Here is a 144,179-nt window from a genome sequence, read left to right on the forward strand (position 1 = left end):
TATACATTTTTAAAATGCTCCCCAGGCTATTCTACTATTCAGGACAAGATGAAAATTACTAGATTAGAGACGTACAGAGAAGGAAGAACAGACAGGACTTGATTGATTGGATGTGGTAGGTTATAAAGGCAGTAAAGAACGAGTACCCAGGTTTCTGAGTTTTTTTGTAACAGGATGGATAATGGTAACATTTATTCAGACAGGAAATGTAGAGAGAGAGCAAGTTTTTGATGAAAAGGTAGATTCTGCTTGAATATGTTGAGTTTGAAGATCCTAGCCAAATGCAGATGCAGGGGAAGCAGTTGGGTCTGAGATCTGGGACTCAGAAGAAATACTGGGTGTGAAGGTATGAAACTAGGAAGGATTTTGTATAGATAGTACCTGATATTGGGTGTGAATATAGCATACAAAAAAAAAAAAGGCTTTACAGTGAGAACGTAGGACTAAATCCTGAGGAATTCCAACATTGAGTATTTAGTTAGAGTAGAAGGAACTTAGAAAGAAAACAGAATAAATGCTGTAGTGTATTCAAAGCCAAGGGAATAGATTTCAGGAAGTGGGTTGTGGTCAAATATGTTGACTTCTGCTAAGAGGTATAGTAATACAAGTACTGAATGAGTTACATTTATCACCTGGAAGAATCCAAGTCCAGTGCAATTCAACTTCTATTTCGTTTCTATACTGAAACAGCACAAAAAGTGTCCAGAGGAAAATAAAAAGCAATAAAGAGTAAAACATAACCCTACCAAATTTTTCTTGGATATTTCCTTTCTCATATTCTCACTTTTTCTCTTCAAATTCACATCTTCTTTTCAGCTCTCAGTCCTCCAATATTCATTCCCTGTTTGTTATACTTTGATTCATTTTACTAAGAAAATAGAAGCAAACAGAAGATAAATATTTCATTCTCCCAATTCTTCCTCTTACCTATGTGCATCAGTGCTTGCAATCTTTTCTTTCCATTACCATGGAGAAATGTTCTTACTCCTATTTGATGCCAGTCACTCCAGTTTTAAACCAAATCTTATTTCATAAAAGTTTACCATTGCTCTCAACCTCCCTCAATGCTGCATCACCATTTCCCCCCTCAGACTTTCTCATTTGTCCCATTAGTGTTTTTCTGTATATTAATATTCAAGCAAATCTCCACCTGAAAATGGTCATCCTCTTTTGACCTCAAACTGCCTTTATCCACTTCATCATTTCTTTTTCCTCTTTATTGCATACCAACTGAAACAAAAAACCAAAAAAAAAAGAAAAACAAACAAACAAAAAAACCTAAAACAAACCCCCCCCCAAAACCCAAACAAACAAAACTTTATTTTTTAGAGTAGTTTTAACTGCAAACAGTTTTAAATAGCAAAATTGTGAGGAAGATGCAAAGATTTCCCATATACCCCCTCCCTCACCCCATGCAAAGCCTCTCTCTTTATCAACTCACTTACCAGAGCAGTACATTTGTTACAACTGATGAACCTATAGTGACACATCATAATCACCCCTGATCCATAGTTGACATTATGGTTCACTCTTGGTATAGTACATTCTATGGGTTTGGACAAATGTATAATGACATGTATCTGTCATTGCAGTATCACTTACAGTATTTTCCATACCCTAAAAATTCTCTGTACTCTACCTATTTATCTGTCTCTACGTTCCTTAACTGCTGATCTTTCTGTTTCCATTATTTGGCCTTTCACAAAGGGTCGTATAGCTGGAATCATACAGTAGGTAGCTTTCTCAGACCAGCTTTTTTCACTTAGTAATATGCATTTAAATTTCCTCCGTGTTTTCATGGTTTCATGGGTCATTTCTTTTTAGTAATGAATAATATTCGATTGAATAGATGTAACACAATTTATCCATTAACTTACCAAAGGACATATTAGTTGCTTCCAAGTTTTAGAAATTATGAATAAAGACGCTATAAATATCTGTGTGCAGATTTTTGTGCGGACATAAGATTTTAACTCTTTTTAACTCTTCGGTAAGTATCAAGGAACATGATCATTGGGTTATATGATAAGAATATGTTTAGTTTGTAAAAAAAAAAAACAAAACAAAACACCAAATTGTCTTTCAAAATGGCTGTACCAATTTACATTCCCATCAGCAATGAAGGAGAGAGTTCCTCTGTTCCACATCTTCAGCAGTATTTGGTATTGCCAGTTTTCTGGATTTTGGTAATCCTAAAAGGGATGCAGTGGTATCTCGTTGTTTTAATTTTTGTTTCCGTGATGACATATGGTGTGGAGTACCTTTTTGTATGCTTATTTGCCATCTATGTATCTTCTTTGGTGAGGTATCTCTTAAAGTTTTTGACTCATTTTTAATTAGGTTATATATTTTGATTATTAGCTCTTATGAGATACATCCTTTGCAAATATTTTCTTCCACTCTAGTAATCTTCTCATTCTCATGACATTGTCTTTCACAAAGCAGAAGTTTTTAATTTTACTGAAGTATAGTCTTTCAGTTACTTATTTCATGGATCATGCTTTTGGTGTTCTATCTAGATGGCCCAAGGTCAATAAGTTTTTTCTCCTATGTTATCTTGTAGGAGTTTCATAGTTTTGCATTTTACATTTAGGCCTGTATCCATTTGGAGTTAATTTTTGAGAAGGATGTAAGGTCTATGTCTAGATTTTTTTTTTTTTTAATGCATGTGGATGTCCAGTTGCTCCAGTACCATTTGTTGAAGAGACTGTCTTTGCTCCATTATGCCTCATTTGCTCCTTTGTCAAAAATCAGTTCACTATATTTATTGAAGTCTATTTCTGGGGTCTCTATTCTGTTCTTTTGATCTGTTTGTTTTTTTCTTAAATGCCATGCTGTCTTGATTACTGTAGTTTTGAAGTTGAGGTCTTAAACTCGTGTAGTGTCAGAAGAACTTTGTTCTTCTTCACTACTTTGTTGGGAAGTATGGGTCTTTTGCCTCCCCATATAAACTTTAGAATCAGTTCGTTTATATTCAGAAAATAATTTGATGGGATTTTGATTGGGATTATGTTGAATCTATAGATCAAAGTGGGAAAAACTGAAATCTTGAAATACTGAATGTGTCTATACATGAACATGGGCTATCTCCATTTATTTAATCTTTGATTTTGTTCATCAGAGTTTTGTAGTTTTCCTCACATAGATACAGTACATGCTTTGTTGGATTTATATCTAGGTATGTAATCTTTACGGGTGCTAATGTAAATGGCACTGAGTTTTTAATTGCAAATGACCCTTCTTTATTGTTGGAATATAGGAAAGCAATTGACTTCTTTAAATAATCTTGTATCCTGCAATTTTGCTATATTCCTGTATTTCCAGGAGCTTTTGTTCATTCTTTTCTACATTGATGACCATGTCATCTGTGAAGAGACAGTTCTTTTACTTTTCTTGTCCTATTACATCAGCTAGAAATTCCAGTGCAATATTGAAAAGGAGTAGTAGGAGACATCCTTGTCTTGTTCCTGTTCTTGATGGAAAAGCTTCAAATTTCTCACCATTATGTTAGTCGTATATTTTTGTAAATATTATCAAGTTGAGGAATTTCCTTTCTATTTTTATCTTACTGAGCATTTTTATCATGGATGGGTGTTGAATTTTGTCCAATGCTTTTTCTGCATCTATTGATATGATTGTGTGATTTTTCTTCTTTGGCCCATTGATGTAATGGATTACATTAACCATTTTCAAATATTGAACCAACCTAGCATACCTGGGAGAAATCCTATTTGATCATGGCATCTAATTATTTTTATACATTGTTGGATTTTGTTTGTGGGATTTGTTTGCTGATTTAAGAATTTATGCATCTATGTTTATAAGAGATATTAATTTGTAGGTTTCTTTTCTTGTAACACATCTTTTTAAAGGAACACTATTTCTACTATGTCCATTTGGCAAAGTTCCCATTTTATCTCTTTTTGGAAATCCAACACAGGTGACTATGTTAATTCTATCACCCAATTTATGTCACACTATCAACATTGAGACTTATAAAGACCATCTCTTATATTTCTTTTTTTTTTTTTTAAGATTTTATTTATTTATTTGACAGAGAGAGGGACAGCCAGTGAGAGAGGGAACACAAGAAGGGGGAGTGGGAGAGGAAGAAGCAGGCTCCCAGCATAAGAGCCCAGGATCATGCCCTGAGCCAAAGGCAGACACTTAAAACTGAGCCACCAGGTGCCCCTCTTATATTTCTTATGTAACTCCCTTGTCTCCATTTATCTTCTCCTCTCTTAGCAACCATTGTGATTGAAATTTATCTTTGAGTGTGAGTTATCATAAAACATGTAGTCATTTATTATGCATATGTTTTCTGGACACATTTATGGTATGTTATAAAACATATAGAGTACTTTGCGTTTCTCATATTTTCCTTCTATAGTATTAGTAATTATCCATGTTGCTATTATACATGCAAGCTTTAGTTAAAATTGTTACATAGAATTCCACAGTATTTTTCTACCACATTAGTTATCCATGTTCTCCAGTGATGCACACCTAGATCTCCCTAATATTCCAGATTGTCTTTATGCACGAAAATACCACTGATAACTGTATTTTTATATGCTTTCTTTTTTGAACCAACTTGATAATTTCTGTGCTATATGCCCAGGAAGTTTACTGGGAGTAAAAATCTTTATAACTAACCAACTGACTGACTAACTAGTTAACTAACTTACTAACACAAATATGTATGCATACATATACATGTATACAAATTGTAAGTGTGGTCAAATCTCTCTTCAAAATGTCTACTAGTCTACAATTAAATCATTATATGAGAGACTCTATATTTCCACAACCATATCATATTTTTACTTTATTTAAAATGCCTTCTATTTGTAGCTGTTCTCTCTCTTTAATACTGTAGTTCATTTATTTGCATTTTTAATGTAACTTTTTTTTCAAGTTGGTTAATCTTTTATAGATGTGAAATATATTTTAGTTAAGTAATTTTTTATGTATCATTGACTTCTCTCTTTTTTAAATATTATTTTCTTATGTTTTGTCTTAGTCAATGAAGCTTTTGTTATCACTTCAGTAAAACTATTCTTGTCAGTATCACTAACAACCACCTTCATGCCAAATCTAATAGCCAATATTTATACTTATTTAACTTCTTAATTGCTTATGACATGATTACCCTTGCCCACTTTCTTGAGATGCTTCTTTTTCTTGATTTCTAGCATATTATTCTCACCTAATTGCATTCTTTTTTTTTTTAAAGATTTTATTTATTTATTTGACAGAGATAGAGACAGCCAGCGAGAGAGGGAACACAAGCAGGGGGAGTGGGAGAGGAAGAAGCAGGCTCACAGCAGAGGAGCCTGATGTGGGGCTCGATCCCGCAGCGCCGGGATCACGCCCTGAGCCGAAGGCAGACGCTTAACCGCTGTGCCACCCAGGCGCCCCTCACCTATTTGCATTCTTACTCCACAGTTCTCCTTCCAAGTCTCCTTTCACGGTTCTTCCTCTTTTGTTTTACCTTTAAAGATTAGAGTATCCCTAATCATTTTCCTTAACCCACATATTTTTGTTATTTGCATTATGTCTCTTTGGTTTCATATTCTACCCATAGACTGATAATTCCTAAGTTTATATTTTAAGGTCTGATCTTTCCACTGAGCTTCAGAATCATATATCACACTTCCTTTTGGATATTTCCACTTGGATGTCTAATAAGTATTTCCAATCTAATAAGGCCAAGCCAAAAGAATTTATCCTATCAATGCCAAACTTGCCCTGCCCTTAGTCTCCCATGCTTGTTAACAGTACTGCCATTAACATAGTTTCTTATACGAGAACTTTCAAAGATTTTCTTGATTATTGTCATTCTTGCGGACCAAGTTTGTTATTGCTTCAGGCACTTTACATGTACTATTCTTATTTATAGAACATTGTTCAAAATAAACTCCTTGAGGTTCATTATTTCTCATCATGTGAGTTTCTGTTTAAATACTACTTTTTCAGAAAGGTCTTCCTTCACCTGCATATCTGAAATAGCCCTCTTCTTATTTATTTCCTACCTTTAAACAGCTTTATTCTTTTAAAAGCATTTTTTATCACTTGAAGTTAAATTAGTTACTGGTGTATTATTTATTTATTTATTTATTTATTTATTTTCTATTTCCACTGTTAAAATGCAAATATAACGGGGAAGGTTTTGTTGGTGTTGTACAATAATCTTGACTCATTCACTACCTGGATACATATGTATACATCAGGGCTTATCCACATTTGTTGAAAGAGAACAGTATGATAAAAGGAGGTGACATGGTTAAAGATAGAAAGCAACAAGGACAGGAAAGATACAAGTATGTATCACTCTTAATATCAATAAACCAGGAGAGAGAAAAATAAATTAGGTACATAGAGTGAACCATTCCTGTTACATATAGAACTGCCCACTGAAGCTGCAGGTACCTCCTGTGTAGGTGGTGGGCATGGAAGTAGGACATTAAAACATGCCTGATAGACATTTACATTTTATTTGGTAGATTTGGTATCTGAGAATAGGAGGCAGAGATTGCAGTTGCATGGAGAAAAAAAGAGAAATATATTTATACATATATAAATGTGTATTTATATACACATGCACACACAACCATATATATATATATATATGTGTATGTCTATTTATATATACATATGTATATACATAGTATATTCATGTATGTATATTTTGTATATATTATAAATCATGTACTGGTTCAGATATAAGATCCAATTTATTTTTGTTTTTGTCTTGTAAACAACTCTAAATGTTCTAGTTAATATCAAAGAATCTTAGGAGACAATATGTTGTGGAAAATAATGTATGGAATTCACAGTCATAAGTCCTAAATATGGGTCCTGGTTTCTGCGACAACTGTCTATATCAGGTCTCTGACTTATTCATTAACCTCAGCCATCCAATGCTCCATATCTGAAGAAGAAGGGATAATAACATCGAAGCTGATTCTGAGGTTGATTGAGGTGATATCTACATATGTTAATTCTCTCCTTAATAATGTTTACCCTGAATTATTCCTTATGGATAGGGCTGCATATTCTAAATAGTAATAACATTGAAAAATGATTCTCTGTGTATAAAATGATAGCAGCAGAAAACATTTGAAAATAATTGTAAAGGATTTTTGAATTTTAGTTATGCACATCTCAGTGATTTTGAGGATTCTTTTCAGTAACAAGGCCAGATGCTATTTGAACAGGTATCTTTATGTCATGTAATAGTGATTATTGTTTGTTCTTTTTTCAAGTATTGTCATGTCAAGTGTGTATCTTTATAGATACTATTGGATATGCTGTCAAGTATGCTTGCTCTCTTATTCAAAGCTGCTTTTTAGTAGAATTCTATATAAAGCAGATATCTTCAGTAAAGCATATTTGTTATACAGATAGAATTAGCAACATAAATGTCAAATGGCAAATTCAAATGTCTTTGTATTTTTAATAACAAAATAGTTCATTCAAAATATCCATCACATTGTTAGATGCAAGTTTAATAATTTCAAAATGATGGTAAATGGTGTCTCAGGGTATTTCTCACAGGCTTCTATTTCTAAGAAAAGGCCAAATTAAATGGGGGCTTTTGAACTTTGCATTAAATATGTCTCAGCAAACCAGTTAAATAGCTAGGTGACTTTAAGGTCAAATGCATGGTTTGCTATACCAGGTTCATCAATTACTAACTCTATTATTTTGGACAAGTTATTCAAATTATGAATCTCAGATTTCCCATTTTAAAAATAAATGAGTGTAATTATAAAACTAAGTGCAGCCATTTTATGTGAAAATTAAAGTATGTAGTACATATAAAGAATGTAGAGCTGGCATTTAATAATTATTCAATTGAAGTTGCTTTTATTATCATTACTGTTATTATTATTATTTTATTAACAATTTAGACTTACCTCTCCATGAAACATTTACAGAAACCAACAATTTTTAACCAGTCAGATATATACAATTCCTTTGCAAAGTTTTTGCACTTAGCAACTTGTTTTTCATTCGGCTTCTGTGACTGTCTCTCATGGGCTTTGAGTTTCTGAAGTTCTGTGAATTTGTTTCGTATTAGTGTTACTAGTGCCCAGCATATTGCTTGGCACACAGTTGTCCTGCATTCCATACTGATTGAATAAATTGGGTGATTCACTTTCATATGACAAAATCTTCCAAACACTTATTTAAACACTCTTTGAAAAATTGGGCAAAATTTTATTTATTTATTTATTTATTTATTTATTTATTTATTTATTTATTTTCATTAGTGGGAGAGGAAGAAGCAGGCTCCCAGTGGAGGAGCCTGATGTGGGGCTCGATCTCAGAACGCCAGGATCAGGCCCGGGGCGGAAAGCAGACGCTTAATGACTGAGCCACCCAGGTGCCCCTGGGCAGCAATGTAAAACATTTTCTTACTTATAAGGATCCTTGTTTTCATAAAGCATACTTGTGTGTTAAATTCTTGATAATTTCTACCATTCTACCATGTATGAATGCTGGGGTAAGTGATAGTTACTTTCTGATATAACATGTAGGAGAACTAAAGTGGAGAAAACCTGCAGACATTCTATCACATTTTCATTTTACACGTATCTGTTGATTCTTCGTAATCTCCCTTCAATCCACCCCAAGAAGACTATAAGAACAAATCTCAGTAACCCTCTGAAAACTCATCAGAGTGACTAGATCATGCAGAAACTAAATATCCTATTAACATTTTCTAAAACTGAGCTTATCTCCTTTAGCAAAGGCATAGCACACTATTCTTCTAGGTTCTCCCCCACCACACACACATGATGCATGGTTAATTTCATTTTGAAAATTGATTAGACTACCTGATTGATTGCAGTGATTGCTTTTCTTGTCTTGAGAAAGGAGATAGCATTTATAATTCTTATTAAAAGTTGATTAGTATTTAATACTGTTAGTCTTATTGAATGTTGCATAATAAATTTTAAAATCAAAACCTGCATGGCCAATTACTAAATATAAATACAAAGTAAATCACATCTTCAAGTAGTATAAAAAATTCAAAGGCATAATCTTCAATGTTAAAACAAACCTGAAAAAAATCTCATTAAAGGAAGTAACTCTGTGGTCTTAAAAGAGCTTCTGTTGTCTTTGTGGATATGTTTGTGATTTTAGCCAGGGAATGAATACAGCCTGCTTTGTCCCTAATGCATTTAAGAATTTGCATAACATAAAACTATACAGCTATCCAATTGCTTTTATTTTCTTAAAGAATGTTTCCTTGGTTAAATTATACCATGAATTAAAATATGTACGCCTTCTATGTACAGACCTAATTTACATACTCATACTCCTTTGATTCTTTGATGGAAATATTTAATTGTATTTTGAAATACATTTGCTAGTAAATGGAATCCAAATTACTTAAACAGATTATATAAAATCCTATCACTGTGAAAATATACCTATTTCCTACCCCTGTTGAATAGCTCTCAGTAGGTATAAGATCTCACATGGGTACTGAATGAAGGGCTTCTAGATATTATGGCACAAGAGAATTGTGACTTTAAGGTGGTGTTTGTTTTGTGACTCTTGGCCCTGTGTTATCAGATGTTTTCAGACAGATGAGGGCATTATTCCCTCCTGCTAGACTTCAGGTATATTGCTTATGGTCCTTGGGGACCATATACACAGCATATCTTTAAATCTGATATAAAGGAACAAAAAAAAAAAAAAACCACAAAATGAATGCAGAGTTCAATTGAATCTGTGAGTATGCTCTGGCTAAACTTTACGCAGTGGCTGCCTAAGCCACCTACCCTCAATCTCATGACCCATTGTGCAAAAGTATATCACTCTGTTGACATCAGACAATTGAGATTAGTGGAAGTGACACGCACATGTGCGGGAGTGCCAAGTAGGCACAAAAAATGAGCAAAAGGGAAATGAAGTGACCTAGCAGCAGATGAACATGACTCAATCAGCAATAGAAATCAATGAACTGAAAGGAACTGGCTGGGAAAATCAATGAGGGAATAATGCACTGACCAGTGAACTTTGTCCCCTTTTGTATTCTTGTCTGGCTGTAACAATCTACATACCCAAGCATATCTCTTCCAGATCATTCTAGCCTTTCCATCACTATTTACATTCTCAGTTTCCATCTAGCTTCCACGCTACTGTACATCAGGCTCTGTGCACAATTTTAAGTATCCTAAGATAATGCAAGTATCATTCCCCTCACTCTCCGTGGGAAATCAACCAGAGAGAAGACTTCATCTAAGAGTCTGGCTATCTAAAACTTGGCAGAGTGGAGATTAGCAGAAAAAACTTAAACTGGGTGTCCAGGGCCTGCAAGTAAGTTTCAGCTTTGCCTTTACGTTGTATCTCTCTGTCATTTACTTAAACTTCAAACTTTAGATTATAAAGGACATCATATGTAGATAGCTTAAACAACTACGATGTGCTAGAAACCGTCTCATGTCTCCCAGGATTCTGAAGTTTCCAAGTTGTATATTATCCATGGCGATCACAATGTTATCACTGAAGGAAGGGGCATCATTTTGTAAGACTTGGGAAGTCATTTGAGCATTTAAACAACATGATTTTAGGGTTTATGCTTATAAACTCTAATAATGAAGCTCATGGGAAAGAACAATGCCACAAATTCAGCAAATACCATGAGATTCAGTTCTGCGGATTTGGTGTTTAGTGTTCTGCCTTGTACTGTGTGGTCTTCCACAACCACAGTCACCTTCTGTGCTTCTGCTTCCTATTCTTCACCATAGTAGCTGGTTGTTTCCTCAGATCCTTGTGAGATTACAGTGAGAACAATCTCACTGAAAGTATCTCAAAATCTATAAAGTTTAAAATAAAATGTAAAGTACTATGATTTTGAAAATAGAAACAGTATCTACGTACAGACAGTTAACAAGGAGAACAAACAGAGCCATTTTTTTCAGCCTACAAAAAATAAAACAAAATTGGTGGGCAGACCTAATATTGTTACATTCTGTGATTCTAGTTGAGCTGTTTTCCTCTAATTTATCAGCAGGAAATGATTTTTTTTTTCTCCTGATTTGTAATGCTGTGAACATTGATTAAATATTTTAGCCTGTTAACATTTCTGTTTGGTTCCCTAAGTCTCCAGTCCATTTTCTTGGTTTTTCCCTAAGTACACTGTATACACCTACATGGCCTGGTTATGACTCAGGCTTCTTTGTAACTTCCATCAAATTTAGCAAAATGGCTCATTTGAGAATAAATGCTCAAAATATGCTTTTTTTTGTTAATGTTGCTAATGAACTGCCTAACTTGTGTTAAGTATTTACTACCACACCCTGGAGACCCTGAGAGTTGATTTTTTTCTATGAAATATGGTTATAAAATTTTTACATTTTAACAGTTTTATGCAAATTAAAAACAAAATAGGGCTCATCAGACATCTAGACAAGCGTCACTTTTCTCTTTTGCTGAGGATAAAATGATATGTACTTTATTAAACATTTTTTGCTGCCTATTTTAGATAGGGTGTAGTGCATGCCCAGAGTATCAATTCTGGCTCCAGTTGTAATTAAATTCAACCTTAATATTTTTACAAATTTATTGGCTCAGTCAGTTTAGCGTCTGCCTTCTGCTCAGGTCATGATCCTAGGGTCCTTGGATCTAGCTTCACTTCCAGTTGCCTGCTCAGTAGGGAGCCCGCTTCTCCCTCTGCCTGCAGCTCCCCCTGCTTGTGCTCTCTCTCTGACAAATAAATAAATTATAAATAAACAAACAAATAAATAAATAATAAATAAATTAAATCTTTAAAAAAATTATAACTGGGACAGTAATCTAAGGTCAAAAGAAACCATTTGAAGAAAAAAACCTGTGAAGAATGAATAGAAGTTAACTGCTGAGGAGAAAAACAACCGTAGAGATAAATAAGACATGTTAAAACAGGTGGAGAAGAATATGAATATAAGGCTTCCAGGTAAAAGAGCACTTGAGCAGGCATTCTGTCCAGGATTCAAGCAACAAAATAACCTGGAGCTAGTAAATAGTAACATCATGCAAGCAGAGTGGTGGAAGACCATGGGTAATATGCAGGTCGTTGCCTTAGGAAAGCATACAATTAGTTATTAGACAAAATTATTTCAAAGATGTTATTCTGTGGGTTAGTCTTAAAAGGCACAGGTGTATAAAGGATGGATAGGACACTTGTCAGATGGAACTAGAAGGTATATTTAAAAAGGAGCCTCTGAGGATAAAATGGTGATGATTACTGACTTGGGGCTGTTAACCAGAGTCAGACAAGGCGATTGAAGAAAAGAACATCCCTGGAAGCAAACACATCATTGCTGGAGGCTGACAGAACACAAGTTCTTGGTTAATTGGAACTAGACTTTTGGGGAATGAAGCGCTGTAAGGGCATGACTGCATGCATTCAATTTTGAATACTTTTCAAAACAAACACAACTCACTATCTCCCATACAATGCAATTCAGCTTGTAACAGAATTTGGCTACTGGTTGGCGATGAGAATGGAAAAAATAATCTTTATTATCTTTCTTTGCATAGAATGTGACTATTACTGCTGTTAAATAGAAATAATAATGGTTGGTAAAATTTTGAAAATATGAAAAGTAGCAGATAATCCTCTAAGGTAGACTGCTGCCCTAAACTTTAAAAGAATTAAGTACATTTATTTACATTATAATGTTATCTTTTAATAAGCAGGTTATAAGATTTTATGAGCAGATCAAAATTATCTATGCAAAATATATATCAAAAATGATAAGGAAATATTAGCAATACTTAGTTATCATTCAATGGTAGAAGTGCATACACACACACACACACAGATGTATATAATTTGTCTTTTTTAACTGTCTCATTTTGAGCTTTTTCTACAATTGGAAGGTAATACTTTTATAAGTAGAAAAAAGTAATAAAAATAACAGAAAATTATTAAGATGATATTAAAAACATTTCTTTGGGAGAAAGAAAAACACATTTAGAAATTTGAAGGTATTTTATTAAATTGATCTTACTAAAATTTAATTAGGTCACTAATTCAGTCAAAGACATAATTTCATCACAACTTCAAGATTTTCAAATCAGTTCAAAGAAGCAATGATATTTGTGGAAATAATACTGAAATGTTGTATACTTACCTTATTCAATGTGAAAATGTTTTCAAACATCCTTAAAATTGTTTGAATATTTGTTAACACATTTGATAAAATTTAACATGTGGGGTATATCTGCAAAGATAATGGACTTTTCAATTCTGCATGTGTCATGTTGATGATCTCTCTGTGTGAACACAGGCCAACATTTCCTAATTCACCATAGGATGTCAACCTTTGCACTTGAACATCTGCTATACAAAACACATGGATCTCTCTGAGAATACCGAGGGTCCAGGCTTTTGCAAGTATATTTAGCTTTAAGTTTTTACTAGCACACCTCTCCTAAAACCCTAGCTAAGATAAATGTTACCAAATAAATTAATCTCAAAAACAAGCTATTATTTATTCTGTCCTCTGTATTATGTTCTATCTTTGCATAAATTTGATCACAAGATTTGGCTTAGTTTCCTGTATATCTTCATTAACTTGGTTTATAGTTACTTGTTTAGTGGGTAACAGTTTGATGGTTGTGGTCCACAGAATTTTGGCTTCCATTATCTTTGCTCCTCAATGTCATACCTGTAGAGATGTTAGGTTACATGGCAAAAGGGGCTTTGTATATAGAATTAAGGTTATAGACTTTAAAATAGGAGGAATATCCAGGATTATCGGGGTATATCCAATATAGGCACCTGGGCTCTAAAAGCAGAGAATTTCCAGCTCAGTCAGGCAGAAAGATGTGGCAGAAAAAGAGGTGGGAGAGATGAGACAAAAGAAGTTGGAGAGAGTCAAAACATAGGTAAGACCTTGAGTAAGTTTCTGGCTTTGAAGATGCAGAAAAGACCCAGAAGCTAGAGAATGTAAGTGGCCTCTACACCCTGAGAATGACTCCTGGCCAAGAGCCAGTAAAGAAACAGGAATTTCATTCTACAATTATGAGGAATTGAATTTTGTCACCAATCTTAATGAACCTGGAAATGGATTCTTCCCAAAGCCTCAGAAGGAAATCCAGTCATGCCAATACCTTAATTTCTGCCTTGAACACTCTGTGCAGAGAAACCAGCTGAGCCACATGGTGCTCAGACTTGTGACCTACAGAACTCTGAGACAAACATTTCTGTTGTTTCAAGCCACAAAGTTTGTGGTGTTTTTTTAAATGAAGATAGTAGAAAACCAATACAACGTTCTACCTTTGATTTTTATATGGGCAAGTATAACAATGGTCATATGAATAATACTTAACACATTTTCTAAATATATATGATCTTTAATTACTCTTGCACAAGAAAATATGTGATATGGTCCTACTATGTTTAACAATAGTAAAACCTTCTCATTTATTTCACCATCAACAAAACATAACAAAAGGGCAACCCATGGAATGGGAGAAAATATTTGCCAATCACATATCCAATAAGGGGTTAATATTCAAAATATATAAGGAATTCTTACAATTCAAGAGCAAAAAACAAAAAAAAATAAATAAAAGCATAAAACATTATAGAACCCTATAAATAATCCAATTAAAATGGGCAATGTGGTACACAATGGAACATTATTAAGTCATAAAAAATACCTGAATAGATTTTTTTTTCCCTCAAAGACATAAAACTGGGTAATAGGTATGTGAAAAGGTGAGCAAGATTAGCATTTCACACAGGGAAATGCACATCAAAACCACAATGAGAGATCACCTCACACCTGTTTGAATGGCTATTATATAAAGACACAATATAAGTGCTAATGAGGGTATAGAGAAAAAGAAACAACTGTACACTGTTGGTGGGAATATAAACTGGTGGTCACTATGGAAAGCGTTATAGCGATTCCTCAAAAAATTAAAAATAAAACTACCACATGCTCCAGCAAATCTACTTCTGAATATTTATCTGAAGAAAATGACAATACTAACTGGAAAAGATATATGCACCCCCATGTTCACTTCTGCATTATTTATATTAGCCAAAATATGGAAACAATCTAAATAACTATCAATGGGTGAGTGAGCAAAGAAAATTTATATATATAATATAACAGAATATTATTTTTTATATGTACATATATATGATGGGACACTATCCAGTCATAAAAAGAAGGAAATCTTGCCATTTGCACCAGCAAAGATGAGCCCTGAAAGCATTGTGTGAAGTGAAATAAGTCAGACAGAGAAAGACAAATACTGTGTAATCTCACTTATATGTGGAATCTAAAAACAAACAAGCAGACAAACACGTAAACATACAGGCAAAAAAACCTCGAACTCATACATACAGAGAACAGATTGGTAGTTGCCAGAGTTAGGGGCTAGGGTGTGGGTAAAATAGGTAAAGAGAGTCAGAAGATACAAACTTCCATTTATAAAATAAGTAAGTCATGGGAATGTAATGCAAAAAAAAAAAAAAAAGACAATGTCATACACAGACTGGAATGAATTCAGTCTTAAAAAAAAAAATCCTGTCTTTTGTGATAATACAGATGAAACTGGAAGGCACTATGCCAAGCAAGTGAGACAAGCCAGACAAAGACAGGTACTGTGTGATATTACTTGTATGTGGAAGCTAAAAAAAAAAAAAAAAAAAAAAAAAAAGTGGTTGCCAGGGGAGGGGCTGGGAGTGAATGAAATAAGAAGATGTTGGTAAAAAGATGTAAACTTTCAGTTGTAAGATGAATAAGATCTGAAGACCTAATGATCTAATGTAGAATATGATGACTATAATTGATAACACTGTATTATATAATTGAAATTTGTTAAGAGAGTAGAACTTAAACATTCTCTCTGAGACAAAGTAAATATGTAAGGTGATGGGATATGTTAATTAACTCAATGTGGAGAATCTTTCACAATGTGTATGTAGATTGAATTATCTATCACATTATACACTTTAAATACCTTACGACTTTGTCAAGTGTATGTCAATAAAGCTGAAAACACATTATCACTTATCTTACATGAAAATAATCACCAAATAGATTAGAAATAAATACAAAACAAAAATAATATTTTAAAATATGAATAAATAGAGGTGAATGTTGATCAGTTTTTAGAATCTGGAGGATATTCTAAACTTTTTCTAAAAAGGTTTTTATTTATTTATTTGAGAGAGAGAGCGAGAGAGAGCACATGAGTAGGGAGAAGAGGGAGAAGCAGTCTCCCCAGTGGGCAGGGAGCCCGAAGTGGAGCTCAATCTCAGGACCCTGGGATCATGACCCAAGCTGAAGGCAGATGCTTAACCAACTGAGCCACAAAGGTGCCCTGGATTTTCTTAACTTAAGAATGATGAACTATGTCACTAGAAAAAAATTAGGTGAAGTTACACCATTTAGTGTGATAAAAGATACAACACAAAAAATAAAATCCATAAAGTCAACATTAAGTCAAAATAATTAAGGTAGATTTGGTAGTAAAAGTTTGATATCCTTAATGTATAATTATTTTATCTAAAATGTATTAAATGTATTAAATCTTTGTGCTGGGCATTGTTCTACATTATCAAATTGATTTAAATTTAAATTTTACTGCATCATGGTCATCAATTTTCAGATGAGAGAAATGGAAGTAACAGAGAGATTAACTTACCTAAGACTGCATTAATAGTGCGGACCATTTGAGGGGACTAATGAACACAGATGGTTTGGCTCCACAACACATGTGCTATCTTGATGCTCAGTATTTATAGGGAGAAGAACCAGCTATATTATTTTGTGAATCCCAGTGCAAAATGAAAATGTGAGATCCTGGGGCACCTGGGTGGTTCAGTTGATTAAACGGTTGCCTTCGCCTCCGGTCATGATCTCAGGGTCCTGGGATTGAGTCCTATATTGGGCTCCCTGCTTGGTGGGAAATCTGCTTCTCCCTCTCCCTCTGCTGCTCTCTTGCTTGCGCTCTCTCTCTCAAATAAATGAATAAAACCTTTAAAAAAGAAAATGTGAGGTCCCTTATTCAAACAGCAGAGGGAAAAGCACTACTAAAGATACGAACATATAAAACTTTACCTTTTCTTGCATGGATTCTCTCTCCTCATGGCATTTTGTATTTGTGTTAAATGCCAAGGTAGAGAAGAAATATTTTTTTCAATTATCACAAAATTTGCCATCCATTGTTATATTGTGAAATTCCAATTTTAAATGCAAATATCCAGTTTTAAACACAAATAACTTGTATATGGAATCACCAAAATTACACAATTAGTATTTTGTGGCTTACTACAGAGTACAGCTCAAGCTGGGTAGAAAAGTCAAACACCAACAGGACTCAGCAACATTGGAAGGAGGGAGAGAGTTTCCTTTGATGCACAGAGTAAACTCAGGGAGTGGTCTTTATTGCATGGGGATATAGATGCACATGTGAAGACCATTTTGGCTTCCAATTCCAACTTTCCTAGTAAACTACCTGTCAGAAGAACCATGCATCTGGGGAAGGGGGGCAGAGTTGAGCCATTTGGTTCAATTACCCAAACACATTGCAGTAACCCACAGTGGACATTTCCATTTCTGTGCTATTTCAATTTCTGTGCTGGGATGCACTAAGTGCCTGGATCAGGGTGGTCAAGAGGCCAGCCACCAGTGAATTACTCACTAAACATATCATGTCACAGTCATTTCAGGGCAGTGATAGCCACTATTAGCCTTGCCACAAGATGCTGTGGTTATCAGAGGTAGAAGGCAGGAACCCTCTGGGAAAGGATGTGGAGGGACAGGATAGGCAAACCAGGTGGCAGGAAGAACAGGGGAGCAAGCAGTCAAGGAAGACCATCCAGGGCAATTGGGATGTGGGAGGAGATGCACTGGCATTGAGTGAGGCTTTCAGCACCCAGGGTGTGCCCCACTGTTCCACTGGATTTCTCTTAAAAAACACTTATAAAATTTAAATGCCAAGATATTATGACTTTTTAGTTGATGAAATCAGGACATTAAACTTCTAAGAAGGGGGCCTTGTGCAACTGCCCTGGTCGTATGCCTGTAAATTTTGACTTGAGAAGAGCTCCTGGGCTTTAGCATATGCACCCAGTTTCCCTTCTTTTCTTGATTATATTAAAATAACAGTATTAAACAGGCAAAGAATAAAATAGCAATAACAAAGAGAATGAAAAGAGGGTCAACAGATTATAATTTGCAAGTTTGCATTATCTATATATTATCTAATATCTGACTTTATTTTAACACTTTCCATCTGCCTGGTTATGTATACTTGAAATCTCAGTTAACCAAATAACCATTTGTTGAGATGGATAGAACACTAAACTCATCTTATGAATGAGAAAACAGGCACATAAAAGTTATTTAACTTTCTCAAGGACATAAAAGTTGTAAATTAAACCTAATCAATCTAACTCCAGAGGCTGAGCTCTTAAATACAAATGATAATGGCTCTCCAAGATGAAATACAGTAAATAAAGAATAAGAAAACTAGCACATTTTTCCACATTTAGTGGGAGAGTAAACTGCAACAAATTTCTTAAAGGACAATTTGGAAATAGCAAAGCCTAAACATTTTATATACATTTGCTCCTTATAATGCCATTTTTAGGAAGCCATTACTAAAAAAAAAAAAAAAAAAAAAAATCAAGGATACCATTTCAGTTTTCTAATTGCTGCATAACAAAGCATCCCAAAATTTAGTGGCTAAATAGAAGTATATTGCCTTGTTTGCCTTCAACATTATCATCTTCATGTTTTTGGTGTTTGTAGTTTGTTGAGTTTGGATCTGTCAATTTAAAGTTTTCCTCAAATTTGAAAAAATTTTAACCATTATTTCCTCAAATATATTTCTCTCTCCCTTGATCCTACCTTTGGAGAATCCAGGTACATTTATTTTAGCTCTTTGAAGTTATCTCCCAGAATATTGATGCTCTTTTCATTTTCATCTGTTTCCTTTCTGTCTGTGTTTAATTTTGGATAGCTTCAATTGCTATGTTGTAAAGTCCACTAATCTTTTTTTTTTTTTTTTTTTTTTTTTTTGCATTGTCTAACATGCTGTTATTCCCTTCCATGGTATTTTTTCTCTCAGACATTGTTTTCATCTTGGAATTTAAATGTGAATCTTTTTTTAAATATCTTCCATGCCTCCACTCTGCTTTTTTTCTATCTTCTTGAACACGGAAGATCTAGTTATAATTGTTACTTTAATGTCTTTTCCTACTAATTTGATCATCTATGTCATTTCTGGGACAATTTCATTTAATTGATTTTTTTAATAATGAATTGTATTATTTCACTGCATGTCTAGTAATTTTTTATTGGATGCCACACATTGTGTATTTTACCTTGTCATGTACTGCATTTTTAAAAATTTCTATATATATTCTTGAGCCTTAATCTGTGATGTGAACATGTAGAAAAATAAAAAGATATTTTATTTGAAGATATGTTTTCCAACTTATATCATTCAAAAGAAGCTGCTTAAAAACCTCTAATTTAGCCCTTGTTTCCTTTTGAAAAATGTACATGTGCAACTTCAATATTGTTGTAAACTTATTACAGTGCTTAGCATGTAAAACAATGCTGAATGAATGAATGACTATCACACGAATGGGTGAATAAACTCATATTGTCCTCTTGACTTGTTTTCCTGGATGTTAAGAAGTGAATTTATCTTTGATCACAATAGAATTAGCCTAGGTACATGTAATATTTTTCCACCACATTTTTTTTTAATTTTAATTTTTACTTTAGTTTAATCATCTAGTTCTGTATTAAATTCACTTAAAATCTGTGTTCAATCTTTTTTTTTAATTATTGGGGTGGTGGAAGGGGAGGAAAATAGTGAGTTTATTCAAAAATTTTAAAAGTCTGTACTCTTAAGAAAGATGTTCAGTTTCATTTTGAGGATGATTAATGAGGTTATACATACAATATTTTAAATAACTCAAAACCAAATAGTCACTTTTTGGAAAATGGAATTGATTTCCTGATGTATGCCCCTTAGATAAATTTTTCACTTGACCTTCAACCCAAATTCATGCTGCTTTTCACTTCATGTTTAGATGAAGTACACGTTATAGCTTAAATTTGTAGATGCCCACTGACTATGATGCTCACCCTCTCTCTTGCAACACAGGGTTCAAGGATCATTTTAGACTCATGTACTGATAATACTTTCCCAGTTTACAGTACTTTGGTTTATGCAACTTCAATATCATAGAATCTATAGGCACCTTTATTCAGTATATGAAATATACATATATATGCACACACATACATTAATTCAATAAGAGTGCTAAGAAAGAATGGGATGGCAATCTTGTACTGTCACTCAATGTTTTCAGCCATTGAAGAAACATGATTTATTGGTTGGAAATGACTATTATCAAAAGAAAACATAATTAATTATAAAGATGAAAATGAGCTGTGTCAATCTTTTAGAAAAGAAATTATTTTACAATGAGATACCATGTCACACATATTAGAATGAATACCATAAAAAAAAAGCAGAAATAAGTTTTGGAGAAGTTAGAACACTTGTACATTGTTGGTAGAAATATAAAATGGTATAGCAACTATGGAAAACAGTATTGTGATTCCTCCAAAAATTAAAAATAGAATTACCATATGATTCAGCAATTCTGCTGAGGGGTATATACCTAAAGTGATTGAAAACTGGATCTCAAAGAGATATTTTTTATGCCTATATTTACAGCAGGATTATTCACAATATGTGAAAGTATGTGAAACCCAACTGTCCATTGAGAAATAAATGGAAAATAAAATGTGAGGTATACCTACAATTGAATATTATTTAGCCTTAAAGAGGAAGAAAATCTGATAAATGGGGAAGGGAGTTAAGATGGCGGAGGAGTAGGGGACCCCTTTTTCAGTCGGTCCCCTGAGTCGAGCTGGATAGGTACCAGACCAGCTTAAACAACCACAGAAGCAGCCTGAGACACAGGAAGATACATCTGGATCTCTACAAATGAACATCTCCAGCGCTGAGTATTGAGGTACAAATCGGGGAGCCGTGAAACCGCGCACAGATATCGGAAGATAAACGGAAGGGGGAGGGAGCCACCGCGTTCCGGCGCCGGGAAGCGGTGGCCACCTGCACGGGGGAGTGGGCGGATTCGCAGACGGCACCCGCGAAACAGCAGACTGAGACCCTGAGCTGGGAGCGCACGCCACCAGGCTTCTCACGGAACTCTGGAATCCCGGTGAGCTCACCAGACATAAACTGAGACCCAGAGATCCAGGAGCTCGCGCGGGTGGCTGGCGGCTGGCGGCTGGCAGCGTTAGAAATACAAAGGACAGAGACGCGCCGGCCCTGGAAGTGAGGGCTGGGATGCTGGGTGTGGGGCGCACATCCCGGGACGCTGCAGGGTTGAGCAGGACCAACAGTAATGGAGTTAAAGTGGCCAGAACATCAGTGGAGAACAGGCCGCAATCTCTCTGTTCTGTGACAGAGGCTGAAACTCGGCCTCTGCTGCTCTGACTCTCAGAAGAGGCAGAGCAGACCGCCAGGGAAAGCCGCCAGAGAACAAAAGCCTAGAAATACCGGCTCACAGAGTGCCCAACCCCATCCCCCCTCGCAGGGGACACGGAGACTCTACCCAAACAGGGTTGCCTGAGTATCCGCGCAGCAGGCCCCCCGCCCAGAACACAGAATGCAGGCTGAAAAATCAAGAAGCCCACAACCCAGGGCGCCTGGGTGGCGCATTCATTGAGCGCCTGTCTTCAGCTTAGGGCGTGATCCCGGCGTTCTGGAAAGGAGTCCCTCATCGGGCTCCTCCGCTGGGAGCCTGCTTCTTCCTCTCCCACTCCCCTGCTTGTGTTCCCTCTTTCGCTGGTTGGCTATCTGCCACATATAAATAAATAAAATCTTTAAAGAAGAAGCCCACATCCCTAAGATCCCTATAAAACAAGGGGCACGGCCTGGGACCCAGTCAATAATTTGGGCTCTGGACAACCCCGCAACCTCTCCTCATCAGAATGACAAGAAGGAGAAGCTCCCCCAGCAAAGAAAAGACAGTGAGTCTGTGGCCTCTGCCACAGAAATAATGGATATTGATGTAACCAAATTATCAGAAATGGAATTCAGAGTAACGATGGTCAAAATGATGAGTAGAATTGAAAAAAGTATTAACGAAAAGGTTACTGAGAATATAGAATCCCTAAGGACAGAAATGAGAGCGAATCTGACAGAAATTAAAAATTCTATGAGCCAAATGTAGGCAAAACTAGAGGCTCTGATGGCCAGGGTCACCGAAGCAGAGGAAAGGGTTAGTGAATTGGAGGATGGGTTAATAGAGGAAAAAACAAAAATAGAAGCTGGTCTTAAAAAAATCCACGCCCACGAATGAAGGTTACGGGAGATTACTGACTCAATGAAACGATCCAATGTCAGAATCATCGGCATCCCTGAGGGGGTGGAGAAAAACAGAGGTCTAGAGGAGATATTTGAACAAATTGTAGCTGAAAACTTCCCTAATCTAGCGAGGGAAACAAACATTCGTGTCCAAGAGGCAAAGAGGACCCCTCCCAAGCTCAACCATGACAAACCTACGCCACGTCACATCATAGTGCAATTCGCAAATATTAGATACAAGGATACAGTATTGAAAGCTGCCAGGGCAAAGAAATTTCTCACGTACCAAGGCAAAGGCATCAGAATTACGTCAGACCTGTCTACACAGACTTGGAATGAGAGAAAGGGTTGGGGGGGCATTTTTAAAGCTCTTTCAGAGAAAAACATGGAGCCAAGGATCCTTTATCCAGCAAGGCTGTCATTCAGAATTGATGGAGAAATAAAGACATTTCAGAATCGCCAGTCACTAACCAATTTCGTAACTAGGAAACCAGCCCTACAGGAGATATTACGGGGGGTTCTATAAAGGTAAAAAGGCCCCAAGAGTGATACAGAAAAGAAAGTCACAACCAATACAAAGACTTTACTGGCAACATGGCATCATTAAAATTCTATCTCTCAGTTCTTAGTGCCATGTAAATGGTTTGAACACTCCCATAAAATGCCACAGGGTTGCAGATTGGATAAAAAGAAATGACCCATCCATTTGCTGTCTACAAGAGACTCATTTCGAACCCAAAGATGCATTCAGACTGAGAGTAAGGGGATGGAGTACCATCTTTCACGCAAATGGACTTCAAAAGAAAGCTGGGGAAGCAATTCTCATATCAGATAGATTGGATTTTAAACTAGAGACTATAGTTATAGACGCAGAAGGGCACTATATTATTCTTAAAGGAAGTATTCAACAAGTGGATATGACAATTATAAAGATATATGCCCCCAACAGGGGAGCAGCAAGATACACAAGCCAACTCTTAACCAGAATAAAGAGACATATAGATAAAAATACATTAATAGTAGGGGACCTCAACACTCCACTCTCAGAAATAGACAGAACACCCTGGCAAAAACTAAGCCAAGAATCAAAGGCTTTGAATACCATACCTGACGAGTTGGACCTCATAGATATATATAGAACACTACACCCCAGAACAAAAGAATACTCATTCTACTCTAATGCCCATGGAAACATTCTCAAGAATAGACCATGTTCTGGAACACAAAACAGGTCTCAACCGATACCAAAAGATTGAAATTATCCCCTGCATATTCTCAGACCACAACGCTCTGAAATTGGAACTCAACCACAAGGAAAAATTTGGAAGAAACTCAAACACTTGGAGACTAAGAACCATCCTGCTCAGGAATGACTCGATAAACCAGGAAATCAAAAATCAAATTAAACAATTTATGGAGACCAATGAGAATGAAAATACAACAGTCCAAAACCTATGGGATACTGCAAAGGCAGTCCTAAGGGGGAAATACATAGCCATCCAAGCCTCACTCAAATGAATAGAAAAATCTAAAATGCAGTTTTTATATTCTCACCTCAAGAAGCTGGAACAGCAACAGAGGGACAGGCATAATCCACGCACGAGGAAGCAGTTGACCAAAATTAGAGCTGAAATCAATCAATCAGAAACCAGAAGCACAGTAGAGCAGATCAACAGGACTAGAAGCTGGTTCTTTGAGAGAATCAATAAAATTGACAGACCACTGGCAAGACTTATCCAGAAGAAAAGAGAAAGGACCCAGATTATTAAAATTATGAATGAAAAAGGAGAGGTCACGACGAACACCATTAAAATTGGAAGGATTATTAGAAATTTTTATCAACAGCTATATGCCAATAAACTAAGCAATCTGGAAGAGATGGAATCCTTCCTGGAAACCTATAAACTACCAAGATTGAAACAGGAAGAAATTGATTTCTTAAACAGGCCAATTAATTATGAAGAAATTGAGACAGTGATAAACAACCTTCCAAATAACAAAACTCCAGGCCCGGACAGTTTTCCTGGGGAATTCTACCAAACATTCAAAGAAGAAATAATACCTATTCTCCTAAAGCTATTTCAAAAAATAGAAACAGAAGGAAAGCTACCAAACTCATTCTCTGAGGCCAATATTACCTTGATCCCCAAACCAGGCAAAGACCCCCTCAAAAAGGAGAATTACAGACCGATTTCCCTAATGAATATGGACCTCAAAATCCTCAACAAGATACTTGCTAATAGAATCCAACAGTACATTAAAAGGATTATCCATCATGATCAAGTGGGATTCACACCTGGGATGCAAGCGTGGATCAATATTCGCAAATCAATCAGCGTGACACATCATATCAACAAGAAAAGACTCAGGAACCATATGATCCTCTCAATTGATGCCGAAAAAGCATTTGACAAAATACAGCATCCTTTCCTGAATAAAACCCTTCAGAGTGTAGGAATAGAGGGTACATTTCTCAGTCTCATAAAAGCCATCTATGAAAAGCCTACTGCAAATATTATTCTCAATGGGGAAAAGCTGGAAGCCTTTCCCTTAAGATCAAGAACTTGACAAGGATGCCCACTCTTGCCACTATTATTCAACATAGTATTAGAAGTCCTTGCAACAGCAATCAGATGACAAAAAGGGATCAAAGGTATTCAAATCGGCAAAGAAGAAGTCAAAATGTCTCTCTTCGGAGATGACATGATACTCTATATGGAAAACCCAAAAGAAGCCACTCCCAAACTATTAGAAGTTATAGAGCAATTCAGTAACGTGGTGGAATACAAAATCAATGCTCAGAAATCAGTTGCATTTCTATACACGAATAACGAGACCGAAGAAAGAGAAATTAGGGAATCCATCCCATTTACAATAGCACCAAAAACCTTACGTTACCTTGGAATTAACTTAACCAGAGACATAAAGGACCTATATTCTAGAAACTATAAATCACTCTTGAAAGACATTGAGGAAGACACAAAAAGATGGAAAAATATTCCATACTCATGGATTGGAAGAATTAACATAGTTAAAATGTCCATGCTACCCAGAGAAATCTACACTTTCAATGCTATCCCGATCAAAATACCGAGGACATTTTTCAAAGAACTGGAACAAATAGTCCTTAAATTTGTATGGAAACAGAAAAGGCCCCGAATCTCCAAGGAACTGTTGAAAAGGAAAAACAAAGCTGGGGGCATCACAATGCCGGATTTCGAGCTGTACTACAAAGCTGTGATCACAAAGACAGCATGGTACTGGCACAAAAACAGACACATAGACCAATGGAACAAAATAGAGAACCCAGAAATGTACCCTCGGCTCTTTGGGCAACTAATATTTGATAAAGCAGGAAAAAACATCCGGTGGGAAAAAGACAGTCTCTTCAATAAATGGTGCTGGGAAAATTGGACAGCTACATGCAAAAGAATGAAACTTGACCACTCTCTCACACCATACACAAAAATAAACTCCAAATGGATGAAAGACCTCGATGTGAGACAGGAATCCATCAAAATTCTAGAGGAGAACATAGGCAGCAACCTCTACGACATCGGCCAAAGCATCGTTTTTCATGACACATCTCCAAAGGCAAGAGAAACAAAAGATAAAATGAACTTATGGGACTTCATCAAGATAAAAAGCTTCTGCACAGCCAAGGAAACAGTCAAAAAAACTAAGAGGCAGCCCACGGAATGGGAGAATATATTTGCAAATGACACTACAGATAAAGGACTGGTATCCAAGATCTACAAAGAACTTCTCAAACTCAATACACGAGGAACAAATAAACGAATAAAAAAATGGGCAGAAGATATGAACAGACACTTTTCCAATGAAGACATACAAATGGCTAACAGACACATGAAAAAATGTTTAAAATCATTAGCCATCAGGGAAATTCAAATCAAAACCACACTGAGATACCACCTTACGCCAGTTAGAATGGCAAAAATAGACAAGGCAAGAGACAACAATTGTTGGAGAGGATCGGAGAAAGGGGATCCCTCCTACATTGTTGGTGGGAATGCAAGTTGGTACAGCCACTCTGGAAAACAGTGTGGAGGTCCCTTAAAAAGTTAAAAATTGAGCTACCCTATGACCCAGCCATTGCACTACTGGGTATTTACCCCAAAGATATAGACGTAGTGAAGAGAAGGGCCACATGCACCCCAATGTTCATAGCAGCATTGTCCACAATAGCTAAATCGTGGAAGGAGCCGAGATGCCCTTCAACAGATGACTGGATTAAGAAGTTGTGGTCCATATATACAATGGAATATTACTCAGCTATCAGAAAGAACGAATTCTCAACATTTGCTGCAACATGGACCGCACTGGAGGAGATAATGCTAAGTGAAATAAGTCAGAAAGAGAAAGACAGCTATCATATGATTTCTCTCATCTATGGAACATAAGAATTAGGAAGATCGGTAGGAGAAGAAAGGGATAAAGAAAGGGGGGGTAATCAGAAGGGGGAATGAAACATGAGAGACTATGGACTATGAGAAACAAACTGAGGGCCTCAGAGGGGAGGAGGGTGGGGGAATGGGATAGACCGGTGATGGGTAGTAAGGAGGGCACGTATTGCATGGTGCACTGGGTGTTATACGCAACTAATGAATCATCGAGCCTTACATCGGAAACTGGGGATGTACGGTATGGTGACTAACATAATATAATAAAAAATCATTTAAAAAAAATAAAAATAAATAAAGAGGAAGAAAATCTGACATGCTACATGGATGATTCTTGAGGGTATTATGCTAAGTGAAATAAGCCAGTCACATAAAGACAAATACTGTGATTCCATTTATATGAGGTGTTTAAGAGCAGTCATAGTCATAGAAACAGAGTGGAATTATAGCTTCCAGGTGCTGGAGGAAGGTGGGAATAGGAAACTATTGTTTAATGACTAGAGTTTCAATTTTAAAATATGAAAAGGGCTCTGGAACTAGCAAAGATGGAAGCACAAAATTAAGAATTTTGTGGTATTTAATACCATTAAATTATAACTTAAAATAGTTTTGATGAAAAATGTTGTGTTATGTGTATTTTATCACTAGTAAAAATTGGGGGGAAAGTTGCTGGAATATATTGAATATGCAATTTTTTTCTGGAAGGAAGGTGTACTCATTATTGTAAAATCTCTATTTCAAAAGCTCAAATTAATTTTACCAAAAATAGAAATAAATTTTAAAGTATCTAAAATTTATACTTAAAATTTAAAATAACAGTTCACTCATTTGAAAATGGAAACAAAATTATATCTTTACTTATTATATGAAGATGGCACTTCTCAAACTTTCAAAGAGTAAAATGTGCCCTGTAACTTGTATTCCATCTATAAATTCTTATAAATGTATGTATGATTTCTTGCTATTGCTTCTTTTCTTTGATTTTTTTTTTCTTTACTTAACAGTAAACTGCATGTTCATGTTTATCTTCAACTAGCTGACTGGTATTCAAGTATCTGCTATATACCTAGCAGAGCATAAAATTATGACTTTTTTTTTGTTCCCTTAATTGGCCAAAGCTGCAACATCTGTCATTTTGTGGGAATCAGATTTCAGCTTCAAAAGCAGCATGAACAATCTGGCATAGGCACATCAGTTCAATCTTCTTGCCCTAGCAACTTCTTCGCTAGTCACCTTTCCTTCTTCAAATCTCTCTCTCTTCACAAAGTTCCGTTTCACCTTATTGGACCCACAATGACTTTTGGCCAGCTATTGATTCTGCATAGTGTGCCAGATCAGTATTTCAAGGTCATTTATAATTGCATGTAGAATTTTTGTGACTCTTCTCCCTCATCTTTCCCTTCCCCAAAGAATAAAATGTGGTGTCAAGTAGCCACACTGATACATTATGAACTAGAGAAATAAGAGTATCATGATCATTAAAATAGGTGTGATAGTGGGAACTACACAGAACTTTTTTTTTTTTTTTTTGCATTTCAGTTTCTGTGGATTCCCTCTGGGATATTCCTTCTGGAGTTAAACCTGCACAAATAGATAAGGTCTGAGGTGAAATAAAACATAAAGGCAAGGGATTATATAAGTGTGAAGCTAAAATTTATTCTCTGTTTCATAAAATTACTTTAGGCTATTGTAAAGTTATTATTATTTTCCCACTATTATCAACTTTCACTTTCTGCTATTATAGTACCATACTGTCTAGTCACGATGACACTAAAATAACAAAAATGGACCTCATGCCTTTTCTGTTGTCCCCATTCTTTGAAAAGTTTCACCAATAAGCATGCCTCCTAACTAAAAGAAAATAACACAATTCCTTATTTCTTCATTTATGTTTCTTCTAAGATTGCATAGCAGCATGAGCAAAAGTAACTATGCTGTTGAGAAAAAGATGACACACAAATTTTGCTCTTTAGTATCAGAAAATGTAGAATTTTTTTCTAAATATATAAGGGAAAGAGCCAAGGAAAAGGGGGGAAAAAAGATAACTCTGAATTAGTGTAAATAGCTCCCCCCCAAAAACTCTGTTGTCATAACAGCCTCACTATTATTGACCGCATTTAATTTAATTCAATAGTCAAGGTGAGTGATTTTTTTGCAGCATAATTTTCTTATCTATGCTTTGAGAAGTACAAATATTAAAATAAGATAAAATATGTTAAAGTCTTCAATTTAGATATAAAGTTTAGTTTTAAAGTTTACTTTTAACAATCAAGTTGTTCACATAGAATTCAGTACATAAAATTAAAATTATAAGAAGAGAACTGCTGGAATAGTGGCATATTAGCTTTTCGTACATCATCTCTCTATTGATAATAACTATGAAATACAAAAAGTATCTCTTTGAAGACATCAGAGGTAAATCAAAACATTCAGAGCTTCAGGGGTGTGAAACATAAAAAGAAGAATAATGAAGAAGATCCAAATAATCCCATTATTTCTCCCATAAGGCAGTTGCTGTTTTTAAAATGGCAACCAAAGGAAAAGCTAATAATCCAATGAGAAAGTGGTGACTGTATCTGGTAAACGGGTTCAATTTCCATAACCTCATAAAGGTGGAAGACAAAATTTTAGTTTCTGGGCCACCATGCCAGTCAGGCTGTGAAGGACTAATATGTTAGAGTGAAAGAAAGCACGTGGAGTGAGCACAACAGTTGAAAGCACTTTTTTTTAAAGTCAAGGTATTTATTGATTTCTAAGTGGTGCTGTTATGATAGATCTAAGACCAGAGAAAAGAATAGCTAACCTAAAGGAGGCTAAGAAGCTGACGAGAATGGCTAGTAGGCTTGGAAGTATGGAGGAGGGAAAAAATGTGCTTCAGATCCCAGGACATAATGGAGGTCTTGCTAAACACTTTACACACACACACACACACACACACACACACACACACACACACTCCTATGCTACAAAATAAGAGTAGGAAACAGATTTGACCAAACTCAATTTCAAATTGAAGTAAACTAACCTATTCCTGTTCTAATAGCATAGTAATACTTTCAAGATGAAGTTGACTGTATTTGGAGTCTCAACTTATTCAAATACAATGAGTAATAAATGAAATAAGCACAGTTTAAAGAAAAACATTTAAAATACATTCAAAATAAATATAATAGTTTTGTATCTATTAAATGGTATATATTTAATAAAAGATATTTCGAAGCCTGTATCATTGTGTTCTACCAAATGTCTGAGAAAGAAGTTAACTAAAACCAACTTACAAAAACTCTTCTAGAGAATAAAGAGACTTTCTAACTCATTTTATTTTATTTAAATATTTTGAATATAGTTGACACAAAATGTTACATTATTTTCAGGTGTAAAACCTAGTGATTTAGCTTCTTTATATGTTATAGTGTGCTCACACATTTAGCTACCATCTGTCACCATACAACACATTACAATATCACTGATTATATTCCTTATACTGTGGCTTTTATTCCCATGATAACTTTACTCCATAACTCAGAGCCTGTGTCTCCTACTTCCCTTCACCCATTTTGCCCAACCCCCCACCACTCCCCTCTGGCAACCGTCAGTTTGTTCTCTATATTTATAGGTCTGATTCTACTTTTTGTTTGTTTGTTTATTTTAGATTCCACATATAAATGAAATCATATGACATTTGCCTTTCTCAGTCTGACTTCTTTCAATTAGGATGCATCCTTTAGGTCCATATGTATTGTCATAAATGTCAGAACCTCATTCTTTTTTATGGCTGCATGATGTATACCACATCTTTATTCATTCATCTATTGATGGAGATGGACACTTACTTAGGTTGCTTTCATATCTTGGCTACTATAAATAATGCTGCAATAAACATAGGGGTGCATATATCTTTTTAAATTAGTGTTTTTGTTTTCTTTGTGTAAATACCCAGTAGGGGAATTATTGGATCATATGGCATTTCTATGTTTAATTTTTGAGGAACCTCCATGCTGTTTTCCACAGTAGCTGTACCAATTTATATTTCCCCAACAATATACAAGAGTTCCAAAATGGAACACTCCACATCCTCTCCAACACTTATTATTTCTTGAATTTTTGATTTTAGTCATTCTAACAGTTATGAGGTGATATCTCATTATGGGTTTGATTTTCATTTCCATGATAATTAGTGATACTGGACATCTTTTCATTTGTCTGTTGCCCGTGTGTATGTTTTCTTTGTGAAAATGTCTATTCTGGTCTTCTGCCCATTTTTCAATTGGATTGTATGTGGGGTTTTTGTGTTGAGTTATATAAATTCTTTATATATTTTGGATATAGCCCCTTATGGGAAAACAATTTTGAGAAAGAAAAACCAAGCTGGAAGTGTCACAGTTCCAGATTTGAAGATACACTACAAAGACAGTCTCTTCAGTAAGTGTTGCTGGGAAAACTGGACAGCTACATGTAAAAGAATAAAACTGTACCAATTTTTTAAAAATATATATTTATTTATTTGAGAGAGAGAGAGAACATACATGGTGGGGAGGGGTTGAGAGAGAAGGAGAGAGAGAAACTCAAGCAGATTCCTCGTCAAGCACAGAGCCCAACATAGGGCTCGATCCCAGGACCCTGAGATCATGACCTGAGCCAATATCAAGAGTTGGACGCTCAACCGACTGAACCACCAGGTGTACCAAAACTGTCCACTTTCTAACGGCATATACAAAAATAAACTAGAAATGGATGAAAGATCTAAACGTGAGATTTGCAACCATAAAAACCCAGGTAGTAATTTCTCTGACACTGGCTATAGCAATATTTTTTCTGGATATGTCAAGACAAGGGAAACAAAAGCAAAAATAAACTATCGGGATGACATCAAAATAAAAAGCTTTTGCATAGCAAAGGAAACCATCAGCAAAACAAAACAAAAAAAGCAACATACTGAATGGGGAAAAGTATTTACAAATGATTTACACAACTCACTTCATTAGGCCAGCATAAGCTATAATCCAAAACCTTAAAATAATATACTGGAAAAGAAAATTCCAGAAAAAAACCTCTCTCATTAATTTTAATAAGGTAAATTATTGAAAAAAAAAGTACAGTATCTTCAAAAAATGCTTTAAAATGTAAAATACATCACAAGTATGATTTTTTTTAGTTCCAAGAGTATAAGTTCAGTATTTGAATATCATTGTAAGTCACCACATTAAGTGATCAGAATTGATTTTTTAAATTATATGATAATCTCAATAGATACAGGCAGAAATTTAATTAAAGTAAACAAATATTAAGGATAATGTCAATAAGCTATGATGACATTGAATTTCCAGAATCTAATGAAAAACTAACAAAACTAACAAAAATACTTAATAATAAAAACTTAAAGCTTACTTCCTCAAATGGAGAAAAAGATAAAGATGTTCACTCTCACATCTAATTAACATTGTGCTATAGTACCCAGCTGGTGAAACAAGGCAACAGTATGTATAAACATAGTATGTATGTTTAAAGGTATAGAATAACTCAGAGATACAGAGTTGGAAAAGGCATCACTTGTTTTTTACAACCAGAAACAAAGTAGAACAAACCACAAATTAATGAACTTTTTGAACTCATGAGGGAACCGAGTTCACAGGGCAAAAAGCTAACCTCACATTCGAGTACCAGATACCTCCAGTTAGAAATAGAATATGTATTTACTTAGGGGAGACATTGGTAAATGCCATATAAACTGATAAAAATATTAATCTAGAATTTTCTTTTAATGAAACCTATTTCGGATAGAAACATATGCAGGTTAAAAATAAAAGTATGTAAAAAACAATACGCCATGTAAACACTAAGGAAAAAGAACAGGACTAGTTATATTAATTTCAGAAAAAGTAAACTTCAGGGCAGAAAAAAGGAATATTATCAAGGATAAAAAGAGACTTTACCTACTAATAAAAGGGTCAGTTCTTCAGAAACACATAACAATCTTAACAATATATACACCTAAACAATAGAGCTTCAAAACACATGAGACAAAAATCGATAGATTTAAAAGGAAAAAAAAACCAAACAAACATATATCCACAACTATGGTTAGAAATTGCAACATTTCTTTCCCAGTAATTGATACAAGTGTACAGAAAGCCAGGAAGGATGTAGATGGCTTGAATAACAATATCAACTAACTTGAACTATTCACAATTTTAGAGCACGCCACTGGACAGAACACACCTTCTTCTCAAGAGTTCAAGGACGCACGTGTAAAATTCCACTAAAACTTTGATCTGCTCCCCAAAATGAGGCTAATAAAGCACGCTTTCCTAATAACACGATATGTTCTACAAATTGTTTTCAACAAACTAGTGTCTTCACAATGGTTTAACAGTAGGAAAGTATTTTAAAAGTAGAAATGGGCAGAAAGATGACAATGGTGTAATGTGAGACAAAAGCTATTGATAGAGATCTTCGGTTTCACTCAGAAATGATTTTTTAAAATGAAACCTCTACTGTGAGCAGATCAACCAGAAAAGAAGATGGAATAGACCCTAAACCAGGTTAAATAAGAGAGAAGCCAAATATTGGGAATCCAGAAAAGAGTTTACATTTATCAAAAAAGGGTTCTGGTTTTGATTTTTGCAATAGATTGGAAAATGAGTAAAACTTCATACTTTGGTGAAGGCTGACATAAAGGTCAATAATAAGAAAGCAGTTGTGAGAAATCAAGAGTGAATAGAGTCAAAGATATGGTAGTTACAAGTTAGATAAACAGAAAATAGCAGAGATTTTAGTGGAGGCAGAGGGAAGTTTTAGAAAAAAATGAAAAGGTTCAGGTACTTCTATAGCTATCGAGACCACTTGAGGTGGTAGAATTGTCTGCAAATTTTATAAAAACAGATTCTTTCCCTTTCACTTCAAGTCTAAGAAAAAATCTCAGATATGTACTGCTGAAAAATAATTCACAAAGAAGACAAAAAATTATCTAGGCTTAAAAGTTTTATTCGGGTATATCCAGTATTCTTTTTCCCGATCTAAATCCTTCCCAATGAATTGGATGTATTTTGATGGTAGAACAATCGTTTTCCTGGTAGAAAACTTAAGGAGGAATAATTATTTTGCCGAAAGTAATATAAACACACACACACACACACACACACACACACACTGATTAATATGCATAAAATATATGTAAAAATGATTACATGAGTGAACAATATTCAGCATAACAAATACAGGAAAAATGACTCATTCTTTTATTCAGTAAAATATTTCTATCTTACAATTATTTATTTTGATAAGTTATATCATTTACGCAGGGAAAACATTAATAAACAGGTGAGTAAGGGATGATTTATTTTCTCAAAATATTATGTTAATAATTACTTCTGTAAGTCTCATTGTTAAATATTATAGAATTCCAAAGTGTCACGAAGTGCATAATTTTAGGTACTAAAAGGCTGCTAACATGCTTCTCTCTCTCTCTCTTTTTTTTTTTTTTTTTGCTAATTTATATCTTTCTCTAAAAAGTTTCAGCAACAATCCATGATTCCTAGAGCGTTATTACTTGCTTTCCCTCTTGCTCCAATGAGAATTCTGGCTCCAACAACATTATACATTTACTCATTTGCTCAATTCTATAAGACTTCATAAATAGTTGTAGAATTACTTTGTGCATGCAACTATAGAACCAACTCCATTGAACTTCCATTGCCACTTAGGGTAATAAAACTTTAAATAATGTTGCTCTCACTGTAATGAAGAAAACCCTAGATACCCTAAAATATCATAATTTTCATTGAACCCATCATAACCTGAGGGCACAAAGCAATCCAATAGCTGAACTCCAGAAGGAAAAGTCCAAGAAGAGTCAGGATGTACACTTCATACCAAGTGTGATAGAATCCTGGCAGAAGAGGCACAATACACTATGAAAGTGGAGAGAAGAAATGGGCAAAATTTTAACGAAAGGCCAAATACGGGCTAGCATATCATTCTGGAATAGCTGGGGACCAGAAACAAAAGTGGAGCTATTACTCCCTCAGAAGTTTTTCCTACACACCTCTCCTGGCTTCTTACAGAAAAGAGCAGAGGCCAGAGAGAAGACTGGGAAGAGCTCCATGAGTAATGGCAAGCATGCAGGAGGTGATCAGCTGTTGTTGGGACAGAGGCACATAACACCGCTAATTTTCCTGGACTCCTCTCTTACAGGAGCTTTAAGTCACAGAGGGAGAACTAGCATAGCTGCTTCCTGGACAAAGGCAAAAATAATTTGTGAAGGGGAAGGGTAGGAAAAATAAAGCCCTCTCTTCCTCAAGAAGTAGAAAACCCATGGGAGGAATAGCAAAGTTTTTTTTTTCTTTAAGATTTTATCTATTTATTTGAGACAGAGAGCACAAGCAGGGAGAAAGGTGAGGGAGAAGCAGACTCCCCGCTAAGTGGGGAGCCCAAGGTGAGGCTTGATTCTAGGACCCTGAGATCATGACCAGAGCTGAAGGCAGCCGCTTAACTTACTGAGCCACCCAGGCGCCCAGATTTTGTTTTTAATCTCTCATTATATATCTCCCACCCCTTATCCACATTTGTCAGTTAACACATCAGAGGCAGTATTATCAATTTAAAACATTCAAATGTAAATAACTTCAAAGGGGAAATATGCATAAACTTTTTAAGGCTAAATGTAAAAAGTAGGAAGAAATAACATTTCTATTGTTCCTTAGCTCTAATTTATACCCTGATGGAAGATAATATACTAGGCCAAGAACCTTCTTTACTTATTACCTAACTAAAATTTTAACTTATTTTCTGACATTTAGCTACAAGTTATTTATGCCACTATTTCTTGATAAATTTATTTTTTAGAATAAATGTTATTAATCTTAAAAACATGCATGTTTTAATATTTTATATTATTCAAGGGTATTCACATTTAATCTTATCTTTTATCACCATTATGCTAAAATAAAAGGTAAAATAAAACCAAATTCAAGCAACCAGTTATTTATTTTATTTTGTGGTAAAACCTAACCTAAATGATTTTGTTCCCTTCGGATTGAATGATTACCTGAAGAGGTTGTCACAGTAGCGTGGCCTCGTTGGAGTGAAACGCTGAAATAAATGTTTAAGTTCTAAACAGCTGAAGCTGTTGTATTAGAAGCTTCCAGAATAAGCTTATCTATAGTACTTCATGAATTTGTATTTAAACTCTCTTCTTTCTGTTGCCAATAAAACAGAAATGTTGAGAAGACAGAGTGCGAGCCCATAAGCCAAATGTTGACAAGAATGACATTTTTTTCTCTGATTCTATTTTTATTACTTACATGGTTTCTCCCCCAAATCATGAAAAAGCATTGTGATTCATATGTATGACTGATTCTGAATCTATAGAAACTATTTTTCCATTTAGTATAGATTTAGAAGTGAAAAAATTTTTGAGTATTTTTTTCAAGTATAATGTATTTTGTTTTTAAATATGTATTCTGAGAAGGAATAATTTTTTAAAAACCTACAGTTAATTTGATCACTATGAATATTGTAATCAGAAATGCCATCTAAAGCACTCAACTAGTCATATCATTTCTTCATCAAACTTAAGATACTTGTGTTTTCATCTGAGCCTTTTTGATATCAGAGACACAAAAACACCCTATATATGATGTGAATAATAATTTTAAGAATTGGTTGAGACCTACAAGTTTAATTTTATACCTTTATTGGTTTGGTTACTTAGGAATTATTTGTCTTAATTCATTTTTCAAGCTTAATCAATTGTGATATGAATAAAATTTGGTTCATATAGGTCTGACATACTGAACTTCGTGTCACAATTCACAGTAAGCCATGCTCAAAAATCCCAAGCCGACATTTAGTAATATTTCAATAACCTTTCCAGTGATGGGATATGGTTCTGGTTTATAATTCATGTTGTAGTTTTACTATTTAAAATGTTTCTAAGCACTTTGATCTCCAAACTATCTTCTAAAGTATATACAAGGTGCTTCCAGGTCATTGCACTGAAACATACACTGAACTTGTTTACATCTGTAGTTTTCGGGTCATTATTTTCACCTTTCAGCCTTCATTTACTTCATTTCAGAATTTTACATATTAGTTTCTAGACCATGCTCTAAAGAGTATTTTTGTCAGGAAAATACTATCATTTTCAGAAAATCACAAATATGGTTAGAGGTTTAAGGATAAGTTTAATGTTAACAAATGAATAGCTATATCCTATGACTTCAGTTTAAATTACAGCAAGTGCAGTCTTTGTTAATGTCCTTTTATATTTAAATCAAAGCATTTATTTCACATTCAAAATTAGAAATGTTAATTACTAACACATTTAAGAGAAATAAAATGTAATTATTTCTTGCCCTATTGCACAAAGATTTGTTAAACGAAAAGCTCTGTTAATTTAAAAGCTATTACAAGTTATTAATCTCAATACTTACAATACTTATTGAGAATAAATTGCTTAAACCTTTAATTAAAAGTTGAATAATCACTAAAACTATGTAATTTGGAAAAGAAAGGGTCTTGAGTTCAAACACTTTTTAAATTTAATGCTAAATCTAGTTAAAATTTAGTTACACTACAATAACTTTCAGAATACTGGTTTTAAACTAACAGTTTGAGAGATGTTTAAATGATATGCTCTCTCCACTTTGACATTAAAACACCGCACACCAAAAATTTTTTAAGCTAATGGGTAGCATCACTGACATCCCTGAACTTTGTTCTTTTAAACCAACAATTGCCAAAGCATAATCCCACTCGAACTAGATGCATTTCTCAATTCTTGATGGATTCTTAGTATACAATGCAGTATTTAGTCAAGTTGCAAGTCAAGAAGAAACAATCATACATAAAAAATTAACCCATGAAAAAGACCAGCAATTATGATGTAGTGGCATATTAAAAATGAATGAAGTGTTAACTAGAACTTCAAAGCAAACACACTTAACTAAGGCTGTATGTATGTATGTATGTATGTATATTTACACTCAGAAAACAAAACATCTTGCAGAAAATATTTTGCCCCCTAGTTTTGAATTTTGCACTAACAGCAGCCAGAAAAGAGAATCAGTTAACAGTAACAGAAATATCATTCACAGACGTCTGTCCACTTTGAAGAGAAACTGATATATGTTTCCTTCAAAGGAAAGTAGTGTCTTAGTATGTACCACACACACACACACACACACACACACACACACACACGCCCACACATACAGAAAAACCTTTTTTTTTTTCATTTTCCATTCCATAAGTATTAATTATAACATCTGACTCCCAGATACAAAAATAAAGTGGAAGTTAGCTTCCTGGGACACAACCATGTCCTACTTGAGAGAGTGTAGGATAATAGTTGAAATCTGTACATTTAGATACTTGCAATATTCAAAGTAAACAACAACTCAGTTGCCCAAGTGTGACTGCCTTTTCCACTTAACTGTGTTTTAGCAATGAGGAATGTTTAAGATATCCAGTTCACTCTTAGACCCAGAACTAAAGCCAGAATTTAATATAATTATTGAAAATTTCAATACATTCAAGCAACCAGCTGAAAACCAGGCCCAGTACATCCACAGATTTTTCCACATCTTGGTTTCAGATCTCTGTTTTTTTTTTTTTTCATGCCTTACTGGGTTAATAATTTGGTATTCTATTCGCAAATTTTTCTTGACAGTTGTAAATTCTCAGTCAAAATTTATTTAATCCTACTTCAAAAATCTATATGAAAAACGTTCAATCTAGTAAATGTTTTAGAGAGAAAGATAAAATTTGCTAGCAAATTTCAAACTTAAAGAGTGCTTTCAAATGTTATTTTTAACTAATTGTATTAGAATTTGAAATGAGATCTCTATTGATGCAATTTACAAATGATAATTATATTACAAATTTAAACATAAGGCTCATTTTAACTCCTAATGTGATGGAAATAATTACATTTACTCCCAAATTGCTTTACTTCTCAGTATCAGGCAATCTTGGGTAGGAGGATAGATGTAGAAGCAGAGGTATGGAGGCTGAAGAATATATAGGTTCTGGAAAGCTCTTAGCCATGGAGGAGTAATTTATGAACATTTGGTTTTAAGATAGTCAATAACCTTTGAATTGAGTATAGTATCTCCTACAAGTTCCTTTCACATCTTGCTAAGATAAAATAATTAATAGATTTATTATATAAGAGACTCACTGATAGGAACATAATAAAAGATAACACAAGATAGAACCTCGAATTTTCAGGAATGAAGGATGAACAAGAAAGCGGTAAGTATAGAAGACAAATTTTGTCCTCTAGGTTTTTTTTTTTTTTAACTCTGTACAACTCTTTAAGGTAAAAATTATAGCATTACCTACTTTTTTTCAATATATGGTATGTAACCCATACATAAACAATAAGTTCATGATGGGACAAATGCTCTTACAAAGTTCGTATTTTCTGGATTTTATACAAATGGGCACAATACTAACATTAGGTAGTCTGTGAAAGGATAGATCTATATATGACAAGTGGGTTAAAAATAAAGAGATATACAAAAATAGCCAGTAAGTAAATGAAATGTAAGTAAGAAAAGGAAAAAAAGAAAGAAAGAAAAGTAATTTAAATCATTCAAAAGAAGTCAGGAAAGGGGAACAAATCTGCAATGTAAATAGGAAACAAAAATGATTATACATAATAATAACAAAATAATAGAGTTAAACCCAGACATATTAATAATTATATATGAAATATTAATGGTCTAAATACTTGAAAAAATCAGATTTACAAATTTGAACTAAGTTATGAAAATCCAACATATCAAAATTTGTATGGTAAAATTAAAACAGAATTTAATGGAAAATATTTAGCTTTGCATGCATATATTAAAAGAGGAAAATATCTAAAATTAATGACCTAAGCCTCCACCTAGAGAAGATAGAAAAAGCATAGTAAGGTAAATCCACATATGGAGAAAAAAGGAAATAACGTTAAAAAGTGATATTAATAAAATATAAAACAAACAATGATAGAGAATATCAACAAAACCAAATCCTGACTCTCTGAAATCATCAACAAAATTGACTGGTTAGCGAAGAGGGAGAATACAGATCAACACCATCAGCAATAAAATAGATGTATCACCAAAGATCCTAATACATATTAAGGTAATAAGAAAACAAAATAAATAATTTTCTGCCAACAAATTTAATAAATAGTATGAAATTGATAAGTTTCTTGAGAAATACAACTTAAAATTGACATGAAAAGAAAGAGAAATTCTGAAGATCCTCATTTCTATTACAGAAACTGAATATGTTATCAGCATATCATAAATACCCAAGCCTATATTTTTATTACTGGTAAATGTTATCAGAGAATAAATAACATCATTGTTACAAAAATGTTTAGAAAATGCGGGGAGAATAATCACTCTATACTGTATATTATTAGGAAAACATAACCCTAACACCAAAACTTGACAAGGATATTACAGAAAAGGAAAAGCATGGATCAGTATTTTTCATGAATATAGATATAAAATTCTTTAACAAAATATTAACAAACTGCCTCCAAAATTACATAAAAAGGATAATACATCATGAACAAGTAAGAATTATTATAGTAATGAAAGTTTTATTAAATATGTTAAAATGGCTCAGTGTCCTGTGACATATTAAGTAAATAAATGTGAAAAAACACATGAGCATTCTAATGGATGCAGAAAAATGGAAAATATCATAATTGAAAGACATGAATTTCCATATTGAATGAACACAATGGGTGCATAAGGCAATGAATAAAATTAGATTCTCTGTAAGATACCTCATGGTAAAATGTCAGATCATTGTCTTTCAGCAGAAATTCTAGGGAAAATGCAATGCTTCAAAAATTCAGAATGACTGGGCTTTTTTGAATAGAAGAGTGAAAGTAAAAAGACAGTGGCATAATGGCTCTACATTTCTGGAGGAAAATAATTTTTAACCTAGAATTTTAAATCCAACTAAATTATCCATCAAGTTTAGAGTGAAATAAAATCATTTTCAGATATGCAAAGACTTAAAATATTTGTATCCTGTTTTCTATGCAAAAGAGGCCTCTGAACGATATGCACTAACTAATGAGAAAATAAACTAGAACAGAGAAAAATATGGAATATAGGAAATAAATAGACAGAATATAGGAAAGAATTAGAGGGAATCACCAATATGATAGTGAAGAGACACCCTAGGATGAAGCATATGTGCCAGATTTGGAAGCCAACCATTCCAGATTGAAGCTATGTGACTCAAGATGCAAAATGGGTGAAGGGGAGTGAAAGGTATTAGCTTCCAGTTATGGAATGAATAAATCATGGGGATAAAAAGACCACATAGGGAATATAGTCAATGATATAATAAAGTTGTATTGGGGCAGATGATAGCTACCCATGTGGTGAACATAGCATAACATATTGAGAAGTTGAATTTAGTATGCTGTATACCAGAAATTAATATAACATTGTTTGTCAACTATACTCATATTTTTAAAAAATGCCTATATTTTGAGCATTAACAGCATAATAACTTCTATGTTTTTACCATCCGTTTTTAGAACCAACAAAACTTTTTGAAATTATATTCTACAATAATAAGGAACTAGTTCTTAATATACTTATAAACTCCAATCTTCTGTAATGAAGGAATAAAGGAAATCCAGAGACTAGACCAATAAAGGAGAAGCCGTGGGACTTAATAATCAGGAAACTCATGAAAAAAGCAAATGACCATTGGCATATATTAATACTTCATATTTTCAATCAGTAATTTTGGACAGTATGCAGATATCACCCAAATACTATTAAAAAGCTTGCTAAGAATCTTTTTGCCCAATTCTCCTCATCTGAAGTAATCATTTTGTACTATGGCAGCTACCAAAATTACTTTAATATTATTTGATTTTTTAAAATTGTGCACATGATTTGCTTTGATTAAAATGAATATTCATTGAAGGTAATTTCAGATCATTCTTTAGAAGGGGTTTGCTTGAATGACTTAAAAGCTGGATTTTAAGGCTAAGGTAACTTTCTATGATTGTATTTCCTTCAGAATACCCATTCCCCCTCTAATTAGGAGTTGGTAGGTTTTGGTAAGGCAGAAGTGATTCAGGAATTTAGTATTTTCAGTCTTGCCCTGCTGTTTAAGCTATCCTACTCTCTTGAATACTGTTAAATGATATTTTATAATCTGTTTGCTCCATGTAGTAGTATTGGAATATCTATAAATTAGGGCATTTCCAACAATTTTTCCTTCTGTCTGTGGGACTTACTTTTTTAACCCTGATAATGCTTTCTTTAAATATAAATATAAATATAAATATAAATATAAATATAAATATAAATATAAATGATATAAATATATTACTAACCCTGATAATACTTTCTTTATATTTACTTTATTTTTTCTGCTTTCTCTTTGCCATCTTTTTCTTCCTCCAACCCCTGCCTGACAACCAGCTACATATTTATTTTCTGCCAATTCTGTTTGCACTTGCCCAGAATACTTTCTACTACGTTTTCCCCCTTTATACCATCTAATATCTTTTTCTTTGCATCTTCTTTTCTTCCTCTACATTGGGGATTTTTAACATAAGTTGCAAGAGCCCCTAAGCTTGGATGGGCTTCAGCAGACCCAGGAGCAGGCTGAAAGGGTGCATTTTACCTGTGTTGAATGTGCTCCCCCTATCCCCCCTCCCCCCCACAGCAGCAAGTCTCTAAAGTCTTAAAGAAGTAAATGAATAATCAGGAAATTATCAAGAAAATTTCTATAATCCGTCTCACGTTTTCCATTAGGTTTCCTTGTAGTTTCTATGCATTCTCCTGTGCACAGCAAACTACTAGTGAAGTACTACAGTCCCTCCTCCTGTTTTCATTTTCAGACATTCTCTTTCTACTTTCATCCATTTAAAGATGAAATGCTTTCCCTTAACAAATTTCATTTTAACAGTAAGAGAGAAATAGCTTCCTGGAGGTGCCATATGGGAGGAACAAAACAAAGCAAAAAAAAAAAACAAAACCAATGCACAAACACAAAGGTTGAAGATCTTGTACTTGCTGATTCTCAGGGACAGGAACTTCTAACCATTATTTGCTGTATCCATGTAATAAGGATTAAAAAAAAGACCCTACTGTTTTCCAATTGATTTAAAGGAAAACACAAATCTTACCACTTTTAACCCACTACTGTAGACTAACTTAAGATGTCAAAACATCTAAGAGAAGGATAGCCATTCTTCCACACTTTCTCTGAAATAGACAATTATTGTGGACATTTTCTCCCCTCATTTCTCCAGGCATTTTCTCTCCCTGGATATTTTTCCTCAACGCATTTTAAATCTAATAAACTACCATTAATTTACTAAAAGGCAACTTAGATGCAGTCTTTAATATGAGATTTTTCTTCACTTAAGTGTACTCTGATGTCTGCTTTTCCAGGTATATACACAATACTTTATCATGGTTATGTGCACCTTTTGGCAGGGACTGCATCTAATTGCTCTCTATATATCCCCATATCATAAGTGTAGACTGTCCATAGGTACTCAAAATGTGTAGAATAATTGAATAGACATAAATTAATAAGTAAAATTCAAGTCAAAAATATTTATTTGCATTTCATAGTCACTCAAATATTAAAGTCAATTAATTCTTTTTATAAGTTGCATTATCTGAATTGCCTGATATAGATCAATCTAAAAATAAAAGGGTTTCTTAAATTACATGCCAAATCATGGTAAAAGGTGTTCTAGAAGAAAAACACACACAGCATATTAAAACCTTCTGATAATCCTTCAGTAAATAAATTCAATTTCCTTAATTTAGCATTTCCACAGACATTAACTTTCAGGATCCTTATTATATTTTAATTACCCCAGAAGAGAAGTATTCCATAGAAAACATTAAACCATTTGGGGAAATCATGGACTAGATAATAAATATTCCATTTCATTTGAGCTACAGAGATAACATAATTAAAAATAAAATCCTGAATATCATTTTATTCTAATAGCCTCATTTTTTAAAAATGCAAAATGCAAACATGCTAACCATACAAAAATATTACAAAACAAAAAATTTTTAAAACTGCAAAACTCCACACCTAACCCATGCTTAAAGAAAAACAGATAAAGATACTAGAAATAATATTTGTAATCATTTGCCTTTAAAATGGTTAGTACAGAGAAGCTGAGTCTTCTTTTTCATTCAAAAATTTTATCTTGACTTCAAGGTGTTAAATTGGAAGTGTCAACACATGACAAGTAAGAGTCATTTAGAAGAGGAGTGATACACACCCCATGATATGTGGGAAAAATTAAACATCCTTGAAAATAGCCTTAGATTGAACTTAATATAATGATAACTAAATAGAAAAGGGAAACAAAAGAGATCTATATTAGTATTGTGAAATAGTAATAGAGTAATTCCACTGAAATGCATACTTTACTGGGAAGGAATTAGAGAACTTCATCATGATACTTGGCTTTGTTAATTCAAAAAAGCAAAACATAAAAATGAATTTTATTGTGAGAATGCTGCATAATGGAGCCAACCTGGAAAATAAATGTATCACAATGTCACACACAGGATGCAAAAAGAAGTTGCTCTAATGTTGGCCATCAGATTTTTATATGCCTTCCCACAGTTTTTGGGAATTGACCTTAGGAGACTCCATCTGCCTTCTGCTGCTAGTTACGGGCAAACTGCTGGCAAGGCACTATCAGTGCTCCTTCTGAAAAATCAGCAATGACAGTCTTTCCCTAGTCTTGCCTGTGCTCATTATCCATGTCTGCAAAACTAAACCACTTAATACAAATAAAATGTCTTCTCATGTTTAGACATTTAGGAAGTACACATTAGCTATAGACTAGAAATCGTCCCCAGGGAAAATGTTTTCTCTTGTAAAAACACAATAGACAATTGGGTGGTTCTGATTTCTGTGGGATTTGAAAATGGGTATTGTGCTGCTATCTCTTTAGATTGCAGTTTATTGGAAAGAGCAGACTCTCTGGAGTAAGGCTTTGTTTACTGCTGAGGACCTCTACTTGCAGGCTATGCACGTCAGAGAATTATGAAATATACCTAAAATGCAGTTGTCTGCCTCATTTGAAAATCAAGCTCAAGATAGCTATTAAACTGTAATCATTTAAAGAGTATGCAGGTTAAGTGTATGTATGGTACATACCATGGAGCTGAGACTGAAGAAATGGCTAAAATGTTTCCTTTCTCCTCTTGTTTAAAATTACGAACACAATCTCTCCTTTTTGTGGAAGTCATTTGCTTTCTGGTCCTCATTAATCAACCAGTCTATACCCACAATTATTCCGAAGATATTCCATACAAAATTAATCACATGCACATATACACACATGTGTGCACACACAAATACACACATATTCACATACTGAAGCAAGCAATATGAAGTTGTTATTCTTATTCTCGGCTGTGTTAGAAATGGGTAGTGATACGGACAGTACAGACAGGGGAAAAGTGTATGTTTTCTTACAGACCATTAGCCTGTGTCTTTGGAAACGTTCTGCTACCATTACAATCACACTACTGATCAGTCAGGGAAAAGGATGATGTTCAGTCTAGAAAATCGCTAACATAGATCAGTGTGACCAGGAGGTAAGCAGTCTCCGAAACTTGACACACTGAACCATTTAATTAAATGAAAACAAAGTAGGACTGTTTAATAAGAACTTGGCTCACTCAATTGTCGGATGCTTAGAGAAGAATAGATGTTCTTTACTGAAATCTAAAGATATGAGTATATTTTCAGCCAAAATTCTTTATCCTAAGTAAAGAGAACTTCATAGAATAATAAACAGAAAGCATTATTAAAATCACAATGGTGCTGTCAGAAGTCCTAATTTGGGGGAACACAGGAAATTTTCTTTTAGGAATATACCTTTAATGATCTTTCTTTCAGAATCATGACTAGTGAAGGGCATATTAGTTGTTTTTTTTTTTAAAGATTTTATTTATTTATTCGACAGAGATAGAGACAGCCAGCGAGAGAGGGAACACAAGCAGGGGGAGTGGGAGAGGAAGAAGCAGGCTCATAGCGGAGGAGCCTGATGTGGGGCTGGATCCCAGAACGTCGGGATCACGCCCTGAGCCGAAGGCAGACGCTTAACCGCTGTGCCACCCAGGCCCCCCGGCATATTAGGTTTTTAAACATGTATGTTCAGGGTATATATGTATCTAAATGTTAATGCATTTGTCCTACACAATGCCTGGGTAAAATGAAAAGTCTGTAACGATTGCTCAGAGAGAGCTCTGTCATAGAGTAAGAATGCACAGACAAGTTAATTCATTTTGTTTCCTTTTAAACTTATGACAATGTATCCAAGAAGCCATATTTACTTAGGTGTTGCTTATGAAAGTACAAAAGTAAAAGAAAGACCACAACACAATTTTCTCATTTTATCTGATGAAATATCAAGTATATGTGCTATGGAAATATTATCTCATAGGTATATAAAGGAACTAAAATCGCTTTTATATCTAGCCACAAATGCTAGAGAGATTTGATAAAACTCTGTAGAGTAGGCTTACAAATGCTTGTATAGCTTATGCATGCAAAATATTGGAAAATTTAACTCTGAAGGATGTAATTGTAAGCACGTTATAAACACACTTTGTAAAATGTAACTGCTGTATCACTGTTTTACATGTAGTCATTAGGATCTGAGTGCCGTAAAGATTTGAAGTCCACAATCTTCGGTCATAAACAGGCTGTATCCTGAAGGTAGAAGTATTTCAAAATATGCCACCAACAAAATTATAATATAATTAATTATACATTTTGTGTCTGAAAGTCTTGTGTTGTATAGTATTGAAGAATAATTTTGTGTAAATTAAAACGTATTTGAATATTTTTACAATCATAAATTCCTAGTCCAGCTGGAAGTCCAAATATGTGTAATAGTCTTTGATTCTTCCTGCTCTCAGAAAATATCCACACATCCTATTGTCTCTACTATCAAAATATATCTAAAATCTTACCAAGTTCATTGCTACCATCCTGAACGAAAGTACCATCATCCTTTGGCTGAGTTATTCCAGTATTCCAAACTGTATTGTTAAGATTTGTTGTGATAACAAACAATCTTCCAAACCTCAGTGATTTTTCAACAACAAAAATTCATTCTTGTTTCTATTCCATAGGTGGTTAGGGATATCTGGAGCTCTACTGGGATCTGCAGAACTTTCTGCACCTAGCTTAGCTTACTGTGATATAGTTGGGTTTGGGCTTCATCTTCTTTTATTCTAGAATTAAGAAAGATGTCTGTGACATGCGGGCCTCATGGTGGATGACAAATTGCCCAAGGGCAGAGTAAAGGGGTGTAAGTCTAAGTACACACGGGAGCATTTAAAGCTTCTATTTAAATATGGCAAAGATCACATCTGTTTATGTTTCATTGATCAAAGCAGGTCTATTTCCAAACCCACAGTCAATGTAAATGGGGAAATATATATTTTACTTATAAGAAGAAATTATAAAAGCAGCTAGTAATCAAATAAATGTGAACAAACGATATGATCAATCATTTCTCCATAACAATAACTCTTCACTTACCCTTATTATAGTTGAGGGTTTTTTTTTTCTTATCTCAAAATGGTATCCAAATGATCCATTAAAGTAGAAGTCAGATTATATCACTCTTCTGCATAAAATTTCCCAGTGGCCTCTCACTTAATTACAAGTGAAATAGGAAGTCATTACAATGTCTTGTCTTATCTCCTATTTCTCCTACCTTTGCTCCTTTTGCAAAAAAAAATAAATAAATAAATAAAAATCCTCCTTGCCATTTTTGGAATGCAGCAGGCACATTCTATCTCACTGCCATTGCAATTGCCCAAATGTTCTCATGGCTTCTTCTCTCATCTCCCTCAGGTCTTTATTTAAATATCTACTTTTCAGTGAGAGCTGTATTCACCATTTTATTTGAAATTTTATTACTCTGCCAGTGTTATCTTAGCTCAACTTGTAACTTTTTTCTTCTAAAAAAAAAAAAAAGGACTTTTGAGGGGTAATATGCCATGAATCACTCCTCTAGAGGAAGATAGAAACCTGTTAACGGTCTCACCAAAAGAAGTTCAAGGGGGTAGTTGTAGGTCTCCAGGCCAAAACTGGCATGTGCTTATCAGGGAAACCTGAGTGGACGTTGGGCAAAGGCAGATGCTGAAAACTGCATTAAAATTATTTTATGTCGAATCAAATAGTTTCAATTCCTCTCTTACTGCAAGAATATTTTGGAAAAATGTGTATCTTTTGAAAATTAGAAGTGTAATAAAAGTAGAAAATTTCAGTAAGTGACTTTTAAACTTTTTTTTTGAAATATGTTTGAGAATACATAACACTAACTCTACAGCCTAAGTCGCTTAAATTATGCAATGCCTCCTTAGCACTGAGTCAACAGAACACAAGGTCAGTTCAGTTCTTACATCAGCCCAGACTGCTTTGCTAGTTTATGGGCCCGCTAGGCTTAGATGTGTCACACTCCCAGGGAGAGCACCCCCTCCCTGAACCTGGCCTCATTCCTCAGAGGGCTGGGAAGTGGGAGGGAATGGTGAAGTCAGCGGGGCTAGTGTTACAATGGTGAGGAAAGAGATAAGAAAGATACAATGAAAGCTTCTTTATTTCAGATGCAAAGCAGCAAGTAAAGTGAGTACTCCAAGTTGGAGGCAAGCATTTTGCTGTGAGAGCAAATGTGTTGGGACACATATGAAACTCTTTCAAACAGTAAGCTGGTTTATGTAATTCAATCAATCAAAATTACTTGTCTTAAGTAGCAACAAGTCACAATTGAGGAGCATCAAAGATGACTAGTCACTGATGAGTGATATTCCAAAAAGCAGTCATCAATGCTGATGACTTTGTTTGTTCCTAACTTTGTCCTTGCTTGCATGTCTCTTGTACTTTACAGAGTCAGGGCTTCTAGCTTTTCACTGACTATCCATATCTTGTAACTTAGAAGGTCTCTTGAAACAACATTTAGGGTCAAGATTTTTTACATTCTCAATTTTAATGTCTTTGAACACAAGGGTAAAGTCTGTATTTATTCACTATTATATTCTCAGCATCTAACAGAAAATATTCAATAACTATATAATAAAAGAATAAATTTTTAAAAAGAAACACAGATAACCAAGAAAAGCATATGGTACGAGACAGTACAATAACTAAACCCAGTAGTCAAAGAATTGCTTTGAAAGCAACCAATGACTAATTCAGAGCTCTCCTATCAAAATAGATACTACAGCATAGTGTTTCCTCAAAGTGTAAAGAACCCTTATTCCTTAAAAGGGTGATAGGTGTCACACACACACACACACACACACACACACACACACAAAACGCTCCATGGTTGTAATAATGAAGCGAAGCTAAATAAAATTCAATAAAATGTGGGGGGAAAAGTAGTGAATGACTGATAAAATGAAAAGGATAAGTGAACTTACCCTTTTCTTTATTCCTAGGAACCTTTTAACTAAATGATTAAAATAATTCCAGATGAATTGTTACTACCTGGTACATTTTCATATGGCATCTATCACCCAATAACATATATACTTCCAAGTGTCCCCTTTACTGCATTTAACCAAAAGAATGAGTAAAGTGGGAATTACATTCATAAACCATTATAATCTCAGGGGAGACACTTTTTCTTTTTTTAAATGCTGTGCATAACACATCATGCTCACTGGTAGCTAAGAAGAGCATCATAGACAAAGATACACACATGAAAGGCAAAACCAGTTACTACTGTTCTGAATTTTTGTCAATGTGTCTCACTAATGTAACTACAAAAAGAAATGCAAAACTCCAAATGTCACCTTAAAGTGAATCCTTGGGAAAAACTACAGTGGTGACTGGGATGGTGGTCAGAGAAAGGGTGGTGGTGAGCATCTGTGCGTGCGTGTGTGTGTGTGTGTGTGTGCGCGTGCGCCTGGGTGTATTTTGTGCTTGTCTGCACAACCAAAACACAGCATCCTGCATCTTCTCAACCTTAAAATTAAAATCATTTATTATAAAAGCAGATTTTTACAATCACAGTCTAATAAAAAAGAAACCCTTCTTTGTCCTATAGTCAAGTTCTCTCAAGTAGAAGGCCGGGATTCTAACAAGAATGAATATAGTAAGATATCTGTGAATTTCCAAAGATTAACTTGAAATTTCTTTTGCATCCTCTAGCCTTGCTCAGTAACTGTTTTGTTAACACACTGTCTGCTGAGTCCTGATGACTCCCAGTAACTGGAATATGTTGTTAACTGAACTGCTGGAAATACTAGTGCTTGCAGCTAATGCATTCTCAGAGCTGCACAGTATGAACACAGCGGGTGTAAAGTAAAAGCAATAATAAAAAATTGAACAGACCTTAAGTGCTATGATTATTACTGTAGGCCAGTTTTTATCACCCCTTTTGAAAGTCTACTTCTTGAATTCCCTGCGCCTAAAAGTATTGATAGCAATATTAGCCTATTTTCTTTCTTCGTGATGGGAACCACATACCATATTTTTTAAAAGAAAGTAATATTTGTATGGACTCTCCATACAGGGTGGACTATTAACCCTAAGAATGAAATTATTTAAAGATACTGAAAAATTCCTTCAAATAATCTTATAACTGAGTAGCAAAATTCAATACGGTGATGGCTGAGATTTTTAACATTAACTTTCCTCCAGAGAATGTGAACCCATTGATCAGTTTTGCATGCTTACATAGTAAAAAGAAGACAAGAGCTTGTTTTAGAGATAAAAAGTCCAAGTGGCAGAAACGTTTTGCATTGACTGTTAGTAGAATAATGATAATTAAATTCTAATTTCAGCAGTCTAATAGTTAGGCAAGATTGTGTTTTGAAATTAAATCTATCTCTATATCTCCCTAGATAGATACAGATAGATTTAGATGTAGTTGTTGAGATAACGACAGAAACAGAGATAGATATATGCCACCTGGATACAAAGGTGAATTTATATGAGTCAAATTATTCCAAGTGAATAATGCATTTTACTTATTTATAGAAAAACTGTTTTCATGGATTAATGGTAAAATCTTTGTCTCCTTTAGCAATGTATAAAAGATGAAGACTTTAAAACTAGTAGGAAATGAAAATTCTATCTATATCTGAAATATTTTACAAAAGGATGTCTTTCCTGAAACATCATACATTCATATGACTATAATCATTGTGTATACCCTGCCTCTCATCCATCAGCACTTTTTGTCTGCTGTAACTTTATAATATATTGAGACCACTTTGTAGTGTATACTGATGTTGAATCATAGTGCTACACACCTGACTCTTATATGTTACACACCCTACACTTATATGTTACACACCCATTTGACCTCAATGAAAAAGTTCTCCACTAAATATTATTTAAGCCAAATATATATGTTACTTATAACTAAATCACTTCTCACCCCTCTATTACCACCATACTAGTCCAAGCAAGCATGCAACCGCCTCTCACCGTGATCTCTTATATGAATTACTGCCAAAGCTCCCAAACTGATCTACTGTTCTTACACCATACTGGTCTATTCCAACAGAGCATCCATTGTGATGCCATTTGATTAGCTTTGATCTCAAAACATCTCAGTGCTACTTATCCTCGTTAAAGTGAAGCCTAGGTTTTTACTCTCTACAAGGCACTGCATGATCTCTTCTCTGCCCTATTACATATCTGATCTTATTTCTAAATATTTGTCCTTTTGATCACTGTGTCCAGGCACACCCACCTCTTTGCTATTCCTCAAATATGCCAGTCACAGTCCTACCTCAAGACTTGCTATTCACTCTGGTTGGGGTGTTCTTCTTCCTGATAACAGTTTTGCTGTTTTTTTGTTTTTTCAAGGTTGTTTTTCCTGTATCATTATCTAAGTGTAGCTTCTCCTACTGACTCTATTTAAAAATCCACTCTTTCACTATTTCCTTATCTTCTTCCTTACTTTCTTTTTAGCACTAATAAGTGCTATTATATTGTTTATTATATATTTTCCCAAATAAAATGTAAGGAATATATTTTTGTATGTTCTGTTTACTGGTTTATTCCAGGGTCTAGTATAGTGTATGGCACATGGAAAGCAGATGGTCAATAAATATTCATTTAATATTTTTCTTACATATGGAAAATAAATTTTGTTATATATAAGATTTTAGAAATACAGAAATCTTAGATATACCTTTTTCTAGTATTCTTATTTATGGAGAGAACATTGAAAAACTTTGAGTTTTTTTTTTTTTTCAAAATCTACAGTTAATTAAAGTCAGAACCTGAAATGGAAGTTAAGATTTTTCTGTTATTCGTCAAGTGATTATATGCCTTTATATATCACTAATGCCAAGATATGAATTATAAATTTTAATGGGTAAAATATGTATTATAAATTTTAAAGAACAAAATGACTTCAAGAAAAAATAAGCATAAAGAACTAATACTCCTAAGAAATTATGAAATCTCAGTTATTGATACATTAAAGTTATTTATAATTAGAATAGAAAAAGATCTAGAGGTCATAGGATATCCCAAGTCAATTATGAATTAGAAACACTACAATGTGAGTGAAAAAAACATACAGTAAGAGCATGCATTATACTGGGAAATACTATAATTGAAAAATGATCATCTCATTATACTCAACACTAGTCAAACCCTTATTAGAATAATATCTCCACCTCTGAGCTCAGGAGCAAAATGGAGATGTGGTCAAATTGAAGTATGCTCAGTTGAGAGCCACAAAGATAATTAAAGTGCTGGGAAATTTGGCCTCTGAGGATAGGTTAGAATAACTTGGATATTGAAACTGAATTAAGGGTAGTTGAGGGGATACTGGATAATAGTTACCAAATGTAAAAATCGTTATATTTTAAAGAAAGGGAGCCAACTGTCAGTTTCTCTGTTGGGGATTAAGAAAGGGGTCAATGATATTTCTCTGCAGCATACTGAAATTAGGTTAACTGTAATGAAACTTTATATGGAAAAATTATTAAATAGGAAGATGTTACTGAGGAAATATTTTCATCTGGTAGTCTAAAATTACCAGGGCTTCTTGGGGCGTCTGGGTAGTGCAGTCGTTAGGCGGCTGCCTTCGGCTCAGGGCGTGATCCTGGCGTTATGGGATCGAGCCCCACATCAGGCTATTCCGCTGGGAGCCTGCTTCTTCCTCTCCCACTCCCCCTGCTTGTGTTCCCTCTCTTGCTGGCTGTCTCTGTCAAATAAATAAATAAAATCTTAAAAAAAAAAGAATAAATAAATAAAATTGCCATGGCTTTTCAAAGTTCAAGATTGATTAAATATGCCCTTTGATGTGGGTATGGATAAAGTAACAAAGCAAATTCTCTTCTGGTTATTTCATATCTGGTACTCATTAATTGCTCCTATTCTTTAAATAATGTTTGATTATAATTTAATTGTAATTTCATTCTGCACAGATATCTTGGTCACTTTCTCGGTAATCAAATTTTCATATCACTGAATAATGTTTGGGTACAAAAGTTATGAGATTCTCATAATGACTAATACATGAAAGCTATTTATTAATAACTAGACTCTTGCAGTATCTTCCTAAATTTCTTTACCCTACCCCCTCAAGGAGGTCCTCTCTTATTCAATTGCATCCTACATTCTTGCAGAGAAATTAATTCCTTCTTCTAGCATAGCTCTGGTCATGATAATAATTTTTTGCTTAAAAAATCAAGTGTGCATAGACTATTAGCATATCTCTATGGTCAGGCAAATGAAAGCTCTACTTATCTCTTGAAATTTAATTCTGGTATAATACATCACTTAATGTTGAATGCCACTATCCTTTGATAAACTGTCTTACAGGTTATACAGACATGTTTCTCCTTTACGAAATTTTATAGACTGCATTTTGAAAGGGCAGAATTTAATCCACCTTATGATTGATCATCTTGTATTCCTTGTCTTCTCAGCCACCTGATCTACACTTCAAAACATCATACAGATGTGTATGTCCTCACAGAGACATCTCTGCAACTCTGGTTGAATGAATCCCATAGTCCTCTGGAAAGGAGTATGATTGACAGTAACCTCTAACCCTCTGCTCTCTGTATGTCCCTAGATGTAGCAATTGCCTATGCATTCTGTCATTTGGCCTTAGAGAGAAACAGCTCATCAACAACCTTTGGAAATATTGTTTCCCCAGCAACAACAGATTGCTTTTCTTTAAAGACTTTTCCAATTTTCTCTTTCCAAAATCTACTCCATTTTGCTTCATGGCTTCCTAGTAAGGAGCAATATGTAAAGAGCATTGTTTTTCAGCAAAAATTCCATTTTTAGTAGTAAAATACTTAAAATTTCCTTTCACTGGAGCACCTGGGTGGCTTAGTTGGTTAAGCGTCTGCCTTTGGCTCAGGTCATGATCCCAGGGTCCTGGGATTGACCCAGCGTTGGGTTCCCTGCTCAGCGGGGAAGCCTGTTTCTGTCTCTCCTCCTCGCTTGTGCTATCTCTGTCTCTCTCAAATAAATAAATAAAATCTTAAGAAAAGATAAATAAAATAAAATTTCTTTTCATTATTTAAAGTAGATATTCCTATCATAAAAATACTCAAAATGGATTTTCATTAGATAAAATGAGAAAATAAAAAGTGGTTTAGAAATTATTCACAATTTTATCACCTAGAGATATTAAAATGTGAGATTTCTTTTTTGAGAAAACAATTATACAATAACAATACCATTTAAAATAAATGGTTTACAAAAGTTCATTTTAGGGCACCTGGGTGGCTCAGTGGGTTAAGCATCTGCCTCCAGCTCAGGTCATGATTCCAGAGTCCCAGAATCAAGCCCCACATCAGACTCCCAGGGAGTCTCCTTCTCCCTCTGCCCCTCACCCTTCTGATGTTCTCTTTCACTCTTTCTGTCTCTATCTCAAATAAATAGATGAAATCTTTTTTTAAAAAGTTCATTTTAACTGAAATGAGATAATTTTTCAAATATTTTTTATAATTTCATCTCCAGTATTTAATATATACTGAATATCTTTCCACATCATTGAGTTCAAGTTATTCTGTTTTAAAAGCTACATAATATTCCACTGTTGGTGTAAGGCTGCCATGCGTGGTTGTGCAGGGTTTTATCTGATCAAAGGTCCTTGCTTGAGGATATACCATAAGGCTGAAATTTAGTCCACACTGCATTTACCCAGCTCTACTAATCACTTGTGCTTGCTCAGAGGAATTGTCCTTTTTAAATTAACACAATTTGTCCATATGGGTAGCAATGCCCTGTAGTTTTAAAGATTTATTTATTTATTTTAGAGAGAGAGTTAGAGTGAGCAAGGGGAGGGGCATAGGATGAGGGAGAGACAGAATCTCAAGCACACTTCCCACTGAGCACAGAGCCTATGAGGGGCTGGATCTCAGGACCCTGAGATCATGACCTGAGCTAAAACCAAGAGTCAGTCACTCAACCAACTGAGCCATGCAGGTGCCCCAGTCCTGTAGTTTTAAATTAAAAGTTTTATGAATACAAATGTGCACACTCACAGTGGTCCCCCCAAAATTACTCAAATATTTTTACTAGGATCAATATTTAATATCCACATGGTTATGATTACATACATCTCATTCATTATTAAAGTGATATTTTACATTTCCAATTAATTTCCTTTTCCATTTGACTTTTTCACTTCACTTAATAATCATTCTATCTATTTGTTTACATGTGGTTAAATGTTACTTGTTGTTAATTTTTCCCACAACTCCCCTCCAGAAGTGTCACTATAATTGCACTATGGTCACATATCACATGATTCATTGTTTTAATTTTTTTTTCTTTTCTTTTCTTTTTTTTTTTAGATAAATACTTCTTGAAGTTCTTTCTTTTCCTTTTCCAGTCTGGAGTCTGTTCTTTAATCCTGAGGGATAGCCATTATTTTGTCACCTTGGGATCTCCATTCAGCCTCATCATAGGGTTTTCTACCAATTCTTTCCTGCATCGGATCCCTGTTTCTTTTCATTTTCCCTTATTCTTGATTTATGGTTTTAATCCTAATGGACCATAAATTAGAATATGCCTAGGAAAATGAATTGAAACAAGTAAACTTCTTGAGGTCTTGGATGTCTGTAAATAAAACAATAATTGTAGCTAACACTTATTAAGAACTTCCTAGATAAGGAATATATTCAATGGTGTTATAACAACATTATATGATGACAGATGGTAGCTACACTTGCAGTGAAAATAGCATGATGTATGAGCTGTCAAATCACTATGATGTACACCTGAAACTATGTAACATAGTGTGTCAACTGTACTCCAATTAAAAAAGAAAAACTTCCTAGATGTCTGACAGCTCTTTGCGTTTTTTATTGATTTTTAAAAAGATTTTATTTATTTGAGAGAGAAAGAGAGAATATGAGTGGAGGGAGGGACAAAAGGATAAGCAGACTCCCCACCGAGCACAGAGCCCAATGCGGGGTTTGATCCCAGGACTCCGAGATCATGCCCTGAGCCAAAGTCAGGCACTTAAGTGATTGAGCCACCCAGGCACCCCTGCATTTTGTGTTCTGTTTGTTTGTTTTGTTTTGCTGTTTGTGTTTTATACTCATTTATTTAGTCCTCCAAACAACTTATTTCCTGGGGGGAAAAAAAAGAAATTTAAGAAACTTAAATTTAAACCTTAGGTCATGGAGAAAGTTGCCATACCTGCATATAAATGCCAGAAATCAGGCCGTAGAGTCTGTTGTCTTCACCCCTGTACTATACAATGACACAATAGCATTATTCTACCACCACATGTAACAAATAATTAAACTTGTAGATAATAGTTGGCTTCTAGTGTACTGATACGTTTTTTCTCCTTTTGCATTATTATCCCTTCTATTGTTTAAATATTGGATATCTTTGGTGTACCTGGGTGGCTCAGTCATTAAGCATCTGCCTTCAGCTGAGATCATGATCCCAGGGTCCTGGGATCGAGCCCACATCAGCGGGAAGACTGCTTCTCCTAGTCCCCCTGCTTGTGTTCCGTCTCTCGCTATGTCTCTCTGTCAAATGCATGAATAAAATCTTAAAAATAAATAAATAAATAAATAAATAAATAAATAAATAAATAAATAAAAAATATTGGTTTCTTCAACAGGGCACTTAATTTTTTCTCCCCCTCAGGTATTTTCAATTTCTGTTATGGAAGATTTTGCTAACTTTCCAACACTTTTATTGCAGTTTTAATTTTTCTTAACTTATTTTAATTTTCAAGAACTTTTTTCCTTTTGTTTTCAGCTCCTTCTTGATTCATGAACACTCAAACATTCCTCATTTTTGTGTATGTTGGGTGCTGGGCTTCTGTGTATGGTGATCAAGACGACCTGTTTCTTGAGGGAACTTCTACTATCAAAGCCTGTACATCTCCCAGTTCTCCTAAAGAGGAATTACTTAATAATAATTAGTAATAATAAATAACAGTTATTTAATAATAATAATATAGCCTGCCCACAGGCTATAGACCTGGTAGCCAATGTTCTCAGAGCTGAGCGGGAGAAGTGGTTTTACTATTTTCTGTATGGGCTTTCACAGAGCCCTGGCTTGCCACCTAGTATTTCCATCCTTTCTCTGCCTTCCCCCACGTCCAGGGTCCTGTGTGGTTCAGCCTCTATAGACAACTAATTCAATGCAGGTTATTCTTTCGTTTATAGATTTTCCAAACAATCCTCCTTTTCATCAGCCCCATAAGCACCATACTTTCAGAGGGGCTTCCAATATTTTGTTTCTGTGAGTCAAATGTACTTCTTTCTGAGTTCTCCCTAGTGCTACATCAGAGTGCCCTCTGTCCTCATGCTAATCCATTATCTGTTTCTCATTTTCCAAAATTTATTGCTGCTTCCCTTTCTCCACGTTTTGATCTATGGATGCAAGTACACATCTTTATACCTTTTCTGACATTTTAGTGTGATTTGGAGAACAAGTGGATGTACTGTATGTTTGCTCCAGCAAGTTTATCAGAAGTTGGTCTTCATTCATAAAATGAAACCCAAGACCTCTAAGTTACTACTGGAACTGGTTATTATCTAATATCCTTAGCTAAGAGGCACATGGGCCTTGTGGACCTAATGGTCTTCGTAAATTCATGTTTGTCCTGTTCTTGATATGCCACTGCCAGCGTCATTCTGACATGATCCACCCAACTGTCTTATTAGTATTTATGAACATACCAATGACTTTCTTCTCTTTTTTCCTCTTTTACTAACATATGAATTAGCTTGATCTTTCCATAAATACTTTATTTAGGCTTAAGATAATAAAAATAATTAAAAAAACTGAAAGTAGTGTATATGTAGAGATCATGCTTGCAAGGCGCTATCTCAATCACATGGGCAAAAGATAAAAAAAAAAAGACATGCAGAAATTACTGACTCCTTCTCTTATGCCCTCCCTTCTCCCTTTTCCACATATGGACTTCAGTTTTGAGAACACTGTCATCCACAAACAGAGATGACTTTTAGAATACATCTATATATCTATGTATTATTTGTTCACATGGAATAGTTCACTTTAAATGCTTTAAAAATCTTTGTCTTCCCTTGCCCTCACAACATTTATTTATTCTTTTCTTCTTATATTTGCAGTAAGTCTGCTTTCCTCTGATGAATTTCTTTCCTTTAAGAATTTTCCTGAGTGTCTGATGTCTGTGTACATCAAACTTCTGTAAAGTTCTAAAAGTGAAGACAATTCCTTCTTCCTTCAGTATCAGATTTTATATAGCATGCGTAATGTCTTTTGCATATAACAGAGGTCGAAGAAAAACTTCATCAATAAAATCATTTTTCACATTTTGCCAACAATATGTTGAGATGAAAAACTGGTGATGCAGAAAATGTTAAGACTATCAACATTTTTCCTCATCTTCAACTTCAATGGCAGGTGCTTATTTTGACATTGTCTATGTCATTTTCCTTGAAGCCAGTAGAATACACTATCATTTTAAATATTAATAAACGTCGTTGTTTATCGAAAATGATCAGAGGACAGGGACAAATTCTGAAAATATGCATGTAATTTCAGAGAAAGGGTAATATAACTCAGAGGTAGCAGGAAAAATTTAAAATGTGAGAGCAGAACAAGCAGAGAAAAATAATTATCAAACCAGCAGAAGCAACTTTAAGAACACAGAAATAAAGTGAAGATATCCTGGAAAGGGAGTCAGGAAGATAGCTTGATGATGAAAAACTTACATGAGCGTATGATTTACCAGAGACATGTTAGGGTTAGGCAAAAAGAGATGATTATGACAGTAGTTCAAATGAGCATTTCAGCCTATTTAAGTGGTCTGCTAATTACATAAAACATAACTGCTGCTCTCTTCTGTTTTGTTCCAGGCAATGTTATTAACTGCAAAACAATTTCTTAACATTTTTGAGAAATAAATTTGAGATTTCAAGTTTTGTTGTTATAAGATCTAAGTGTAACAGTGGCTTCATTGCTTAATCTAAATATAGAATGAAAATGTGCTTCCTGTATTTTGGCAAAATATTTGTTTTATATACATCCAGGACTGACTTCCTGAAAAATTAGACACTGATGAGGATTTACCTTCCTAAGAAATAAATAAGCTTTCCAATCATATTGAATAGAAGCATGTAATTTGAAATCACTAGAAACAACAGCATGAACCAAGTTACCCATGGTATATGTGAGATAAAATAAATGCTACAATTGTAATCTTCACTTGGAAAAATTGTGTAGGAACATACAAGGTGGAAAAACTCAATTTTCCAACACACTATGGCATTTCTTCTGAACAAGGAGAAAATATATTCCTCTTACTAACTATAGCTCCTGGGAAATGACATAGGTATAGCAAAAGCTGTGTGTTTGTCTATTTTTGTTCAAAATAAGGAACCATAAATTTAATCACTAATTATAGCTTTTCTTCTTGTGATATTTATGGTGATACTTATTTTTTGAATTTCAGGTTTATCTTTTAGTAGGAATGTCCTAGATAGCATAGAGATATTCTACGTTTGATGTTAGGACCCATGTGTTGCTTTTTTCACTTTTGTACCTCTGTCTGTCAATTTAGTACTTGCTTGTATTATCAAACACATCACTGAATGATGAAAAGTTATAAACAAACCATAAGAGACTCTTAATCTCAAGAAACAACTGAGGGTTGCTGTAGTGGAGACGGAGGGAGGGATGGGATGGTTGGGTGATGGACATTGGGGAGGGGATGTGCTACGGTGAGCGCTGTGAATTGTGTACGACTGATGAATCACAGACCTGTACCCCTGAAACAAATAATACATCATATGTTAATTTAAAAAAATAATAAATAAAAAAGAAAAGTTAATAAACAAACAATACATGCTAAAAATACTCTCAGTCAAAGCACAAAATATTCTCAAAAACACAAATAGGATGATATTATTTATTGTATATGGCTCTACTCTTAGCATATACAAATTATGCCTTCTCCTTCATTTCTAGTTTGATAATCCAAAGTATTTGAAGTTTAAAGATACCCATGATTTTTAAAAGCATTTTGATGTTTTAAAGAACATAATCAAAATAAATATTTCCCTTAAAATTTTGAATTTAATTGAACATATTTTAATTCCTTAAATATAAAACATACAGCAAACAAATCTATTAAATCACTTTTCAAGTAAAAACTTGCAAATGCAAAGTCATCAATTTAGCCAATGGTTCTCAAACTTCAGGGAACATAGAAATAGATTCCATATGATTGACAGATTCAAATGAGAGCAATTTATTTGGGCAGTGCGATTTACACCAGCAGAGAAAAGGAGAGGAGAGGGGATGCAATACAGGGAAGGGATAAGAGCTAGTAACTGTTAAAGTGATTTCACTCTTAGTGAAAATTAAGTGATTTGTCTCTGTATTAGTGGGCACCATAGAACTGCCTGTTCTGGTATCGGTACATCCTCCTCTGACCCTCCCTCTAGAAAATCCCTTCATGGGAATTTTCTCTAGAATTACTCGATAGGAAAATACAACTGGATTTAGTGGAAAGCTTCACATTACAATACAGTGTTGGCTCCTAGTGAATATTCTTCTATCTTCCTCATCAAATATTAATCTATTTTATCTATTTTTTTCCAGTCTTTATTTTTTTTTATATCAGCATCATTTTAAATCATCACGAAAGCAAATAGGGAAGTAAATATGAAAATTTCAGTCTTACAAAACAGCTCAAATAAATCTATATCTAACTGGCAGATGTTTGTTCCAAATATAATATTTCAACATGAAAAGGTGCACATTTTATTACGCACACAAAAACAAGAAAACACACACATGCATACACATAAACACACACATCCCCCTCTATCTTTGAGTAGGATGCATGCCATGAGATCCCTTGAAACTGTTGATCCAGATAGAAAGTAGGATGACCTTTCAGAATCTCTGTTTTATCAGTGTCTCAGATTTCCCATTCATATCTAAATGAATCAAGGTCACAAACTTTGGAAGCTGAAAAATTCAATATCCCAAACAGCTGCCTCACATCCTGCTTAGAATTGGAGGGGGCACAGCAGATGTATAAGCAAGTGATCAAGTAGTCCTAAATCAGAAGTCTCCCTCAATAATAAAGAAAATATTCATTTCCACACCAATGTGTTGACTAAAGATAAAGACTATAATTCAAAAGCTTAAAAATGCCAACAAGGTAACATAGAGGTGATAATTAGTCTAGCTGCATATTGGTTCATGGCAAATGGAGAAGGGAGAAGTAAGTTCTATGAACTGAATAGTGCATGGATTGCCCAAAGTCAGCAAAATAAAATAAAATGCTCATGTGTGTACAATTGCATGTGTATGCATGTGTGCATACACACACAAACACACAATAAACACACATCTGCACATCTTTTGTAGGCTAATAAAATTTTGCTATGACCAAGTTTCATTCCTAACTTTAGGTAAAGCGTTCTCTCCCTTAAACAAAGCAGTCATAAAGTTTTAATTTGAGATTATGTCCTTAAATTGTAATAATTCATAGCCATTTTGAATTTTGTGCTAATTTTCTCTTCTATCTATGATAGTTAAAATCTCCTCGCCACTTGTCAGAATGTTTTAAGGAATGTTTGTGCATTTGAACAAAATCTAGAGCAGTAAAATAACATACATAAATTACTTATAGCCCAAGTATTATGCAGTGAAGTAGAAATTGCATCATAGGACCTTATGGTCCAGGGAGAAGGATAAGGGAAAATCTTAATGGATTCTCTAGAATGTGGGCAAGCTTATTTGGGATGTAAAATACATGATCATGGGTACCAGGAAGGCATCACTTATTCTCTGTTGAAGTAAGTATTATACACGGATCTAATCAAATGTTAACATGTCTTTCTTAGCATTGTGATTTTGGCATGTTCCTTAAATTGGTTTGGACTGCTATTGTGAGGATCAGTAGACATCACTTATTTAAAGCACTTAGTACAATGCTTGACACATAGTAAGTGTTCAATAAACTTTGCTTTCTGTTATTTCATTATCAACATTATTATTATTATCTGTATTTGAAGAGCACTTAGCAAAAGATAATAATATAATAACAACAATAATAATAGCTGACATCTATTCAAGGAACAAAATGTTCCAAAAACTGTACCAAGTTCATGAAGTCATTTAATCCTCTCATCAATTCTATCTCCAGTTGTGCAATTGAAGAATCTGAGCTTCTAAAACAAAAAGTATCTTGCTCGAGGTCACACGGGTAGAAATGACAGGGCTGGCATTTAAACCCAGAGAGTCTAGCATTAGAGTCAGGCTCTTAACTAACATCCTACACTGTCTCTTGAGAACACAAAACCAAACACCCAGATAGGAACCATGTGGATTAAAATGCCACGCAGAGCAGGTAGACAAAATTGCAAAATATGAATGAAAAAGAAAAGAACAGGTATTTTCTCCTAACCCTATTTGGCTCAAAACTTTCACCTATAAAAAGTGAAGAGGAACTAGAAATTAAATGCTAAAATTTTGTTATATCAAGGGTGCAAGTGCTAAATTAAATGAAAGTGTGCCTTATTTATGGCTAAATATACTTTATTCGTTAGCTGCATAGAGCTTTCATGCTATTGGCTATTTTCTGTCACTATCAATTTGTCTTTTCTTGTTCTGTTTTGCTTTACTATAAAAATAAATATATATTAACCTATATTACATATCATGTGTATATAATATGTAATAAATATAATGTCCTAAATTAAAAAAAAAAACCTTTTCTGATATTGATTTCATAATCTACTCCATTGCAGAGTATCAGGCAATCACAATCATTATTTCGATGTCCCACTAGGAGAACAGTGTCTCTATCTTCTATTTTTTTAAATGTCACATTATCTCACTCGTGTAGGGTGTAATTCGTTTCTGTGTATGTATTTTCTTATGGTTATTCTGCCCTTCTTTTTCCTAGATACCCTCTTCTAAGTACTCACACAAAATAAACAAGCACACATAAAATTCAACAACAAAAGAGTACATTTAGGGAATATGTTTTGTTGCTTTTATTCATGGTATTCAATTGCACTTTGGATCCCCAGAGTTAAGTCAGTTGCCTAATGTGAACCATTATTATAAAACCACAGAAAAATTTATATTATGTAAATAATATTTAATCAATTTCATTATATTTATTAACAACCACATTGAATTAATTGTTAGGGAATACATTTTCCTCAGAGATGGAAATGTGGTCACAGAATATTTTAATGACCTGACTGAAGGCCCCAAGCAAATCTGGAGCTGAAACAGTACGTAGTCCAAGTTCCCAGATGCCTGGCCTACCTCTCATCCTCTCAGGACAACAGGCTAAAAGCAGTAATGATATGCAATACTAGGCCCAATCCATGAATGCTTGAAGCAAAACATAGTCTTGTGCCATGAATCTTTTAAAGCAGTTTTATCCATACTACAATGAACAGCAAAGGGAACATGGGTTCTAGTCTCATGGGAACCATGTTTTCTAATGTTTCTATTAGAAGTAAACTCTATATTCTACTCCCCATGGCAACATTATTATAAACATGATTTTATGTAGATAAATTACAACTGTATTTCAGCTACACTGCGGGTTAAACAGGCTTTTGTGAGCTGCAGTGCAAATGTAATCATTTCATATACTGTTGTTATTATGGAAAAATGAATTCTAAGCTAAAAACTTAAAAAAGAAATTTTATAAACATGAGAAATATAGTAAATAAAGTCCTCTTAATTTCTCAAGGCTGAAAATTTCACCATGACAGTTTTGGGACAGAAATGGGTATTTTTTTCCCATAGGTGCCCCATAGGGATATTTATCCCATAATTTATCTATTATGGTATCTTCCCAATATGATAGGCTGAAACATGAAATTGCTAGTATTTGACTATTTTGTACCTACAAAATTGTCAGTTCCACATTGTGTAATTTAACACAGATGTAAACCAGCCTTACTCTCCATTCATTATACAGGCCTTTTCTCTACTTCCCATTATACAATAGAAACAACTAACCATATTTGGTCATATTACACTATTTTACACATTTTATTACTTTTATTTTCATTTAATCCTATTTATTTAGCATATACTACATGCTAAGCATATTCTTTTTGTTCTATTTCATAGAGGTTATACATATTCATAACATAGATGTGTTTCATAAAAGTAACCAACGTCATAGTGTATGTGTGTAGAATACAGAAATACAGTTAATAAAGGTCATGAATAATTGCAGAAATACTACTGACGATTTTGTAATATCTTTCTGGTTTTAGACATACATGTGTGTTTAAAATGGGAGCATGATAAATATGTGGCTATAATTTTTAGATATTTATATTGTATCTTTCCCGTGTCATGAACTACTCCATACAGACATTTCAATAACTGATACATCATCTGGTTTGGTTACACCAATACCATGTAATTCTATCCCTGCTTTTGGATAGTTAGCTCTTTCTATTTTATTTTCTTGGGGTATAACTGAGATACAACATTATTAGTTTCAGCTGTACAACATGATGATTTGTTATTTGTATACACTGAAAACAATCGAACAATAAATCTAGTTTTCCTTTCACAATATAAAGTTACATAATATCCAATACAATATTATTACTATAGTCACTACGCTGTACATTACATCCCCAAGGCTAATTTATTTTATGAGACTGTTTCTTTTTTTTCTTTTTAATTTTTTTTAGAGAAAGAGAGGGTGCATGCACCCACGTGAGGAAGGGGGTGGGGAGAGGCAGAGGGAGAGGGAGAGAGAAAATCTTAAGCAGGCTCCATGCCCAGCTTGGAACCTGATGAGGGGCTCCATCTCAGGACCCTAACTATGATCATGACCTGAGATGAACTCAAGAGTATATAGAGAATTTGCCAAAGACTCAATATAAAAAAGCCAAGGGATTTCTTTATAAAAATAAGTTTATTGAGATATGATTGAGATACAAAAAACTGCACATATTTAATGCAAACAGTGTGATGAGTTCAGAGATAAGCACAGCTGATCTTGAACAATCAGGTTTGAACTACAGGGATCTACTTAGGTGCGGATTTTTTTTTAGTGAATACAGTACAGAACTGTTTAAAAAAAAAAAAGACCGAGCCATGCAGGTGCCAGACTGTTGTTAATTTCTCTCTACAACATGATAAAATCAGTATTCTTGCATATAAAATTTGCATACATCTGATTTCAAACATAAGACAGTATCTTCTTAGAAATGGACTTCCAGGTTTAAAGAGTAAATCCATTTATTTTTTTCAAATTATAAATCTCTTCTATGTTATTTTTTTAAAAAGACATAGGCAGTGCAAAACCCTCAAACAACACAGAAGCATGTGACAGAAAGGCGCAATATTGCAACATTACTGACTTTGAAGATGGAGGAAGGAGCCATGAGCCACAGTATGTGGGTAGCTCTGGGAGTTGGAAAGTAGGGTTAACATTTTCTCTCCTAGAGCCTCCAGAATGGAATCAGGCTGTGCTAATAGTTTGATTTCTTAGTTCAGTGTGACCCATTATGGACTAATGATTCAGAACTGTAAGACTATACATTCACATTGCTTAACTTACTAAGTTTCAGGTATTTTGTTATGGCACAATAACTTGTAGCAATTGTGAATAATACATGTGTTTATCCATTCACTTTTTGATAGGCATTTGTATATATTTTTCTAATTCCATGTATAATAAATAAAGTTGCTATAAACATTATTGTATAACTTGTATGAATACATATTTTTATTTCTCTTGGTTGAATTCATAGGAACTGTAATCACCCATTTCTATGGTAATTGAGTGTATAACCCTATAAGAAACTACTAAAGAATGCACAAAACCTGTAGCATTTTACAATCCTAAAAAATTTTTTGAGAGCTCGAATTACTTAACATCTTTGCTAACACTTGGTCTTGTCACACGTTTAAAGTCTTAGTCCTTGTAATAAGTGTGAAGTGTTATCTCAGTTTTTAAATGATTTTAATGAGATATAATTCACATGTCATAAAACTCACTCATTTGAAATGTACAATTACATTTTTCAGTAGATTCACAAAGATGTACAACCATCAGTAAACCAATTTATAACATTTACACCACTCCCAAAAGAAACTGTTATTAATTAGCAGACACTCCCAGTTTTGCCCCAAATCCTCTCGTCCCCACCACCACCTAACCACAGACAACCAAACATCAATTTTCTGTCCCTATAGATTTGTTTAATCTAGAAGTTTCACACAAATAGAATTATATAGTATGTGGTCTTTTGTGACTTATTTCACCTACAATAATGTTTTCAATTTTTATCCATGTTGTGACATATATCACTACTTCATTATTTTTGTTGCTGAGTAACATTCCATTTCATACATATACCTTATTTTATTTGTCCGTCCATCAGTTGATGGACTTTTGGGTTGTTTCTAATTTTTGGCTATTATGAATAATGTTGCTATGAATATTTGTGAACAAGTTTTTGTGTGGATGTATTTTTTATTATGTTCAGTTAATGTATGTTTTAATTAATTTTGGATATATGCCAGAAGTGGAATTTCTATATCCTAGGGTAACTTCAAATTGTTTTGAAAAGTGACTATACCATTTCATATTCCTATGAACAATGAATGAAGGTTCCAATTTTTCTATATCCTTGTCAGTACTTGCTATTATACGTGCTTTTTTCTGATAGCCAACCTAGCCCACTATCTCATTTACATCACTCAATTCAGTAATGATGTTCAGTTACATTTGCACGTGACCTTTGAAGCACCAAAGTATTTAATTATGATAAAGTCAAATTCATCTGTTTTTGTCACTTGTGCCTTTCATTCCTGTAGTTCTGTAGTGAGTTTTAAAGTTTGGAAATGTGAGTTCTCCAGATTTGTTCTTTGCTTTCAAGATTCTTTTGGTTATTCCTGGTCCTTTAAATTTCCATATGAATTTTAGGAACATATGTCAATTCCTGCCAAAAAAAAAAAAAAAGCCAAATGGAATTTGCTAGGGATTGTCTTGAATCTATAGATTAATTGGGTAGTATTGCCATCTTAACACTATTGTCTTTTGAAAAAGAAACATATGCTATCTTTCCATTATCTTGGTTTTCTTTAATATCCTCAACAATTTTTCAGTTTCAGTGCATAAACCTTGTACTCTTGGTTAATTAGTTTCTAAGTCTTTTATTTTTTCATGTTATTGTAAATGGGATTGATTTTCTAATTTTATTTCTGGATTATTCATTGATAGCATATACAAATTTGATTGATTTTTGCATATTCATCTTGTACTCTGAAAGCTTGCTGAACTTATTAGTTCTAAGAGTTTTTATTAGCTTCCCTAAGACTTTCTATATATAAGTTCATGTCATCTGCAAATAGATATAGTTTTACTCCTTCCTTCCCAATATTGATGCCTTTTATTCCTGCTTCTCTAACTGCCTTGGCTACAATTTCCAGTGCAATACTGAATAAAAATAGTGAGAGTTGACATCATTGTCTTGTTCTGGACTTAAAAGGAAATCATTCAGTCTTTCACCATTAAGGATGATGTTAGCTAAGGAGTTTTCGAAGATGCCATTTGTCAGGTTGAGGAAGTTCCCTTGTATTCCTATCTTTTCAGTGTTTTTATATTGAAAAGATATTAGATTCTTCCAAATGCTCTTTCTACATTTGCTGATATAATCATGTGATTTTTGTCCTTGAGTCTATCAATATGGTATAATATGTCGATTGATTGTCAGATATTAAACCAACAATGCATTTCTGATAAAATCCAGTTGGTCATGTTGTTTAGTCTTTTTTAGATGATGCTGAATATGGTTTTCTAGTATTGCATCTAGATTCACAAAGGACATTGGTGTGTGATTTTCTCTCTGGTGATATATTTGTCTGGTTTTGATATCTGTGTCATATTCGCCTCACAAGATGAGCTGATAAGTATTCCATCTTCTATTTTTTACAGAAGAGCTTGTGATGAATCGGTATAAATTCCTCTTTAAATGTTAAGTAAAATTCTCCAGTAAAGCCATTTGGGTTTGGCTTTTCCTTGTGGGAAAATTCTTAAATAAAATTCATTCTCTTCACTCCTTTTAAATTTATTTAGGTTTTCTATTTTTTCTTGAGTCAGTTTCAGTATTCTGTGCTCGTCTAGGAATTTGTCCATTTCATTTATACTATCTAATTTGTTGGTGTGCAATTGCTCTCTGCATTCTCTTACAATCGTTTTTTTTTTATTTCCCTCACATTGGAAGCGATGTCCTTTCTTTCATGCCTTATTTAATCACTTCAGTGTTTGTTTTTATTTTTTGTGTGTAGCGTTTTTTTCATTTTTAAGTTGTTTTTCTAATATCTATTTCGTTTATTTATCTGTTCCTATTTAAAAAATATTTCTTCTTCTTGCTTTGGTTTTAATTTCACTTTCCTTCTCTAGTTTATTTTTTCTAGTTTCTTAAGATAAGTTAAGGTCATTGACTTGAAATCGTTCTTTCTTTTTAAATACAGATGTTTAATGGTATAAATTTCCCTCTAAGCACTTTTCTATCTGTATCCCCACAGCGTTAGTATGTAGCGTATCTGATGTTTTCATCTCAAGGTATTTTCTAAATTATTATTATTATTATTGATCCATTGGTTCTATAAACATGTATTGTTGAAATTCCACTTTTCTGTGAATTTCCCACTTTCTTCTGTTCTCGATTTCCAATTAATCCCACTGTGTTTGTAAAACATACTTTGTCTGGTTTCAATCATTTTTTTAAGTTCCCTTATTTTCCGTGTTATTTTTTTCCCATTTATATACCTTCTTTGGTGAGGTATCTTTGTATACTTGTATACTTAATTTTTTTAACAAGTATAATTAGCATAGAGTGTTATATTAGTTTATGGTTTCAATCATTTATTGAAACTTATTTTACAAACTAAGATATGGTCTTTCCTCGAAACTATTCCAAATGTTCCTGCTCTTGAAAAGAATGTGTACTGTCTTGCTTTTGGGTTAAGTGTTCTATGTATTCTGTTAGTGGTGCTAAGTCTTCCATAACTTTGTCATCTCCTGTCTAATTGTTATATGCACCATTGAAAGTTGGCCATTAAAAATTCAACTCTTACTGTTGAGCTGTGTATTTCTTCATTCTGTTAGTTTCGCTTCACACTTTTTGTGGGGCTCTGTTTTTAGGTGGATGTATGTTTACAACTATTATACATACTTAGTGGATTGACCCTTATACCATTATAATATGCCCCTCTTTCTCTCTAGTAACACTTTTTTTTTCTTTTAATGTCTATGTTACTTGACTTTAGTATAGACACTCTAATTCTGTTATGGTTACTGTTTATTTTTCCCAACCTTTTGCTTCCAACCTACTTGTGTTTTTGAAACTAAAGTGTATCTCTAGTAGACAAAATATTGTTGGATCTTGCTTTTTTATCCAGTCTGTTCATTTCTGCCTTTGATTACATTTCTTAATTCATTCACATTCCTAGCTATTATTGATATAATTGTTTTATTTCTGCTATTTGAATCTTTTTTCTTTATGCCTTGTGTCTTTTTGTTCCTCAGTTCCTTCTTTCTTTTGTATTGACAGAATATTTCCTAGTGTCACATTTTAATTACTTTCATAATTTTTCCAATGTTTTTGTGTTAAATGTTTTAGTGATTGCTTTAGATCTACAATATTCATCTTGTCAGAATCCACTTCAAAATTATTATTCTAGATTTAGGGTATTTGTCTTAACAGAATCCACTTCAAATTTGTATTAAATTAATTCCAGATTTATAGAAATATTACTCCTTTATAGTTCTATCCCCCCTTCCTCCTTTTTGTGCTATTTTTGTTATACATATTATGTCTGTATATGTTACAAACTCAACAATTTCCTGCTATAGTTGTTACCTTATGTAATGTTCCCTTTTTTAAAGAAGCTGGGAAAGAAAAATAGAAAGTATGTATTTGTAGATTTGGTTATATTAACCTTCTTATTTACCACTTCTGGTTATCTTCATATGTTCCTGTGGATTCAAGTTAATTATCTAGTGCTATTTCCTTACTCCGATACAGCTTTGTTCCCACCCACCTCCTTTGTGCTATTATACAATTATATACACATTGTATTATGAAATTGCTTTTTAATCAGTTGAGAAAAAGGGAGAAGAAATACGCAATTATAATGTCTTTTAAAATCACCTGCTAATTACCTTTACCCATGCTTTTATTTTTATTACTTTTTTTTGGTTGGATTTGAATTACTTTCTGGTATTGCTTGTTTTCAGCCTAGAGAAGTCCCTTTAATATCTCTTGCAAAACACTTCTGCTAGAAACAAAGTCTCCTTCCCCCTAATAATCCAAGGATGTCTTTATTTTACCTTTTTTTAAAATTAACATTTCATTTTAAGAGAATTGCCATTTCACATGTCATTATAAGAAACGATACAGGAAGCTTTTGTGTTCTTTTTACCTGAGTTCCCACAATGGTTGCATCTTGCAAAATTATAACAAAACTAGATGTTGACATTGATACGTTCAAGGTAATGCTTTCACCAGAAAGTTCCTTATGTTGTCCTTATCTGCCACGCACACCCACCTCCTCCTTAACCCCTTAGAAGTACTGATCTGTTATCCAGTTCTATAATTTTGCCATTTCAAGCATGTTATATAAATGGTATCACACAGTATGTAACCTTTTGAGAACTTCTTTGAGATTGGCCTTTTTTCCTCGGTAAAATTTTCTGGAGGTTATTCCAGGTTGTTTTCTGTATTTCTGTCATTCCTTTTACTTTATACTCTGAATAGTATTTCATAGCATGAATGTACCACAATTTGTTCAACTATCTACAGTTGAGAGACATCTGAGTTCCTTCTAGTTTTTGGCATTATCATATAGCTGCTATAAATATGCATTTACAGGTTTTTGCATGAAGTGTTCAGCATTATTTTGGATAAATACTCAGGAGTCCTATTCCTGGGTCCTGTGATAGTTTCATATATAGTTTATGAAGACATTTCCAGAGAGGTGTTACCATTTTATATTCCCATTGGAAAATGATGAGTGATCTAATTTATCCTCATTCTTTTTTTTTTAATTTAGCTCATTCTTACCAGCATTTGGTGTAGTCATTATACCTATTCAAAAATTATATCTATTCAATATTTTGCAATATATAAAAAGCTGTTCACCAACTGCACTATAATTTTAAACTTGACTTTTCTGTTTTTATCTTTATCACTGTTGCCTCTATTTTGATATAGTCAATTTCTTCTTTAACCCTGAGAGTGAATGAGAAAATTTTCAAATGTTCTCCTGTTATTTGTATGTTGATAAGATATTCATTCTGATTCATTGAATAGGGTTCAGCAAACTATAGCCTATAGGACAAATCTGGCCTATCAGCTATTGGGGCGTAAGAATTCCTATCCACTTCAATGTCCTTTTAGCTGGACTAAGAGTTGACATAAGACAGATTAAGGGGAAAAAATCAAATTTAATAGTGTATGTATGGAGAATCCACACCAACTTGGAAATTCCAAAGACAATTCAAGCAAAATGAGGTATATATGTCATCCCGAACTAATGAGAAGGGGATAGGTGTCTGGGACTTCAGAGGAAAGGAACACAATTTATAGGAAGATGAAAAAGAGTAAAGTAAAAGATGAAAAAGAGTAAACAAATTTTGCTGGGCCACTCAGAAACAATGGAACAAAGAGAGGTCCTTAATCAAAATGGCGTTGTTAGGTAACTCCCTGTCTACCACACCTAATTCATATCATAATGTAGTTAGTTATACATGGTGATAACTCTCTTCCTGAAACAGGTCCTCTACCTAGATTCTTTTTAGGCAGTTAAGGGTGGAGGTAAAGAGCTCTTCCGGAATCTGCTGGGTCTGATTGCTTTTTAACTCAAAATAGTCTTCATGCCAAAGTGGCCCATCTTAGGGCTGCTTGCTGTTGGCCCTTATACACCTGTTTTTGTAAATGAAGTCTTACTGGGACACAACCATACACATTTGTTTACAAATTACCTATAATTTTATATATGCCACAGAGTTGAGTAATTATAACAGAGACCTTCTGACCAACAAAATGAAATATTTACTATCTGCCCCTTTACAATAAAAGTTTCCCAATCTTTGCTGTAGAAGATTTTTTTTCTTCAAAATGTAATACCTGTGACAGATATTTCTCTGTTAATTATCCTTATGGAGAGGCTGGTTCCAACATTGGAAATTAAGGTGGCTTCTTCCAAATATTATGAAATTCCTTTCTGAATCTATGAAACTGAGACAGAATAAAAGAAAATAATTTAGATTTATTTCATTATTTTGCAGATCAGCTATCAAGTAATAATGAAGTATGTGAATAAAGACTTAGAAACAGCCATGGCGGGGTGCCTGGATGGCTCAGTCATTAAGCATCTGCCTTCAGCTCAGGGCGTGATCCTGTGATCCTGGGATTCTGGGATCGAGCCCCACATCAGGCTCCCTGCTGGAAGCCTGCTTCCTCTCCCATTCCCCCTGCTTGTGTTCCCTCTCTCGCTATTTCTCTCTCTCTGTCAAATAAATAAATTAGATCTTTAAAAAAAAAAAAAACAGCCATGGCAAGGATCCTTAGCTTTATACCAGGAATATTTTCCTCATTTAGTACCCCGGATTTATGTAGGATGGTATCCAAATCTTTGCTAGGCTATGATTAGTAGCCAGCCACACAATATCCCTGTTCTATCCTAGCTATGATCAAATCCAAGCTGCATGTAAATTGGCGTTTTGATTCCTATCATAAATGTAGAAACTGATATATTCCTGATTGTCAAAAACCTAAAATCTATCCTCCCAATACATCTGAACTAAGATTCTTCTTCCATCTACTTTCCCAGGCACACTTCCTTCATATTAGGTATTAAGGGATGAATTGGTAATGGATATTACCATTTTCTAGATTTTAGTTATGTCTTTCTTTTTCTTTTCCTTTTTAAAGATTTTATTTATTTATTTGAGAGAGACAGAGAGCACAAGTGGGGGGAGAGGCAGAATGAGAGGGAGAAGCAGAATCCCCACTGAGCAGAGAGCCCTACATGGGGCTCCATTCCAGGACCCTGGGATCATGACCTGAGCCAAAGGCAGTTGTTTAACCAACTGAGCCACCCAGCTTCCACTCTGTCTTTTTTTTTGTTTCTTTAAGTAAATTTTAAAAATATGTTAGTAAGTTCAACAGGAATATTGTAGTAAGCAGGAGGGTAATACATTCTTAGGTTATCATCTTGCCAGATGTCAACAAAATATTCTTGAGAAAAAGGAGAGAGAGAGAGAGGGAACTGTCCCTTGTATAAAGGATAAAACAATAAAAGGAGAAGAAATAGCAGTAACAAATAAGCAACTATAGAAGTAAAAGTGATATCCAGGGGCCTCTGACTACATCAAAGTCATATAGCAGGTATAGCCAGATAAGAGTTCAGCTTGGTCATGCAGGGTGAAAATAAAACACATAAAATGTGGCATCCTCTCAGCACTCATTTTTTTATTTTTTGTGCTTCATGTCAAAGCTCATTTGACCTCAAAAGAAAAGGAAAAACCCAAATAGAAATATTTATCCACAAGGAACACCAAGTAAAATGCAGCTTAACAAGGAAGAGGCAAATTCCTTTTGTTCCTCTAAAGAGTGTCTTCAACAAAAGATATAGCAAACAGAGTTAAACTTGACCTATGTTATATAGTCTATCTGGGAGCTGTTTTATTTTGCATATCCTAATTCAATCTCACATTATCCCAAGGCACATAACAAATATGTATACAATCATAAACATTCACACCTGAAAAATAATCTCTATAAAACTTGTCTTCAATGATTTTTGGGTCATAGACCTTGGAGAATCTATGAAAGATAGGAAGTTTTATTTTATTCCAAGAAAAAAAAATCACTTACAGTTTCAGGCATTTCAAATAGCTTATAGTCCAATCCTTTTCTAAGAAAATTTGTAAAAAAGCAATAGTAATAATAATAATAGTGGTATTTAGTGCTGTCTATATTTTCATTACAATGTTTTCTTTCTTTTCTTTTTTTTCAAAAGAGGCTACGGTTCTACAACAAACCACGCAGATGTTTTTCATTGATATCAGAGATTACTTAACAGTGATGCCCTAAATTCTATTTGCTATCATTCTTATTTTCTGATTAAGGCTAAATTGTCTTATATTTCCTCCTGCAGATGTCCTAGGGAACACTTGGTCCATGTTTGCTATACTTATATTCTGACCACAGAACAAAAACACCAGGGGAAATAGACGATTGAAAATTATATCTAAATTAGCCTGCATATTCCATTTCAGTATTTCTCATCCTAATAACTTAAGATATTTTATAAAGCCTTTAGAGAGTGTAGTTTCTATCTTAGATATGATTCATGTAGAAATGAGCTTCTGTCATCAGTCTGAGTAAATCTGCCTTAGCTGCTTTCTCTCAAAGAGTGTGATACTGAATTCCAGGGCTTGAAATTTTAGAGGAATTTTATATAGATCTCATTTAATTCATATACCTAAATCATAATGTTTGTTTGTTTCAATTTTTCACTTCTATTCAAACACTTTACTCATCCTCATTGATTATTCCTAATCATATCACAGTCTATGATTATCTCAAACCTGCTTTCAGATTAAATTCCAGCACCTCTATATGCTCACTAAAACCTTCCATTACTTAATTTTTAGATTCCTAGTGTTTCTCTGCTAAATCACAATTAAGGGGACATAAAGCTACCAAATGTCCTGATCTATTAGGAGAGTGAAAACATCAATGATATTAAATATAATTATGGTGCCAGTTAACTCCTATTTCAATGTAAGACTTTTTACATAACTTATATAATGTATATTAGTCCTGCTCTTGCTGGTACAAATATTACCCTCACAGAGTATAGAGACTGCAAGTGGGGGAAAACTGCTTCACTCCGTAGCTGTAGGTCTTTGTACCAGTTATGGTATCAGCTCTCTGACAGTGGCCTAAAACTGAACTCAGTCAGATGAAATTTGAGACTGAGTGACAAGCAGCAAATATTTAGCTATTATTTCATATATTATCTAATTGCTTTAGTTCACAAAACAATAGATATCCAGAAATATTTACTACCCTTACATTATTCATGTTTTCAAATATAAGCTTAGACATAATGAATCATTCTAAATTCTTTAAAAGGAATGGATTCTCTCTTATACCTGAACTATTGAACTTTTTTTTTTCTTCACCTGAATTACATTCTTCTATTTTTCTCTGCCTGGCTAAAACTTAATAAACTTTTGTGCATTAGTTTAGATATGGTTCTCATGACTCCACTTTTATCATGTACCTAACCCCATTTTATATCTCTTTCACTAGGCTCTAGGCAATACGAAGGCAAACAAAGAATACTTAAAAAAACAAAACAAAACAAACAAACAAAAAACTCAAGTACCTATCACAGTGCCTGGCAACAGTATATGCACAATAAATATTCATTGAATAATGGAAAAATTGAAAGAAATCCAAATATCTCTCAAGTGCAAACTTAAAGGTGCAAAGTTAAATGATAATAGGGAGGACCTAAGTAATAAAGAAAAATAATACTATTTCTGAGCTCGTTACCTTGATAACAAGGATTTTTAGGTTTTTAATACATATACAAATCATCATCAAGTTGTCTTTACATCCTAAACTCCTTATTATTATAAGTTTTTGATATTTCCCTTTTATAAACTCATTATACTTTAAACATCTTATTATTTCTTTTATTGCTAGACTCTAAGTTGTATACGTGCAGGGCTGATATCTTCCTTGACCGTTGATTTCTATATCCAACACCAGCTGAGTGCTCAGCACAAAGTAGGTACTAAATAAATATTTTTAATCAATGAATGCATGAATTATCTGAGTAAAAATGGCCTTCCATCTTATAATCTCTGCAGAGAGGTGGGTCTTAGGTAAATGGACCAATTTATGGCACTCAGAATCACTCTGATCTTGAAAGAGGACCATTCTCTGAGCTCAAGAGTCATGTTAAAAATAAAAACCTATCTCAACACATTGTCAATAATAAGTACTCATGAATAAAAATATCTTCCAGATACTTAATATATCTGCAACAAAGATTTTTTCATCACAGACATAATGACACTTCTTATAAACCACAACAAAACACTCAAACTTCACATACCACACACACTTCATTCCCAATAAATTCCCCTGAGAAACAGATTACAAATATATGAGCTTATTTCTGGGCTCTTCATTCTATTCCATCAGTTTCTGTGTTTGTTTTTATGACAGTGCCATACTGTTTTGATTCATATGGCTTTGCAACGTAATTTTGAAATCAGGAAGTCCAATGCCTCCAGTTTTGTTCTTACTGGTAAAGATTGCTTTGGTTATTCAGGGTCTTATGAAGTTCCATAAGAATTTTAGTACTGTTTTTTCTTTTTCTATTTCTGCAAAAAAATGCTATTGGAATTTTGATAGTGTATTGCATTGAATCTGTAGGTAGCTTTGGGCATCTGATAAGGGATTAATACACAAAATATATAATAAACACATACAACTCTGTAGCAAAAACAAGAACAAGTACAATGAGAAGGACAAACAAAACAATAACCAAATTATCTAATGGAAAATGGGCAAAGGGTCTGAACAGACATTTCTCCAAAGAAGACTTACAAATGGCCAATAAATATATGAAAATATTCTCAATGTTACTAATTATATGGGAAATGCAAATCACAATTGCAATAAGATATCACCTCACATCAGTTAGGATGTCTATCACTAGAAAAATAAAAGATAACAAGTACTCCAAGAATATGGAGAAAAGGAACACTTTTACACTGTTGATGGGAATGTAAATTGGTACAGGCACTATGAAAAACAATATGGAGTTTCCTCAAAACATTAAAAAAAGAACTACCATGCAGTTTAGCAATCCCACTTCTGAGCATTTATCTAAAAGAATTAGATGACACTCTCATGCTCATTGCAGTGTTATTCACAATAGCCAAGACATGGAAACCATCTAAATGTCCATCAGCAAGTGAATGGATAAGAAAATGTGGTATATACTTACAATGAAAATAGGTGAAGGGGATTGAGTGCACTTATTGTGATAAACACTGAACAATGTATAGAGTTGTCAAATTATTATATTGTATATCTGAAGCTAATGTAACAGTATATATTAGTTATAGTTCAATAAAATTTTTTAAAAACAATAAAATAAAATTTTTAGCTTACTCAAATATTAAAAAATAATAAATACAATGGAATATTATTATATCAATAAAGAGAAAGACATTCTGCCATTTGAGAAAATATGGACGAACCTGGAAGATATTATGCCAAGTAAAATATGCCAGACGCAGAAGCACTAGTGCTACATGATACCAGTTTTATGTGAAATATAAAATAGTCAAACTCAGGGGCTCCTGGATGGCTCAGTTGGTTAAGCATCTGCCTTTGGCTCAGGTCATAATTCCAGGGTCTTGGGATCAAGCCTTGTGTTCAGCTCCTTGATCAGTGGGGAGCATGCTTCTCTCCCTCCCTTTCCTTTAGCTGCTCCCCCTGCCGTGCTTTCTCTCTCACAAATACATAAATAAAATATTTAAAAAGATAAATAAAATAAAATAGTTAAACTCATAGAAGCAGAGATATTGATATTGACATTAATAATCGTCAACTTGAGAGTGGAATGGTGGATAATAGTGACAGCACAAGGAGGGGACAGGAAAATGGGGAGGTGATGGTCAAAAGATATAGCTTTAAATTATACAAAATAACTAATTTCTAGAGATGTACTATACAGCATAGTGCTTATAATTAACAATATTGTATATTCTTAAAATTTGCTGACTGTATAAAATTTATGTTAAGTGTTCTTACCATAAAGATTTACTAAAACTTAGGGAGGTAGTGGGCATGTTTATGTCCTTGATAGTGATGATGGTTTCATAGGTGTACACGATCCTCAAACACATTGAGTTGTAAACATTAAATATATACAGTATTTTACATATCAATCATGTGTCAGTGAAGTGGTTTAATTAATTAACTAATTATTTCTACAGTAAAAGTTAAAATAATAAAAGTCATTGATCTTGGATCAGAAAAAAATATGGACTTCACTGTTGAAATCCACTTCATTTCAGTTAATGATTAAAAAAGGGACAAAAAACAAAAATACAAACACAACACCAAAAACACAAGTTGCAGAGTAGCCAAACAAGAAATTTGTTATACTGTTGTGTTGATTTTTTTTTCCTAACACTTGTTCTCTTCTAAAAGTCATATGACACATTCCTAATATTATACTTTCCAGACATGTGCATCAGGCGCATGATATATGATGACTGGGAGAGTGGATAGGTGTCTCAGGGCATTCCTTACAAAAGGTTCGAAGCCGTGACCCTTATTTATGAGTCATGTCCTTCATCTTGTTGTACTTATCCCCAAAGAATGTTCAAGCTACTATAGTGACTGAGATTAAACAAATATACTTCTTCCGCTCTTACATTTCCTTTCTTGCAGTTTTTCTAAGTAAACTGTTTCTGTATTATGTATTACATTTCAGATACAACTTTAACTCTCTCCTAAATGCTAATGTAGCATAGCAGTTATAACACCACAATAAAAATAGACTATGTTAATTTTGGTCTACTTCTGATCTTAATAAAATAAATCCATAAGTAAAATATTTGGAGCTCATTTCCACTTTTCCTATCAATTTCCACTTGCCACGAATTCTTGAACACTGTCTGAAATTATGCCATAAAAGAAAGAGAAAATATTTCAATTATTTTCATCAATATTATTCTGCCTATGTCAGCCTCATCACCAGTACATCAATTACTATACTTGGAAATGCAACATGTGGATTTCAGTTTGTGTTTTATCAGGTGTTCTGCTCCTTATACACTGTAACCAATAATAGTAGTTGAACAAGATAGCTGCCATTACTACTCTTCCTTCCGTCTGCCTTCACTAAACAGTCATTTAAAAATGTAGAGTAAGGTCTCTATGTTATTTTAGTGTCACCTTCCTCTGATTTGCTAAGCAAAATTGATTATTCAGTTGTAAAAACACCGGTGGTGCAGCTTCATATAGATGGCTACATTGCACAGAACAAGCTCTGAGTGAAAGGTCTAGGACATACATATTTGGGTATTAATTGGTGTAAGAGAAACAAGCTGCAATCTACACCTTTTAACTTTTAAATAATTTGTTTTCAGAATCATTTTTTAAAAGCTTATACTCATGTACTAAAATGCCCACATCTAAATCGACTCAGCTTTTTCTTATTAAATTTTAAAGCACATATTTTAGAAGCACATTTTCATGTTCTCAAAACAGTAAATATCAATAAAATAAAAATGAACAAGCCAGTCCAATTCCAATGGGAGCTTGTCTTATGAAGTAGATCAATGAAGATTCCAGCTAAGCTCCTAAGAAAAGAAAAATTGTCCACCTGCTAGGGGATCTGCATTTCAACAGGCTGTTTATATATTTGCTCATGTGAAAAAGGTGCCAAATGCTGTGATTTTTACCTCTTAGCTTTTCTAAGCAGGAATGTTTTCCTTAATAAAGATGTACTTTAAAAGTAAGTTAAGTGCTGTACATTTTTATTTTGCTTTTTCTTATTTAAAGAAAATAGTTGGTGCATATAAAATATGGAGCAAATATAAACCTAAAGCATACTTTAAATTGGCGTAAGTGATGTATTCTATTTAAGATGTTACTTCAAGGTTGTGTAGAAATAGAATGACTTAAGAAACAGGAAACTAGGTCAGTTGAAGTTTTGTGTGAGCACAGTTTCCCAATGCATATGTGATAATAGAAAGACATCAAAATACATTGACATTTCTGTCTTCCCTCAGCTGCTATCTTCCAGAGCATCAAAAAATCAGTGGTGGACCAGTGATAACAAAATGCTTTTCCAGGGCATTCGATGATGCAGTGACTTGAAGGGAATCAATAAGATAGAAAGATGAGAGAGTCAAATGCATTCTAGCTATGGAGTAAAACTTCTTAATCTTCTTCAAAATTCTTTTGTGGTCACCCAGTAGAACAACGAAATCTGGAAGCCTTCTCTAAGCTGCCACAGGAGAAAGATGCACGTGTGTGCAAGCTAATTGTGATATAAATCTCTTCACTGGGAGCACAGTATAGCTTAAAGGGAGGACATTAAGAGTGGTAGAAATCTTAATTGGAATCCTAGCTCTCTGAAATAGTTCTCTATGTGTTCTTCAGCAAATTACCTATTTTGAGACTGTTTTCTACCTATGGAATAGGGATGATAATGCATACATCATTATAAGATTGAGAAGTACGTAATACAACTTTTGAAGTCTATCATATCATTCAATGAATGGTAGAGGCTTCTAACATTTAAAAACATAATCTCCAAAGTATATTAATTTTAATGGTTTTGATTAATCATTTTATAAATATACTTCACAACAAATTCTTACATTAGCACTACATACATATACGATAAATTACCAAGCCTTGAACTCTATAAAATAATTCTCAGCTTCAGAAAAAAGTGATCTTACATTTTTCTTTAGGGGAACAATGATAGGGTAACTTTATTCCTGAGGTTGAATTAACCAATCTTTTTACAACTTATATAGCAAACAAACAAAGATGTTATAATGAGAATTCTTAAGAATTCACAAGTACTTGGCTAAGAGTGTGTGGACTCATTTTACCAACATCCTTACTTCTGAATGCTTATATAAGAACACTGAAATTATTGGTATTTTTCACTATACTTTTTTATATGACCATAGATATTTTTTTTCCTTTCAATATGTAACATTTCCCATACTAATATATCCAGATGATACAAAAAAAGAATGCCTTCTACTGACAGTTACAAAACACATGTGCTTCTAGTTAAATTGCCTTCCTTATAAATACCCCCAAATAACATGTATAACATAACAAAAATGTATTAAAAATGTCTTACTAGCCAGGGTCTTGATATTTTAATTATGTAACAGAAATCCAGAAGGCAAATATAACTAGATATTATCAACCAGTTCCATAATCCTATCAAACTTTTGACATATATCTTTGTATATTCTGCTTTTACTTATTTTATTATGAATGAATTATCCGTGTTTTAGCTAAGGACAACCTTCCCCTCATCTCCTCCCATCTAATTAGGGCTATTGCTTCAGCAATTTCCCCTCTCACTCTCTTCTGAATCATTTGCTTCTTGTGTCTCTATTGGATCATTCCTACCAGCACATGAACTTCATCTTATCTCTTCCATGAAGGAAAATAAAATATGTCTTCTGATACCAAATCACTCTCCAGCTGTTACCGTCCTAATTCTCTGCTCCCCTTTTGATAACATATCTGAAAAACAAAATTATGAGTTCAAAATACACTTTCCACTTATTTTCTAAATCCCACTCCAATCAGATGTTCGCTTCCACTACAACTCTGTACCCTCTTGTCAAGGTCAACCATAACTCCCGCAAAAATAAATCCAGTGGTCAATTTTCAGCCTCTACCTTTACTTCAAACAACACAATTATATCAACAGTCATCATTTCCTCCTTCTGGAACCATTTGCTACACTTGGCATTCAAGGCAAGTTCTTCTCTAAAACCTCTGGCCATACTGTTTTAGTCTTTTTCTTGATGGCTCTTTCTCATCTTTACTCTCTACTCCCTTTCCGGATAACCTCATTAACTCACAAAGCTTTAAGCATAATCTATGCTGCTGATTCCCAGCTTTATGTATCTAGTCAGGAAATGTACTCCAATTTCCAGACAAAAAATTCGAATTTCCTATACATTGTTGTCACTTGGAGAGTAAGTAAAATCTTAACATGTCCCAAATGTTGCTCCCCATCTAGTAAATGCTAATTATACTTTTGTCATTCCTCTGTTAAACAAATAAACAAAAATATTAATGTATCAGCATTTCATTTTCTCATTTTCCACCTCTCATTTATCAACACATTTTTTGCCTCTACTTTCAAAATTTAACTAGGATGTGATCAATTTTAACCATTGCACAGCTATCATCTTGATCTAATCACCAAAATTTCTTCAGTGGTTTCTCAGTATCCTTCATTCTTCCATCGTATCTCACTTCCACATATTCTGAAAACAGCAGCAACAATGAGACTATCTGCTTAAAAGTCAGATTAAGGTCCTGTTTCCTTAAATCCTACATTATCTTCTCACTCATGTATGATCACAGAAAATACATGTTGTAAATGACTGTATAGTTTATCTATATACACACATACATAATTATGCTGTGGCACGATTATGATAAGTGAGAAATAAAAAAACTTGTAAACATAAAATTCCATGTTAACATGAAATTCAGGAGTGAAAGTGTAACAAAAACATAGTAAAAGAAGAAAATATGTTAAATAAAAGCTTTTTTACGAAAATATTTAAGAGAGATTATGTTGAGTAGCATATTATAAAGGTGTTTCATTCCCACTGGATAAAAGTAAATGAACGCTAATAGTGCTTATATGCTTTTAAAAAATTTTAAATATCAATATTTACAATACACAAGAAATTTTATCCTTTCAATTATACTTGAATATATAATGAAAAATGTTATATTTCCACTTAAAATATATAGAGAAGAAGCTTCTTGAAATTCAGTTAGGGTATAGAAAACAGTATGGAGTTTCCTTAAAAAAAAAAAAGAACTACCACATGAACCAACAATCTCACTTCTGGGTATATAGCAAGAGGAATTGAGTTAGGATCTCAAAAAATATCCACAATTTCATGTTCATTGCAGCATTAATTTTAATAGCCAAGGCACAGAAACTACCTCAATGTCCATCTATGGATCAATGAATAAAGAAAATGCAGAACATAGATACAGGGGAATGTTATTCAATTTTTTAAAGAAGAAAATCCAGCTATTTGAAACAACATAGATGAACCCGGAAGACATTATACTAAATGAAATAAGCTGGACACAGAAAGACAGATGCTGCAATACCACTTTTATGAGGAATCTAAAATAGTCAAGTAGAATAGAGCAGAAAGTAGAATGGTGGTTGCCAGGGGCTAGAGGCAGGGGGAAGTGAGAAAATATTTGTCAAAGGGTAAAAGTTTCAGTTACGCAAGATGAATAAGTCATACCTCTATGGTATGGAATAGTGACTATAGGTAACAATACTGTATTATATACTTAAACATTTGCTAAAGAGGTAGGTCTTATATTAAGTGTTCTTATTACAAAAAATGAATGAATAAATAGAGGACGGGAAGAAACTTTAGGAGGTGATATATATGTTTATGACATAAATTATGGTGATGGTTTCACTGGTGTACACTTATCTCCAGACTTATAAAGTTGTACACATTAAATATGTTCAGCTTATTGTATGACAGTTATTCCTCAAGAAATTGGCTAAAAAAATAAAGAGGGTGCCTGGGTGGCTCAGTCACATAAGAGTCTGTCTTCAACTCAGGTCATGATCCCAGAGTCCTGGGACGGAGTCCTGCATCGGGCTTCCTGCTCAGTGGGAGTCTGCTTCTCCCTCGTATTCCTCCCCCCCCCGTGCTCATGATCTCTCTGTCTCTCACTCTCTCTCTCTCTCAAATAAATAAATAAATAAAATCTTTTAAAAAATTAAAATAAATAAAGAAATGCACATCACTTCTGTGGGTTATTACCAAAAGTGCATAACCCCAGTAAAATCATTGGAAATATCAGGCAGAATCAAAAGAGGGAAATTCTACTAAATAGGTGAAAATTATTTCTTTGAAAATGCCAAAATTATGCAAGTTAAAGACAAAGCACCTGTAACACATAGGAGTAGACATAAGGGGAGAGAGTAACTAAATGAACTATGAGATTTTCATTTGGATCCTGGAATGAAAAAATGACATTACTGGAAAAACTGATGAAATTTTAATAAAGTTTACAGATTTTAATAACATTGTATCACTATTAACTTCTTAGTTTTGTTAAGAAAAGTATGGTTATGTAAGATATTAACTTCAGGGGAAGCTGAGTGACAAGTATATGGGAACTCTAAACTACATTTCCAACTTTTCTTGTGTCTAAAATTTTTATGCTAAATTTGTAAATCTGAATATAAAAAAAAAAGTTTTAAAAGGACCCCCAAATTAATTTTAAAAAAGGATACATTTTCCCATTCATTAAAAAAATACTTTTAATGAAAATCAAAAGAAGTCAAGTCCTGGGCCAGATTCTATAAATAAAACAAAACTTTGGAGCCTCACTTAAGTTTCAGGAACACATGTTTCTCAAGCTGTCCTTTGAGAATTTAGATCTAACTCACCCTAAGTCTATCCTGTTATTAATAATTTAACTAATTGATTTGTTCATTAATATGGATTCAGTAAATTATAATTCTTGGCATAGAAAGATAAATGAAGTGTGTTCCTACAACGTAAGACAGTATACCTCAAAATATAGTTTCCTTCAAAGGAGAGTCCCTATTAAAGACTCAGATTACAAAGCTCCACACAAAAGTCTTAGTAAGTTTGGAGCTGGGAAACAAGCTCCTCAGATAATTTTGATAAAAATTAACATTTAAAGATCATAATATAAATATTACATAGATCTATAAAGCATAAAATATTACTATATTACTATTTTTATATATTGAAATGTGCTAACATTTTTAAAGAGTAAGCAAAGTTTTTAAAAAAATAAAACATTTGTATAAAAAAGATATTGATGTGGTCCTGAAAAGTTTGAATTTAGCAGATAAAACCAATCATTCCAGGGATAGAAATTACCATATAAAAGAGCACACACTGCCCAGAGCAATCTACACTTTCAATGCAATCCCTATCAAAAGACTATCAACATTTTTCACAGAGCTGGAACAAACAATCCTAAAATTTGTATGGAACCAGAAAAGACCCCGAATCATCAGGTGATTGTTGAAAAAGAAAACCAAAGCTGGTGGGCATCACAATGCCTGACTTCAAGTTATATTACAAAGCTGTGATCATCAAGACAGCATGGTACTGGCACAAAAACAGACACATAGATCAATGGAACAGAATATAGAACCCAGAAATGACCCTCAACTCTATGGTCAACTATAGATATAGTCGACAAATCAGGAAAAAAAAGACAGTTTTTTCAATAAATGGTGCTGGGAAAATTGGACAGCCACATGCAGAAGAAAGAAATTCAACCATTCTCTTACACCATACACAAAGATAAACTCTAAATGGATGAAAGGCCTCAATGTGAGACAGGAATCCATCAAAATCCTAGAGGAGAACACAGGCAGTAACCGCTTTGACATCAGCCACAACAACTTCTTTTAAGACACGTTTCCAAAGGCAAGGGAAACAAAACCAAAAATGAACTTTTGGGACTTCATCAAGATAAAAGACTTCTGCACAGCAAAGGAAAACAGTCAACAAAACAAAGAGGCAGCCCAGGGAACGGGAGAAGATATTTGCAAACAACACTACAGAAAAGGACTGGTATTCAAGATTTATAGAGAACTTCTCAAACTCAGCACCTAAGAAACAAATAATCCAGTCAATAAATGGGCAGAAGACATGAAAAAAGACTTCTCCAAAGAAGACATATGAATGGCTAACAGACACATGAAAAAATGTTCAATATCATTAGCCATCAGGGAAATATAAATCAAAACCACAATGAGATACCACCTTACCCCAGTTAGAATGGCAAAAATTGACAAGGCAAGAAACAACAAATGTTGGTGAGGATGTAGAGAAAGGGGAACCCTCTTGCACTGTTGGTGAGAATGCAAGTTGCTACAGCCACTTTGGAAAACAGTGTGGAGGTTACTCAAAAAGTTAAAAATAGATATATCTTATGACTCAGCAATTACACTACTGGGTATTTACCCCAAAGATAGAGATGTAGTGAAAAGAAGGGGCATATGTACCCCAATGTTCATAGCAGCAATGTCCACAGTAGCCAAACTGTGGGAAGAGCCAAGACGCCCTTCAACAGATGAATGGATAAAGAAGATATGGTCTATATATACAATGGAGTATTACTCAACCATCAGAAAGGATGAATACCCACCATTTGCATCAACATGGATGGAACTGGAGGGGATTATGCTAAGTGAAATAAGTCAAGCAGAGAAAGACAATTAACATATTATTTCACTCATATGTGGAATATAAGGAATAGCACAGAGGATCACAGGAGAAGGCAGGGAAAACTGAATGGAAAGAAATCAGGGAGGGGGAAAATCATGAGAGACTTTGGACTCCAGGAACCAAACTGAGGGTTACAGAAGGGAGGGGTGATGGGTATTAAGGAGGGCATTGTGGTGATGGGTACTGTGTGTTATACGCAACTAATGAATCATTGAACACTACACCAAAAATAATGATGTACTATATGCTGGCTAATTGAATATAATAAAAAAAACAGGGAAAAAAAGAAAGTACACAACACTCTATGAAATGATACTCTAAAGAAAAGAAAAACACTCCTCCTTTAAGAGCAGATTTAGAGACCAAATTAATCTGCGTTTGTGACTTAACATAAAATGAATGATTGCCAAATGATTTTCCTAAGTCAGAATTTAAGAGGATTTCTCTAAGAGATATGAAAATGAATAAAATAAATCAGAACCAGGGGTAATTCATTTTATAACACATTTTTTTTGGAGTGATTTTAAGAAAAGTTGAAAAGAAAGAACGTACTTTCTTTACACCCTTCATCCATCTTTCTCAACAAACTAACAATAAATTTGTCAAGATAGCATCCTCTACAGTTAACATATTATATTCATGATAAGTATTTATTCCATAACTATGATACATTTATCAAAAATTAAAAAGTAACAGTGATACAATTAGATAGCTTAGGATCAAGCTCAGGATACCATATTGCATTTAGATGAATTCTGTTTTAAAATGTCATATGCTTTATTGATCTGATATGTTTAAAGTAAAAGACTAAGTCTGAAAAAGTTTTTTATTTTTTTTTAATAGACAGGTAACCTTACAATGTCTGTACAAGTATAATACTAGGAAATCATATTAAGTACCGTGAAGGTAAGTCAAAATACCTGTTAAATACATATGACATTGGTAAGAACTGAAACACAATAAGTTAAACAATCTCTCCATCCATCCATCCATCCACATATCCAGCCACTCACCAACCATCCATCCATCCATCCATCCATCCATCCATCCATCCATCCAAATAAAATAAATCAATATCACATTATATTTCAATAATAGATATATCACCTATTATTTCCATTCAGTTGTACTCTGAAACAAGAGCAATGCTAAACTTGCTGATTTCACCATGACTAATCAGAGCTAAGCTATTTAGTGGTAATTTGCAAATATAATATCAAATTCTAGAATTGTAAAGATAAATGTATTTAGCTAACATCAGAATGAGTGTGCCTGAGAAAAATAACTAGATTCAATCATTTTATGTGTGTGGTAGAACATTTTGTGATTCAAGTTGTGAAATTTAAGACTGTGTTCCCTGTGAATATTTCAGAATAATATCATTTATTGTCCTGCCCAATTTAATATTTAATCCTGTCATTTCCTTTAGCGTAATTGCTTCAACATTAAAAAAAAATCAGGTTTTTTTCCTCATGAGTTTTACATGTATTTTCTGTATTTGTTATTATTCTTATTGCTATTTTTATTATGTTCAGTTAGCCACTGTATAGTACACCATTAGCTTTTGATGTAGTGTTCAATGATTCATTAGTTATGTATAACACCCAGTGCTCATCACAACATGTGCCCTCTTTGGTACCCATCACCCTATTACCCTCTTCTCCCACCCCACCTCCCCTCTGAAACCCCTAGTATGTTTCCTGGGGTCCATAGTCTCTCATGGTTCATCTCTCTCTCTCTGATTTTCTGTATTTGAATGTATATTATCAGAACCAAGGCCTTATATACCACACTATTTTTTTCTTTAACATGGTAACAATTGATAGAACTGCCTAAAAGTTATTTTCCTTGAAAAACAGAGAAACTCAAATTCAAGAGAATTGACAATATCTCTAAAGGCTAAACGACAGGACACAATAAAAATGCCAATTTAACTCACTCCAAAATGGGCTATGCAAACACATGTTTAGTAAGCACACTTTTTATCTTCATTCTTTTTATAAGATACCAACTTAGTATTTCACATGTTGAAATGGTTGAAGTAGTAGGGAATTTTGAGTTTGAACCTTTATTATAAGGTATTTCTTTATTCACTTTTACTACAGAAAAACATAAATAAGTTTCTATTAAAAAACTCTTTTTGGTTATACTGTAGTCAAAATTCCTCATGATATCCCAGTGTGATAACTATATACATCCTTTTTTCCCTACTGTTTCTCTCTTTCTTAGGGGAGGTAATGTGGTGCATTCTTTCATTTCCTTGAACTTCTTGTGTTTTGAGGAATATACAATGTAATGGACAACTTTGTTATTTACATATTATTATTTTATGATGCCTCTGAGTATAATATTTTCACTGATCCAAAAATTTATATATTTTATTACTATTTTCATTGAGTCAATTTTTATTTTATTAATGTTTATTTCACTTAATGTTTATATGTGGGTTATTTTTCCAGAGCAATTGGATGGAGTTATCATTAACTAAGATGAGGAAACAATTAGCATAGGGTTTGAGGGAAATATCAAGAATTCCGTTTTAGACATAATTCCAAGATGTCTGTTACACATACAAGTAGAAATGCTGACTAGGTAGCTGGATATGTGAGTCTAAATCCAGGGCAGAGGTTTAGGCTAGAAATAAAAATTGGGGGTCATCAAGTAAGAGATGGTATTTAAAATCACTGAGCTTGTATGAGCTCATCAAAGATGGGCATACTACATAACAGGGGAAGTCCCAGGACTGAGCCATGAGACCTCCTGGGAGAATAAAATGAGAACCATGAGAAATGTCAAACTAGTGAGAAAAACCAAGGAGGTATGGAATTATGGAAGCCAAATGGAAAAAAAGTGTTTCAAAGAAAAAAGAATGAAAATTTCCCAACATCAGGGAAATATAATTAAAAACAAAATCTCCTAACTGAGAAATCCTTTCCACAAAGATAGAGGAAGAAAACACTTTTAGTATTGAGCAAATATTAAACCAGAATGTGATACATAATCACAGGCAATACACTAAAAGAGTGCAAAGACAAGAAAAAACTTATCCTTTTAGATAGTCAAACATATACATGCCATTACATAAATGTTCTTAAGATAAACTATAACCAATCTTCAAGTAAAAAGACTTGACAGCACTATTTGTGACGGATAGCTTATCCTAATTTTAACTGGTAATTGGAGTGACCAATTGTGTTGGCTAATTGGCTTTATCCAGAGGAGAAATAAACAAACAAACAAACAAACAAACAAAACTTCTCCTATCTTTATTACAGCAGATAGTTTTGCGACTTAGAACAGGGTGCCCTCCAAAGTCAAGCTCCTACCTTCCCAAACAAACTAGAAGACAAGAGAGCTATCACTCTGTATGTTTATATTTCAAAGAGATAGTTCCCAGGAACTGAAGAAAGATATTTCTGGGTCATAAAGCTGAAAAAAAGGACCACCTAATTTTCAAAAGGATTAATATGCATTTCAAAGAAAGGAGAGAGTACTTAAATTTTCTCAATTACAAATTTTCTGAAATAAGCATTCTTAGAAAAAGGAGGTAAGAAATGTCTCCTTTCTTCCTTTCAAGAGGAAAAATTAAGCCTTCTATTTTTAATTTGTAGTTTTCCTTATACCAAATAATGCTTATAGGATAAATAAAATAAAAACTGAAAATTGACCTTTGAATTAAGAAACTTAGAGGCCATTGGTGACTGGCAAAAACAGCTTCAGTAGGAGCAATTTTTATTACAGTGCTTAAGAAGGAAAAAAAGGAAATAATGGATTTGGAGATGAGTAGAGAGAGGTATTTCATGGAGTTCTGCATGAATGGCACAGTGAGGCAACAGCTAAGTGAGGAAAGAATAAAGAGAGATTACCTTGAGTACTGCCTTATTTAAGGGGGCCTAATGTAAAGGAAGGCACAAACAGGCCCTTACTACTAGCTTTATTCACTTTTACATCAATTTAATCTACTACTTTAGCCTTATGACAATAAGGAAAGTTGCCTGGCCAGAAGAACATTCATAAAGGGTTGTAGTGTCGTAGGTCTAACACAAGTGTGTATACTAGCGGTGAATGGCTAACAAACTAGAGCCTCCCTATTGAGGCATTTAAATATTAGATATATAGAGGGACACACCAGTGAGGAGAGCCTAAGATGGGTGACAAACAACGAGAGGAAGGAGCAGAAGCTCTGAGGAAGAATGCGTGTGCAAACTCCATGAGATATAGACAACATCTCAGGAGAATTACAATTAGAAAGTGCTTTAGTATTTGCAATGTAATGACCAAGGGCTAGAGTTAAGTGAATGGATCATTTGAGAGTAATTATTATCTGACTGTATGTTAATCTATTTTTGCTGCCTCATTCTGAAATTATAAAGAAAGAAACGGACCTGAATAATCATGAGACTTTTATTTATTTTTTTAAAGATTTATTCATTTATTTAAGTAATCTCTACACTCAACATGGGGCTTGAACTCATGACCCAGAGACCAAGAGTTACATGCTTTACTGACTGAGCCAGCCAGGCACCCCTTTATGAGACTTTTATTGATCATGTGGTATCCACTAACAAATATCCAGATATTCTCCTGGTTAAAGCCTGACTGAAACCTTTACTACTACTACTACTACTGCTACTACTACTACTACTACTACTACTACTACTACTACTAGCAGCAATAATAATAGTAGTAGAAAACTATTAGTATCTCCAATATATTAATAGAAAGATGAAGCACAGAGAAGTTTAGTAATTTGCCTCATGCCACACAGGAATCATTATTACAATGCCATAATTTGTTCAATTTCCTTCTTCTTTTTTTATCACTATGACAATACAAATTTAGGGGAATAAAAGCAGGAGGAGAAAGTACTGATTTTCTTTCTCTAGCCAGAGATTTTTGTCTCTTTTTATGTATTGATCATCTATTTATTCAATAATTCTACATTGAGAGCTATTGCATGCCAAATACTGTGTTAGATGCTGAGGAACCAAGCACGAGTAAATCAAGAAGTTTACATTCTTCTGAGGGAGGAAAAAAAATATACTATTAATTTTTCCAATAGTTAAAAGTAGTTAAAGGTGTTTTAAAGAAAAATAAATGTTTTGAGATAGAGAATAAAAATAGACTCCTGAATGCCATATAAGAAGCATCTGTACCGTTAAAGAAAAAGCAAAAGTTGATGATATTTGTTGAAGATCACAAGGCAGGTATAAAAGCACAATAGGTATAAAAACCACTGCAGTGGGATTTTGCATTAGGGAAGAGAAATTGCACTCAGCTCCAAATACAACACAGAAAAGTGAGAACTAATAGCTAAAGTGTAAAGTTGGAGTCAGAGGATGGAAAGTTATCTAGTTGAAACATCAGGGTTAAGAGAGATTCTGGCTAAACTGACCTAACAGGTTTCCTGCTAAAGACAAGCAAGGTGATCATACATCACCTGGGGGGTGATGGAAGATAAAGAACCCTATTAAATATGAAGGGTGATAATGTATCAAGGGTGGAGGGTTCCAATTAAACTGACTTAGAAGAGTTCTTGCTAAAACTAGATTTTATAAGGAAGTGCTGATGGGCCTAGGAGAAGGTTCAGTAGCCTGACTAAAGTTTGGTCAAGCAAACTGGGTCATTAGAGAGATACAATGTTCTTCACCTTTTGTAATCCATACATTTTCAATCAGTTGACTGAGCTAGTCCCAGCAAAGACGCCTCTAGAACTAATTTTTGGGGGTACCAACACAGTTATTTGGGAAAGAAACAAATGGGAAAATATTCTAAGAGTCCAGTCAGTTAAAATATCAGATTTATCAGAGGAAGAAGAGAATACAGATTGAGAAGTTTTCTGAAGTTCATTAGTTTTGTATGCATCCTATGCTTATATTTGATGAATCTAGGACTTCACATCATAAAAATACTCCCCGCTTAAATTATACTATCCATTTTCAATGACTAGTGATTGACAGAACTACATTTGTTGGACTGCATTGTCAAACAGTTGGCAGTAGGATTTATAAAAGTTCACGTGTAGAGTCCTGGGATCTACCCCTGCGTTGGACTCCCTGCTCTGCAGGGAGTCTGCTTCTCCATCTCCCTCTCCCCCTGCCTCCTCCCCTACTTGCGGGAGCATTCACTCTCTCTCAAATAAGCAAAATCTAAAAACAAATAATAGATGTCCATGTGTAAATAAAAGCAAACAAACACAATGACCTCTGTTCACCTGACAGAAGTTCTAGAGTGGAGTTTAGTGGCTAAGTAGCCTTAAGAAGGTTAAGACGGTGGATTTGATGTTACATAAGCATCATTTTGAATCCTGACTCTATCACTTAATAACTAATAACTACATTATCTAGGGAAGATATTAATCTCTCTGAGCCTCAGATTACTTTATGTAAAATGTGAAGAATCACAGCATTTACTCAGAGGGCTGTAATAGGCATAAATGAGATTGTGTATCCTTATTAGATCAGTCTTTCTAAGTTGTAACAGCCAGAAATAGAACTCACAATAGCTCATATAAGTGAAAAGCCTAGGATGGATTTTTAGAAATGGCTGAATCTGGTTACAAATGATGCTGTAAGATGCAATTCTTTCTCTTTGTTTGGATTCTGGTTTCTTCTGTGTAGCCTTGATCTCCAAAGTCTCCATATGGTGGTCATCAGCAGGATCATTGGGGTATATTTTCCTTTGACCTAGTAAACATAGCAGAAAAATAACTTTTCCTTCCCAATAGTTCTACAGAATTCTGGGATTGATCCTCCTTAGATTCCCCTGTGTAATCTTTGACCCAAAGATCACAGCCAAGGGGAATGTATATATTAATAGCTGCAACCTGGTTCACAAGCCCACCCAGTGAAACCACATGGATTCTAATGGGCATGGTAGGGGGTTCTTCAAAAATCTGGATGCTGGTACCAAGTGCAGAGGAAAATGGGTGCCAGCAGGGAAAAATAAATGATATTACCAAAGCATGTTACAGCTAACGCAGATCGTGTTAGTACAGTATGTGATTATTACTTAAAAAATTATTTTAAAAGATACATTTACAAGGTCTCCCATATTAATGGAAAGGATGAACTGTAAATTAGCAGCCTGAAAGGAAAATCAAGAAAACATTTGTTATAAAGGATTGTTTGCTCTTTAACAGTCCCTCAGAGTATCATTAAATGACAGTACTGTGCAAAGGATGTCCTTAATTGTAACTCCACCGGTATGTACCTTCGCAAAGATAGCTGTGTGTACAACTATTGTAGAAGATTTCTATCCCAAATGTTCTAATTACGTTTTTGAATCTTTAAGCGTGAAGTTCGACAATGTATTCACCAATTCTTTAGGAAGACCAGATTATAGACAATCACCTCTATTTCTTTGGTGTCCTCGGTGTCTTTCACTCTGGTAGACATGGAGTAGTAACTCCCTAAGCACTTGTTGATAGTTTCTAAGGTCAACACAATAATGTAAATATATTTACAAATCTACTAATAGACATTTACTAATTGAAATTAGCTGACATTATGTCAACACTATATTAGCCACTTTTTTCTAGGGCATATCATAGAGAAAAAAAAATCCTTTCTTTTCAATAGTTTCCAGTTGAGAGGGACATCTTCATTTATTCTGAATGAACTACCTTCATTGTGCACATATATTTGAACGCTTATTCTTTCTTTCCATATTATTCAAACACTGTTTTTTTTTTTCATCCCCAGCATTTTCATAACTTTTTCTGGGGATGTTGTTGGATGGAGTTTGTTGTTTCTATCTGGTGAAATAACAGGTCAGTATACCATTTAATCAGTTTTGAGAATTTTATACACTCATATAACCACCTTCTCAAGTAAGATGTAAAATATTTCCACCATCTTAGAAATTTTTCTACTGTCTTTTGGACTCCATCTCCCACTGTAGCAACCTAATATCATGAGTTCTTACATTTATTTATTTTTTCTAATATCATGAATTTTACCACATATCTTGGTTTGCCTGTTCTAGAACTTCAAATGAATGAATCACACAATATTGCTTTTTGTGTGCCTAGTTTCTTTAACTCAGCGTGTTTTTGAGATTCTTCCAGGTTTCTGCATGTACCTATAGTTTATTCCTTTTTATTTTTGAACAGTATTCTGTTACATGACCAAACTACAGATTTTAAAATGATTTTTCTGTTAAGGAATATCTGGCTATTTGCAGTGTTTGGTTTATAAAGTTTCTATTACTATTCTTGCCAAGGACTTGTGCAGGAATATGTTTTTATTTATATGGGTACATATTTAAGGGGGAAAGAAGTATATTTTACTTTTTACAGAAGTAACAAAATTTTCCAAAGTGGTGGTACCATTTTACATTCCCACTAACAAAGTATTAAAGTTCTGGCTTCTGTACATCCTTGATCTCATTTAGTGTTAAAGTTTAGTGATGAAGTTTTATCATTCCAGTGGTTATGTGGTTGTAGTTACTGTAATTTTAATATGTATTTCCCGGTGACAATTGATTTTCAACATTTTTTTTCAGACCCTTGTCAGACATTTGTTGATTTGATCTATCAGTTCTTGTTTTTTCTACTTTCTTTTTTACTACTGGTTGTCTATTTTATTACAGACTTATAGGAGTACTTTACATAGATTGGATATTAGTACTTTGCCAGATGTATGTGTTGTGGATATTTTATCCTAGTTTGCAACGTACCTATTCATTTTCTTAATGATGTGATTTAATTAAAAGATATTTTAAAATGTTATGAAGTCTAATCTCTCAGTGTGTGTTACAGTTAGTCCTTTTGTGTTCTCTAAGAAATCTTTACCTATCCCCAAATGATGAAAATATTCTATTTTTTTTTCTTTTGGTAAAGTTGTCAAATAAGTCAAGTTCGGTGATAATGCTGTTCAGATCGTCTACATCTTTATTGATTTTCTGTCTGCTTGTTCTGTTGATTACTGAGGAAAGAGTGTTGGAGATTCCTGGAACTGTCCATTTCTTTTTTAAATTCTATAAGCTGTTGCTTTATAATCTGAATAGTTGTTATGGGAATATAAACATTTAGGATTATCATATGTTCTAGATTACTTGACCCTTTTATTACTATTAAAAGTGTCTCATACTCCTGGTAATATATATGTTCTGAAGTCTACTATGTTTGATACAAATATTGCTATTCTAACATCCGTAGGATTAATGCATGATATACCTTCTTTCTTTCTTTTACTTTAAACCTATTTATGCCTTTATTTGTTAGAGGGGTTTTGGCACAGACAACAGAAGTTTAGTCTTTTTAAAAATTTTTATCTTACACTTTTTTGTCTTTTATTTTAAATATTTAGAACAGTTACTTTCAAGGTAATCATTCATATGTTTGGGTTTAAATCTACCATCTTGTTACTCATTTGTTATTTGTAATCTCTATTCTTTGTTTCTTCAATTCTTTTTTTCCTGTCTTCTTTATTTGTAACTGTTTTATCAAGGCATAGTTGACATGCATACATGTACATATTTCAAGTACACAATGTATGTATACTATTAAACTACTAACAGTCAAAATAGCAAGTATTTCTATTTTTCACAAGAGTTACCTTGTGCCCTTTTATACTTCTTCCCTTTGTACTCTTTCACATGATCTTTTTTTTTTTTTTTCCGGGAAATCATCAATCTGCTTTCTATCCCTGTAAGTTAGTTTCCATCTTCTATAATTGTATATAAAGGGAATAACACAATACGTATTAATTTAGGGAAAGATCTGGCTTCTCTCTCTTTTTGTTTTTTGGCATAATGATTTTAGACTCATACATTTGGTAGCATATATCAATATTTCATTCTTCTTTCTTGCCGAGTAGTATTCCACTATCTGTTTATACTATAGCATGTTTTTATGAACACTTGAGTTGCTTCAAGCTTTCTACTTGCTGGTAGACATCTGCATTATTAAGTTTGTCTAGAATTGACATTTATTTATTAAATGAAATGTCTTCCTTGGCCAGCGAAGCTACCTGGGTCAGGAATTTTCTTTATGGGAATGTTTTGAGATAAAATTCAACTTTTAAATAGATACTGGGCTATTGAGGTCGACTATTTCTTCTTTAATGAGGTGTGTGATTTGTGTCTATCAACAAATTTGTGCCTTTCACCTGGAATATCAAATTTATTGCTGTATTTTTTCATTATATTCTCTTATTATCTTTTTAACATCAGGTGATTCTTCATTATATCAACTTTCTCATTTTTGTTTTGGGTAATTTGTGTCTTATATTTCTTCTGCTTAACTAGAATTTTATCAATTTAATTGATCTTCTTGAAGAGACTGTGTTTGATTTCATTGATTTTATCATGATTGCATTTATTTTTATCAATTGTTTTACTGCATTTCTCTTTATTTCATTTCTTTTTTTTTTTAAAGATTTTATTTATTTATTTGACAGAGAGAGATAGCCAGCGAGAGAGGGAACACAAGCAGGAGGAGTGGGAGAGGAAGAAGCAACCTCCCAGGAGAGGAGCCTGACGTGGGGCTTGATCCCGGGATTCCGGGATCACGCCCTGAGCTGAAGGCAGATGCTTAACGACTGCACCACCCAGGCGCCCCTCTCTTTATTTCATTTCTACTTTAATTTTATTTCTTTATTACTTTCTATTTTATTTACCCTTCTTTTCTTGCATCGTACATTGGATCCTGAGGTCCCTGGTATGATTTCTAATGTAACTTGTAGAGCTATCATTTCTGCTTGAGCTCTAGTTTATTAGCATCCTATAAATTTTGATCTATTGTATTTTCATTTCTACATCGTTCAAAATAAATTTCTAACTTCCCTTTTGATTTCTTCCTTAACATATAGGTTTTATCATACCTTCACTTGAACTGAACGTTGTTTTGATATTTCATTTGTTTCCTACTTTTGTCTTATTGTCGTATTGTTTTTTAGCAATTAGTCCATAATTTACTGAATATAGATTTAATGATCACAATTTTTACATAAAAATATGAAGCATTGTATATTAATATACCTAATTTCGTCCCACCTTTTGTGCTACTGTAATACATTTAAATATGCATGTTTTAAACATAAAACATGTATTTTTATTTAAACATTCAATTGTCTTTGAAATAAATGTTTAATTAGAAAAATAATTATTTGACAATTTGTCACATGTTTACCACCACTGACACTATTCATTTCTTTTGGTAGATAAAACTTTTTTTGACATTTCCTTCTGATTTAAAAACTACCTCTAACCTTCCCTTTGATGGGGCGCCTGGGTGGCTCAGTCAGTTAAGCATCTGCCTCAGCTCAGGTCATGATCCTAGGATCTTGGGATCAAATCCCTCAGTGTCAGGCTCTCTGCTCCTCCCTCTCCCTCTGCTTTCCCCCCACTTTGTGCTCTCTCTCACTCTGCTGTCTCTCTCTCAAATAAATAAATAAATCTTTTTAAAAAATTCCCTTTGGTGAAGATCTCCTAACAGCAAGTTTTCTGAATTTTTTTTTGTCTGAAAATATATTTGGTCTATAATTTCAAAATATATTTTAGCGGCATGTAAAATTCTACGTTACATTTTCTGTCTCTGTTTCCTTAACTTTAAAATGTCATTTCACTACCTTATCACTTGAATACCCTCTGAAGAAAAATCTGTTGTCAGTATATCTTTGTTCTGCTGTGTGATTTGTGTCATTTTTTTCTGTTTCTCTTTATAACTAGATCTTTACAAATTAAATATGCTTGTCTTCTGGAGGTGGGCTTTGTGTTTATCCTGCTTGAGATTGGTTGCTATTATTTCATCTCAAATTTCCAATATTCACCTAAAGTTGAAAGATTTCAACCACTACTCCTTTCAATATGCTAATTTTCCTCCTCAATTTTAATTCCACACATTACCCCCAAAACACCTTTTTTTTTCAGTATTTTTTGTCTCTGTTCTTCTTTTTGAGGATTTATATTGCTGTCTTCAAAATCACAGATTTTTTTATAATGTTCTAACTTTAATCCAGTCTAATGTATTGTTTTTGATATAGTATTATTCAGATCTCTAAATTTAATTTTTTCTGTTATGTCTTTTATTTCTCTCCTCTATACATGTGAGCTTTTCTTGAAATCCTCCAACATATTTTTTAATATTTATAATAGCTTTTTAAAACTCCTTTGCTAAGTCCATTTCTCCTTTATTTCTTGATCTGTTTCTATTGGCTGATTTTTTAAATGTTTATTGGTAATATTTGCTCACTTATTTTCATGTGCAGCAATATTTTACTGAATCTTCATCACAATGCTTTTTTGGGGTAAATTTTTAAAATTTCATATTTTCCTGGTGGCTCAAAATCCCAACTAATAGGCTATGGGCACCCTACCCAGGTGACCAGCTGCACCATTGTGCTAATGCTGGCCCCTGCCACAAGACCCCCTTTTCTACTGATTGTAACCTAGTGTTATTCAAATGAACCAATAAAATCCTTTCACACCTTTTGCTTGTGTACTCCACCCTAACCCTAATAACAGCATCTGCCCATGGGTCCTCACTCTCTCCCAAATCTCAACTTGCTTGCTTGAGCTGGTTCCCTGGCATGCTTCCCATATGGCCACCTCCTTGGTGTGCTGTGCCTTCCTCTTCCAGAAACTGTGAATATAATATTTCCTTTAATTTTATACACCTTTCCATTTGTGATTTCTGCATTTGTACTGGCATGATCCTTAAAGACTCCACAGGGGAGACTTACTCTCCCATTTACAACACATTGTTATTGTGTGATGGATATTTTGTATTATCTTAAAGAAACATTTAAGTTACTTACAGATCAGCTTGATCTTTTACAAGGCTTTTTGGTTTTGTTTTGCTTTTTAAAGATATGTACAAAAGCTTGCCCTTTATTCTAGTGTTATTTTAATTACAATATTATGATAGTATAATGTTATCCTTTTCAGGTCTCTCAAGAATGTCCCATATATTTAGTGAGGTGTCTATAATCAGATTGAAGAAACATGAGTAATTCTTTGTTCTTCACGAACCTTGAGAATTTTTCATTTATAGCTTCCCAGTAAAGGTGCTTTCCCTGACAGTAGTTCTTTGCTAACCTCATGGAATTTTTTGTATGCATGCCAGACTTAAGGGGATCCTATCAGTTTTCTGGAACATAGTCTCTTCATAGCTCCATCCACTGTAGCTACATTGGCCTCCCCATACATGATTTTTAAATCCTTTGACTCTGATTTTTTTTTTAATTCACCAAGATCACTACATTTTTTTTCATTTTGATGTTCTCCTTTTCTGTATCCACAGTCAGGGAATTTCTTCTTGGAAGAAAGCTGGAAAAGGTATAGGGCTCATGTTGTTGGTTTTTCTCCTTGCTGAAATCCAGTCCATGTTGACCATTGTGCAAAGTCATAAAACTATTGTTTCATATATTCAGCCCAATTTTTAGTTGTTGATGATAGAATACAAGTCTTATGATAGTTACCCTTTCAGTTTTAGAAGAAAGCTGCTATTTTTATTGTAACACATTTACATAATAATTAAAATTGATGAAAATACATCAAAAATATTGAGAAATTTTTACTGGAAATGTCTAAGCAATGAAGGCTCCTACCCAGGAATTTGCCCTCAGTAACTTTCTCACCTTATCTTATTAGAAGCTAACATACCTTTGAAAGGTCCCTAACCAGATCTTGTATTTATTACCATCATACAGACTCCAGTACAGCTGCCTGATTTGGATGTACCTGAAACCAGTTTTCTGGTACTTACTATTTATTCTGGTACAGACAACAATGTTCTGATGTCCTTCAGTCATTTTCTGTTCAGCTATTAAATTTATTTACTATTTAAACCAAATTCCTCAGGAATCCTTACAATTAATTGCCACCATTAACTGAGGTAAACTGAAAGTCTCTTCCTCTCTTCCTTATTTAGCTAAATAGAGCTAAGTAACCTAAAATTTTTATTAAGATAGTGAACAGAATCTCATGTTTAGAATATGTATTTGGGTATAATACTGGGTTAAGGTTAAAATCCATGAGAATCCTGAACTTATCTCCATTTGGAAGCTGGAGCCAAAGACTCGTGGGGCTTAAAATTTAGTTAAGTAAAAGAAACGTCTGCACTGAAGATGAGGTTTTGAGTATTTATACACCCACTAGTATATAGCATTATGAAAAGATTTCTCAAAAGTGGAATAAGAAGATTGTTTCTTCTACTGTTATAAACCTACAATAAGAAGTAACAAATTTCAGTCTTCTGCCTTCCTTTTCTGAGTAGTTAAAAATATCCATTATGTAACCTTCTTTTCAGAAGCTAACACTGCCTATTATTTTTGCACTCGCTGAATATAATGGCCATAAACATACAACTCAATATTAGAATTTGAGTAGAGGATAAATTCCAAGCCCGAAACAGTTATTTGTCAAAATCAAAGTGCTGATTGACAAAGATTTAAAAGCTGTCTATTAGAATGGATCTTTCTGAAAGGATTTTGATTGTTCCATATACATATAACAAATGCTACTCGACAATTATTTACACTTAATCACTGGATGAGAATGACAATATTCCTTGCTATAGGACTCATACTATGACAATATTCAAAGTAGTCTTGACTGTGATGTGTAAAATTATATTACAAAGAAATTATATGAGATTGAACTGTAGAAAATTTTAAGAGGTGACACCAAAGTCATGGGAGAATATATTAAAAAGTATTAGTAGATATTATATTAGGGCATTATGATTGACGAACATATTTTAATATGATTAAAATATAAATTTATGTTCTGGCTGGGGTGAGGCTGTAGGAGGTATTTACTTTTTAGTTTTCACAACTTGTGCTAATGCAGGATCTGCACTCAATAATTGTCACGGATTTCTGGTTGATAAATAATATTCAATAAAGCCTACAATGTGCCAGCATAAATTCATGTATTTTTCACTTATTTCTCTTGTTTCAACCCTCGGCATGATTCTATGAAGTTTTACCATTATTTTTACTGTATTGTACATAGAATTTAAAGGTAAGAAAAAGTACTAATGTCAAGCCATTCCTTAAACATTTATTGAGCAACTCCAGGAAATGTGGCATACTAAAATGAGAACAAGCTTTGGGTAGAGAGTCATACCCTACTGCCTATGTGTCCTTTGTTAAGTTATATAAACTCTCCCTGTTTCAGCTTATTCAACTTTAAAATGACTATGATTATAATATTTACCTTTTGGGTTAATACAAATGTTATGAATCATATATGTGTATCGTATATATCAATTAAACTAGTTGACCCATACTAGGTATTCTAACAGATGTATCTGATACTATTACGGTAATGTGGCAGCCACTACATGTGAAACCTTGCATTTATTACCTTATTTAAATGAACACTTTCATTTCTGACGAATTGGAGTTATTACAATGATGAGTAACCCAAGGATCACATAGTAAAAGTAATATTTATTCACTCTGCAAAATTTATGGAACCCTTGTTCTATATTAAATACTATGAGAAGTCCCTGATTCAAAGATGAATAGAGTTCATGATGGAATATAAGGCTTGTAATGTATCTAAGTGCATTATATCGCAACCTATACCAAAATGTGTTGAGATTGATAGAAGGCATTGTGGTTTACACAGTGATTTTACATACATTATCTTATTAATACTGTTAAATATGTAAGATATGGTTATTATTTATTTTTTTTGTACAAATTCAATTTTACTGAACCTTATAATGAATGTATCATTTTCCATTATGTGACAATTTATTGGCTGGGCTGTTATTTTAACATCGTATAGAAACTGGTGTTTATAGCAGTGAGTCCTTCTAAGGATTAAGCTAGAAATCAAGTTTATTGTGCATGCTGGGAATAGAGAAGAAATTGTTATGAGAATGAACAGAATGGATGTTTGACATAAAACAGTATTAACTAGGTACTGTAGTATCTTTGTCTCCCTTATCAGCAGTTGGCCTCCATTCCACACCAACCAAATTTCCCTTTCAAACAGTATTTTATTGATTTTGCAGAAAAGAAAACAACAAAAAAGAGTGAGACATATTTTGATTCATGGAAACAAAAAAAATCAATAAATATTTCTTTTCCAAACTTAACTGTGTGTGATAATATGAATTTGTAGTCATTGTTTTAATATTTAGTTATAAAAATTATCTTTCAAATGCAAATAAACAATTTAAAAAAGAATGATAAAGTGTTGGTATAAATATGACCTTACATCAAAACAAGTTATTTTAAGGCTTTCATAATTAAACAGTATTTTATATGAGTTTGTATACATTTGAGTTTGTATTCAAGTTACAAAAGTATGAACAAAAGTATCTTACAATGGTTTGTGTTAGTTTGAGAAAAGTATAAACATCTATCTAGATAGTTATACCTTTGCTGCAATTGCACTCTGTAGTGGTCTTAAACTTTATTCTTTAAAAGTTCAATAGTGTTTCAAATTTAATCATTTTTGTTCTGCAGAATAATACAGAAATATGCTCATGCTTAAACTAGATATCACGTTTTCTTTGTGTTTTTTTACATTTTTATCTACTGGGAGACAAATAGATTGTATCTTCTATACATGATTTTGGTTTGCTCTTTTAAATTTCTTTAATCTAAAAAACAGTTTTTAGGGGCACTTGGGTGTCTCAGTCGTTAAGCATCTGCCTTCAGCTCAGGGCGAGATCCCAGGGTCCTGGGATCGAGTCCCGCATTGGGCTCCCTGCTCCACTGGGAGCCCGCTTCCTCCTCTCCCACTCCCCCTGCTTGTGTTCCCTCTCTCGCTGGCTGCCTCTCTCTCTGTCAAATAAATAAATGCAATCTTTAAAAAAATAAATAAAAATAAACAGTTTTAAGTAAATAAACTGAATTATATTATAAATATCTTTAATATTTTTGTTTCTGTCATTTCATAATTTAAGATCTGGTTTGTAAAAAGTGACTTCATTAAAATGTAGACTGAGGGTGGAGCATTTTAGAGCTCAAAAAGAACTTTCAATTTCATCTGGTCCCTCTCAAGGTAATTCTATGAAAATAGTAACATTCAGGAAAACCATGTGGCTTCTGTTTCCAAAGCTCTCAGCTTAGCTGGATTTTGATGTAGACTAGGGTTTGGGAACTCATCCATCAATGGCCAAGAACGAAACAAGAACCTGTGAGACAGCCAGTGAAGGCATTAGGGCTGTGAATTTCCTTGGGTGAAATGGAGAGAGCATACCAACCTAAATTTGGTCAAATCTATTAACAAGCAAACAAAATACATGAACTAATCAAACAACAAAAACTGGGTCAGCCTTTCTTAAGGATGCTTCTGGCCTGATCTTGAGAGCTTGAGAGTTTGAGAGCTGTGACTTAGTTCGTCCACTGACCTCTCCAAGTGTCTTTTCAATTTGACCTCCTTTCTAATGTTAGAGAAGGAAAGGTACGCCTTGTTTTACTTGAAAGAGTAGACTAAGAAAACTGGCCAAATAGGATTTGGAAAAGTCTTATGCAAAGATTACCATTTACAGACTTCCAAATATTGATTGTTTTAATCTTTACCTGAGACCTGTGGTCCCGAAAATAGTGATGGCTTAAAAAAAAAAAAATCCCTTAGCATATGTGTTCCTGGAGATAGTTTCCTGCAAAAAATCTTTTTTTCCACTTAGAATTTGCAGATGACCCCCTTTTTTTTTTTTTTTACAGATCCTCTACATTCCTTTTCTTTGCTTCATAAATTCCTAACTGAACTGTTTGTACTCACTGACTAATCTGGACTAAATACCTGAACTGACTAACCTTTAGTTCAGTTTCTCTTCTCTTACGTCCACCTTCAGTCTGAGCCAGCATTTATCCTTTCTGCTGATCTCAGGAAAACACATTCCCTGATCAGCTGTCTCATCACACAACCCACCTCTTTCCACTCTCCCCTACTCCATTCTTTCTAGCCTTGCTTATGCTTGTTTGTAAAAGAAAAATCTTATTTCTGCCTCGTCTTTGAGACACTTGCAAATCTTATAGTGGAAGCTTTCTCCCTATTGCAATAGTCTCCCTTTTCCTTATTTTAATAATCGTTTCAAATAAATGTCTCCTTATGTAATTCTGGATTTGCTTTTCTTTGTAATACATAAACTATCTAAAAAAAGCCAAACCAAGATTTTTAAAAGTGTTATTTTCATAAAAATATTAATGAATGCATTTTTAATTTTTATCAGTTTCTATTACACAATATTTCAAAATATACAAAGAATAACACTCACATGCCCACCATCAGCTTTCTCAAATATACACATCTTCTTAATTTATGTAAATTTTTTAAAATAAAAAGATTTTATTACAGAGGGTTTCCATATAACCCTCCTATACTTCATTGCTCTCTATTGCTACCAAGAGGTAAACACCATTCTGAATTTGAGTTTCTCATCTTTATGGCTGCTTTTGCATTTTCACTGCATATTTATAATGTTTGTACACCTTTGCAACGTGAGTTCTTAATTTAAATACATATATACATTTTATATTTAACCATATCAATATAGACAGCTCTAGCCAATCATATTTTCATTGTTATTGCATCATATAAATATGTTTATTACTTTATTATCCTATACCGTAACATGCAGGTTTTCCTCAATATTGCCAGCATTCCCAATATCTCACAAACAATATTGCAATGAACTTTCTAATATATCTCATTATGTATATCTATGTATAAATTTGATTTTAGCGGTATATACTTCAGGTGGAATAACAAGACAATAAGACTGGATTTCCTTAAGCATGTCTTTGTTTTTATTAGATATTAACTAATGTTTTTCTGAATGATATTCATGAGATAAATTCTACTTGATAATGATGCATTTGTAATACACTATGGAATTTTACTTCCTATTATTTTATTTAGTATTTTATATCTATGTTCCTAAATGAGCTTTTAATAATATTTCTGTTCTTGTTCTGTTCTTGTTTTATTCTACCTTCATAAAATGAATTGGGTAACATTCATAAAATGGATTGGGTAACATTCCCTATTTATGTTCAATTTTAATTCTCCAAAATGCATTGTAAAACTGGAAATTAACTGCACTTTGGAAATGTGGTACAATGTGGTTTAAAATAATATATATTCAGGGGCGCCTGGGTGGCGCAGTTGTTAAGCATCTGCCTTCAGCTCAAGGCATGATCCCGCGTTATGAGATCGAGCCCCGCATCAGGCTCCTCCGCTGGGAGCCTGCTTCTTCCTCTCCCACTCACCCTGCTTGTGTTCCCTCTCTCACTGGCTGTCTCTATCTCTGTCAAATAAATAAATAAAACCTTAAAAAATATATATATATATATATATATATATTCAGTGACTTCTGCAGGGACATAGGGATTTTTTTAAACTTGAATTTCTTTAAGTAGAGTTTTAAAATAAGTTATGTTAGTTCTTCCTAAACAAATTTGCTAATAAATATTTGTTCATAAAAATGTCAATTTTTCTGTTTCAAATTTATAGTCCTATATTTATTCATAGTATTTACTAGTATTTAAACCCTTATACTTCAATCTTTTATAACTATTACTTTTTATCCCCTTTATAATGTTAATTGTTATAATTATGATAAAGCAAATAATATTGATTTTTAAATGGCAAGCAGTGGAATATTGATGAATTCCTGAAGTTCAAACTCGTTAATGCCGTCGACTTTATTAAAAAAAATCTTTTTTTTTTGTCTATCCTCATTAGTGTTCCTTATTTCTTTAAGTTTTTCTTATAGTCCTTTACTCATTCTATTGGCATAAATCATCACTTATATATATAAAGATTCTTTATAGAAACAAATTCTTTTAAAAACAAATTTATTTTGGGATGCCTGGGTGGCTCAGTTGGTTCAGTATCTGACTCCTGGTTTTAACTCAGATCATGATCTCATGGTTGTGGGATCCAGCCCAGCACAGGGTTCTGTGCTCAGCTGGCAGTCTGCTTGAAGATTCTCTCCTTCTGCCCCTCCCTCAACTTGCAAGCTCTCTCTCTTGCTTTCTCTCTCTTTCTTTCAAAATAAATAAACAAATCTTTAAAAAAAAACCCTTACATTTATCTTTATTATTTTAGCTACATTCTGAATTTTTTCACATGTAGTGCATTCATCACTGTTTAGCTTAAGACTTATAATTTCCATTGTGATTTCTTCTTTAATATGTTAGTTATTTAAGAGTGTTTCCAAATGTATGCTTATAATATATAAAATTATATTTCCATTTATTACTGAAGATTACACAGGATTAGATGATCACATTTGAAGCATACAAATCAGATAACTTAGCTAGTGTCAAACTTTCCTAAATAATTTCAAAGACACAGGTGGTCAAGAGACAAGAGAGCTCATGAAGACGAAAGTTGCCCCTCTGGTCCTTCCTTTCTAGTCAGGCATGCTCTTGTGGTGCAGATTCAGTAAGTCTTTAAGTGAGGGTTGTGTGATTTCTCAAAGAGTAAGAAATATTTTTATTGTGAAATATATTTTTTCTAAGATTTATTTATTTTTTTGAGAAAGAATGAAAGTCTGAGCCAGTGGGGGTGTGGGGGGAGGGGCAGAGGGAGAGGAAGGGAAAGAATCCCTATGCAGACTGCCTGCTGAGCTGGGAGCCAGACGAAGGACTCAATCCGAGGACCCTGAGATCAGGACCTAGGCTGAAATCATGAGTTGACTGGCCAACTGACTGAACCACCCAGGTGCCCTGTGAAATATATTTATGTCTCTAACATCTCCATTCCAGAAAGTTACTAGTTTCATAAATCCCAGGTTTTATTAGCTACAGAAAATTCTTCTAAAAGCACTTCAGTGGCAAGGTCTCTTCCTCTCCACAAATATTATCCTAGAATTTATATAAATGAATTTTACAGTAGGTAGTCTTTTATGTTTGGCTTCTTTTACTTAGTACCATAGTTTTGAGAGTCTTCCCTGTGGTTGCATATTAGTGATTGTTTTCTTTGAAACAATCTTCCAAAGATAGAGTCTTAGGTATTATGTCTTCAACCATATTGTTTTTCAACCATATTTATTCCATTCTTCTGTGACATCTATTACATGTCAATTGAAGTAATTTAATCTCGGTAGCATCTGCAGTAACAGTTCATATGGAAAACTATACATGCTTTCTCTGTATACATCAGTGTTGTGTTCTAAGTAAATTTCTCTGTAATATTTTCTAAATCACTACTTTTGGCTTTGACATTATAGAGATAGAATTATCATGTCATATATTTTTTTCAGTGGTGATATTTTCATTCCAAATTTTCTAATTGTTTCCCATATCCAGCTTCTCTTGTTTTACTTCTGCCTATTTTCTTACTTTTAAGATTTTTACAAAACTTAAAAAAAATGAATAAACACATTCAAAAGCTTTCAGACAGTTCTGTAATATCAACTTACTATTCCAAGTGTTCATTTTGACTGTTGTCTTTCTTAGCATTAGAATTTTTTTTCATATGATTTGAAGTTCCTTTTGTTGGGTCAAATTTTTTTTTCTACTTTTAACTTTCTTATTCCTTTTCTCTATCCCCACTCTTTCTTATTTAGATTTTTCTGCAATTTATTGCCCAGGCCCCCACAATTTACAACACTTTTTTAAAATGCATCATTGAGTTGCTGCTTTTTTTGATATCACAGATATAGTTACCTATTTATTCGACTGTTTGGTTCATATTTTTAGAATGAGGTCTGTTTCTATGTGTTCTTATATCCCCAGACATTGAACTTTTGTTAAGTAGTAACCATTGTGATTGGGCTGGACATTTTATTGAACACCCATTCTTGAAGTAGGGGCAGAGAGGGCAAGTCCCACCTTAACCTCAGTATGCAAGCATTGACCTTAATTCTGCTCTCCCACTAATCAAGAACTTTCAGTTCCTGTTACCACCATAAAGTCAACATCCCAGACAACACTTCCTCACAAGGAGCCCAACGTGACTATGAATTCATGTCTGCTATACTTTTCTATTTTCTTCTAATTTATTTAGTTGTTGACCCTGTCTTATAGCCCAATATATCTTTTTGGTTTTAAGCATTTTTAAATTTATTTATCACTGATACATATTTGGAGTGGAACATGTGCATCAGAGCATGAACTTGTTTAGCTTTGTGGACTATAAGCCCCACTACATAAAAATTTAAAATTTCCCTAGAAATTAAACATAGATTTTTCTTCCTTGAGCTTTAATACTGAATTTCTGGTTCAGGTAAATGTATCTAAAGTCAAATTAACCTTGCTACTGACATTTAATACTTCTTTGAAACCAAGCTATAGGACTTTTTACTCTTATTATTCCTTTTATTTTTTCAGTCATAACAATTGAATCTCACATGGGCTATATGGTTTTCTTCGTTTGTTTGTTTGTTTGTTTGTTTTTCTTAGGAGCATATGCTCTTGCTTCACAGAAAAAAGATAAAAGGAATTCTAGACTTTCCTAGGTGGGTCTACATGATATCAAATCAACCCATATCTATTGGCATTCAAGACAGAGTTGAGCTTATTGTAGAATCAAAGAGAATATTTGGCAATTAATGTCTTTGTAACTCTTGAGTGTAGGGCATATTCTGTGAAAATCTCTCTTATGAGAAGGAAAAAGATACAAGATGTTGAATACTACAAAATAATTCAAATCCTGGAATTTTCATAGTCAGATAGGAAAGAAGATTTCAGTTTTCTATTGTGTGCAGAATTCAAAATGAACAGAATTTTTTAATTTTTTTTTTTTTTGAGAGAAGGAGGGGAGACGGAGATGGCAGGTGGGGAAGGGGCAGAGGGAGAGGGAGAGAGTCTTAAGCAGGGTCTATATCCAGCATGGAGCCTGACATGGGTTCAATCTCATGACACCGAGATCATGACCTGAGCCAAAACCAAGAGTCAGGTTCTTAACCAACTGAGCCACCCAGGAACCCTCCAAAAAGTTCTTTTTTTAAGTTATTTGGTTTATAAAAATTTCATAGAGCAATTGGGATGAATGCTTATTTCTGCATTGATTAAACACATATTTTTTGGTCTCAGTAAAGGTGCAGTTGGTACCTTAATCCATCTGAGTTTGTTTTCCTGTGCCACAACGGAATACGAGGACTTTAGTATGCTGCCTGTAAACATTTTTTTTTGTATTGTAACACTTCTGTAAAAATTCCATAATTCTGCATGAAAGGAAATAAATGTATCTTGAGTACAATATACAATTTCAGAAGTACACTTAGAAAAGTAAACATAATTTTTAATGCTCAAATGTATTAAATGAAAGTAATTGTTCTTAAAATTGACTCCAGGGTTGTCTTATAAAGAACTTTAGGACAATTATTTGTGTTCTTTCTCAAAAGAAAAAGATGGCTTATGTGTTGCATATGAAATCATGAATTACACAAAATAACCTACTTGCCATGTCTACACAGTACATAGACACTGGCAATTATTGGTGAAAAATGTGTGGTATGTACTGAGAATCTGGAATATTCTAACCAAGACTTTTTTTTAAATAATATCTTCTCATTTATTTGAGTAAAAGTGGAAACAGGAGGGCAGAGCTTGGTGATGATGATGATTAGAACTTATTTAATTATCAGTTGCACCTCTGCAATACTGGGCAAAATAGTCTAGGGAAGTTGAAAATACAGATACTACTTGTTCTCTATTATATTGATATTCATCATCACTGTAAGAACATGTCAGTGGGAAAATAAAAACTTTTATTTATATGGAATTTTCAGGAACACTAATACTTTGACAATGCTTCCTGTATATTTTCTATCACCCAAAAGGTAGAACATTGCCCTGAACAATGAAGTAGGTGCTTACTAGACATGATTAACTATACTGTGAGTGTCTATGCTATCACTTTAGGTCTGTTTCCTTAAAATTTCCCTTTTCATTCTAGTTAGCTTAGAAAATGTCTAACTTTTGACACTCAGATACTTTTATTAATGTCTCCCCCAGACAAAACCAATCATTATGTTCAACTTCAATATATGAATTCTAAAATAATTTTCTCCTGTCATTGTCTTTATTCTTCAAGTTACTTAGAATGCTCATATTTTCATACTCTCTACTAGATACAATAATATAAATAGAAACCTTAAATATTTGAAAAGAAGGATAGAAATTAATAAATGAATTTATATTCTGTGTGATTTCAAGGGAAGCTTGCAGAGAGATCCTTTTGTGATGGAAGATTTTTTATCTGAGAGTTTTACCTCATTAAAATGTTAAAATCAGGAACACCTGGGTGGCTCAGTCAGCTAAGCATCTGCCCCCAGCTCAGTTCATGATCCCAGGGTCCTGGAATCGAGTCCCACATCAGGCTCCTTGCTCAGCAGAGAGACTGCTTCTCCCTCTGCCTGCTGCTCCCCCTGCTTATGCTCTCTGTCAGGCAAATAAATAAAATCTTAAAAAAAAGTTAAAATCAGTTTGCCAATAATCATTGTTTGCATCTACATGATTGCAGTTTTATTGATTGTATGCATGTAAGTACTGATTGAATGTAAAAGAAGGGGTTTTTAACATCCTTTACTAAAGGATAGGTTTAGAATCTACAGATGAAGCGTTAATGTGACAATGACTTCGTTTGTCCATATCTTCTCTTGGTGTAATATCTAACAAAATTATTTTCCGGAGAAGACAAGATGATATCATTTGGGACCGAGCCTAATCGAGTGTTATTTCCATGTATCATCATACTTTTAGATTATTTCAAATTTTAGTTGGGCCAGTATTATTTCAATATCACAGTGGTATGATATGTTGCTCCTATATATTTATTCACTACATTTTTATAACATTGATTACTTATACTACTTTTGTCAATAGTTACAAAACACCCAAAATGAATTTAAAATAAGGAACCTAAATAGCTCCTGCAGTTGTAATTCAGATGTAGGGTAGGCTATCTTTGAACTTAATCCAGACAGTGTGATCCCATTTCTCTCTAATTTTCTGGGCATCTCTGTTCTCTGTATCTCCCCTAGCTCACTCTGGTAGTACTGGCTCAGATTTCCTAAGCTATTCATTTGCATAAGACAACACTTAGCAAAGACCAACTTCTTCCTCCCAACTTTCTTTTATTAGTAAGAATATTGATCCATAAATCTTTAGTATGCTTCCCCTTGCCTGTCATTGACCTTGATTGTATCATATACCCATTTATTAACTCAACCATTGGGCTTATGTCTGGGTTTCTGGCAGATCTCTGTCAGCAAAGGAGATGACTAACCACGACTGTCCAGGTCTAATCATGATCCAACTCTTGAGCTTAGACCAATCCCCCAAAGCTCATGACGGCTAAATTATGGAGGGGAACACAGAATATTATTGGGGATGAAAAAATAATAAACTGTTTACAAAATACTTTCACATACATTATCAGACAGTAAATGACTATTCTGAGTGCTGGCCCATTTGCAGTTACCTTGAGCATACATGTGTCCACTCTTCAACACTACAATTGTTAACAGAGTTATAATCTATATAATAGTCTCTTAAATATCTTCAGATATTTATTACCAAGAAGTAACAAATCATTTCAACAAATGCCAGGCATCAACAGAAAATTTCTCTACAATCTGTCTGATTTTTTTCAACATTTTTACTTCATGAAAAGCATACTATTTCATATAATACTCTCCACTTTACGAAAGAAAAAAAAATCCACTCTTCCAATATCCTAGAACTAGGGCTCTATATGCCAAAGGACTAGACTGAAGTAAATCTTATTTAATCATTGGAGCCATGTGAAAATTTGGACAGAGCTCTACACCATTCATCTGGTTGCTAGAGATAAATATAAATTATTGAGATACACTGAATGGCAAGATCCCCTGTGTAGTTCTCCAGATTTATAGGTGTAGATTGATATTCTTTCTCAGGAATCTCACTATTTTAAATTTAGTTGTTTGATGCATGCTTTTTGTTTTGCTTATTTTTATACTCAAAGTGAATACTTTGAATCACTGCCAGAAACAAGTATCTTCATTATGTTACAGGTTTTGCTTGATTTTTTTTTCTTAAAACAGTAAATTTTGTTAAAGAATGGAAATTCCACTTTTGAAATCTGGCTAAAAACAGCTCACTTTTGGCCTTAGGGGAAACCATATAATTCTGTGCACTAATGCTTCATGATTAAAAATAAACAAATAAACAAACAATAAAATCCACAACAAACCACTTAGCAACCATTAACCTCTTGCATTTATTTAACATGATTTACCTATACGTAGGAACCTAAAATCATTTCAATATTGAGGCAGAAAATTCATATTATTTATCTTCACAAGAGAAGAGACCAGGGATAGGAAAAACGTCACAAGTCAATGAAGAATGTTATTTTTTAGAAAACAGTTGTAGTAGCCTTCTTCTGTTGCTCACATTATGAGCACACAGTTGCCCAATCAAAGCCTATATACTGGAAATTAAAAGAGAAAGAGAGGGGTGCCTGGCTGGCTCAGTCAGAAGAACATGCGAGTCTTGATCTCAGGGTAATGAGTTTGAACCCATGTTGGATGTAGAAATTACTTAAAAAAAAGAGGGGGGGCAAAATTTAAACACTTGGTAAGTCAATGGGCACAGGTATTTTTAAAATACCCTATAATCCTTATATGGCAAAGCCATAATGTGTTAGCAAACATCTAACAACATATGCTTTGATGGGCAATGCTACATTTAAGGACCAGGGTTAACATTCTGTCTCTGATTTTCATTGTGTTGAACCATATGTTGGACATGAAAATTAGTAATACAAAGGCTAACCAGTGGCTTTCTGCTCCTGGGTTTTGAAGGGAAAGACTGGAGCTTCACGGTACACTAATGCCTTCTGTTTCTTTCAGACTATACCAGGAAATGGCTGTAATTGTGACTAACTTGGAAGGGTGGCTGTGACTCCAACTGTTCATTCTGGCGTTTATAAACCATTTTACAGTGGTGACTGCTTCTGTTAGCGGCCTGCCTTGTGGCCTCATCTGTCAGCTCCCATTGAAAATAAATGGCTTGTTTCCCCACAATGTGTGACTGTCATCAGCCTGGCTCAAACATTTTTGTTGTAATCTATGTTGTTCAGGGCTGAATGTTTTTTAGTTCTTTAAGGGATGTGGGTGTTTGCATGCCAGTGATTTCCAGTTTCAGCATTTCTTATTTCATTGGAACTGGTCATCTTTGGTGTCTTCAAGCACTTTGAGTACAAAAGGATCAATTAAAAATAAAATAATATGAAGCTATATGCATGCAACTATATGATTTCCAAGAAAAATGTCAACATTATTATTTTCTGAATATGTTTGATGGAAATCCACAACATAATGGAAAAATCTACACATCCATATTCGTAGATAGATGTACTTGGTCCCTTTTCCCTGGTCTTTGGGTTCATAACCAGAAATATGAATGTATCATTCCTAATTATCAATACCTCTGAAAATTTCCCGTAAATAAGATGTTTCTTTGTTTTTGTCTTTGTTTTGTTTTTTAGTTTTACTGTTTATTACTTTTCCTGGTTCTTGGAAACAATTTTCTTCTGCTTCTCATATATTAATAAACTCATAGTACTCTATTACCTGTATGCTTAGGATCCAATTAGATTTATCCTTGATTAAACTTTCTCTCTGCTTCTTTTTATAAATGTAATTTTGTTTTCTGTTTTTATTCAGTGATTAGAGTTCTCCTCTATCATTTCACTAAATGTCCAAGGTTTAAAAATGACAATCCACAATCCCTGGTATATTCCTGAGCTCATGCATTTTGTATGCTGGATCTCTGTGTTCTTTAACTACTTTGCCTCAGAGAGACCTGTAGCCAACAGGTATCAGGTTTCTGTGCCTCAACTACTCACAGGTGCTGTTGAATATGTCTTTGACATTCAGTATGTAAAATGCTGTTAAATTATGGAAAGATATGAAGATGGTGGGAATTAAAAAATCTTATCATCAATTTTACAGTTGCACCAGAGAGAACATCAAGAAACCTGAAAAATAATAGCTTTCACTTAATGCAGATTAGCTACTGAGTATGACATGTTTTAAATAAGGTATAAACAAAACTCTGGGGGCAGGGGAAACTCTGAATCTAGTTAAGCTAATATCTATTTAGGATATTATAGCATTTTGAAATAAGGAGTGGTCATTATAATTTTCCTGATGTCTACTTTAAGAAAATTCTATGCTCCATCCAACAAAATGTTGGATAAGATCGAGATTTTTGAAGCAGTAAATAGACTAAATGGTTAAAGTAAAAATTACCTTTTAAAATCATTATCTAATTATTATTTAATACATTTTGGAACACAGACATAATTGCTAGAATTGATTATTTGATAAACTAAGGCAAGCAGAAGAGATTGAAACCACAAGAAAAGGTGGTACTAACAACAGCCATAGCATGTAGTAAACTTAAGTAAGGTAAATCCTGGTAGCAAATTGAAAAACCTCAAGTAAGATTGCTAATAGTCTAATTCCTAGGAACTCAATTTTGTTAATATCTTCAGATGATGGAGTAATTCTGAGTAGGCTGCTTTTTGTTACTGTTATTTTTTTTTTGGAAGAAAAGAGCTATTTATTTTAAAATATCTTTGTGAGAAAAAAATAAAATAAAATATTTGAGATAATAAGAATCATTCAATTTCAAAATTCATGTATTACTTCCAAAAAGTAGCTGTGTCTTGGTAACATAAGGGAATATAATGGCTCTTATGCTTGTCCAGTTATGCTGCCAGGGGCACTGAATACAGACACATTTATAATGGAGAATCTCCAGCCAGTTCTAATCATTCTTCTCCATTTATATTTATTTATTTATTTATTTATTTATTTATTTATTTATTATTTATTATATTATGTTAGTCACCATACAGTACGTCCCTGGTTTTTGATGTAAAGTTCGATGATTCATTAGTTGCGTATAACACCCAGTGCACCATGCAATACGTGCCCTCCTTACTACTCATCACCAGCCTATCCCATTCTTCCATCCCCCTCCCCTCTGAAGCCCTCAGTTTGTTTCTCATAGTCCATAGTCTCTCATGCTTCATTCCCCCTTCTGATTACTCCCCCTTTCTTTATCCCTTTCTTCCCCTACCAATCTTCCTAGTTCTTATGTTCCATAGATGAGAGAAACCATATGATAATTGTCTTTCTCTGCTTATTTCACTTAGCATTATCTCCTCCAGTGCTTTGTTGAAGGGCATCTCGGCTCCTTCCACGATTTAGCTATTGTGGACAATGCTGCTATGACCATTGGGGTGCATATGGCCCTTCTCTTCACTACGTCTGTATCTTTGGGGTAAATACCCAGTAGTGCAATGGCTGGGTCATAGGGCAGCTCAATTTTTAACTTTTTAAGGGGGTTACTGTTATTTTTAAATTAGAAGACAGTTAAGGAAGGAAACATAGTAAAATGTGATAGGTTCCTTAATATATATTGCAGATAATGGTTTAACATGAAGCAAAAACAAAACGAAACAGAAAAAACAAAACAAATAAGCCCCCAAATTTGATTATTAAGCAATAAACATTATCGTGGTTATTTGGTAGGTTATTAAAAAGGACAAACATAAAATACTTACAATACCTACACTGCCACCACTCACAGACACCCACAGACACCCACCTACACACACACACACACACACACACACACACACAGACACACACACACAGAATACATGCAAACTGGTGCACAAATCCTAAATGTTTATTTTGCTTAAATTCGATTACATGATAAATTATGACTTGACCTGGCAAGTCTTAGAAGAATAATTCTTCTTTTCATTGACTTTTAAAGTCTTTAATAATCTTTGTATTTAGTTATTTAATTTTGTTATGTGTTTGACTATTTTTCTTTGACTTAAAAATGGTACTGTACTCAGGCCAATTTTCTAATAGTTGTACAAGAACGGTCTTCTCATTCCAGCTTATGTTTTTTTTGTTGTTGTTGTTGTTGCTTCAATTTCCCTAAAATCATGAAATTTCTTCCAAAAATTTCAATTAGCTATCCAAGCCCTACATGTTTTAAGACCAGGTTTATATCCTACTTTTTGATGGATCCCCTTTACCCAGGACAACTTTTTCTAGCCATAATATATCTGAGATTATTCTTTCAATTTGCCTACTAGTTATAGTGCATTGCTTTTGCTTATATATAGTCCCATTATTTGTCAAGTCATTTCTAGGTACTAGGTTTTTAGAGAAATGGGATAGTCATATATGTCTTTTGTATCATCCAATAATGCCTCAGAGTGGTGACCACATGTAAGACAAGAATCAAGAAAATCCTTAGATATTTACAGATTGTCTGATAAATATCTATGTACATATATTTTATATTTCAATTAGTTTTGTTAGTAGTGGTAATAACTTGCATCTGGCCATGAAATCTTAAAAAATGTCACACTCAATCACAAAGTGCAAACGGGATAATTCTCTTGTAAAATTGTAGACATCTGTACTATCATTGTATAAGAAATCCTAAACATACTGAGGTTAACTTCTGATCATTAAACTTAATAGCAATGAGCTTTCCTTCCACCTGCAAAAGGTGGAAGTATAAAGGGAAAAGTTACTTCTTGTCTCTGCTTTCTATACTAACTGCTAGATATTTGCCCAGAAAATGAATAAAAATTAAAAAGTTAAAAATGGTGCCTCTGTTTTTTTAATTTAAATTCACTTAGCCAACATATAGTCTATCATTTGTTTCAGATGTAGAGCCCAAAAATTCATCAGTTGCATATAACACCCAGTGTTCATCACTTCATATGCCCTCCCCAATGCCCATCACCCAATTTCCCCATCCCTCCACCCACCCCCCCTCCAACAACCCTCAGTTTTTTTCCCAGTTAAGAGTCTCTCATGGATTTTCTCCCTCTCTGATGACTTCCCATTCAGTTTTCCCTCCGTTCCCCTACAATCCTCTGCACTGTTTTTTTTATTCCATATACGAGTGAAACCATATGATAATTGTCTCTCTTTGATTGACATTTCACTCAGCATAATACCCTCCAGCTCCTTCCACATCGATGTAAGTGGTAAGATCTCATCCTTTCTGATGACTGAGTAATATTTCATTGTATACGTATACCACATCGTTTTTATCCATTCGTGTGTTGATGGACATCTCAGCTCTTTCCACAATTTGTCTATTGTGGACATTGCTGCTATAAACATTGGGATACATGTGCCCCTTTGGATCACTGCTTTCTATCCTTGGGGTAAATACATAGTAGTGTACTTGCTGGGTTGTAGGATAGCTCTATTTTTAAGTTCTTGAGGAACCTCCATACTGTTTTCCAGAGTGGCTACACCGCCTTGCATTCCCACCAAGAATGTAAGAGTGTTCCCCTTTCTCCACACCCTCACCAACATTTGTTGTTTCCTTGTCTTGTTAATTTTAGCCATTCTGACTGATGTGAAGTTGTATCTCATTGTGTTTTTGATTTGTATTTCCCTGATGACAAGTGATGTGGAGCATTTTTTCATGTATCTGTTGGCCATTTGTATTTGGAGAAATGTCTGTTCATGTCTTCTGCACATTTCTTGACTGGATTTTTTGTTTTCTTTTGTGGGTGTTGAGTTTTATAAGTTCTCTCAGATCTTGGATACTAACCCTGTATCTGATCTTTCATTTACAAATATCTTCTCCCATTCCATAGCTTGCCTTTTAGTTTTGTTGACTGCTTCTGTTGCTGTGCAGAAGCTTTTTATCTTAATGAAGTCCCAATAGTTCATTTTTGCTTTTGTTTTCCTTGCCTTTGGAGACATGTACAGAAAGAAGTTGCTGCATCCGAGGTTGAAGAGGTTGTTGCCTGTGTTCTCCTCTAGGATTTTGATGGGTTGCTGTCTCACATTTAGATCTTTCATCCATTTTGAGCTTACTTTGGTGTGTGGTGCAAGAAAATGATCCAGTTTCATACTTCTACATGTGGCTGTCCAATTTTCCCAACACCGTTTGTTGAAGAGACTGTCCTCTCTACAGTGGATATTCTTTTCCTGCTTTATTGAAGATTAGTTGACCATAGAGTTGAAGGTTCATTTCTGGGTTCTATACTCTGTTCCATTGATCTATGTGTCTGTTTTTGTGCTAGTACCATACTGTCTAAATGATTTCAGCTTTATAATATAGCTTGAAGTCTGGAATTGTGATGCCACCATCTTTGGTTTTCTTTTTCAACATTCATCTGCTATTTGGGGTCTTTCAGATTCCACACAAACTTTAGGGTTATTTGATTCACCTCCGTGAAAAAAGTTGATGGTATTTTGATATGGATTGCATTTAATGTGTAGATTGATCTTGGTGTCATAGACATTTTAACAATATTTATTCATCCAATTCATGAGCATGGAATGTTTTTCCTTTTCTTTGTGTCTTCCTCAATTTCTTTTATAAGTGTTCTGTAGTTTTTAGAGTACAGATCCTTTACCTCTTTGGCTAGGTTTATTCCTAGGTATTTTATGGTTTTGGGTGCACTTGTAAATGGGATTGACTACTTAATTTTTCTTTCTTCTGTCTCATTGTTAGTGTACAGAAATGCAATTGGTTTCTGTACTTTGATTTTATATTCTGCAACTTTGCTGAAGTCCTTTGTGAGTTCTAGCAATTTTGGGGTGTAGTCTTTTGGGTTTTCCACATAAAGTATCATGTCATCTGTGAAGAGTGAGAGTTTGACTTCTTCTTTGCCAATTTGGATGCCTTTTATTTCTTTTTGTTCTCAGATTGCTGAGGCTAGAACTTTTAGTACTATGTTGAACAAAGGTGGTGAGAGTGGGTATCCCTGTCCTGTTCCTGACCTTAGGGGAAAACCTCTCTGGTTTTCACTTTGAGCATGGTATTTGCTGTGAGTTTTTCATATATGGCTTTTATGATTTTGAAGTATATTCCTTCTATCCCTACACTGTTTTAGTCAAGAAAGGATGCTGTATTTTGTCAAATGGGTTTTTTTTTCTGCATCAGTTGAGAGGGTCATATGATTCTTGTCTTTTCTTTTATTAATGTGATGTATCACATTGATTGATTTGTGAATGTTGAACCACTCCTACAGCCCAAAAATAAATCCCACTTGGTCATGGTGAATAATCCTTTTAATGTACTGTGGGATCCTATTGGCTAGTATGTTGGTGAGAATTTTGGCGTCCATGTTCATCAGGGAAATTGGTCTATAATTCTCCTTTTTGGTGGGGTCTTTGTCTGGTTTGGGGATCAAGATAATACTGGTCTGATAGAGTGAGTTTGGAAGTTTTCCTTCCATTTCTATTTTTTGAAACAGCTTCAGAAGACTAGGTATTAGTTTTGTTTTGTTTTGTTTTGTTTCATTTTGTTTTAATGTTTTGTAGAATTCTCCTGGGAAGCCATCCAGCCCTGGACTCTTGTTTCTTGGGAGATTTTTGATTACTGATTCAATTTCCTGATTGGTTACATGTCTGTTCAGGTTTTCTATTTCTTACTGTTTCAGTTTCAGTAGTTTATAAGTCTCTAGGAGTGCATCCATTTTTAAGATTACCTAATTTGTTGGCATATAGTTGCTCATAATATACTTATAATTGTTTGTATTTCCTTGGTGTTGGTCATGATCTCTCCTCTTTCATTCATGATTTAATTAATTTGGGTCATTTCTCTTTTCTTTCTGGTGAGTCTGGCTAGGGGTTTATTGAACTTGTTAATTCTTTCAAAGAACCAGCTTCTAGTTTCATTGATCTGTTCTACTTTTCTTTTGGTTTTTATTTCATTGATTTCATCTCTAATCTTTATTGTTTCTCTTCTCCTGCTTGGTTTAGACTTTACTTGCTATTCTTTCTCCATATCTTTTAGGTGTAAGGTTAGTTTGTATAGTTGAGACTTTTCTAATTTCTTGAGAAAAGTTTGTATTGCCATGTACTTTCCTCTTAGGACTGCCTTTGCTTCACCCCAAAGGTTTTGAACAGTTGTGTTTTCATTTTCATTTCTTTCCATGAATTTTTAAAATTCTTCTTTAATTTCCTGGCTGACCCATTCATTCTTAGTAGGATGCTCTTTCCCCTCCAAATATTTGATTCTTTCAGATTTCCTCTTGTGATTGAGTTCAAGTTTCAAAGCATTGTAATCTGAAAATATGCAAGGAATAATACCAATCTTTTGGTACCAGTTGAGACCTAATTTGTGAATCATTATGTGATCTATTCTGGAGAAAGTTCTATGTGGACTCCAGAAGAATGTGTATTCTGTATTTTGTGTTCTGCCTTAGGACGGAATGCTCTGTATATATCTGTGAAGATCATCTGGTCCAGTGTGTCAGTCAAAGCCCTTCTTTCCTTGTTGATCTTAGAGGATGTGTCTACTGTTGTGAGTTGGTGTTAAAGTCCCCTACTATTATTTTAATACTATCAATGTGTTTCTTTAATTTTGTTATTAATTTGTTTATATAATTGGCTGCTTCCAAGTTAAGAGCATAAATATTTACAATTGTTAGATCTTCTTGCTGGGTAGACCCTTTAAGTATTATATAATGTCCCTCTTCATCCCTTACTATAGTCTTTGGTTTAAAACCGAATTTGTCTGATATAAGAATTACTACCCCAGTTTTCTTTTGATGCCCAATAGGATGATAAATAGTTCTCAATCCCCTCACTTTCAATCTGGAGATGTCTTTAGGTCTAAAATGTGTCTGTTGTAGACAGCATATGGATGGGTATTTCTTTTTTATCCATTCTGATACCCTGTGCCTTTTGATTGGAGCATTCAGCCCATTTACATTCAGAGTAAGTACAGAAAGATATGAATTTAGTGCCATTGTATTACCTGTAAAGTCCCCATTTCCGTATATTGTATCTGTTTCTTTCTGGTCTGTTACTTTTGGTCTCTCTCTTTGGTTATAGGATCCTCTATAATATTTCTTGCAGGGCTGGTTTAGTGGTCATAAATTCTTCTAGTTTCTGTTTGTCCTGGAAGCTCTTTATCTCTTCTTCCATTCTAAATGACAGCCTTGCTGGATAAAGTATTCTTGGCTACCTGTTTTTCTCATTTAGTACCCTAAATGTATCATGCCAGGTCTCTGTGGATAGATCTGCTGCCAGTCTAATGTTCCTACTCTTGTACATTAAAGACCTCTTGTCTTGAGCTACTTTCAGGATTTTCTCATTATCTCTGAAATTTGCAAGCTTCATTAGTATATGTCTGGGTGTTGATCTACTTTTATTGAGTTTGAGGGGGATTCTCTGTGCCACCTGGACTAAATGCCTGCTTTCTTCCCCTGATTAGGGAAGTTCTCAGCTATGATTTGCTCAAATATACCTTCTCTCTCTCTCTTTCTTTCTTCTTCCTCTGGGGACTGCAATAATTCTAATATTGTCCACTTTATGGTATCACTGATTTCTCAAAGCCTCCCCTCATGGTCCATTAGTTGTATTTCTCTCTTTTCCTCAGCTTCCTTCCTTCCCATCATCTTATCTTCTATGTCACTGATTCTTCTGCCTCATTTACCCTAGGTGTTAGAGTATCTATTTTAGACTGCATCTCAGTTAAAGCATTTTAAATTTCAGCCTGATTAGATTTTATTTCTGCGCTAAGAGATTCTGTAGTGTCTTTTATGCTTTTTTTTAGGCCCAACTGGTAACTTTATAATAGTTATTCTGAATTCTAGTTATGACATTGTACTTACATCCATGTCTATTAGATCTATGGCAGAGAGTATTACCTCTGGTTCTTTCTCTTGCTGTGAATTTCTCTTTCTAGTCATTTTGTCCAGTGAAGAACAGATGAATGAGAAAACAAAATGAAAAAAATCAACCATGACTCCAGTGAAATACACACTAGACAAATCCAAAGATGTCAGAACACCCCCCCAAAAAAAGAAAAAAGAAAAAAAAAGGAAGATAAAAGGAGAAAAGAGAGAATATAATCTCACAGGTGGACAAAACAGGGTGATCCACTTGGTTCTGGGTTATTTTGGTCTGTTCATTAGAAGAAACTAAATCTTAAAATTGTCAAGAAAGAAAAATGTATACATACAACAATAAAATTGAGTACAGTGAATGGAAGCCAAAATGAAGAATATATCTAGAAAATGTAAATGCAAAAATGAAAATTAAAACAAGACGTTAAAACAAAGAGTTGATAAAAAAAGAAACTAGTTGAAAATTTTTTAAAAAAGGAAAAATAAAAAAAAATTTAAACTGAAAGACTAAAGAATCAAGAAGAAAGCCCTCAAATTCCATTTATTATTTTACCCGAGCACAGGAGTTTTTCAATTCTGAGTGATCCGTATACTTGGTATTTGCCCAATGTTCCTGTTGGTCTTCTAGGGAAGGGGCCTGTTGCACTGATTTTCAGGCATCTTTGCCTGAGCAGAGTTGCACCACTCCTTGCCAGGGGGCCAGGCTCAATGTAAGCTGCTTCAGGTTGCTCTATGTGGCTTTTGTTCCCTGAAGGCTTTTCCCACTGCTTCCAAAAAGTGGTTGCTTTTCTATTTGTAGAATTGCAGCGATTCTTTTCTGAGATCTCAGGTTTAATTCACAGGCGTTCAGAATGATTCGATAGATATCTAACTGAATTCAAGGAATAATATGAAACTCAGGTCCCCCACTCTTCCACCATCTTCCTTCTCAACCTGGTGCGTCTAATTTTGTGAGTAGAGTACAACATCTAAGTGTTTGATGACATAAATAAACATCAAAGTTTTATCTTAGAACTTACAGGTAACTTTTTGCAAACTCACTTCTCTATTACATCTCATAGTTTTTGTCTCATATCTTAACGTGTTGCCTCTCTCAAAATTGTTATAGAGAAGTGCTACCAAAAAATGCTAACTCTTTTATTCAGTTATTCTCTTCCATATGCTTTTAAAATCTTCCCCCATTTTTTCCCCCTGTCTTTTTATCTTTCTTTCTCTTTTGCTTCTCTCGTTTTTCCCCCTCTCATTCACTTTCCTCTCATCTTCTTTTCTTTCTTTTTATCACTATATGTTAGAAAATTATTTAGTGCAATTCCTGATGTTAAACTGAGATGTTCCAATGTCAATTTATATTGATTCTGCCCTTGAGGTACTTACTGTCTGGTAAGATAGATGGTATACATATAAATTAATTATAATACACATTATAAGTGACAAATGCCACAAGAAAATTACTGATAAAGAATTTTCCACATACAAATGATCTTTTCCCAAACTTTTAAATCATAATTTCTGAATTTACTGCTTACTAAACTTTTTTTTATTTATTAGACATTTATTTATTTTTACAAAGAATTCTATCCATTAGTGTTAACTAAAAATTTCTCAACATTTACTAGGGCATGGAGAACTATAGAAAGTTTGAGAGTAACAACTTGAAATACCCGCACTTAATATATGAGATAATGGTAGCAGGTATTGAGAAAGACTTTAATAAGTAAGGGCAATCCCAGTTCAGAGACTATTGCAATTAGTGTAGCAGAAGAAAACAAATAGATGAGTAAAAGCATATAATAGGGAGAAGGATATACTAGGGTTGATTTGAATAATATATGTGAAATAGAGTTATTATGCACCTTCTTCCTAAGGCAGTCCTTCTCATTTAGCAGCAAAACTCCTTAGGAGGAATGAAATGAGATGAGCAGTAAGCAGAGACATTACAGACTAGCAGGAGTAGTGCTGATCAACAGAATGCTGTCTGTCTAGTAACCTTTTCAGAAGAACCCCTCTCTCACATGACTCATGTGATCGTGGTAGAGCTACTGTGTTTGAGTGATGAGACCTCACCCATATGACCACACTGGATATGTTCAAGGGTGAAAAGCTCAAACAAATGTAGCCAGGATCTTCTCTAATGTTTAGAATCTGGTTATAAAGGTATTTCCCCCCTTTGGGTATCTATACTAGAAGATGAAACTTGTTCGTGGTCACATGCATATTTGAAATAAGGAAACTGGATTCATAAGAAAAATAGAAACATTAGTGCTGATGATAGGAACATATATCATGCCAAACAGGTCGTGGCAAAGAAAGGGACAGCAGAGGAGGCAAGGGCAGCATGTGTGGTTTGGCTAGCAGGGACAGCCCAGCAGAGGTGGTGCCACAGGAATCCATCTATAAGCAGGTTATCCTGTACGCATATGATAAATTCCCCTCTCTTTCTTAAACAAAATCAAGTTGAATTTCTCCACATGCCAATCATGAGAATAGAAATTCCACAGTTAGAAAGGAAACCTCAATATAAAAGTTCTTAGAATAATGGTTTTGGGGTACTTTCAGTTTCTCTCCTAATAAAGACATGATTGGTTTCCTTATGTTAATTTGTGTCTTAGTTGTATCCCTACTCTATATGGGTTGTAAAAATATTTTAAACAGGCAAGGTGCATATTGAACATGTCTGATTACATTAGAGAGATATTCTTGTTAAATAGTCATGTTAAATGAATAATATCTATGTGGATAACATATAGAAGAGAAAAACAAAATTGTAATGTTCAAAGATTGTAAATAGAACCTATTTTCAATATAAACTAAAAGTTTCAGCCCATAATGAACTTAGATAGTTGATACAAAGTGTGACATAATTTGTCCTTTTTTCCCTATATTATAATCATGTCTAAACATAATAAAGTTAACTAGAGTTGTCAATAAAGTTATTTATAGGAGAAATTGAAATGAATTGGTATGAAGGGTTTAGTCATGAGAGGAGTTCCACAGTTTTCCTGAGTGAGTACATAATCCATATTCTTTATATTTTCTAAATCTCCATTAATGTTTTAAATTCTAAACAGTAAATCCAGAATATTGCAAAATCCTCAATGATTACAGATAATTTCAGTAATGTTTGCTAGAATGTTTGTTAAAACTGTTAGTCAAAATGTAAACTAAGAAATAGTAAAGTCTTCTTTGGAAGGGTTATCATCATGGAGTAATCATATTCATCATCACACAGAATATTTACAATTGTTTTTCTTTGCATAGGAATAAAATGTGTTATTAACAACCTTCATTTAATCTGATAGCTGTTTTGTGAGGTTTGTTTATATAGTGGGCTCGATATATTTAATAATTCCTATAAAATAGCACATGTTAACCAGAGTTCTCTCAGATTTGCTTCATATAAGAGCCAGGTGCATAAAAATTTGAGGAAAAAGTGATTAGAAGAAAATCTTACATAAAACCTAACTCTCAAGACAAGTTAGAGATTTTCAAATGAATTATCACAAAGTGAAAAGTGGAAACTAGATGAGAAAAAAGTTGATGGGGAACTAGGATTAGATTCCTAAATGGACTGCAGTTAGTATTCTTTTTTTTTTTTTTTAAAGATTTTATTTATTTATTTGACAGAAAGAGAGACAGCCAGTGAGAGACGGAGCACAAGCAGGGGAGAGTGAGAGGAAGAAGCAGGCCTCCAGCAGAGCAGGGAGCCTGATGTGGGGCTCAATCCCAGGACCCTGGGATCAGACCCTGAGCTGAAGTCAGATGCTTAATGACTGAGCCACCCAGGCACCCCAGTTAGTCAGTATTCTTGATTAAGATCTACTTGTGAATTGTATCAACAACCATCATCCAGGTCCTGCATAAGACCTCAATTAGAACCCACAAAACATTCAAGCCCTAACTTGAATGGGCTTATTTGTTTGGGTCAAGGTATATTAGTTTTCTTTCTAGGTGGGCTCCTGAGAGCTCCCTTTGATAAGATCCAAAAAGTCATGCAGCATCTATTGCTTTGTTAGAGTGATGCTTGTTTGTAGCCTTAGATTTAACTAAACCCATGTGGTAGGCTGAACAATGCTCCCAAAGATATGTCCACATCCTCATACCTTGATCCTATGTTGCCATAATTGGGAAAAGGGTGTTTGCCAATGTGATTAAGTTAAGGATCTTTAGATGAGGAGATCATTCTGGATTATTTCAGTCGCCTTAAATGACATCACAAGTATCCTTATAAGAGTAAGGTAGGGGAAGATTAGACAGACACACAGAGGAAATGGCAATGTGAAGAAACTAGAGTGATGTGGCCACAAGCCCAGGAGCGCTGCTCCCAGAAGATGAAAGAAGCAAAGAATGGATTCTCTTATATAGCCTTCGGAGGGAGTGTTGTCCATCTGAGTGTGTCCCTTGATTTTAGAATTCCGACCTCCAGAACTGTGAGAGAGTATATTTCTGTTGTTTGAAGCCATAGAATTTGTGGAAATTTATTACAAAATCTATAGGAAAATAATACAACCCCTGTCCTACCTTTGCTACGTAAACATTCCTTTTGTTAGTAGCCTGAGATAAAAAGATGGATCCCTGGAATCTAGTGGACTGGTTGTATAAGATATAAATTGCTAAATATCTGAATATGAGTTAGAATGGATGGAAACAACTCATAATCTTTCTTTAAGTAGAGCAGTAGTTAAATGCACTTCTTGGGTGAATATATAAATACACATACATATGTATATTTGCATAAGTATTATACACTTGTGTAGTGGAAATAAAAGAGGACTTTTACTTTTGATCCTCAAGGTAAATCAAATTTAGAAATGCTATCTTAATGAATTCTAACTTCTTTGTAACTATCTCACTCTATGCCACATGAAAGGGAATTTAGGAAAGTGAGCTGAAAAACTGAGAGAGAATTTTTTTTCCCCTCTCCATTTCTGGATGTATTTAGACATAACAGGCACTGCAGTGGAGTAAATGAAATAATCTTGGCACCAAGGCATTGACAAGTTAAGAGGAATTACATGTTCTGGGCTGCTTGAAAGAGAGGATTCGCCTGAAATAGACATTCCCAAGAGTTGACATTATAGTTAAGCACCGAGCAGATTATATTCCATATTTTCACATATACACTGTGTGTCACTGATACGTTATTAAAGAACATTTCAAAACACTCAAGTATAACACCTTTCTATCTGTGTAGATGTCATATGTACAACATTTGTTTAGAACTCCCGGTTTTGATTTAAGAGAAACACAGAAAGTATAGGTCCACCATCATAAGGCAAGGTCGAAAAGCCCAATTCTACTAGCTCTCTACCAGTGAAACCAACTGGTGACATGCCCTTCCCTCCACTTATACAGAATTCCAAGCATGTATGTTAAAAATTTTGAAACCTCCATTTCATGGCTATGAAAATTTAGAGAAAAGAGTCAGGGCATATCAACACATGACAAGAAGGAAATATACAGAAAAGTAGCAAAATCTTTAGTTTTCATTTCAACATTAAAAAAGTACCACCTGCATAGTCAGAAATGCCCACATTCTTAACAGACTGGGAACCGTGAGAAGTCAAGCAGGTGCTGAGGAGAAAATAGTAAAGAAAAAAACATAATTTCTAAAAATAAATAAAGCACTTATTTTCAAGTTTTTGACATGCTGCTTATTTTTCTTCCTATAAAGTTATAACAAGTATAACATATATTGTAGAGTTACATTTTTCAGAAGCTGGGCTAAGAGTCCGTGGAACTATATTCTATAGAAATTTTGTTTCTTTTGTGTGTGTTTTAAAGACAACTCCAAAAAATGAAAATGAAATTTCTCACCAGGTTTTTATGGTTTTAGAAGCAAGATTACAGAAATTATCTAGACTGTGGAAAATCCTAAATTTATAATGATCGTAAAATAGTTAAAGAAACCCTGGTGTAACCATACAGTGAAATGGATGTTACTGTTATTGCCGTGGATTGTTTGGCTATAAGTAAGAGAACCCCCCGTGGTACTTCTACCCAAAATGAAAATTGCCTTTTAGGAAGAATGTCATATATAGGGTTACCAGATAAAATGCATGATATCTGGTAATTTTGAATTTCAAATAAACAACAAATAACATTCTAGCATAACTATGTCCTAAATACTGCACTATTATTCTATATTTATACTTAAAATCTGATTTGTGGTTTATCTGAATTTCAACTGCAACAAGGTGTCCTGCTTTTTTTTAGGTGTCCCATATATTCGCTAAATCTGTCAACCCTAACAAGGTGTCTTAGATATTTCTAGGTATCAAGAAAGACTAGGGAATGGATCTAGAAATTGCACAGGAAACTATGCAATTTCTCACTGTCTTCTCACAATGACTCTGACTCTCTCGATCTTATTCTCTGTCCTCCCTTCTTCTTTTCTACAAAACTGAATAATTTTTCTATTTCATTTTCATTTTTGCTCAATATAGAGTAATTTTATTTTTATTGCTTTTTTTCTCTTTTTTTTCTATGTTAAATATAGAAATAGGTTGGCCCAGCTTTGCTCATGATCTACCTCTGCTCAAATCAAGGTTTAGATCACATGGCACGATTTCCCCTTAATAGATGCTGAAAGAGCAAATAAGATGCCTATTGAAGTTATAGTGATAAATCATACCTTTAAAGACTACTAGTTCATGAACAACAAGTATATAATATTAATTGAAAGTATGTCTATAAAATCATCTACACTATAAAACTCCAATTTTATTATACATACACATGCACATATGTAAATACAACTATGATCGTACAAGTGAGAAAAGAAAAAGAAAATATAGTAAAATATATTCCCAAGGATGGCTGTTGTTATGATTAAAAGTAATTTTATCTTTTACATATATTTTTCTACTTGCTGAATTTCTTATAAAGAGCTCTTTTTTTAAAAAGATTTTTAATTTATTTATTTGACAAAGAGAGAGAGAGAGAGCACACACAAGCAGAGGGAGGGGCAGGAAGAAGCAGAGGGAGAGGAGAAGCAGGCTTCCTTCTGGGTGGGGAGTCTGATGTGGGGCTCGATCCCAGGACCCTGGGATCATGTCCTGAACCCAAGGCAGACACTTAACCAACTGAGCCACCCAGGTGCCCTCCTACAAAGAGCTCTAATTATTTATATAAGGAATCATTCTAAGAAATCACTAAGAGGAAGAAAAACATGTTTTCCAAGAATTATGAATGCTGGTAGGGTTGTTTAGTAATCCAATGTATTAACACATTTTTGTATATTTTAATTGCAAACTGTTCGGTCTGAAGATCTCTCAAAATTTGCCCCCAATATAACATTTTGAAGGACAATAACTTTAAAAAGAACAATATCTAAGCTATATTAGGATAAAAAATAACATATAAGAGAAAAATGAGATATTTAAGCAAAAACATACTATTTTGAGTTGTTTTTTAACTTAATTTCCATATCCTATACAAACACAAGCAAGGTTTGAAATTGTTAAGCATATAATCAGCATGAAGTAAAGAGTTTAAAGAGCTAAGCAATATTTAAGATCATATAAGAAAATCAGTCTTACAAAGGTCTCATCACTTGTTTAACAATTTTACCAAGTCTATTTATCTTTGGGAACATCTATAACTTCAATCTTTTGGTAAACCATTTCATCATTTGTTATAATTTTATTTTTTATCCTAAGAGCTCATTTGAAACTTCCAGTGATTGATTCTGGTTCTGTCTCCACGTAGCTAGGGATGAGTATAATTCCTCCTTTACATAGAAGTTCCTCTTATATTTCAAGATACATTTTTCTTCTCACCTGTTGGGTTCCCAGCTGAAATCTTCTATTACTTCAGCTACCTTGCCTATGCATTTTCACTTTGACCTTCTGGCTTCTGTCAAAATAACAATTTATCTAGGTGTTTAGACTAAAACTTACAGCCCACAGTGAATGAATCTCTAAATTCTGTCAATTCTTCTTTTAAATGCATCTTAAGTCCCTGTGTTGATCTCTATTTCTGCTGCTCCTACTTAAGTCTCTGTTTTATGCTTACTGAATTATTTAAAGAAGTCTCCGATACTTGGCTTCCTCTTCGTTTGTGAAGTTATCTTAATGGTTGTTACCTGATTAATCTTCTGAAAACACTGCTTTGTGTATAAGCAGCTAGGCCCCAAATCATCCATGCCAAACACACAAAAAAGGGAAAAATTTCTCCTATACTTGGTCTCTAGTATATTATGACAAAAAGAGATATAACAAGGCGTGCTTCAAAATCCAAGACATTGTTCATGGCCATCTAGCCTGCCTAAAATACTGTATATTTCAGCCTTACATATTAAACTCTATCTTTTCTTCAAGGTCAGCTCAATTATTGGGGCTTATGGAAGCATAACACTTTTCCTAAGTCCTAAATCAGTGGTTGTATCACTATCTGTGATATAAGTACAGGAACTTTTTAAAATGAAATACGAAGCCTTTACAATGCAAAGCATGAATTTTGATCAAAATTTCCAAGAAGCCAATGTAAAGAAGAAAACATAGTTAAAATTTCCTTATTGTTTATGAGCTAAAGCTAACCATTGTTCAAGAGTGAGCCTGGGGCACCTGGGTGGCTCAGTCGTTAAGCATCTGCCTTTGGCTCAGGGCGTGATCCCGGAGTCCTGGGATCGAGCCCCACATCAGGCTCCTCCGCTATGAGCCTGCTTCTTCCTCTCCCACTCTCCCTGCTTGTGTTCCCTCTCTCACTGGCTGTCTCTCTCTCTGTCAAATAAATGAATAAAATCTTAAAAAAAAAAAAAAAGAGTGAGCCAGCCAACTCATGGTCTAGAAACAAATGAAATAAATATCTTAATGTAAATATAACTTTAACTTTCATATGGGAAACTAAGAGTTTTCTTTCACATGTTTTGTTCCTAAAGTCATGTCAAAAAGTTTCTAGACTTTGTACAATTTATAATCGCCAAGTCTATAAAATTTGTTCAGAAATAAAGAACCTTTTAAAAATAGAAATTCTTATTATGTTTTAAAAAAATCCAGGGATAATTCACTAATCTACATAAAGTCATGATTAACTGCAACTGTATTCAAGCACTGTAAATCTTATTCACACAAAAGACACAACAGTAGTTAATTCCGTGGAGTTACCTATGAGTTATTACATTACACAAAGGACTTCTCAAATATGAGGTAGGCAAAAAGTTCCTTTAAAGTACAAAATTACATTTTCCTTCAAAGTTTTTTTCTCTCCTAATTGGAAATATGCTTTGTTATCCAAATATTTTGTACATAGATAGAAACAAAGTTCATCATGATTGGGAAATATATTTTTTTTCTCTCTCTCATCTAATCAAAGCTGCTGATGTTATCCTGGGAGTAATTAGCAGCAAAATACTAAACAGGTATTTTATAAGAGTTACTTATTAGATACCTACAAACAATTCGGGGATGGAAATAATAAAACTGTTGGAAATTTATTTATTCATTTTTAATTCTTAGAATTTTAATTCTGAAGAATTTTAATTTAAAAAATTAAGAGAACACAATGAACTTTTACTTCCAAAACTGCATATGCGGAAATTATATTTAATAAAATAATAACTATAATGTAATAAAAGAAATCTAATAGTTAAAAGTTTGAAATATTTATATGGTGTTTATATTATAGAGTGTTGATTTTATAAAGGATTGAAATTTGTGTGCTGTCAATTCTTAAATATCTACAGTTAAAATGAGGAAAGAGTAGGTAGTCATAGTCACTCTTTTGTTAGCCAAGAAAATTATTCTTCTGCACTAGCCTCACTTGGTCTAATCTAGATTTGAGCTAAGAGATGAGGCTATAAGTATGCATTTTAGATTAAGCCTTGGCACAGTGTTATTCAACTGTGCTTTGGGTTTATGGATTGGCGGATATTTCCACTGCAGCTGCAGGAACAAGTAACGAATGGAGAAAGTAAGGACTGAGTGTGGAGAGGTAGGAGGAGAATATATCTTGAAGAAATATGAATGACATGTAAGAAGTTAGGACTTTACTTTGGAAGTTATTCAAAGTGTTTGAACAGAGTGATGTGATCTAACATTGCTGTCCTGTGACAGTCCTGCTCTATGTCTACTCACAGAGAGATTTTTAGGACAATTCTCACACCAGGAGAGCTTTGTTTTCCTTTTTAATAAGCATCACTAGCTAGGCTTAATTCTTTGTCATTTCCATAAGAATTACTGTCAGGGGCGCCTGGGTGGCACAGCGGTTAAGCATCTGCCTTCGGCTCAAGGCGTGATCCCGGCGTTGTGGGATCGAGCCCCACATCAGGCTCTTCCACTATGAGCCTGCTTCTTCCTCTCCCACTCCCCCTGTTTGTGTTCCCTCTCCCGCTGGCTGTCTCTATCTCTGTCAAATAAATAAATAAAATCTTTAAAAAAAAAAAAGAATTACTGTCAAATTTTTTAGAGTAAAGGAGCTGTCACATTCAACCACGTCATTCTATAAATACCTGCTTTTGACAAGGGCATATATAGGTAAAGAACTGCAGTGCTCTTATATCAGGCTAGGCAAATACACTAAAATACTGTAATATTTAAATTGATAATATAAAATATATTTGATGTTTTACATTTAACATTAGTAAAAAAATATTGCATACAGAAAGAAATAAAAGAGGATAGCTTGCTTTGTAAAAATGTGTTTTATAAAAATCTCCTCTGTTAAAAGGACAGGAGAAAATGCATGATCAACCAATAATTCTTCAGGAACGTATTCAGTTGAAGGATACACTAGGTGTGCTGTTTCTACTTCTTTTTTCTCTCCCAACACATTTATCTCTTCACTCAATTTATTTGTCTACATACCTTTATAAAAGTGTACATACACAGCAAAAGAAAGAAAAAACAAGTAAGTCCACTCATACTACTTGTTTCTTACTGACTGAAGTACCATTAGAGAGAATTAAGAACCAGTTATAGTGAAGTTCTAGGGTTTTGTTTTCCCATGTTCTCACCATCTTCTGTTAATCTGGGAAAAATGAACATTGACTTCCTATGTTCCTGGGAATCAAGTATTTTCAAAAGAAAAAGAACTTGGTATTATTTAAGCACTTGAAAGCTGGTAAATACCAAGGACATTTTTATGAAAACCAAAAAACATGTGATATCTGTGGTACATTGGAAAATAAAATAGTCCCCTTACTGCACAAGAATAATGCAAACAGTACATAACTAAAAAAAAAAAAAAGAAAAGTGTGTCAAACTTGAAATTCTTACAACCAATTCTCAAAATCAAATATTAATTGCTCAATTATATGTCAGTGTTCTGACTAGTCCAATATGAAATTAAAGACAAAGATCATCATCTACTTCTACTAATCTCTTTCATAATTAGAAAACTAAGTGGAATATTTTTCTCTTGTACCTACAACTTTTCTAAAATGAAAAAAAAAGTTCAACAAACAAAATATAGACATGTATGGTAAAATATTCTCATCAGTTAGTGAATTTCAAAGGGTGTTTGACACTAACAAGGAATAGTGGTATAATTATAAATTCATGAGACTGAGATTAAGATCAATTTGGTTTTCACTCTTGCTTACAAGTTATGTAATCTTGAGTAAATTATTTAACCTCTCTGACCTATTGTTTCCAATTCTTATAATAATGTGTAATGTTCTTTAAACTTTACATGCCATAATGTATGTAAATAATATTATAGTGCATATATCGTAAACCTATGTGTAAATGTATAAACTTAAGTGGCTTTTCTTCCTCTCAGAATATAAGTTTTATGACTCTCTTTGGTAGGATACAAATTTATACCATGACTGGAAAAAATAGTCTTATGAAACTATTCACATAGTTATTCATACTCATATTCTTTCTATCTGTATACTCAGAATATTGTACTTTCACGTATAAAGGACCCAATAGCATCAATTCACAGTCACTTTCTATTGTATCTTTTTGTAATCTTAGAGTATATACCCATGTGGAAACATACACCCAAGGAGGCTATCCATTTATGGTCATATGTAGCTTTTCTTGGAATAAAAAGCAAGTGAATATAAAAATGAAATACATGTTATTCAAGATGAGCTACCAAACAGGTCATGGCCACTCACTATATCTTACATAACTATCTTTCCAGTGCTAGCAGCAACCTCTGAACTTTGGATATTACTACATTTAAAAGGAGACTTGGCGGGGCCCCTGGGTTGTTCAGTTGGTTAAGTGTCCAACTCTTGATTAGGCTCAGGTCATGATCTCAGGGTCTTATCAAATATCAAGCACTTTTTTTTTCACAGATGGGCTTGGACCTTAGAAAATTTTCAAGCAACATCACTCCATATCATGACCCCAACATAACTGTGGGTAAAATGGCAAAAACAGTTTTCTCATGTACCAGAAGAAAAATCATGGAATTCGCGAAAACAGCATTGTTTTTACTTTACTATTTTAGTATCTATGTCCAGTGACGTTTGAGACTATGTATTTCTTGGTGATCACTACATCACCAGTGTCTAGAAAAAGGTTATAATAAAAAACAATATTTTAGAATCAGTAAATACCAGCTATAAAAGTAAAACAAAATGTATCATGGAGCAACCATGGAAAGTACATATGTTTGTGCCCAATTATAATTATATAATTATATATAAACATTGGACTTTAAAAAATGCCATTGCAAAACAATATTAATATGATATTGTCTGCATAAAAATGGATGAACAATAATCTTCAGATGTTATGGTCGAAGGCAAGTGCTTGAAAGTCTTAAATAGGATTATTGAGATGTATTACTTTTTAATGTTTTCTTTGTATTTTTTAGTTTCAGGTGTAGGATTTAGTGTTATTTTTTAATCTCAAGAAATATTTCTTCTTGGGTTTAACCTAAAAACTGATTTTTCCTGCCAAAAGTCAGTGGAGATCTAACCCTTGACTGTGGCTCTGTCAGAGATAGATAGAAGATGGCACAAAGAATGCCAGTAAGTACAAACGGGAAATACTATTCCCTGAGTAGCAGATGGCCAGTTTTTAGAGAGTGCAACATTTCTTAAACATCACCACTTCAAAGATCTGTGCAAATATACACAAGCAGTAGCTAGAGCCACAGAAATGGAGTCAATGGACTACCTGGGAAAAGGAAGGAACTACTGTGGAAAAAACAGCATGAGAGAAGTCAAAGGGTGAGGCAAGTACTTCCTAGAGTTGGGAAGAAAATGACCTTGTTAGAAACAAAGGCGAAAAATTCCTCTTGGTTAAACTAACATCAGAATCACATTAGACTAACTAATTAGAAAACTAAACTTGTTGGAAGATTTGATAACTCTAATACTTATTTCTTGGCAATTTGTCGAAGATGAATTTTGCAAAGTTTGAGGAAGGAATCCTTAGACTAGTGAGAATGTTCATGAGTTCATAGATACAAGTGACTTCATTGAGCCCAAATGGGACCATCCTAGTGAAGAGCATTTAGTTTCCTGTGAAGAAAGTGTCTAAGTATAAATGTTATACAATTAGTGTCACTGTATATCCACTCAAAATGAAATCCGGAGATGAGGCTTTTTGCAGGGAAAAAAAAAAGTGGGTCTTCTCGATCAACAATTAGACAGAATTTTTGGAAATTATTTGCTAAAATAGAATTTTAAAAAACCTTTCTGAATATTTACTTTAAAATAAAAAGACTCAACTAGATGATAGAAAATTGAATGTTTTCATATGAATTTTACTAGAGTGACTTTGTACATATTACTGTAGAATATATGCTATAGGATCTCTAAATCTCTTTCCAGTGTTTATAATTATAAAAATTATAATAAATTATAATAAACTGGTTTATTACTGGCTAAACAGTGGTTTTTTCCCTAAGATTTTATTTATTTATTTGACAGAGAGAGAGAACAAAGTGGTGGGGGCAGCAGGCAGAGGGAGAAGCAGGCTCCTCATGGAGCAAGGAGCCTGATGAGGGGCTTGATCCCAGAACCCTGAGATCATGACGTGAGCCAAAAGCAGATGCTTAACGAGTTCTCAACTTTTGCTGCAACATGGACGGCACTGGAGGAGATAAAGCTAAGTGAAATAAGTCAAGCAGAGAAAGACAATTATCATATGATTTTTCTCATCTATGAAACATAAGAACGAGGAAGATCAGTAGGGGAAGAAAGGGATAAAGAAAGGGGGGTAATCAGAAGGGGGAATGAAGCATGACAGACTATGGACTCTGAGAAACAAACTGAGGGCTTCAGAGGGGAGGAGGGTGGGGGAATGGGATAGGCTGGTGATGGGTATTAAGGAGGGCACGTATTGTATGGTGCACTGGGTGTTATACGCAACTAATGAATCATCGAAGTTTACATCAGAAACCAGGATTGTACTGTATGGTGACTAAAATAATATAATAAAAAACATTAAAAAAAAAAAAAGCAGATGCTTAACAATTGAACCACCCAGGTGCCCCTAGGGTTGGTTTTTATTCTAAAGTAAGCCCTTAGTTCACTTTAAGTCTTTTCATGCCTCGGAGCAAAGAAAAACATTTGGATACCTACAAAATTAAGAATTCTTTATTTTCCATTAGGGGAAAAACAAACGGACAGAAAATTGGATTATTTTGGTTCATACACACACACAAACACACACATTTACATATGTTAGTTCAGACAAAGACACAATTACACTCACACACACAACACACACACACAAACACAATGAACAAGCCATATTTAAAAAGCACATTGAGTTAGAAAGGTTTTCTGTGGAGATTTTTTTTTTTTTTGAGACAGAGAGAGAGCACGCACACGCATGTGACCAAGTAAATGGGGAAGGAGCATAGGGAGAGGGAGAGAGAGACTCTTAAACAGACTCCATCCCAGCACAGAGCCAGACATGCAACTTGATCTCCTGACCCTGGGATTATGACCTGAGCCAAAATTAAGAGTCAGATGCTTAACCAACTGAGTCACCCAGGCACCCCATGATTTTTACAGCAAATATTTTCAACATGCAGAATCATTTACCATCAAAAATTTCCCCCTCCCTAAAACTGTTTTTTTAGCTATATATTTCATAAAATTGCTTCTAAATAAATCATTAATTCACTAATCCCCATTAAACCTAAATGACTGGATTCCAGAAAGAAAAGTATTTGTATTTAGAATCTATAGAATAAAATAGCAAAAATGAGTAAATGTTAGATGATAGAGAGTTGATAGAATGAAGAAATAAGACATTTTATTTATTTATTTATTTATTTATTTATTTTTTAATAATGATTTTTTATTTTATTATGTTAGTCACCATACAGTACATCCCTGGTTTCCGATGTAAGGCTCGATGATTCATTAGTTGTGTATAACACCCAGTGCACCATGCAATACGTGCCCTCCTTACTACCCATCACCGGCCTATCCCATTCCCCCACCCCCCCTCCCCTCTGAGGCCCTCAGTTTGTTTCTCATAGTCCATAGTCTCTCATGTTTCATTCCCCCTTCTGATTACCCCCCCTTTCTTTATCCCTTTCTTCCCCTACTGATCATCCTAGTTCTTATGTTCCATAGATGAGAGAAATCATATGATAGTTGTCTTTCTCTGCTAGAAATAAGACATTTTAAAATGGACTCTGATGGATTGTGAAAAAATGGGAGAAAAAGTGCAGCAATTGCCAACACTAGTGAGTAATCATGCAGTATTGTAGAAAGTATTCCCTGATCAGATCTTAGACCCAACCTCCTAGCTATATTATGTGATTAAATATGAGTAATATATAAAATCAAATGTTGCAATCTATTAACCAATATTTTACAGAACTCAAGCTCTATGTTAGAACTTTGCTAGACATCTATTTCATTTCCTTTCTAAAAGCAGATTTTCACTTCTTTTTTAATATATTACTTTAATTGATTGTTTAAAGTAATGAGGCCACACAGCCTGACATGCTGAGTTAGTGAGGAAATGCAGCTGGTTTTTCTCTTGCAGACAAAGGCAGTGGTTCTGATAATGAAATGAAGCATTGCTCACTTCAACATGATATTGTTTACAACCAAATTGTATTAGTCTTACACAAAACAAGTCTTAACATATTTAAAAGGATTGAAATCATATCAAGCATCATTTCAGAACACAATAGTATGAACAAGAATCAACAACAAAAGGAAAACTGGGAAATTCACAGATACATGGAAATTACACACACTCTTGAACAACCAATTAGTCAAAAAAGGAATGAAAAGGGAAATAAAAATATATCTTGAAACAAATAAAAATAGAAACACAATATATCAAAAATTATAGAGCAGCAAAAGCAGTTTTAACAAGAAAGTTCATAGCAATAAATACTTATTTGAAAAAAAACAAAACAAAAAAAGACCTCAGATAAACAACCTAACCTTATACCTCAAGGAACTAGGAAAAGAAGAAAAAATGAAACCCAAAGTTAGTAGAAGGAAGGAAATAAAAAGATACAGAGAGGAAATAAAGGAAATAGAAACTAATAAGATAATAGAAAGATCAACAAAAATATTAGCTGCTTCTTTTTTAAAGAGCAACAATATTGACAAATCTTCAGCTAGACTGATGTTAAAAGACAGAAGCCTCAGATATATAAAATCACAAATGAAACAAGACATTACAACTGATAACAGAAAAATACTAAGAATCATAAGAAACTACTGTAAAGAATTATACAGATCGATACTACAAATATTGGACAAAGTCCTAGAAACATCTACCAAACTGAATCATGAAGAAATAGAAAATCTGAATAGACCAATTTGAGTATGGAGATTGAATCAGTAATTAAAAACCTCCCACAAGGGGCACCTGGGTGGCTCAGTTGTTAAGTGTCTGCTTTTGGCTCAGGGCGTGATCCCGGCGTTCTGGGATCGAGCCCCGTATCAGGCTCCTCTGCTGGGAGCCTGCTTCTTCCTCTCCCATTCCCCCTACTTATGGTCCCTCTCTCTGTGTCAAATAAATAAATAAAATATTTTTAAAAATAAAAATTAAAAAAAAAAAATAAAAACCTCCCAACAAAGAAAATTTCAATGCCCAATGACTTTACTGGTGAATTCTGCCAAACATTGAAGAAGAATTAATTCCAATCCTTCTCAAACTCTTCCAAAAAATTGAAGAAGAGGGCACCTGGGTGGCTCAGTCAGTTAAGCATCTGCCTTCAGCTCAGTCATGATCCAGGGTCCTGAGATCAATACCCACATTGGGCTTCTTGCTCAGCAAGAGTCTGCTTCTCCTTCTACCTTTGTAGCTGCCACTTCTCGTGCTCTCTTTCTCACTCTCTGTCTCTCAAATAAATAAAAAACATCTTTAAAAATTTGAAGAAAAAATACCAAAACCAATTTTACTGGGTCAGCATTATTGTGATGTCAAAGGAGACAAGGTATCTATAAGCATAGAAAATGACGAGATAAAACCCTTGACGAACCTAGATACAAAAATTTTCAACAATATATTAGCAAACCAAAATAAACATCACATTAAAAGGATCATACATATAGTCTAGAGGGATTTACCCTTGGGATGCAAGGATGGTTCAACATGTGCAAATCAATGCATCAAGAATGAAAGACCAAATCACATGATCATCTTAATAGATGCAGAAAAAAATCATTTGATAAAATTCAAACTTTCATAATAAAAACTCTCAACAAATACAAAATCAGCTGTGTTTCTGTAGCTAACAATTGGAAAGAGATTAAGAAAACAATCCATTGACAACAGCATCAAAAAGAATAAAATATTGAGAAATAAACTTAATGAAGAAGGTGAAAGATGACACTGAAATCTACAAAATGTTTATGAAAGAAATTGAAGACACACATAAATTAGCAGATATGCCGTGTTCAGTGAATTAATATTGTTAAAATATCCATACCACCCAAAGCAATCTACAGATTCAATATAATCCCTGCCAATAGCTCAATGGTATCATAGAAATAGGAAAAAAAAAATGCTAAACTTTCTATGAAACCATGAAAGAACTCGAATAGCCAAAGCAATCTTGACCAAGAAGAGCAAAGGTAGAGGCATCACACTTCATGATTTTAAACCATATTATAAAGTTCTAATAATCAAAAGAGTATGGTATTGGCATTAAAACAGACACATAGATCAATGGAGTATGATGGTCAATTAATTTTTAACAAAAGTACCAAGAATACACAATGAACATAGACTAGTCTCTTCAAAAAAATTTATTGGAAAAACTGGATATCTACATACAAAAGAATGAAACTGGACCTCTATCTTGCAGAACACATAAAACTCAGCTCAAAATGGATTGAAGAGTTGAATGTGAGACCTGAAACTATAAAATCCGTAGAAGAAAGCTAAGAATATAAACTCTCTGACATTGGTCTTGGCAATGATTTTTTTTTAACTTGACACCAAAAGTATAGGCAACAAAAGCAAAGATAAGCAAATAAGACTACATCAAATTAAAATGTTTCTGTATAGCAAAGGAAACCATCAACAAACTGAAAAAGTAATATATGGAATGGGAGAAAATATTTTCAATCCATATATCTGAAAAGGGGCAAATATCCAAAATATATAAGAAAATCAAAAAACTTAGTAGCAAACCAAACAAACAAAAACAAGTAACTCAATAATAAATGGCAAATCACTTAGATACACATGTGTCCAGAGAAGCCATACAAATAGCCAAGAGATACTTGAAAAAATACTCAACATCACTAATTACAAGGGAAATGAAAATCTAAACTATAGTGAGGTATCACTTTGCACACTTAGGATGACTATTAGTAAGAAGACAAGGGTTTACAAATGCTGATGAGGATGTAAAGATAGGGAATACTGATACACTGTTGGTGGGAATGTCAACTGGTATAACCACTATGAAAAAACATTAAATCAAAAATAGAACTACCATATGCTCTAGCAATCCTACTTCAGTGTATATATCCAACAAAAACAAAATCATCAAACAAAAACGTCAAAGAGACGTTTGTACCCATATGTTATTTATAGCATTATTCACAATAGCCAAGATATAGAAATAACCTAAGTATCTGTTAACAGATGATTGGCTAAAGACAATGTGAGATATATAGAATACATATTAATATGAACATTGAATATATATAAATATAAATATATATGAATAATATGTGAGTATTATTCAGCCTTAGAAAAGAAGGAAATCTGGCCACTTGCGGTGAAATGGATGAAACTGGAGGACATCAGATAGAAAAAGACAATTACCGCACAGTATCACAGATACATAGAATCCAAAGCAAAACAAAACAAAACAAAAGTCAAACATAGAAACAGAGTAGAATGGCAGTTGCCAGTGGCTGTGGTGGGTGGAAGAAATGGGGAGAGGTTGGTAAAAGGTACAAACTTTTATTTTATATAAGATGAAAAAGATCTGACAGTCTACTGTACAGCATGATGACTACAGTTGAGAATATTGCATTGTACACTTGAAATTTGTTAAGAGATCTTTAAGTGTTTTCATCAGAAGCAAAATAAAAGGTAACTATGTGATGTGATGGCTGCATTAATTAACTTCATTATGTGAATCATTTCACAATGTATATGTGTCAAATAATCACATTGTATTCTTTAAATATATACTATTTTGTCAATTATAACCCAAAAAATCTGTAAAAAAATACTTGATAGTTTCTGCTTAATTTACCTAAATCTATCCTAATATTGAGAAAATCAAAACTTCTCAAATTATCTTCTCCACTACGTAGACTACCTCCACTCTTGTCTCTAACTCATGAGTATCTATTTATTCTTTATAATTTAGCTGAATTGCAGCCTCATCTATAAGCGTTCCTTGTCAAGTCTCTCCTGTACCCCAGGAAGACTTAGAGACAATTTATTTTGGGTATTCATAATATGTTGTGTGTGTGTGTGTGTGTGTGTGTGTACACGCGTGCACATGCATGTGTGTGTAGAGTATCTGTAGATATAGATACACACATATGTATTGTATTATTACACATCATGTTGTACTATCATTATTGCTTTTCTTTTTCTACAGATAGATTGAATATTCAGCATAGATTTACATATTTCAGCATCTAGCACAGTCTCTGAAACAGACTAGCTACCCAATGAATGCTTATAGAACATTGAACATTTCTTGCCTCCTCCATGAATTGGTTCCCTCAATTATTTTTGCTTTCTCTTACAATTGCAGTCCCCTCTTGGCTGGAGATTTTCTTTATACTTCAGAACAAAACAGAACAAAACACACTTTTATTACCTCGAACTACTGTATTTCGGAAAATAAGAGTTTATCATTTACTTACCCCTCATTCACACATTAGCCCTTGATATAAAATATATCTTTTTCTTATCCTTTGGCTTGAATTCCTTATCTGGAAGTCACTAGTGACTCCCTAATTGTCAAATATTTTTTCACTTCTCACCCTGCTAGAACTTAATGTGACATTTAATACTTGTTTTTTTTTTCTCTTCTTGGCCTTTTTAATCTTACGTCTTTGAGACTTTATACTATCCTGGTTCTCTGATTAGTTCTCTGGCTTCTGTATCCTTCTTCTATCAGCAGTAGGATATTTTCTAGCTTGTATCTTTTTTGTGTTTATCTCAATATTTACAACATTGGATATCATTCACTTTCCCTATAACATGGAGGGCATAGTCTATGTTTTTATTCTATACTTGTGGTTCACATCTTCTTGGATACCCTGTTGGTGTCTGATGTTCAACATTTCTGAATTAAAATGTGTTATCTTCTCCCATATTATATATAACACCTTCCCCCTTTCATATTTCAATTAATGATGTTGTATTATTCTCCTTACTGCAGCATGGATGTGGAACACAGGCATATGTTGATGTTCCTCTCTCATATGCATCTGACACAATCAATTTTCACTCCTATAGGGTTCTCTTCAACATATTTATTATTACTCTGAGGTTTTATATTACCCATTTCTGTAATACTTAATATATACCATTTCACTTGCTTTTATCTATTTGTAATCTACATTATCTCCTAATTTGACATTTACAAATTCTGCTTACTCTGAATTTACATAATACTACTCTATAGACTTAACAATGTTTTATAACTCTTCATATTTGTTCATTACTAATCAATCTGAAATACTCTTCCCTCATTCTTTACCTTTACTTTAAAGTGCTAGCTCGAGGTCATTGTCTCTGATTCCTTCAAGTAGAATTTCTCTGGCCTCTATATCCCAGCAATAGCTCTCTTCTAACTCTAACAACTGATTTATGGTAAATCACTTCTGTGATTTTAATATGACTATTTTAATACGACTGATATTTGAGACCTGTCTTGTACGTCTTATTCTTATCATAGCACTAAGCACACTTTTATGACTTACTGAAGTTAAGGACTGAGTTCAGTTTCTCCTAACATCTTGCCTGGCACTAAATGAACATTTCTAAATATTTATTGAATGAATGAATTTGTTATAATCACTAGAAACTAGCTCAGAACTTAGTACAAAGATTCTGTGTATGTCGGCTTGAAATACAGAGCATTACACAATATTATACCAATCCCAACATGTTTTATGTTTATGTGTGAGGGAGAAAAAAAGTATGACTGGGATGGCAGCAACTTTGAATTTTACAGCAAATTAAAAGACATTTTGAAATAACTAAGATCAACATCATAATTATTGTGAATGTTATTTTACATTGCTATAATTTATTGGGTGCTTACGAGATGTCAGGTACTATGTTAAACATGAATCTCATTTCACTATCACCGGAACTATAGAATATTAGTAGACACAATGTCTTGCTTGTATTTTACAGATGAAATATCTAAACTCACACAGTGAGTAAATACTGTGGAAGGGATTCAAATATTTCTGTTTCAAAAATCTCAAGCTCTTAACCAGTGCACGCTCTTCCACTTTGCATATTGCACTCCAAATGTGTTTTTATTTTTCCTGACACAAAATAAATTGAAATGTTCTTTGTGAGTCATTCATTCAAGTACCATCAGTTGCCCTTTTCCTGATAATAACATGATTCAGAACTTTTAATAATGATTATAATTAAGCAGTGATATCATTGCCTCTCTGTTTTATGAGACAATAATCCAATTCCTAAATGGCTAAACTAGAAGGCCAAGGGCAGAGCAGTTTATCACAGCTAGAGAATCAGATTACTGCTGAGCAAAACAGAGAGCCTTGATATTATTATTATATAAAGCATGTTTGAGGGTTAATAGCCCTCTCTCCAAAATTTTTA

Source organism: Ursus arctos, unplaced genomic scaffold, assembly GCF_023065955.2.
Source record: "Ursus arctos isolate Adak ecotype North America unplaced genomic scaffold, UrsArc2.0 scaffold_18, whole genome shotgun sequence".
In the NCBI taxonomy this organism is placed as follows: domain Eukaryota; kingdom Metazoa; phylum Chordata; class Mammalia; order Carnivora; family Ursidae; genus Ursus; species Ursus arctos.